General features: G+C 51.5%; 1 protein-coding gene and 1 long non-coding RNA gene across 7 annotated transcripts; one reads left to right on the top strand and one right to left on the bottom strand.

The window, feature by feature from the left end:
* Positions 1-39,628: 39,628 nt before the first annotated feature.
* Positions 39,629-96,800, bottom strand: ICE1 (interactor of little elongation complex ELL subunit 1). 4 transcript variants are annotated; one of them, XR_007151107.1, is made up of 20 exons: positions 96,496-96,800; positions 84,192-84,250; positions 83,503-83,537; positions 81,286-81,304; positions 80,431-80,542; positions 78,847-78,923; positions 77,863-77,900; positions 75,653-75,735; positions 75,393-75,432; positions 75,027-75,083; positions 67,450-67,536; positions 64,351-64,763; positions 57,304-62,064; positions 55,993-56,161; positions 53,275-53,435; positions 49,921-50,111; positions 47,547-47,653; positions 45,835-46,914; positions 41,724-41,822; positions 40,667-40,687 (listed from the first exon to the last, which is right to left on the bottom strand). XR_007151107.1 is itself a non-coding variant. In XM_047853862.1 (19 exons), the coding sequence occupies exons 1-19, from the start codon at positions 96,577-96,579 to the stop codon at positions 40,506-40,508; spliced, it is 6,774 nt and encodes a 2,257-aa protein (XP_047709818.1). In that variant the 5' UTR covers positions 96,580-96,800; the 3' UTR covers positions 39,629-40,505. The 4 variants fall into 4 exon arrangements, 3 of the variants coding, with proteins under 3 accessions (XP_047709818.1, XP_047709831.1, XP_047709841.1); XM_047853862.1 differs by lacking the exon at positions 45,835-46,914 and having other exon boundaries at positions 39,629-40,687; XM_047853875.1 differs by lacking the exons at positions 45,835-46,914; positions 47,547-47,653 and having other exon boundaries at positions 39,629-40,687.
* A 317-nt stretch (positions 96,801-97,117) lies between these two features.
* LOC125173083 (uncharacterized) lies at positions 97,118-105,977 on the top strand. 3 transcript variants are annotated; one of them, XR_007154918.1, is made up of 5 exons: positions 97,118-98,347; positions 99,527-100,776; positions 101,906-103,219; positions 103,422-103,793; positions 104,094-105,977. It is a non-coding gene; the product is annotated as an uncharacterized LOC125173083 (long non-coding RNA). The 3 variants fall into 3 exon arrangements; XR_007154920.1 differs by having other exon boundaries at positions 99,527-99,632; positions 100,641-100,776; positions 101,906-103,793; XR_007154917.1 differs by having other exon boundaries at positions 101,906-103,793.
* Positions 105,978-142,942: the final 36,965 nt, after the last annotated feature.

The raw sequence follows: 142,942 nt of genomic DNA on the forward strand, positions 1-142,942 counted from the left end.
ACCAGTTTTTCCCCCTAAGGCCTTCACCTGATTGGATAAGGCCCACCCACATTAAATAAGAAAATCTGCTTTAATCAAAGTCTTCTGATTTAAATGTGAATTACTTCTATGGGGCATCTGGGTGGCGCAGTCGGTTAAGCGTCCGACTTCAGCCAGGTCACGATCTCGCGGTCCGTGAGTTCGAGCCCCGCGTCGGGTTCTGGGCTGATGGCTCAGAGCCTGGAGCCTGTTTCCGATTCTGTGTCTCCCTCTCTCTCTGCCCCTCCCCCGTTCATGCTCTGTCTCTCTCTGTCCCAAAAATAAATAAACGTTGAAAAAAAAAATTTAAAAAAAAAGAATGTGCTACCTGTCTACCTGCAGGTGCTAATATGTTTGAGCTTTCTGGGCTAAAGTCCTATTAAATAAAATCAAAGTCGATGGCATTAGACGTTCGTCATTCATAACAATAAATACCTCTATGCACCTAAGTTGTCCTTTCTGGAAATTGAGGTGATTCAGTTTGCACAAGATGTTTTAATAAGTAGTGTAGTGCAAGACCCAGGGTTTTAGAGGCTGTCCAATCTCAGTTCACACCTTGGCTCCTTTATAGACTCCCTGCGTGATCTCGTACCAGCGACCTATCTGCTGAGCGACCATAGAAGCGTGGAGCTCACAGAGCACTTGTGAGGAGGTGTGCCTGAGACCCATTAGGGAGGCAGTGCCAGGCGCACAGTTGTGGCTCAGCAAACGGTGGCTGTAAAAGCAAGACAGAGAGGGTTTCAAATCACTGTCTACTGTCCACAGTGGAACAAAGACAGACTCAGATGAAGTCAATGAGGACACCTGAGCGGTAAAAGTATCTGAGCTTCAAGGAGGAAGGGGGTGGGGAGCGGTGATGGCCAAGACCCTGCAGAGTTTCTAGGCAGGCGGGGACCTGGGAGATGTGACCAGATGGTCCAGCACAGGGTTTACGGGGATGACCGTCTCCACGCCGATTTCATGGCCAGTTAAGAGCAGAAAACACAATCAAGTTGGCAGAGTATCCGAAAGTCATGAACATTCTAGAACAAAAATATTCCAGTGCTGGCACAAGAGCAGTCTTTATTAGTTAGCATGGTCATGGATAGCTGTGAAGAAGGTGGTTGGTGGGTAGGTTCGATTACTTTCCCGTGTATTACGTGCAAACTTTCCATGAAATCGATTTATCTAACAAATGGTTAAGATATGGCTATACAGTTGAGTTCTAGCTCCACTAATACCAGACTAATCCTTCTCCATGAGAACACCCATAAAATCTGAGAAAATATTGTTGAAATGTATTTAAAGTTGTCAGAAAACTAACACAACAAAAAAAATTACAGAAACGAGCTTTGAGACCTGTTTAATTTGTTTAATTTGAGACCTGTTTGAGACCTGTTTAATTTTAACAGGTGAGTCTAGCATTGGGGGATTTTTGCCCTGGAACCTTCTCCTCCTGCTGAAATGATCAGCAGAACATGTAGCAATGAGCAGAGGCTTTGGCTGACTCCCAGGGATAGAGACAGAAACTGGAATTCAGGGCTTTCCTGGTATGGAGGGTGGTTCTGTAAATACATCTAGGCATCGAGCTGGAACATCAGAGAGTTAAAACCTAGGACTAAAGATCAACCAGAAGTAGACTGACCCTCACAGAAAGACTGTAGTCAAGGCACCTGGGTGGCTCAGTCGGTTAGGGGTCCGACTTCGGCTCAGGACATGATCTCACGGTTCATGAGCTCGAGCCCCACATTGGGCTCTGTGCTGACAGCTCGGAGCCTGGAGCCCGCTTCACATTCTATGTCTCCGTGTCTCTCTGCCCTTTCCCTGCTCATGCTCTGTCTCTCTCTCAAAAATAAACATTAAAAAAAAATTTTTTAAAGAAAAAGACTATAGTTAAGCGTTGATCCACGCCTGTCCCTGAGAGTCAAGGTAACCCCAGCTTTGAATCTGCTCACCTAGTTATGGTCCAGAAGTAGACTGAAACCCCCTGCATAGGAAGAGAGCATCATAAAGAACCTCAAATTATCTCTACAACTTTTCAAATACGATGCCTGCACCCTGTCAAAAATTACCACCCATGAAGAGAAAAGAAAGCATTATTTAAAATCCAGAGAAACAGTCAACCCACGAGGGATGCAGACAATGGCATCATCAGACACAGGCTGTAAAGCCACAATGCTCAACGCGCTTATGGAAGTAAAATACAGGCTGAGAAATTTTATAGAACTAGACGCTCTTTTTGCAGAGAATTTTGTAGACAGCTACGAATTATTTTTAAAAGCCCAGGTGGATCTTCAAGAACCAAAAAAAAAAAAAAAAAAAAAAAAAAAACCCAAAAAACAAAAAAACTACAGTGACACCATGTTAATGAATTTAACAGAAAATTATGAAGAGCTGAATATGGAATTAGCAAACGGACAGGCAGGGCAGAAGGAATCACCCAGACAGTATAATGAAGACAACAGAAAGAACATAGGAGATGCAGGGACAAGGTGAGGAAGTCTACATGACCTATGCCTGAAGACCCAGCCAAAAGGGAAAAATAAAGAGGCAGAGGAAATAATGATACTTTTCCAAAACAAATGAGAGACCTAAGGCCACATATTCAATCAGCTCTACAAACTCAAACAGGGTAATTGTGACAACCCCACACCTACACACAACGTAGGAAAACAGAAAAACAAGGGAGAAATCAGGCAGAGAGAAAAGACGAGTGGCTTTCAGAGCGATGTCCGTGAGAGTTAAAGCTGACTGTTCACGCGAAGTGACGGAATCCAGGAGGAAATGAAGTCATGTCTTCAAATGACAACAACAACAAAACGAAGAATTGAAGTTCATCCGAGTTCTAGGAAAATGTATCTCAAGGATGAAAGTAAAGTGAAAACATTACGGCAAATGGGCAGAATCTATTAGCCTGGAACCCCACGGGCAGAAAGGCTCGAGTGCTCTCAGTGGAAGCAAAATGACTCCAGGTAACAGGTAATAATTCGTAGCTGTCTACAAAGATGGCAAACATCAAACATGTGAGTAAATCTGAACAGAAGTGTCCGTGTCAAGTGCTAATAGCATCCAATCAACGTAAGTGACAACAGGAACACAGGAGGTGGGACAAGACTACATGCAGGTAGGATGGACCACCCTTCCTGCTGGGGGTGGAAACAAGTAAAAGCAGGAATTTATGTCAGACATCGCAAGTCACAATGCTTGTTGCATTCTCTAGGGTAATCACTTCTGTAAAAACAGTACATAACTGGGGCCCGTGGGGGGGGTGGGGGGCTCAGTCGGTTGGGCGTCCGACTTCGGCTCAGGTCATGATCTCGTGGTCTGTGAGTTCAAGCCCCGCATCGGGCTCCGTGCTGACAGCTCAGAGCCTGGAACCTGCTTTGAATGCTGTGTCTCCCTCTCTGTCTCTGCTCCTCCCCCACTATGAAGCTAATGAGAATGGGGAATGGGACAATTAAAAAAAAATACTTAACCAGTTTAATAAAAAAGGCAATCCTAGACAGAAAAACATCTCCTCCAGGTATCAAGGAAAGCGTTCACCAAGGAACTGCCATGCACTGATCATAGAGCAGAGTGTGTTTTGGCCCAGTATAATTTTTAAAAGTAGCGTGACACATTGCGATTTTGCAGCCTCATTCATATAGAGAGTCTTATGATATTCATATAGATACCATATAGATATAGATATAGATGACCGTATAGTCAGAAATCCTACTTGGGTCGGGAGCGGATGAACCACAGAAAAACAAAGATCTGCTAATGAATCAGATGGGTCACATTCTCCCTGAGAGCCTGTCCCAGATCAGGAATTTCTGAGACTCGGAGGGCCTGAGAGAGACAGCACGAGAAGCCCCAGCACGTCCTACGTCCCGAGGCTTTGCGAATAAGTACGTAAGGCTGATCTTGCTGCTCTCTGCTCAGGAATCACTGCCCTGAGCTCATCCTTCTTTCGCTCTGGTCTTTCCAGTGTAGGAAACAGTGAAATCACGATCAGCCATGATAGTTGTGCCCCAACCCACACCTTCATCGGGAACTCTGAGAGAGCCTCCCTACCTCGGACGGCGTAAAGCATGGGACACTCCCGGTGGAGACTGGCCTATGAAGCTCCCTTCATCTCCTCCGACCCTTGTCCGAGTGCTTTGGCTCGGTCTCAGCCTCCCCCCCATGGGTCATAGGGCAGGGATGGCATCCTGACTTCAACAATCACACACGTGAAGACAGATCCGTGAGCGGGCTCGTCCAAGAGTCCATGTGATAGCATTTCCAAAAGAATCATCCCAAACAAGGGAAATGAGAATCCGTTAAGGAGAGTTTCCAAGTCTACTAGCTGGGCTCATAACAGTAACTATATCCTAGGGCTTGAGGCTTAAATTAGATTAAACTAGATGTAAGGCACCTGAAACAGAGTAAGTTCTGTAAACAGTAGGCATCACCATCATCGTCATTTCATTATCATCTCCACTATGCTTGTCCTCATCACCATCACGGCCACTGTCATCACCACGGCCATCATCATCATCATTCTGGAGCTGGTGTGCTATTTCTTAACTTCTTGGTTTTTTCCAGCCTCCCGCACTCTGGAGTGCTCCGCCCCAGGCCTCCGGAACTAAATGTGCCCAGCCGTGCCCACCACAGAGGCACGGGCAAGGCGCTGTGTGCCCCCCGCCCTGACTACGTGAAAATAAGCAGGGATGCCTGTCGACGGCCAACGGCGCAGCACGTTAGTCAGACCCACCACAGCCCGGCCTGGACACATGGCTTTGAGCTCATGGACACGGATGAGGAGGACCTGGGTCCCGGGAAGCAGCGTGACCAGATGGCTAAGAATAAAGATATTAAGAAACTGGCTGCCTGTGATCTTGAAAGTGCAACTGACTTGTGGCCGCAGGGAGCCTGTTTTGAGACTCTTTGGCCTTGAGGCTTTGAATGGAGTTCATCGTGATGCGTGTCTGTTCTGCTTATTTATAGTGATGAGATAAAACCCAGGTGAGTTATTTGGCAGCAGGGAATGCTGCTGTTTTTAATCAAAGCCAATAAAAAGACAATCTCTCTATTGAAAAGATGTACCCTCAAGGCCTTTTACAGACTGCAGATGTGTGCACCTTAATCTCACATTCCTTTGAAAAGAGAACGCTCTTGAAAAGCAATCTATATGTTCCTAATGTCACAAGGAAATACCTGAATAGTTCTGTCCTTCTGAACCAGAAAAGAAAAGAAAGGGGGGAAAAAATAAGCCTGCTGGGACACGGGAGCCACCTCATGTCACAAGCTGGAAGGCCGCATGCTGGGGGGAAAACCAAGGTCAAGGCCATCAAAGCGGCGGGCTGCTAAGAGGCAAATTCGATTTGGCAACAGAAACGCGAGAAGTCAAGACAATGGCGGAAATGTGAGCACGGAAAGGCTGAACAGACCAGCAGAGCCCCGTGTGTCTGCGGTTATGGCTGCAGGTGCATGTACGTGCCGTCAGAAAAGACTTCACACCCACAAGTCAAGGAGAAGTTGCACGTCGTCTGATAGCTCCTATACAACGACGAGCAACAGAGGCACATGGTTAATGGCTCTGGAAAAGCAGGAAAAAGCACATCGGCCTCCGTGCGCGCTCCCAGGGAGAGACCTACAGGGACAGGTGCCCGGGTCATGCACACAGGCGCGGCACGGTCTTCTGCCGAGCGGGGCAGAGGGATGATCTCCCTGGTGGTGTTGCTGAGGAAAACCATTCTCTCTTACCTATCCACTTCTCGCGCCTTTATAGACAACAGTGTATATAAAATATATCTTTGTCACTGGGTTTCTAATGTGACTTCTTCACCCAACTAGATCAGAAGCAAATCGTTACGTCTAATTTTCTTTGAACGTTTCATTTATTTATTTATTTTGAGAGAGAGAGAGCACAAGTGGGAGAGGAGCAGAGAGGGAGAGAATCCCAAGCAGGGTCCACACTGTGAGCGCAAAGCCTGAGGGATGATGCGAGGCTAGGACCCACGAACCGTGAGATTGTGACCCGAGCCGAAATCGAGGGTCAGACAGTTACCCGATGGAGCCACCCAGGCTCCCCAGTTTCTCTTTATTTTTCAAAATACCGGTTTGTGGTTGCAAATACAATTTCTCCATTTCTCCGGTGGTTTTACTATTCTCACGTGACTCTGACCGCCAAACCCAGTGATACCTTGAGGAGTTTTCATCACAAAATATGCAGAATGAGCGAAGCTGAGGGGCACTGGGACTCGGGGGGCCTGAGCTCCAGGGGATAAACGTGTGTGTGCTCACAAAGTACAGACCGGGTAGGAGACCGCCTCTCCCCGGACCCATGTCCACCCTGGGCTTCATGGTGTGACTTTATTTGAAAGCGAGGTCCTTGCAGGTGGCATTGGTTCAAATGAGGTCCTTCTGGGTTCGGCTGGGTTCTCACCCAAGGACTGGTGTCCTCATACAAGGAAGACAGGGACGCAGCAACAACAGGGAAGAAGGCCACATGAAGACAGGCAGCGAACGAGGTAACGCGTCCACCGGCCCAGGAACACTGGGGATTGCCAGCAACCACCAGAAGCGGGCGAAGCAAGGAGAGATCTCCCTTCGAAGCTTCAGGAGAACACAAGCCATCAAGCGTGTGGCACTTTGTTACCGCAGCTGCAGGAAAGCCGTGCCCTGTCCCGTGGCCATCTGGAGAACGGAGTTCACAGAACAGCACCCTCCGGGGACCCTTACACACTGGGCATTCAAGTGCCTTTTGAAATCTGTGAAGGGAAGCACCTGTGCGAGTAGATCAGGAAAGCCCTCCCTTGGGTGACTGTGCCAAGGCGCGGAGCTCTGATGGGTACTCTGTCCTGCCCTGCGTGACGTGCGCCACCGGGGGTCCGCCAGTCCCGTGCGTGTGAGGACCAGGCTGATGGGAAGCGACGCCTTTAATCATCTAGCCTGCGTTTTCAAAAGCCTGGACTGGCTTTCGCTCTACCGTCCATGGTTTTTAGCTGAGATTCTGGAAGTCTCACCTGGTCTTTCCGGCGGCCTCCGCATCTGCCATGACTCCCGTGCCGGTCCCGCCCTGCCCCATCTCTCCCTCCCCTGGCCCTTTCGCTCTCCCCCACTGTATGCCAGGCTTCCTCCAGCCCCCTTGCCCCTCGTGAGCCTTTCTCGTCCCTGCACACACAGGTGCATTAGTTTCCTGGGTCACTGATGCAGCACCTCTTTCTTTCTCTGAAGCAAACTTTGTGGCCGAAACCCACAAAAATTGTACCCTCCCACAGCTCTGGAGGCCAGACGTGTGCAGTCAAGGTGTCGGCAGGGTCCCTGCGGGCTCCAGGGAAGAGTCCCGTGCCTCCTAGTTTCTGGCACTGCAGACGATCCTCGGGTGTCCTTGGCTCGTGGCCACATCACACTGATCTCCGCCTCTAGCATCCCCGTGCCGCTCTCCCTCCATGTCTTCGTCTCTGTATCTCTCCCCTCAGAAGAACATCAAAGGCCGAGTAGGGTCCAACCTACCCCCGCACGACCTCACGTTAGCCTCGGCAAAGACCCTATTTCTGAAGAAACGCACATTCGCCCTGTACTAGGGGTAGGACTTGGACAGGTCTTTGGGGGGGGGGGGGGGGGACAGGTCAGCTGACGGCTGGAGACCTGGCCCTCTCTCCCACTGTCACCGCTCCCTGCCTGCAGCCAGCCCTGCAGGGCAGGTGATGACCCTGTTTTGGAACCTTGTTCTTGCCCGCACAGGGTCTGGGCCTGACGATCTCTGGGCCCCACCTGTGCTCTCAGCCCTTCTGCCCCTCAGGACACACACGGGCCCGTCTGCTGAGGGCCCGCCTTTTGGGGGGTCAGAGCTCCCCGGTGCCCTCGGCTTCAGGAGAAAGCGGCAGACCCAAGTGGGTCCCTGACAGACCACAGCTTCTGGAGAGGAGCGATTTGACACCCCGAATGACACGGTTACTCCCCACGCCGACGCCAGCCAGGGCCTCCCTCCATGACGGCCGTCCCGGAGCCCACGTGGCCCTGCTCTGCCTGCCGAACTTGAGCGGGTGTGCCCAGGGGAATGAGGCTGCTTGTTCGGGAAGAGGGCTTTGCCCACGTGGGGCTGGGGTCAGCAGGTGCAGGCCGACTCAGGCCACGGAAGACCCTCCATGTGCTCGGCTGCCTTCAGCAGCCCCGTGTCTGCCTCTTTGGAGGGTGTCCCGTGTACGGATGGTTCCCCAAAGGAAGACCGAAGCGAGAAGGAGGCCGACACAGGAGAGTAAAAGCTAAACACAGGCACCAGTTGTGAAGGGCTCGCGGATGACCTGAGCCCTGCGTTATCAGAACCTCGCCAGAGCCTGGAGGTGGGCGTCTGGATCTGATAAGGAGACCGGGATGCGGGTACAGCGGCCTGTTCGGGCCCACGTGGGTCAGTCGAGGGCAGGGCTGAGGCCTGAAGCCCACAGCGTCTGACGCTGCAGTAATTAGCCACGGTGCCTCTGTGCCTCATCCCCGGGCGGCGCCCGGCTCGGGACGCTCCCACGTCTGCGTCGTTTCCAGCTGCCACGAGAGCTTCCGTTTCGGCTGCAAACCCCTTGCCTCTCCAGCGAATGGGGTCAGGTGACGGCCGGAGCAGGGCTGCGGGTGGAGGTGTGGTGGGATCAGAGCTGGGGCCCCACGGCTGACCCCGGCGCCCGTGGCTGTGTGACTCTGGCACTCTGAGACTCCAAACACCTGCTGGTTCAAGTGGGTGGATGTGGCCCCTGGGCTGGTGTCGCCGAGCGGGCGCTGGGGTTACCGTCGGCTTCCTGGGAGCAGCGAATCACAACACCCGCTCTGCCGTGGGAGAAAAAATCCCAGATCCTCACCGTCCTGAAGGAGCCCCTACCACACCTTGCTGGGGCTCAGTTTCTTTCTACATAAAATAAGGAGACTGGATTGTGTCATCTTTGGGAGGTGACATTAGTCTTTCACTAGAAAATTCCCATCAAGACCAAAGCTGACTTTGCCTCCAGCGGGGACAAACCAAGGCAAACCACGTGGTCACTGAGCCAAGCGCATGCTGGCCTCCCCAAACAGCGGCCTCCCTGCTTGTCCTTAAAGTTGCCAGCTCCACCTCAGGACCTTTGCCTCTGCTACTCCCCCTGCCGGGGATGCCCCTTGGAGAGCGGAATGCCTGGCCTCTGGATCCTACCCTTCCTTCAGGGACAGGCGATCTGGGCTGTCCTGGGAGGAGGGAATGCATTCGGGATGTGGGTCAAGGACACTGTTGTCCAGATTTACTGAGGGACAGGGACGAGGAGGGAATGAGAAATCAGTGTATGATCACTCTGAGTTCCCAGGCAGGATGGAGCCACTGGGAACCGTGAGAGCAGGAGATAGAGAGCAGGAGATAGGTAGCGAGGGCACGTCAGGGGTTATATCTAGACGTGTCACATCTAGGATGCCCCTTGGACTCCCAGGGGAAGATACTGGACAGCCACTTAGAGATGAAAGTCTGGAGTCAACATATTGCTCATGGCTGGAGGTACAAATCGGGAACCAAGAGCTAATGTACAACGTTTAGAACCAGGAGAATTAAGTGTGAGCAGAGGAGGGAAGAGGCATGAAGGCTTGGAGGGCAGGGAGGGAGAGCGCCCACAAAGGAGGCTGCCCAGGTGGAGGGGGCTGGAGCTCCACCAAGCACAGAAGGTGCCGAAAGGCAGGAGAAACCAGCTCCTTACAACGGTCTGTGAAGTGCTTTTCCTTCTTTCATGCGAGGAAATGAGATAAGTAACTTGCCTAAGATCACTGAGCCGGTGAGACACTGATTTGGGACTCAAATCCAGGTCCGCTGGAGTTGAGACACAGATATTTCCACCACAGTATCCTTACTGCTCGATAAAGGTTGGCATACGCTCTATAGTTATCATGCCGTATGTCATAGGCAGAGGAGTCCCGGGGCCACTGTATCATTCACACCCCTTCCGAGTGCACTGCTTTAGGGGTATCAATTCTTTGTTTTTCCAAAGTTTTTAAAAAATTAAACAGAAGAGGGGCGCCTGGGTGGCGCAGTCGGTTGAGCGTCCGACTTCAGCCAGGTCACGATCTCGCGGTCCATGAGTTCGAGCCCCGCATCGGGCTGTGTGCTGACCGCTCGGAGCCTGGAGCCTGTTTCCGATTCTGTGTCTCCCTCTCTCTCTGCCCCTCTCCTGCTCCTGCTCTGTCTCTTTCTCTAAAAAATAAAACATTTCGGGGCGCCTGGGTGACGCAGTCGGTTAAGCGTCCGACTTCAGCCAGGTCACGATCTCGCGGTCCATGAGTTCGAGCCCTGCGTCGGGCTGTGTGCTGACCGCTCAGAGCCTGGAGCCTGTTTCCGATTCTGTGTCTCCCTCTCTCTCTGCCCCTCTCCTGCTCCTGCTCTGTCTCTTTCTCTAAAAAATAAAACATTTCGGGGCGCCTGGGTGACGCAGTCGGTTAAGCGTCCGACTTCAGCCAGGTCACGATCTCGCGGTCCATGAGTTCGAGCCCCGCGTCGGGCTGTGTGCTGACCGCTCGGAGCCTGGAGCCTGTTTCCGATTCTGTGTCTCCCTCTCTCTCTGCCCCTCCCCCGTTCATGCTCTGTCTCTCTCTGTCCCAAAAATAAATAAACGTTGAAAAAAAAAATTAAACAGAAGAAAGGGGTGCTGGGTGGCTCAGTTAGTTAAGCATCCGACTCTTGATTTTGGCTCAGGTCATGATCTCACAGTTTGTGAGATCGAGCTCCGCATCAGGCTCTGTGCTGACAGCGTGGAACATGCTTGGGATGCTCTCCCTCTCTCTCTCTCTCTCTCTGACCCTCCCCTGCTCACACATGCTTGCTCTCTCTCTCTCTCTCTCTTAAAATAAATAAACATTAAAAAAAATGCAGGGGTACCTGGGTGGCTCAGTCGGTTGGGTGTCCGACTTCGGCTCAGGTCATGATCTCGTGGTCCGTGAGTTTGAGCCCTGCATCAGGCTCAGTGCTGACGGCTCAGAGCCTGGAGCCTGTTTCAGATTCTGTGTCGCCCTCTCTCTCTGACCCTCCCCCGTTCATGCTCTGTCTGTGTCTCAAAAAAATAAATAAACATTAAAAAAAATTTTTTTTAAATTCAATACAGGAAAATGCATCCAGATGTATACAGCTAGACAAACGTCACAAACTCATCATTATCGACGAGCTCCTTATATCTGTGAATCAATGTCCTTCATCAGTTTGGGGAAATTCTCAGTCATCATCTCTTTAAAGATCATCTCTGACCCATTCTCTGTTTCCTCACCTTTAGGGGCACTCACTCCATCAATATCTGACCTTTCCCTTATGCTAATCTGTCCTTCCATTCTCTGTCATGTTTCCCATCAATCACTCCTTCTGTGATCCAGTCTGCATCGTGTTTCTTCTGTGCCCTGGTTCTCAGGTGAAATTCTCCAACCTGACTTTTGATTCTTGAACATATTCACCAGTTGTTTTACAGTCCATGTCTGCTAATTCCACCCCCTCTGTTTTCATTACACCATCAATCTGCAGGGAAGATTACCTCTCTCGTCAGACTGGTGGCCAGCGTGGGGTGAATTCACAGTGGAGCTCCTTCTTTGGGAGACCTGACCGGTTTTTGGTTTACCCCTACCCTTACATGCTATCCTGTGAGAGTCTCACCTGAAAGCCTGGACTTCTTCAAGATAGTCTCTGAGACTCCTTTCCTGTCCTTTCAGTTCTACAGATGCTGAGACATTTGGCTCCTGCAGTGTCTTGAGAGGAAAGTGGCACCTGACCTCAGGACTTGCCTCCTCAAATCCTGCACTGTTGAGAGCTCCGCAATGCCTACAAACCGATGAGTCTCTTTCCTTTTTATTGTGTTCAGTTTTCTTATTGTTCTCGGTGGAAAGGTTGTGCTGCGCTATCTAGACTTCCATCACCAGGAATAGAAGTCTCTTCTGAGTTGCTTAAAACAGCTTCACAGACGTTCCCCTGAAAGCATTCATTGCCCATCAGCATGGCAGATGCCTAGAAAGACACAGTTCACCACGCAGTTCCCACAGGTATAAACACAAATGACTTCATGCAGTGCCTTAAGCACATTATTTCAAGTAATCTCCTTAATGAAGTTTTCTTCCCCCTGCTTCATTTTGCATCATAAAGGGCCTAAAGTGTTCACTTTTTTGAAACAGTAAATCTCTCTCAAGTTTCATTTGTGTTGTTGTGTTCATAGAAACTGTCCACTCCTCATTAAAGCATGCAGAGCATTTTACTGTGAGTTTCCAAGCAGCAGTTGGGCCAGGATAAGGGGTTTCAAGATGGACAACCTAGCCTCAAACTTAATAAATGTATTTTTAAGGGGTGAAAAAGAACTTTAATTAAGAAAGCAAAATGAGAGATCAGAGAAGCATAATCAAGCAAGTCAATCCTACACAGCCTCATTTTTTTATCCATTTCCTCTTGAGATCCAGCTTGGAGAATGAGAGCCAATGATCAGCTTGAGTTGAACTCTTCCTCAGAGTTAGCCTGTGCTCATCCCCCCAACCCCAGTCCTCGTCACTCCCAGGACCCTGTCATGCAGCCTGAGTGTGAGGGCTGGGAAAAGAGGCAAGGAAGGAGAGCTCATTGTACAAAGTAGAGATGGGGTGTGGGGGGGGGGGGGCTGCCCCTGTATGAACAAGCAAAGATGTGCTCACAGATGCGTATGGGCAAGTCAGGGAGAAAAGCTTGCAAGCTCCCTGCCTGATGAGTATTTTAGGTCACTTAGAAAACATACTCACTAAAAACATTAATCTCGTGTGCCAAACCTTATCAATTGGCAGGCACTGTGCTCAGAAAGATTCTGAGGCTGCATCAAGGTCAATGGCAAAGAACACTACTGTAAACGGGTGAAGTCAGCCACAGGCTTGGAGCTGCACCAGCCACTCCTCCCATTAAAATGTGTACAATGACAAGTATTCCAGAATTGCTGTGACACGTCAGGGTGCATCATTAGGTTTTCACTTGTTTCTAACACAACCTCGTGATGCAGGTAAGACAGGTACCATACATCCCATTTTCAAGTAAGAAAACTGTGATATGGAACATAATGGAATTTGACCACATCACCCACAGATCCTTATTGACTATCATCCCAATTTCTACTCAACTTTGCCACAGTTGTAAGGAAGACAGCAGGCACTAGATGACCGGGGCATCGTGTAAAAAAACTGACCAGGCAAAGATATTCGCAGGGCTGGTCTCAAACAACACAACAAATAACTCTCTAAAGAATAGCAAATAGGGGCGCCTGGGTGGCGCAGTCGGTTGAGCGTCCGACTTCAGCCAGGTCACGATCTCGCGGTCCGGGAGTTCGAGCCCCGCGTCGGGCTCTGGGCTGATGGCTCGGAGCCTGGAGCCTGTTTCCGATTCTGTGTCTCCCTCTCTCTCTGCCCCTCCCCCGTTCATGCTCTGTCTCTCTCTGTCCCCAAAATAAATAAATGTTGAAAAAAAAAATTAAAAAAAAAAAAAAGAATAGCAAATAATTCTGCCCATTCATGTTACAAAAAATGAACAGATAATTCATATTCTTTTATAAAACATAATTAAAATCTAAAAATTATGAATAATCATGAATATAGACTTTTTTCATATTACTGATGGAATACCATAAGTGGTTAGTGCTGTAAACACATAAGAAAATATAAAAGGTGCCTCCAGGATTGAAAACTTTAGCTGATAATTCTTGTGCATACCCAAAAACAAGGCAGAAAAAAAGCAGTTCACATCAGTAAAATAAATATTTAAGTGGACCATATGCCAAATGCATAGAGTATAATCTATGTATAGGATATACTAGAATATAATCTAGCATGGGTTAGATAAATGTAAAAATAACTATAATCCAAGACTAGATATGATACATGGCATTGCAGAGACACAGAGAAAATATCACGGGGGATCACTGAATCAGGAGATTTGGAAATAAGCCTTCAGAATGATGACGGCAGGAGCATGATTTCATTTTTATAAATATTTAAAATTTACTCTCGGGGCGCCTGGGTGGCGCAGTCGGTTAAGCGTCCGACTTCAGCCAGGTCACGATCTCGCAGTCCGTGAGTTCGAGCCCCGCGTCAGGCTCTGGGCTGATGGCTCAGAGTCTGGAGCCTGTTTCCGATTCTGTGTCTCCCTCTCTCTCTGCCCCTCCCCCGTTCATGCTCTGTCTCTCTCTGTCCCAAAAATAAATAAATGTTGAAAAAAAAAAATTTTTAAATTTACTCTCAAATTCCAGAAGGAAAAAGAGAGAGAGAGAGAAGGATTTCTTTCAACTTTGTGGATCGAACCTGCTCCTGTTGTCTTTCCTAGAATCCTCAGACAGGTATGAACAAACCAGGGCCCCCCATGTACTCACGGCCATACCCAGGAACCTTCCTTTGTAGGACAGCATATAACAAGCATTCCATAATATACTGATTTATGTCAGAACTCATGGCATGGATTGTAGTTTCTGCTTAGAGATCTTCAAAGGCTAATAAAAAGGAAAACGTCCTCCCCAAACGAATCCTAGAAACCAAGAATTGGATGTAATTCCTTCCACCTCAAATAGAAATATTGTTAGACAATCCAACCTAGACTATTACTCACCTTCTTTTATGGCTCTCCTGGAAACAAGATATGAGAACTCCTTGCATCAAGCGTTTGGGCACAAAGTCCCTTTGGGCTGTGAGCTCTTCTTCTCTTCAGGGTAAACACATGGGCACCAGGCACGTGGAGAGAGACTTTAGAGTTGCATTACTAATTTCTAAAGTTGCCGGTCCATGGGCGGTCTCAACAGTGGTGTCTCTTTGTTGTTGCCTCCCCTGAGACCTCCCCCTCAAGGCAGGCAGGCTTGTGACTGCTTCAGGCTGTCAATGTGGCAGAAGGGACACCACCTGACTTCCGGAGGGAGGTCACACAAGCCATGCAGCTTCCATGTGGCCTCTTGGAACACTCTCTCCTGGAATGCTCCTCCTCAGAGCCTGACCAAGCCTCGTGGAGAGGCCCCGTGAGGGCACTCCCGCTTACCTGTCCCAGCAAAGCTCAGCCTTCAAGTCTCCCCAGCCCAGACACCAGATGTCTCAGTGAGGGAGCTTCCCGATGCGTCCAATGCCAAACTCAGGTCACCCCAGCCATTCGAGTTTTCCAGATGAGACCTCCAAACCTTCTGCATTCTATACAATTTCCTGAGCCGTTCTGGACCCATAGGGTTTGTGAGCATGATAAATGACTGTTGCTCTACACCTCTAAGCTTGGGTTTGTCTGTTACATGGCGCTCAATAGCTACAACACGTATCATGATTTGGGCCACGTCACTCAGACTTGCCCAGTGTCTGCGTCATAACCCTCCTCTAGCCTGAGCACATGGTCTCTGTCAGTCCTGCAGCTTTTCCATCTTTCACCCAATTTGCACTTGTATCTTTCTCATTGTCATATTTGGGTGTGCTCGTTTCCATTTGAAAGCCGTCTTAATATTATGCTCAGGTTCTCCTCCACCGGATGCAATTAGGGACGACGCGATCACGAATAGCTTTGTATGTGATTCTGTGCTTGAGTTTGGGATTGGTTTTATAAGACAGATTTTCAGAAGTTCAATTACTAGCTTAAAGAGGATTAAAGACTGTAGGCTCTGGAGGCACACTGTCAGATTTATTTTCAAAGAGTTGTAACAACTCAGAGTGACACCAATAACAGAGGAGCGTGTCTGTGTCACGGCACCCTCTCCAGCTAAATTAAGTTTTAAAATTAAGAAAAATATTAATTTGAAGCATCAAATGCACAGATTAATTTATCTCCCAAACACATGTGGATGAAGAGTAACAACAAGGGCGGCTAGAACAATAGGCGCGTTCCAGTGTGGGATAAATACCCGATGACGTATGATTTGGAAGTGAAGAAAGCAAAAGAAAATCGTAATTGTCAAGCCCGAGGGAGAGAGAGGAGGCGGGAGGGAATAATGCAGCAGCAGAGAAACTCGGAGGCCATGGCCAGACGGCCGTGCCTAGAAGGGAGAGAGAGAAAACCAGAAAACTCTGAGTAGCTGCGCGCATCACTGTCTCAGGGACGATTCTGAGGCTCCAGTAAAGCCCCTGGAGGCTGGGTACCGAGGTGTGCTAGACACGACTTCGCTTCAGGGGGTTTTCGGGATCTCTGTGTCTGACGAGTAGACCAGGCATTGACTGGAGGGTCCCAGACAGGAGTCATCAAGAGAACGAGGGGAAATGCTGAGCACTGGGGTCACTGGGATAAAATTTCCACCCTGTTCATCATCCCTTTAGATAAATAGCATTAGGAAAAAACCAATATTTGGAATGGGAGCGAATGTGGCCCGAAATGTGATTCCAACATCCCCTACCACTGTTTTCCAACTAACGGCTCGTCTTCTTTCAGGTAAATGTGGTTCTTAGAAGGAAGAAATTTATGAGGACGTTCAAGATGGCACTTTAGGGAGTGTGTTCCTTGAAATCCCCCTGTTCAATGGCCCGCGTGCTGCGCTGTCCTATTTTTTCCCGGACACCAAGGGTTTGTGATAAAAACACCTGGCGTACGTGAGCTGGGTTTTGGCAACAGCACGTTATGTAAATAAATATCTGCTTCAAATGCATCACACGGTCGCCACTGATGTCATCGGCTACCCAGTTTTCCAAGAACAATACGAAGTAAACCCCCAATTAAGCTTTCTCAGCAGGAAGAGGACAACGGATAGAATGAATGATCCGCTTTGTTCAGGCTCTGCTCTGTGCTAGCAAGCAGGACCCGTGTAATTCAGGGCACTTGCAGAGAGAAACCCAGCTCCCCCCAGATCACGTGCACGTGCTCCGCACATACACCCCACGTGTCCCAACAGAATTTGGGTGTCTGCTTGGCCGGGAAGTGGGTAAATTCAATATTCCAGTTGATAGGGTAAGCCATATTTATATACCAGGTGGATTGCCCATCACTAAAGATCACCCGTATTTGCAGACTGACCTGTGGTGTGAGAGATGCTTTCCCGTCTATCCCATTCCCTTCGCATAATCCTGACAAAAAATGATTCATAGCCCCACTTTTCAAAAAGGTTCCCGGTGGGTCCGACTGCTCGTCTACACATGAGGAGCCAGTGCTGTGGGCAGAAACCACACAAGCACCACAGAATGTGCCTTCAAATGTGTGTTCTCCACCTGCACCTGAGCTCCCAGCCTCCCCACCACACCCAGGCCCCCGGGCCTTCACCATACCCGGGTCCCCACCACGCCTGGGCACACAGGGCCCCACCACACCTGAACCCACGGGCCCCACCACACCTGGGCTCCCAGAACTCCAGCCACACCTGGACCCACAGACCGCCAGGAGGCCTGAGCCCTCCTGCACTTCCAGCCTCCGTGGGGACTCTGTCTTCCGCCCGAGAGCCCCCTGGGTTCGGCAGCCCTCGCCCACTGTTCCATCATATTCACCACGTGACCCTGTGGCACCTGCAGTTCTCCCGGTGAACCCAACACAGGCCCGTGGAGAATGAAAGACTTTGTAAGGTCTCAGGGGGTCTCAGGACAGCCTTCAACATCATTTCCTGAATTCCCTGGTTTATGGGGGAACCCCTAATGGGACAGAAAGGCCTCTCTCCGCCCAGAGATCCCTGCTGCCCTCCGACCAGCTTTCTTCCCGGGTAGACGGCATTCCCGTTTGGCACCCATTGATTTTTAATGTCTATTTATTTATTATTGAGAGTCAGAGAGAGACAGAGCATGAGCGGGGGAGGGGCAGAGAGAGACAGAGGGAGACACAGAACCTGAAACAGGCTCCAGGCCCCGAGCTGTCAGCCCAGAGCCCGACGCGGGGCTGGAACTCACGAACCGTGAGATCGTGACCTGAGCCGGAGTCGGACGCTTAACCGACTGAGCCCCCCGGGCGCCCCACAACATGGTGGCTTTTAACGCTGCTTGGCTAGAGCCTGTGGAAGGTGCTTGCTGGCACCAGGGCCACGGACTGACCCCTCCAGCGACCAGCAGGTGCACCTGTCTCTGACCTCAGCAGACTTTACACGAGGGACAGGAACATGGGCGGCTATGGGAGGGACAAGGCGGCACGGTGGGTTCAGTCTCAGAATCCCCAGCGCGGGGCCGGGCAGCCGTCGGTGATGTTTCCAGTCAGGTCCCCAAGAAGCAGACCTGAGACACGGGGTGACGTGCGTGTGACAAGAAAGGGGGCTGAGCAGAAGCCAGCGCCAGTCGAAGCCGGGCAAGGACGGGGACCCAAGCGAGGGGAGATGCCAAGCAAAGTCCCTCGATGGCAGCTCGGCTGACCCCACAGGGAGCCCGGGGTGTGAGCTCCGCCTGCCCCATCGAGGCAGCCGGCACCAGGCGCCGCACCCGGGGACACAGTCAGCGGTCACCCTGGGCCAGGCACTCCTGCTCTGTGCACCTGGGAGGACAGGCCCAGCAGCCCGAGGAGGCCAGTGCATGAGGGAGGAGCCCCAGCTTCTGGCCACTGAATGGGCGCTGAAGAGGGGGACCAGCACGGAGCAGCACCCAGGGACCTGGGGGGATCCGAGCAAGGACCTGGCTTCGTCCACCACAGGCCGTGACTATTTTTATTATTCGACACTTAAGCAATGTATGCATAGGAATTCACTTCACCCTTGTAACAATCCATTTTACAGACGGGTAAGTTGTGCACAGAGAGGTTGGTTAAGTGGCCAGAGGTCGCAGGGCTCCTCTGTGGTCATATTCCTACAGATGGAAGAGCCAGGCCCCCAGTCCGCCCCGAGGGCCCGCGCTATGACCTCTCTGTTCTGCCTTCGTGTAACAGCCCGTTTCCTCCTCTGGAAAATGAAGTAACAACTGGCTAGTAAGGTCATACAGGAAGATCCTTGCTAATCATGAAACCGCTGATGAACCTCGTTCCGGGAGCAGGAAGAACCAGAAAGGGAACCTTGCTGGCCCCAGATGACCAGAGGCCTTAGTCAGCTCCAGCCACGTGAGCCTCTGGTCCCCGAGTCCAGTGTCAAGCTGGCTCATGGACAGGAACAACTACGCACATGTTTAACTCCACCCTCACGACAGCCTCTGTGCAACGGACACTTACACCCGTCCTCTTCCGCGTGCCAGGACCAACCTACAGAAGTTATCCTTAAAAACTGGCAGTTTTGTTTCCTTCACCTAATGGGGATTCCAGAGGCACTGGTTGCCAGCACTGATTCAGTGACTCAGTCCGGATGTCTGGAAGCAGTCTGCTAGTCTCTTGGCCTTCCCTCAAGGACACAAGATGGCTGCTGTGATTCCCGCCATCACACCCAAACCGCAAGCAACAGGAAGAAAGAGCCGAAGGGCAAAGGGAGAATGCAAAGTGCCAGCCGAGCCTTCTGCCTTTTCAAGTTTTCCCAGAAAGCTCACCCCAGGACACGCATCTGTCAGAACAATTTCACATGGCGACATCGTGAGCAAAGGAGGCTAAGAAATAATACTCCCTGATCTGAGTTCACTGCTGCTTGAGAATGCTGTTTCCATGCGAGCACTATTTTTCTATTGCTTCCGTAAGAGAATACCACAAACGTAGTGGCTTGAAACAACACACATGTATTCTCCTCCGGTGTTAGAGATCAGGTGTCTGACGTGCCTCACCGGGCTACATTGGAGGTGTGGGCAGGGCTCTGTTCTTTTCTGCAGGCTGTAGCGAAGCATCCGTTTCCTTGGCTTCTCTGGCTCCCAGCGGCCACGTGCATTCTCTGGTTTGGGGCCCCTTGGGTCTTGAAAGCCAGCAAAGCCTCGTGGAGTCCTCTCGAACTTTGGTCTCTCTGGTTCTCCCTCTTCAGTCTCCCTCTTCCACTTTCAAGGGCCCTGGGATTACTTTGAGCCAACGCTGACAACCCAGACTCCTACCCCCACCTCAAGGCCTTCAGGGGCCTCAGTGCCCCTGTGCCGCGTAAGGTGACCCATTCACAGGTCCCAGGAAGTAGGTCGTGGACATCTTGGGGGGGAGGGGTGTCGTTTTCCTGCCCACCACAGTTGGAAAGGAAATAGACACTGGCTGGGCCACCAGCAACATCTACCCCTTGGGAAGTGCCTGGATCCTTGCAGTAAAATGTTCAGTGAAAATAATCCGTTTCCTCTCTGGGCAGAGTTATAATATCAAGGAACGCAAGAAACAGCCACCAAGTACCTGGTTTTGTTTGGCACTGAAATTGGAAAGTGAGGCATGAGAGGGCTGACCGGCCTGCTCAGGTCCCGGAGCAGCAGAGCTGGGGCTGTTCGTCGGGAATGGGGGGTGGAGGGTCGAGCGAGCTGGGACCTGGTCCTGGGTCTGCGTCCTCACGCCCCAGACCCCCAGACGCGGCTCCTCCCCGGCACCCCGCCCTCCTGCCTTCCCCACCCAAGGCGTCAGGACTCCTGGGCGTCCCGTTACATTTGTGTGCACGAAGGGGGTGGGGGTGGGGACTGTGCTCGGCAGGCCCGCCCACCCCGCGCAAGGAATCAGATACTAAATAGTCACACTTCAGGACTCTGCGGTCTAGCCGCGACCCTCCCACCCGCGGTCCGCGAACGCAGGTGAATGGGCGTGGCTGCGCGACAACCGCACTCTGTTCCCCGAGGCACCCAGCCCAGCCGGGGGCGCAGCTGGCAGTTTGTCTCAGAAAGCTGCCGTGGACGCTGCGCTGGCGGGTGCCGAGGTTTGTCGCACCGAGTGGTCACGCCAGGGGAAATACGGGGGGCTCCGGGCACCCTTGCCAACCTACCGGTACACAACCTTGTTTTACGTGCGTCTTTGTTTCAAGACAGCTTGTCTGCAGTAGAGTTGATGCAAAATCTACACCGCGAGGAGATGCCGCCTCACAGCTGTCAGAATGGCTGGAATTCACTCAGGAAACGACGACGGATGTTGGCGAGGATGCAGAGAAAGGGGATCCCTCTGGCACCGCTGGTGGGAGTGCAAACCGGGGCGGCCGCTCCAGAAGGCAGCGTGGAGGTTCCTCGAACAGTTAAAAATAGAACTACCCTGCGACGCAGCAATCGCACTGCTAGGTATTTATCCAAAGGATACAGGAATGCTGACTCAGAGGGGTCCACGCACCCCAGCACTGTCAACAATAGCCAAAGTATGGAAAGAGCCCGAACGCCCACCAACCGACCCAGGGATAAAGAAGATGGGGGTTTGTGTACACAATGGAACGTCACTCGCAACCAACAAGAATGGAATCTTGCCATTTGCAGCAACGTGGATGGAATTAGAGGGTGTTGCGCTAAGCGAAGTAAGTCAGGGAAAGACAAACGGGATTTCACTCAGATGGGGAATTGCAGAAACGCAACAGAGGAACACAGGGGAAGGGAAGGAAAAGTAAGATAAAAACAGAGAGGGAGGCAAACCATAAGAGACTCTTAGGCACAGAGAAGAAACTGAGGGTTCATGGAGGGGCGGTGGGTGGGGGGCATGGGTCAAATGGGCGCAGGGCATCCAGGAGGGCACTTGTCCTGATGAGCGCTGGGTGTTAGATGCATCACTAGATTCTCCTCCTCAAGCCAAGACTACACTGTACGTTAACTAAGTTGAAAATAAATTAAGCAAAAACAGAATAAATATAATAATAAAATATAATTAATAAAATAAAATAATAATAATTTAAATAATAATTTAAATAATAATTTAAATAATTAAATAATAATTTAAATAATTTAATATAATTATATAATAATTATATAATATAATATAATAATTATATATAATAAATATATTATATAATATAATAATTATATATAATAATTATATAATATAATAGAATAATTATATATAATAAATATATTATATAATATAATAATTATATATAATAAATATATATAATAAATATAATATATATTATATTAATATATACAATAATATATAAATAATATTATTTAATAATTTAATAATTTAAACAATAATTTAATAATTTAATAATTTAAATAATAATTTAAATAATAAATTAAATAGCAATTTAAATAATTTAATATAATTATACAATACAATATAATAATTATATATATAATAAATATAATAATAAATATAATATATAATAAATATAATATAATAATAAATATATAATAAATATAATATATATTACATTAATATATACAATAATATATAAATAATATTATTTAATAATTTAACAATTTAAATAATTTAATAATTTAAATAATAATTTAATATATTAATATAATAATATAATTTAATAATTTAAATAATAATTTAAAAATAATTTAAAAAATAATAATAAAAATAATAATTTTTAATAATAAAAAAAATAATAGAGTAGAGTTGCCTCATTAACACTGAAGCTGGGCTGCCTGGAGCCATCCTGCGGAGCAGAGCAGGTTCACCTGTGTGCACCCACCTGGCTGTGGCTCCCCCCAGCACCGCTTCCCACCTGCTACTGACTGTGCCCCCCCCCGCAAATTCCCATGCGGAAGCCTAACCCTCAGCAGGATGGTATCTGGAGATAGGGTCTTTGAGGGGACCTCAGGTCTCCCCGAGGTCCTGGAGGTGGCACTGCCATGATGGGAGCAGCGTCCTCATAAGAAGAGACACCAGAGAGGTTGCTTCCTCTGTGTCCTCTCTGACACGCAAGGATGAAGCAAGACAGCCCTCTGCAACCCCAGAGCCACCCTTGCAGAGTCCGCCAGCACTTCGATATCTAGGGTGATGAGAAATACAACGTGCCACTCGAGCTGCCCAGTCTGTGCTGACTTGTCACGGCAGCCCGACAGACGGAAACAGTAGCCCCGCTCCCTTGCTCCCCAACACCACAGGCATCAGCCAGCAGTACATAATCCTTTCCTCAGGCTCTGCTTTCTGGAGAACGCAGGTTTGGTTCCAAGCATTCCATCTTTCAAATGGAGATCAGAAGGCTGGGGACGGAATCACATGCGGAGAAGCCGACACTTCTTGGGCGTGAGCCGTATACTGATACTGTGCTCAGCCGTTTACATTCAGCACCTAGTCCTCAAACAACCAGTGCGGGGATCCTGTTTCACAAAGCAGGAAAGTGAGGCAGGGAGACTTGGAGAGATTTGGCCAAGGTCAAGTTGTGAGTTCAGGGGCTGCACAGGGCTCCACACTTGCAGGTCTGGCCCCGGACGGCCCTTCTTTACATGATCTCTAAAGCCAGAGGTGGCTAGTAGATGATGGCCTCCCTTCCCCTGCATCTGCGTTTACCATTATGATAGAACATGGGCTTTCTTTAGCTGAACATACTTTTGTAACAGGATAATCTCCAGATGTGTGCCTCTAGCTCCCATGACATCTCCTATCAGCACCCTCCCACGCTGGGAATGGAGTCTCAGAAAAACACAAAATGAATGGACTGTAGAACGTAGGCCATTAAATTATTCTGCAAGATCCTTAAACGTGCCGAAGTGTCCGTCTCAATAAATATTTATTCTCAGAAGCTGGTGTTATTTCTGAAACGACGTGCAGTGTATTGATTCTTATTATAGCCCTGAAAAATCATTCAGTTTGATTGTAGTTAGTTCTGCTTGACTTAACGATTTTGCGAGTAACTTTTTGATTCAAGGAAAACAGATGAATTAAAAGTCGACTGCAGGAATCGAGTCACACTTGAGTTCAGAGCCCTCACACTTTTTTCCCCGTATTTTCTGCCCACACTCTCCTCTCGCCCCTTTCCTTTCAACCTTAGAAGAAATGTATTATCACTCGTGGGAAGAAAGCCAGCATGATACGCTATTTGCAGATAATTGGAGATATTGACGCTGGCTACTTTCTGTGGTTCTTGGGAGGTTCTCAGGCACAAGCTGAGCCCAGGGCCCCAGCGGATGGCCCCCCGGGAGAACAGCAGGTCGAGGAAGGCAGCAGGCAAGGATCTTCATGCCAGAACTGAAGGGTGAAAGCACAGAGCGTGGGTTCAGAGTGGGGGACAGGGAGGCAGCCTCCTCAGGAAGGCTGCAGGGGGTGAGCCCTCGGCTGCCGAGAAGCATGGTACTTGTCCAGAGACTGAAGGCAAGGAAATCCCAGATACAGGTGCCGTGAGCAAAGCCACAGGGGATGGAAGTTCGCCCAGCTGTGCGTTCACAGCGCAGATGGTGTGTGACAAGATGGGACTGGAGACGCAAGGGGCGAATGCTGGTCTCCCCGCGGGCCCATCAAAGAGCCAGACTGGCAGGTGAGTGGAGGCAGGTGATCTGTAAAGGCAGTGAAATTAGCATTCTACCAACCAGCAGGGGAGACCGATCCAAGCCTGGAACGAGGCGAAGCCTTCCTGTGTGCCATGTCCAAGGCGAGGGAGGGGTGCGAGGGGATGGACGGGTTTCCCGGCCCCACCCGGACCCCCGCAGGTCTATGCCTTTGGAAGGGAGGGAAGAAAGAGAGGGGGCGAGGTGCCGGGACAGGAGCGCGTGCATCATCTGGAGGACGGCAAGGAGGGTCCATCGTGGTGTGCAGCCAGGTCACGTCACGTCCTTAAGAGGAACCGGACGTCGGCTACTGCTTCAGCCCCAGCCTTCGCCTTCCTTCTGCTCGGGAACCTGGGGCCTATCCCAGTTTGGATGCGACTGTCTTCTTCAACGGTGTGCCGATGACAATGCTACGCCATCGAATACACTGAGGATAGCAGGCTGCAGCTGGACCCCATAGTGGGATTCTGCAGTCCACCTGGTGACCCCACGTGAGACGGAAGATGGCGTGGCTCTCAAGAGGCAATGGTGTGACTATGGAAAGGAGCTGCTGATCTGCGGACACAGAAGCAAAGGGCTCCATACATCCTGAGAGGAGGGGTGAGTGGGGAGGTGGAGGGTGAGCGGGACCACATGTGTGCTTTGTGTCGGCGTGGGCTGGGGTGGCAGGGTCCAGACAGGGTGGTCCAGCCCCCATACCCGTTCGCTCCGGGGCTCCGGTCCCAGCCAAGCAATTCATCCTATGATGACTCTGAGAACCGACATTCACCCACCCGGTGTATTCACTCTAGAGTAGCCAACGTGATTGCCCTCAGCAGGAAGTATCACACGGATATATCAGACTGAAACCCTCAGAAACCAGAGATGAAGAGATTGCAGCTCAACAGGTTTGCAGTCAACCACGGCTTTTCATTGAGAAGGTAATGAACAGGCACATCATGAAGAAGTATACAATGAGCACTACAGCACTGTTTTAGGGAGTCTGGATTCAGAAGGATGAATGTCCTGGTCCCCCAAAATGCCAGCCTGAAGACACCCTCATCAATCACTTTAAGAATGTTTCTTTCCAAATAAATGACCTTCCCACCAAGTCACCTGCTTCCTCTGCATTGGGAGTATGGGTTCTCCGGAGACAGAGACCAAGAGGACACGTATTGGTCGGGAATATGTAGTTCTGTGTCTCTGGAGAACCCTGACGAACCCAACACCGACAGATGATCAATAGACGATAGATAGAAATTGGTTTCAGATATATCAGATATGGATACACAGACAGAGAGAGACCTAGATATGACATGTAGATCTCTGTATCTATTTGTAGACAAATAAATCTAGATATCTACGTACGTCTCTACATCTATATAGTTACCTAGATGGACACAGATTAGAGAGATTATGTCTATCTACAGATTTATATAAACCTATATATCTATTGCAGATGTGAACCACACTTGGAAAATACCCTCACGGTGACGTGGAGATAGGTGTTTGACCACAGCTGGGCACCACAGCCCAGCCAAGCTGATGCATAACGTTAACCATCCCAGCTGGTACGTACTTCCTTCCCTCTAGAACTTCCATGGGGTGGGAACAGTCATCTTTCCCCAGAGAGCACACGTGCCAGTGGGTCCACCAGCCACAGGTCCCAAGGCAGAGGGAAGTCAGGTGGTAAGAAACTGAGGAAGGTGGGGGGCCTGGGAGGGCAGGCCGAGCCGGCTGTTCTGGGGGTGTTCTGAAGGTCAGATGCTTTGTTCCCCAGGAAATTTCCCTGAAGGTGACTTCAGGTCTGCTCTGTGAGCCTCAAGGGTGGAAAGTACCCAATTTCACACAACGGAAAATAAAGGTCAATGTAATATACACACATTGAAATGCTCAGATCTCGAGTGCATTGTTCTACAAGTTCTGTGAATATCCACTGAGGCACACAGCACCTTCCTGCATGGAAAGTTGCCTCGTTCCTCCCTGGTCAATCCCTCCCTCCCTGAGGCAAGCTCTGATCCTGATTCCTATCACCATAGGCCTCTTTTACTTATTCCTGAAGTTTATATCTACAGAATGACACAGTATGTGCATTTTCGCGTTTGGCTTATTTCACTCCGCCTATTATTTCTGAGACTTACACATTGCGTGTACATGTAGTTAATTTCTTCTCATTGCTGGGTGGAATTCCACTGTGTGGACAAAGCATGGTTTATCCATTCTGTTGATCAATAATCCACATGTGACTATTAGAAAGGTCATAAGAAAGACTTTCCATACACACGGACACGTGTATTTTGGACAATTTACCCAGGAGTGGGATTTCCGTGTCATAGAAGCAGATTTACCACTTCAGGAAACGGACAGCTTGCCACAGCGGTTATATTCCCGCCTACAACGTGTGAGAGTCACCGTGTCCTTTGTGTCCTCCAGGCTTTTCTGTGGTCACCCCTGTGCATTCCAGACATTCTAGTGCAGCATGTGTATCATTATATCATATTATAGCCAATGCTGCATTGGGTTTTTAATGTGCAAGCTTCTTGATGATTAATAAAGTTGAGTAGGTTTTCACAGGTTTATTGACCTGTGGTGCGAAGTGCCTATTTGCCTTTATCGCTTTTGAAACTGTATTGCCCCTTATGATTGAATCCAGGAGTCCCTTATATATTCTGGTTACAAATACTTGGACTTATGAATATGTCTTCATAGTCTGTGACTTGCTTATTTTATTGATAGTGTTTTGTGGTGTAGAATTTTTTCTTTCCATGAAGTCTAATTCATCATTTTTTAAATTTTGTGAGCATGTCTTTTGACTCATTAGAAGCCTTTGCTTACCCCAAGGTCACAAATATGCTCCTTTGTGTTTTCTCATTTTCTTGTTTACATTACCTTATTTTCTTGCTTACATTACCTTTACATTTTGGTCTATCTTAACTAGGATCTTGTATGGAGTGAATTCCATACAACGTTTTAAATGGATCTCATGCAAAGCACATTGTAAGACCTAAATTACAAGGTATTAATATAGAGCAGTGGGATGGTACACTCCTTCCTTCCTCAATTTGGCATTTAACACAGATTTTGACGACCTGGGGGCATAAGACAGCCCCCTGAGATCTGCCTGCTTTTCTAGCATTTCCAGCTACTCTCCAGGGCCCCACTCGGACCTATCGGCCACACTTGTCTATCGCAGTCCGTGTCCTTGCCACCGAAATAGCACTTTCTTTGCATCCCTTTCTTTGCATCTCCAGATCGATTCACCTCCCTTGATTTCTTCCTCTCTCTACTTCTAATACACACGCACACTTATCGCGTCCTTTATATGTATACAAATGCGTACTTTTTCTGGTGCTCTTTATTGCTTCCTACAGATTCAGAATTGGAGCTGAAATTATTCTTCAGCCTGAAGAAATTATTTTAGTGTTCCCTGTAGAGAAGATTTCATCGGGAGAAGTGCTCTTAGCTTTTCTCTTCTCAAAACTTATTTAAGTTAATCTTTTCATTTTGAGATAGATTTAGATTCATAATCAACTTTAAAGAACAGAGGGATTCCGTGTACCCTGTACTCAGTTTCCTCCAACGGTAACACCGTGTAAAACTACCCTACGATACCACAGCCAGGATACTGACACTGGGGCAGTCAAGATACGGAGCCTCCGTCACTACAGGATCTATTATGGCGCCTCTTTTAAGAAACACCTCACACTCTCTAACCCGTCGGTGACCCCTAGTGACCACTAATCTGTCTCCCCTTTCTGCACCGTTGCCATTTCAAGAATGAAATTACCCAGGCGGTAACAATTTGGGATTGTCTTAGCTTCGTTTTTTAAGGCTATTTTTCAGGATATTGAATTCTGGACTGACAGCTGTTTGCACGTGTACGTACGCGTGCGTGCACGTACACGCATGTGTGAACATCCTCTCTTTTTCCCGATTGGTGTTTTCCGAGCATTTTGGAATCATGCGTTGATGTCTTTCGTCAATTTTAGACCATTCGGAGCAAATATTTCATTAAATTTATTCTTCCTCATTCTCTTCTCCTCAGATTCCAATTACAATGCTGCGCCATTTGATATTGTCCCGTAAAGTAAGACATTTTTATCTATTGTTTTTTTCTGTTGTTTTATTTTTTTAAAATATTTTTCCTCTTTGCATTTCAGTTTAGAGCCTTCCAATTAACCTGTCCTCAAGTTTACCGATCATTTCCTCTGCTGACTCACTCTGATATTAAACCCAATAAAATATTTATTTCTGATACTATATTTCTCACTTCTAGCATTTTTACTTGATTTGTTTGATACTTTCCATGCATCTGCTAAAATTCACCATCTGTTCATATCTACCGCACACTTTTTCCAAGAGATCATTTAACATATTTCTAGTTATTTTACAGCTTTTGTCAAATAATTCCAACATCTGAGCCATCTATGGGTCTACTTCTCTTTACTGTTTCCTTTCTTCATCGTGGTATGTGAGAACAGTAGAGACTGAAGTAAATAGTATTTTTATCTTAAAGGGCACTTCCTTTCTGGCTCAGGCCACTGGTTTGGAGGGACCAAGTAAATGTGTCTTACCATTAAGCCAGGTCTGAGCTTTTTGGCAAGTGGAGTTAATTCACCACAACCTTCAAATGTTTTGAGAATGGGATTAGGATTTTCCATTCTGCAGTGCTTGGGGGTCTGGGCTGTGGCAAGATTTCCCAAATGTCTTCATGTTACCCAAACCGCCAGTTTTCCACACCATGAGATCTTGAGATTTACAAGTCAACCGATATTTTGAGCTCTCTTTGCGTTCTGGTGCAGCCACGGCCCTTGGGGCACCTGTTCTGCCTCGGTACGTGGACGGGCTCTCTCCGCTCTCCCACCCACCTGCAGCTAATGCCTGTGGACAATGCCCCAGGTCTCTTGCTCGTGCCCAGCCCTCAGCAGCTGACAATCCACAGCGCCTCTGACTGACTGACATCAGTTCTCATGTGCTGCTTCTCCCCTCCTCTTGTAGGTGGTTGTCTTGGACTTGGAGGAGGTGCCAGGAATGTTGGGGGAATCCCCAGCTTCCTGTCCAGCCCTGATCCTGAGCACTCGAGGAGGGCCTGTGGGAAAGACCGGTTCTGGGACTGGGGCTCCTCGGAATTCCAGTCCAGCTTCGTGTGGCCATGCAAAGACTTTTAAAATTCATACCCACTTCTCCTTATCCCCATCTACGGCAGAATCCTGTTTCTCTTATATGTACACCAAGAATGAGAGTTGTTCTGGGTCTCTTCTTGCCTCTGAAAACCTCGCCATTTCTTGGAATTAAGTTCCTTATGGGATTTTCCCCCCACATTTTAAGCTCTCTCACTGGTTTGGAAAGACCACGATTTCGTAGCTTATACGTCTTGTTTGGGTTATCAAGAGCATCGGTCTCTTGGGAGACATCTTCCACGCCTCTCACCCTCTATTTCCTATCATTTTTTCTCTTGAGTTGTTTTCTGTAATTATTTGCAGAGCACTCTTATACCAATAACTCCCGATTTGTAACTAATCTGCTTAGATCCTGTCTCCCGGCTTTATACTTTGAGATCCACACGTGCGGGTCTGCGTCTTGTTTTTAGTTCTGTTTTGTTTTCCACACCGATTGTCTGATAAACCTCCATCATCCCTTGTCCTCCTGTTATGCTTTCATCTTCCCGTCCAATTTCTTTGAAATGTGAAATACTTATTGTGTGTATTCTAAATCTGGGAAATAAGACATACACAAAGTCCATAAATCTGGAGTTTGTTCTTACTGGAAGCTCTCGTCTCTTCAGTAGTTTTATGGGTATGAGTATAAACTCATGCTCCCTGGAACTTTACCTGTGGGAATTCTTTAAGGACTGGGCTTTAAAAACTCTTTCCTCCAACAAGGATTTCCATTCGACTTTTCCAGGCGCTTTAGAACAGCTAAATTGGGATCGCTGTAAACTCACCTGGAGGGACTGGGGCCACACAAGTGGGGCACATTCCTATCCACACTCACGAGTGCAAGACGTGGGGTAGCAATTCTCATGCAAGATACTGTTTTGTGTGTGTGCTGGGGGTGATTTTTCCTGTTCCATCCATAGCTGGGATGGAGGGGGGCTCCTGTCCCTACCTTCTCCTTATGTGGTTTTTTCTTTTTTTCCCTTGGCTGGACCTAGAATTTCATCCCTACCTGTGTCCTGGCTTCATGGGGTGCGGTTGTCACTGATGGAACCCATGTTCTTCTCTCCCCAGGCCTTGTCACCTCTCCCCTTCCGTGTGGCCCGCACACCCCAATCTGTCTGCCACCTGAGACTGGCTTACTCCCTCCCATTGTCACGCAGGCAGATGCTGAAATGATGCCTCCCCGAGTGGATTTCAGCTTCTTTGTCCTGTCTCACCTTCAGCAGATTTTCTTATTTTCTGCCAGCTCAACTGTGCACTATGTTTTAAATGTCTTACTCAGCATTTGTGAGTCTGCAATTCTGCAGGATTCCTTCGTTAACTTTTACCTCTGTTGGGCTTTCCTGACAACTACTGTGCAAGTTTGTGCTTTCCAGGGGCCTCAGGATCTGTATTTTTAAAGCACACTCCAGGACCTGGGTTAAGGGCAGGACAGTTGGGCAAACTTCCACACACTCGCCTGGATGACCACCTTCCAGAACTTTCGAAGGAGAGAGCCCACTCCTTCCTCGGGCCACTGGCCCATTTTGACTTTAAAGCCTTTGGGTTAAAGTGGCTTTTATATTAGCCTTTACTTTGGCAGCTGTACATGCTGAAGCGAATGTAGATATTACTAAGTTTAAAAGCAAGGTTGAATAAATCCGTGCCAGCTTCGTCAAAGGGAAGTGCGTCATCGATTCTGGAATTACATGGAAACGCCGTGAGCCGGTCCAGGGTGAAAGTGGAAGGAAGTAAGCTTGGAATTCTTCACACACGGTCATCTGCCCTTTTTGCAGAGAAGAAACGCCTCCTGCACGGATACGCACGCTGGGTGCAGATGATGGCACGGGCACTAGGAACAGCGGGTTCGAGACTGAAGTCACAGAGACCTGGCACAGGGTCTGGGGGCAGTGGGGCTGAGAGCACTCGTCTGTCTGCCTCGTGTGGGCCACGGGCTGTCCCGCTCTACTGGCCGGGGCACACCGGCAGCTCCGTTCTTCTGAGACAAGGCGAGTGGCCAGAAATCAGGGCTGACCTCTCAGATACTTTTGTCGTGCCTTTGCTCAGTCTACCTGAATCTGACTCAGGAAACACCGTATCCATGGCCACTGACACCTCACGAGGCTGCTAGAAACAGAAAGAAGCTCCTACATTCTTTACAAGCCATGCTGTCACTGACTGGAGGTCACCTAACCTGCCTGCCGCTCAGCTCTGGAGGCAGCCGCCGCGATGCCCTTCCCTGATTTTCAAGCAGGCTCTAATGCAGAGATACAATATTCCTCTGTTTTAATAAAATAGTTTGTCTTGAAAAGCTCTACCGAGCAAACAATTTAAACATTTAACCGAACGAAATTAGTGGCACTTAATTACTTCAATCATTAACACAGAAGATTGTGATATTTGGGTATAAACATGAACATGTAAAGCAAATCTCCCCTCTCCCCACCCCTAAAAAAACCCAACCGGAATCAACAAGAAGACAATAAAGGCAAAAGAAAGCCATCAAAATCATTCCTTTCCGATGGTGAAAGGTTACTAGCTGTCAATTCCCAAACCACCAGGATCGTGCCCAAAAGCTATTAGAGCATTGATGGGCTTTGCTAATAAAAAGCAGTGTCTCCGAGGTGAATGTCTCCTTGATGGGGGATCATGGGGCAAGCTGAGGGCAAAATACAGGGTGGTACCATCCCCCCCTCCCCCCCCCCCCAGCCACGGTGTATGTGTGATATTCTCTGGACACTCCTGGCTACCCAAGAACCAAGGAGAGGGGCTTAAGTGCTCGCCATGGCGATGTGGGAAACTAAGGCAAATGAAAAATTAAAGTCCCTTACCGCCTGCAGCCCACTGACAAGTCCTTGAGACGGGCAGAGTGACCTCCCTCTAGGAGCTCAGCTGCCTCGATGATGACACTTTGCTGGGGACAAAAGAGCCCCTTAGCTTAACACTGTCCCAACCTCGAGGACCCTGTAAGCCTACTTCCTTTATCTCACCTGCCCTGGGACATATGCTGGCAAACTTACTCCAAGCTTATGGTCCCCGATACACATCTGAAAGGGCTCATGACTGAGGTTTCGTTAAACGGTGATAAGTGGTGTTTCCCTAGCAACAGCAGCCAGCCCCTCAAGGTCCTGGAAACCTTGCTTCCAAAATACCTTAGAGACTTACTCTATCCCTAGCCCCCTCCCAACCTGAGGTTATATAACGAGTTACCCGTCAGGACCCCAGGGCAGCTCTTGTGCCCACGGGTCCCGTCCCCGTGCTTTAATAAAAACACCTTTCTTGGGGCGCCTGGGTGGCTCAGTTGGTTGGGCGTCCGACTTCGGCTCAGGTCATGATCTCGCAGTCCATGGGTTCGAGCCCCGCGTCGGGCTCTGGGCTGACGGCTCAGAGCCTGGAGCCTGTTTCGGATTCTGTGTCTCCCTCTTTCTCTGACCCTCCCCTGTTCATGCTCTCTCTCTCTGTGTCTCAAAAATAAATAAATGTTAAAAAAATTTTAAAAAAAAATCGCCTTTCTTGCACCAAAGACGTCTTCAAGAATTCTTTCTTGGTCGTCGGTTCCGGCTCACCCCACCATCACCCCACAACTTCATCATCCTGAGGTCAAGTTCCCATGATCTGAATCGGCATTGTTCAGGGGTACTGTCTGTATTTTCTATAGAACAAAGTTTTAAGCCCCACCGAAATTTCTTGGGTGACTCATAGATGTGACGTATGCGATGCGCGTCTTCTGTCTCGCTACACCCAGACAGAAGACAAGTCCCAGGGACGCCAACAGCCTCAGGAAGTCACAGGAGAACACAGACATTCCCCCACCCACCCTCCACCCGCAGGAGGGTGCGCGCTCCCGGCCCCAGTGGTCCCACGGAGGCTGCCCCGTGATTAACAAGGAAGGGTGTGATCTCTCAGCAGGGTCTCTAAAGGTCCCTGCCAGAAGGCCCTGCCCCAGGGGGACCCCGCCACACCAGCTCACGCCGCCTGTGCGCCCCGTTCCCGCGGCCGGTGCAGTGCGCCCCCTGCAGGCCGGCCAGGCTCCGACGGGCACCGCCTGCACCAGATTTCTTTTAAATCCCAGGCACCAGGGGTTTCTTATTTTAAGATTTTTCTTCTCCCTCTCCTTTCTCTCCACGCGGCCACACTGGGATCTCAGAGTGAAAGGGGCGCAGGTAAAGGGCACGATGTAAAAACAAACCGTTCGCCGTATCGCTTCCTTGATCTCAAGCGGGCTGGGAAGGTGGGGGTGTGCAGTTGAGCAAAGCCAGAAATCAAGCAACGTGAACCGAACAGTTCCTGGAATTGTATTTATCTCGCTTTATTCCCCCCCCCGCCCCGCCATGTCAATGTTTCTATTTACAAATTAAAGTTATGTATTTCACAACGGCATCAGAATCCAGAAAACTAATTTCCCCATCACTAAACAGATAGGCTGTCCGAACAGAAAGACGCAGGAACATTTTATTCTGGATGACGGCTTCAGGCTCCCTAAAAATACGAATCTGGAAAGGTCAGGAAGGAGTGAGTGCTTTAAAAACTATTTTCCGCTCCACCGCAGATTTAACAAACACGTCTCCAAGGTGCAAAGGAAGGCTGGCCCTGGGTGGCGGAGGCAGAGAGGAGGCTGTCTGAACAGCCGGCTGAGTCACGCCCCTCCTTCCGCCTGCAGGTGGCTCCCCAGGACAGCACGTGTCCCTGGGGCCTCAGGCTGAAAGGACACTACAGACCCTGCAGCCATTCCGGGGACCGCCCTCTGAAAGGAGTCCCCAGCACTCAAAAGAGCACTTCTTCTGCATTTGAAGCAGGGGGAGGTCCACCTGGCTTTCTCCATCAGTCTCTCCCTTGATGTCCCCAGAAGAGAAATGACTCTGGAGCACTGGCTGCCACCACAAAGGACCCCGACTCTGCCTTTCTAGAGGTTTCCACACTAACGAGACTCCGGAGGAAGTGAACACCCGACGACTGGCAGGGCCTCCCCCTCGGGGTCCCTTTCCTCTTCTCCCCAAGGTCCCCAGGGTGACGTGAAAACGGATGATGCTGCGGACGAAATCCTGAGCGCCTCCGAGTTCCTGGTGGGGGCGCCCGCCGCTCAGCAGGTACAGGGCTGTGGGGGCTTCCCCTTAACCCTCCTCGGCCCAGGGCAGGCGGTTGGGGGGTGGGGGGGGGCTGGCCAGGGCTCCACGGAGCAGAAGAAACCCCCACAGGCTAAATGCCTGTTTTTGAAAGACTCTCCACTTTCTCCACAAACGCACTTTTTCCCCAAAGGAGAAGCATTGGTGGGAAAACCACAGACATGCAGGTCAGGAGACCCGACGTGCCAGTAGTCTTCCTGCGAGGGAAGTTTCCGCAGGTCAGACTTGGGTTGTCCAGACACCTGCAAACATGACTGCTGTTTGCTATTAAAATAAGGCAAGTCGGGGAGCGCCTGGGGGGCTCAGTCGGTTGAGCGTCCCACTTCGGCTCAGGTCACGATCTCGCGGTCCGTGAGTTCGAGCCCCGCGTCGGGCTCCGTGCTGACAGCTCGGAGCCTGGAGCCCGCTTTGGATTCTGCGTCTCCCTCTCTCTCTGCCCCCCACCCCCGCTCCTCACACTCCGTCTCTCTCTGTTTCAAACATAAACGAACATTGAAAATATGAAAGAAAATAAGGCCAGTCCTCAATTATCTGCTAGTGACTGATGGGCAGATGGAGGTGGGCTTTCCCCAGTGCCTGTGGGAGCAGGTGCCTGGGCCCCCAAGGGACACGTGGCGGTGGTACCCAGGAAGGGCACGGTGCCTGGCACTTGTGGTTTCGGCCCTACTGTCAATCGTTTCGCTAACCCCCCTCTGTCACCTTCCATTGGTCCACTCGTTCAAGGTGGCCTTAAATACCGCATCAGACAACGCAGGTGTAGACAGACACTGACTTGGTTGGCTCATCATAAACACAACCCCCCCCCCCAAAGTTACTAGGTGGTGGTGTTTAGAGGACTGTCAGGAAACCCGACGTAGGATTCCTCCGAGGTCAGAATGGTTCCCCTATTTGGGGCTTGCTGCACACGGATTAAAGCTGATTTTAAGAGTCTGACCGGTGTTGGCTTGGACTTCAGGGAATCATACGACGGCCATCCGCCCGAGTTGGGGTTCAGGTGTACGAGCCACCTGAGTGACAGCTGGGTTCAGAGCCACCACACGGCCCTCCCCGCCTTCAGGGGGAACAGGACCCCAGCGGGAGTGCCCGCTCCCAGAATGCTAAGGCTGGAGGGAAGGGACAGCCCTCCAGACCGGACTCCCTGCCACCTTCAGCTTCTGAGGGCGCCCACTTACAAGGGTACACGTGTCCCCCCAGTCACTGCGGGCCCTCCCGTCCCCGCCAAGCCGGCAGCTTCCCCGGAGGACCCCGCCCTGCAGGCAGGGGAGCAGCAGACAGGAGGGCCCGCCGCCCCGCCGTCAGTAAGCTCTGGTTCGTCGGCAGAGAGGGGTGAGGCGGGCACGCGGTCCCCCACGTTGGCGTCAGGCCATCCGGTGGGAGTCGGGTGTGGCTGGCAGGTGTGGAAGGAGCCGTGGGCCCGGGAAGCGGGCCAGAGGGAGACTGGGGGCCAGCGTGTGACCTGCTTCCCTTTTTAATTTGCTCCGTGCACACGGAACAGAATTAACACGGAAAATTAAATTAAACCTTGCACCGGGTCCCAATTTAAACTATTAAAAGTGGATACACGGTAACACGCTTACACACAGAAACATGGCAACAAGCAGATCAGCTGTGAACGCGAAAGGTGTGGAGGGTTCAGGGGTGACATTTCCGAGCCCTCGCTTTCCTCTTCTGTCAGCTGCGCACCTGTGATGCAGGGTGACGTTATCCCACAGCAGCAATTACCGAGCATGTATTAAGAAAAGAATATTCCAGGGGCGCCTGCGTGGCTCAGTCGGTGGAGCGTCCGACTTCGGCTCAGGCCGTGATCTCACGGTTCGTGGGGTCGAGCCCCATGTCGGGCTCTGTGCCGACAGCTCGGAGCCTGGAGCCTGCTTCGGATTCTGGGTCTCCCTCTCTCTCTGTCCCTTCCCCGCTCACGCTCTGTCTCTCAAAACTGAACAAACATTAAAAAAAAATAAAAGAATAAAAAAGAAAGAAAAGAATATTCCTAACGATGCATGCACAAACAACTTAGAACAGACCGTGGTTCCTGAGGGCGGGAGGTTACCGGCCCCTCCTCTCCTGCTTCCCCTTAAGGGAATGGGGGGGGGGCGTGCCCCTCGCGGGAGGCCTCTTACCCGCGGCCCCAGACCCCCCACTCTGGCACTCGTGGGCGCAGGGGGGAGGCCGGGCCCTCCGAGAACCAGGGGTGGGGGGATCGGCCCAACGGGCCCCTGGCCCCCGAGCACAGAGCCCCCAACAGGGCAGCACCAGCCGCCAGGTATGGGCACCAGGGGCCCCAAGTCCTCCCCCAAGAGCCGGCAGACGCGGTCACTCTCCCAAAACCAAAGTCACACCCTCCGCGCCATGTGAGCGCGCCGAACACAGGACCCGGCTCAGGAACCGCTCCTCACTTCAGACAGACCCACGAAAGTCACTCTCCCTCAGAACTCTCTTCGGAGGTACAAAGAGGAACTTTCTGCGTGTCACAACCACGCGCAGAATTCCTCCCACCAGGTATCCGGCGAACGGAAGGAAAGAAGCGAGGAAAGTGTATTTCAGTGAATGGTTCGGCCCTCCTTTTGAAACACTTTCCCCTACGTTTCTAGAACGTTCCACACCGAACCCCTTCTCTCCAGTCTCCAGCAGGTGGATTAAACTTACCAGTCTGAGCTCCACGTGCGCCGCTGACCGCCTACACTATGGTCCTGCGCGAGAGGGCGTGTGAGGGACGGCATCTGAACAGGACCCAGCGTGTTCAGGGTGGGCAGGGGGGTCTCACCGCCGAGCACACAGGACCGGCTCGTCGGGCGAGGGGCCCACAGCCTTCCCAGCCGCTATCGCTACGGCCTAGGCACCTGGCCACCTTATGCGTGTATCCGTTCATGTCCAAGCCCTTTGCTCCAGGGTCGTTAAAAAACATCCAGGAGAGAATCTAACAGGCAAAGCGTGTGCATTTGTGTTTGGCGGGAGGGGTAGATATGCTCTCAGGTACCGCTGAGCTTACGTGTGACCCTTTCCAAACATTCTCCCCACTTACTGCTGGGGAGAATGGGCCGAGGCAGGGGAATCTCACTCGGGAACCAGGTGTCCCGGGGTGAGAGGCTCTGTGAGTGTGCACTGTCCTCATCAGACACATCCCAGGCAGGTGGCCTCTGTAGCCTGGCGGGAGTTGCTCACGGGCGAGGCTGCAGCACCCTCTAATGGCCACGGTGCAATTCTTCCCATTCCCAAATTAATCCAGGCTCCTAATTCTTGCAGAAGTTCAATCTGTGAGTTACGCCAGCACATGTCTTGAAAAATGAAGCAAGCAGTGACCGAGTGCCATCAGGGTGGAAAATGGCAGCCTGAAGGGCCGCATGCGGGCTGATTTTCGGAACGAAGAGCGGGGACTTCCCGAGCAAAGTCCCTTCAGACAGGGCTCGGCAGTGAGTGACGATCACGGCCACACGGCTCACCGCCCCTGCTCACCGCCACTGTCCCAGGGACAGCTCCTCATCCTGTGCCCTTAGCGTTAGGGGCCCCAGCCCAGAGTGCGTGGCCTGGCCTGCCCCGGGCTGTAATCCTAAGCTGTGTGGGGCCCGGCTTGGGCTGCCCAGACCCTGTGTGGTTCCTGGGCACACAGGACCCCGCTCTAGCCTAATGCCCCATCCAACTCCAGGTTCAACTGCACATTCCCTTGGTTGTTTATTCGTTTCCCCTAAGTGATAAAACCTGCAACGGTGTTCTGCCGGGATGCCAGCATTCTCCACCAATGACACCTACCGAGGTCCAAAAGCCGTTCTGAAGCCTATGACCTGTCCATTTACCAGGCAGATTCTCCCACAAGCCTGTCCGCGGACCCACTCTTCTCTCTCCCTTAACGCTCTCTCCTTCGGGAAAGGATCAGCGAGTCCCCGCCACCCGCGGGGGGCAAAATGCATCACCTCACCTGACCTCGCGGCTCCAGCACAGAGAGACGGCCACCTGCCTGCCTCCCTGCCTTCTTAGCCTCGGCCAGGAGACAGCCGCCAAGGGGCCACCCCACTGTCCCCGGCCCACACAGCCTCAAATGTCAGGAGGTACCGAAGCTGGCAAGTTCTCCTTCCTCGTGATCACACACACAGCTTCAAAATAGCCTCCCTACGCCGTCGACTCCCCAACTTCTGCCCGATCTCATCCACCCCCAGACTTCTGCCCGTAAAGGCTGCCCCCTCCACTGCCATGTCTCGTGGTCCCCACATCCCAGACGCACACCTAGGACTCGTGATTCCAACCACCAGCCTCTGCACCTGTCCCCAGCCCCGGTGCCCGACTCCGTGACCCGGGGATCCCGATTCCGACCTGCCCCTCCCGCAATGCATAGTTCAGCAGTGACCTTACTTCCAAGGGGGACTTGAAACCCCCCCACCCTTCGCCCCCTGCACTGCCGCCCTGTGCTCTCCCCCGACTTCCCGACAGGTCTCTGCTTCCCTCTTGCCCTCCTCCCATCATTTGCCACAGTGGAAGGTGACTTCGTGGGACACCTCAGTCAAACCTCCCTCTGAGCATGAACGCGCCCGGGGCCCCCGGGTGCCGGCGACGGGCCCTTGCCTGTGTGACTGACCGAACAAACACCACGCGCTCCCTTCCACAGCGTGCCCGGGGCCACACCGGCCTCCTTCCCGCACGCAGCGGGTTCTTCCCTCTCAGAGCCAGCCGCCTGCCCGGGAGGGTCACTTGTCTCCTTTCAAGGCTCGCTCCCTCCGCCCAGCTCCCAGCTTGCCGGCCACGGCCTCAGAGGGACCGGTGCAGACAGAGTCTCCCCTGCTGTTCCGGCACAAACCTCCACGTTGACCTCACTACACCTGCTCCAATTTCAGACGGCTGATTCACTGGGGGGCCGGGTTTTTCTCTCCCGGCAGCTCACAGGTCTTTGAGAACACAGCCCGGGCTGTCCGCTCCCCAGCTCCTCCCAGGGAGGCCCCAGCACGGAGCCCACGCTCAGTAAATACTGGTAGAAAGAACAACCCGCCAATAAAAAGCTTCCAAAGGGCAGCGCAGAGTTATTTATAAATGTCAATTATGTTTGTTATAACTGTTTCAAAAACACGAGGCAGGAGTGACAAAAGAGTTGTCGGATGTGATTTTTTAAAGGGCAGCAATATTCGTAAGTAAACAAAGAGGGGCCATCAGCACGTAATTACGCGGGATCCAGTGACGCCAAGAGCATCTTGGAGAACACTCACGACCGGCATGATAACAGCACGTGGCGTATTCCTGTGTTGGAGCGGCCGTCTTCCCTTTGGTTAGAGTGGAGAATTTTCCATCTTTGCTGATAACTAACACCCAGTGTCACTCTTGGCGGATGAGAACAATCACGTGTGTGGCTTACTTTTTATTTTTTATTATAAAAAACACATACAAGAGTTTTAAGAAATGATGAATATAAGACAAATCGGAACCACGGTGAGTTATTAAACCCATTTTCTATGTACAAATACTACAATTCCGAAAGTGGAATATCATCAAATGTGAAACACATTATAGCACTGTCCATATGTACACGGCACACACAGAGACCCACCCGCGCTGGCCTCTGAATCGTTTAGATACACGTCGGGACACGACCCTGCAAGTGACCTTTGCTCGGAGGCGCTCCTGGTCCTCCTAGAGTGACAGGGTTTTAAGGAACCGCAGAGACAGGAAGAAGACGCGCTACAACGGGGCCCGAAGGCTCTCCCCGGGTTCCCTCTCACCCGTGGTGCGCCCACCCGGAGAAACAATGGAACCGTCCGTTTCCAGCTAAGACCGCGGAAGAGTCTTCTAGCTCCTTCTTAGCCGATTTATTTTTTCCTAGTCAGCCATTCCAGCGCAAAGTCCAAAATTAGCTCAGGAACCAAATCAATGCTTTTATATTAAATTCATTATAAAATGCCACTCAATTTTAAAAAGCGACTAAAAGGACACTTTCTGCAGCAAAAAAGGGCTAAGTTCAAGTTTTTGTTGTTTGACCAAGACACAATAATACAACCCACATGTCATGGAATCACAACAGCCTTAAGTGAAATGTATGCGGTTTGGGGGAGGGCGGCCCGGCCCCTGCTGGCTCCGGTGTCCTCGCCACAGTGACGGGCGCGCCTGGACATCCTCTCCTCTGCGACGACGTTCCGAAGCCTCAGTCGGGACTCTGCGAGCTGACTCAACTGTCCGGACTCAGACACGCGAAGGCACTTCTCTAGACGCAGGGGCGCACGGCTTCTTAGCCCACCTCCTCGGCGCACAGGCAGCTAACTTCCTCCAGGCAGCTGAGCACCGCGGAGGGAACGCTGTGAGAGGTCTCTCTGCGCCAGGCTTCCAGGATGCGGGAGATCTCTGCTGGGTTGCTGGGACTCAGATCGCAAAGCGCGTACACAGCTGCTAGCTGTATGCCCCACGGTATATCTGCAAAGAATTTTCCTATCAGTCGCTACGCAAGAAAATGCTTGTTATTCAGAATCTGAATGCCGTAATCTGCGGAAACACTCTTCACACACAGGACACTTTCTGCCAGCAGTGAAAAGTATCAGAGAAAAAACCCACAGTGAAAAAATTAACGAAGACCCATCCACACGTGGCAAGAAACAAAACGGCAAGAGAGCCGTGTGCAGGCCGGCACCCAGGGCACGGCCAGGGTGTCCGAGCAGGAAGCTCTGGAAGGATCACGCTCCACATTTATGTTGCGATGGAAGCTGGATCCCGGAGCGTTCCTCAAATAAATGATTCCATTACATAGCCACTGCGAGTGCTTATGAAAGGGCTACTCTGAAAACAAACAGAGCCTCCAGAGGAGAAGAAAAGCCCTTCCCCGGGGCAGCACTGCCACCCGCCCCCCGCCCGCCATGTGCCTGAGAGGCCGGCCGGTCGGCAGAGGAAGGTAGGTTACAGCGAGGTCACAGACCACGTGTGCTAGGCTTCTTTCTCATTTAGCTTACGTTTATTTACAAGTCCTTTAATGAAAATTTAATTTAGGTGAATTTCAGTTAAAACTACAATTCAAAGAACACAACATAAAACCCACATGTGCTCAAACGTCAGTTCTGAAACACAGCTTTAAAAATTACTCACCCCTCAAATAAACATTTTAAAAAGGTGGTGGGGGGGGGCGGGGGCGCCTGGGTGACTCAGTCTGCTGTGTGTCTGACTCTTGATTTCGGCTCAGGTCACGGTCCCAGGATCGTGGGATCGAGCCCGGTGGCGGGCTCTGGGCTGTGCTGGAACCTGTTTGGGATTCTCTCTCCCGCTCTCTGTGCCCCCCCTCCCCCTCACGCGCACGCCTTCTCTCGAAAATAGACACACATTTAAAAGCATGAAAACCACGCATTTCCCGCAGCCGCCCGGCAGCGAGAGGTGCACAGTGCAGGGCGCACGGTGGGAACTCGCAAGAGGCTTAACGGGGCCGCGAGGGACTCAGAACAGTCTCAGCGGACACGGGTCCTACCTTCGTCCTGGGCATGCTGAATAAACATGCCGATGACGGAGCTGATGCTTTTCACAGCAGACGGGAACCCTTCCTTCAAGCCCAACTGGCCCAACCGACCTAGGGGGAAACAAACCGAAACGTAAACGGTCTTTGGTTACATGACAACTTTTCCCGAGAATGTAAAATTCACGTTTTCTCTCTTACGCCGTTCCGCACATTGAGGTGAAGGATCCTCAAGCTGAAACGGGTACCTGTCCTCACCCGAGAGCGGGCGGAACAGGAAAGCATCGGGACGCCTAAAGCACCCCTTGTCCCCCTGGGGGGTGGGGGCAACGGTGGCCAGGGTGACTAACCGTCCCTTCTTCCGGTCACACGAGGGCGGCACGCACGTGCGGCTTTCTCCGCCGAGGGAGCCGAGAGGGAGCTCAGCGGAGCGCGTGGTCTCGAAAGGCTCCGCGCGACACGGCTGACTTGCGCTGGGTCGGGAGGGCCCAGGCGAGGCCGCGGCGCCGGCAGCCAGGTTCTGGACCAGCACCCTTCCGAGCGGCGCGGCCCTGGCCGTGCCGCAGCCCGGGAGCACGCGGGCGTGGTTTGCACGGTCCCCAGGGTCCAAATGATTTTCACAGCGGAACAACGTGGACTAAGAGGCGACCTGCCTCCTTCCCGATGCTGAGATAAGACCCAGGCTCAACACCAGCGCAGATCGGACGACTGGGCCCGCGGCACCAGTCACGGCAGCGGCCGCAAGGGGGCCACTGCTGCCACCAGGAGCTCCCGGTCAAAACAGCTACTTTCACGGAACGATGCCCCCTCCGAAGCACCAACAGTTACTCTTGCCGCGGCCAGCAGCCCGTAAGCTGCTGTGGGTGTGGGGGGCACACGGCACACCGGGGGCCTGGCCAGGCTCCGGCCGGGGCAACGCACCGAGGGGGCTGCCTGAACCGGGAGGGAGGCGGTGCTCTTCCGAGACACGCCCACATTTCCTCTGCCGAATGACTGACAACCTACAGCTATTCGGACCCAGACAGACCTCTTCTCAAAAACGAATAAAGCGAGGAAATTGATCACTGCTGTCAGTGACAAAATGTGCGCTCTTAAGCCAAATTAGAATTTTGGAAAAACTTCCACCAGCCATCCTGCGCCTGACAGCTTCAAAATTTAAGACTTCTCTGATGAGATTGTGACGATATTAATGTCTGTCTTCTGGATGTTGTTGATGGCTGGAAGATGTGTGCAAATCAGTATTTTCCGAGGGAGCAGCGCGCCTTATGAAGTCGCCCTGGAGCCCTCAGGACCCGTGACCAGCGGGTGATGCGGCAGGAAGGCCCCCTGGTGACGGTTCAGACCCCACTCCGTCCGTTTAGGGAGTCGGCACTTGTGAATTTTTACGTGGTGTCCCAGCATATCCACAATGATCTAAAAGGGCTATTAAAACACTCAGGAGCTCCGTACAAAGCTGGATTTTCTTTACACACTTCAACCAAAAAACCCACTGCAAGAGCCCGGTGCAGCGCGGACAGGCCCTCGGATCCTGGCAGAAAAGAGGATCTGCAGCAAGTTAACCGTTCTCCTCGAGGTCGGTTTTGTTTGGCAACCACTTTCCACGGAGAATGTCATTTATGTTAACACCGGTTTATCATTACTGGCTTTAAGTGCTAACGGAAGCTCTCCCCCAGTCAGTAGGACCTGCAGTGACAAGCCCTGGGGGTCCTCGGTCCTCACCGCGGCGGGGGGGGGGGGGGGGGGGGGCGGGGGGGGAGCCACATCCCGCTGAAGGCGGAGGAGGGAGGAAGCGCGATGATGCCACGCGCCTAGCCCCGCCCACCTGGATCCCTCCCGTGGTCCGCGGTCCGTGGAGGTGGGGTCCGTGGAGGTGGGCTTGCTTCGAGGTGGAACCCCGTTCCCTCCCTCCAGGTGCGGCCTCGTGTTCTCCGCCCCTCCTCTCTCACAGGAAAGGGATTCCAGACGAACTTGGATGCCCTTTTATCCAAGTCCTTTTCCTGAGTTTTTAGGACATCGCCCTGTAACCTCACTCTTCTGTGTCTGCGTTTTCTCAACTCTACACACACCCTCAGCTGTATATATATACGAACCCAGGCCACCAGCTTCGTTGCCATTTTGAACACGGAGAAACTGAGACATAGGACACTGAAGTAACCTTCATCACTTAGCATTTCCTACAGGAACCAACTCAGTACTGGTTGCGTGCAGCCCAAATGCTGTCACAGACGGCTGGATAAATTCCTACTGATGGATGGATGCCTGGAAAATTTCGAATCCAGGATGAAACTATAGACATCTGGATAATTCCCGGGAAATCTCTCACCGAGGTTGAAAAGTAATGTACTTTAGAGATCAGGAATTTCAATCAGTGATCACTCAATTATCTGCTTCCAATTAGATCAAACTGCTGTCTGCCCCCATGTGTCCTCTGAGACAATCTACTAGGGGTGCTCAACATACACGTGGCAGCTGAGCAGGGGGAAGGGCGTGTGCCAAACAGACACAGGCTCGCTCAGCCCGGGATGCGCATGTCTTCCCAGATAATATAATGGCCCCTTTTCTTTAAATTAAAAGTACTTAATGAACTGGATTTTATAAGCTCTTTAAATTAATGGTACTTTCAAGGATCAAATGATCAGTAATCATGAGTCAGAGGTAGGTGGCTTGGGGGAAAGACCTTAACGCACGAGAACAAAGATGAGAGACAAATCTGCCCTACAGACGGGAGAAACAGTCCCCCCAGAAGGAACCTGAGTCCAGGGGATTCGGCCACGTGAAAACACAGGTAAGAGACACGGAGTTCACCTCGCTGTCAAAGGTAACAGCCCCCAGCACTCAGGGAAGCATGAGGGAGGCAGCTGGGGGCCTGCGGGGAAGGTGACCGAGCAGCCCCCCCGGGTTCCCTCAAGTCTGCAGGTGCCGGCAGGCCACGGAAAACAGGAGTTGAGGCGACGTCAAAGAAAGGGTGAAAGAAAGGCCTGGCAAAAGGCTGGGTGGAAATGGACAAGCAGAGGCTACTTCAGCCTGGCCTGCAAACGCCTGATGTGGGCAGTGCTCCCCTGGCTTCTAGGCTAAATACCAGGTGGGCCCTGGAGGGTTCCCCAGCTCTTAGGGGCAAAGGTGGCGCTACACGGCTTTGCACTCGACCGAGTCCAGCAGCAGACAGACTTCTGTCTCCGCTCGGCCACCTTCAGCACCGAGGGACCTCAGACGAGGGCTTGACCTTCCCTAGCCTCACCGCTGCCCTGAAATGAGCAGACTGAAGCAGGTTCTAGCACTTCTCCACATCCCCCTTGATCTAGAACAACCCAAACACTCCCCAAAATGCTCTAATACGCCATCACTCGAGCACGTTAGAAGAAACCCCACTTACTAATCATGTACGACCCCCTGCGGACAGCACTGCTCATCCCCCCATCCTACGTCAGGTAACCCCGGGCTGTTCTGACAGAAAGCGGCTTGGGTTTCCCGTGGAGTGAAAATTCATTTGGGATTTTGCCAATTTGGAAATAAAAATAAAGACGACTCCTCTATTCTTTGAATGATGAGTGTGTCACTACTAGGAAAATCACGGCTCACCCGTTTGTGTGCCGAATTCTATAGCGTCAGCTTCAGAAACTGCAGGAAGGTTCTCTAATGGAGTTTCCTCTCAGAAACGGCTCAAACTCCAAATGGGACAGCTGTGCAGGGGGTCCGTGCATATCCGGCCAGGACCCAACTTCTCAGAGCTCTGCAGTTCTAGAGAACAGGCCTCACCTGTCTCTGTCCCCACCCCCCGCCCCCATCGCCCAGCGCCACGGCTTCGGCACCCACAGACGACCAGAGCTGGCCAAGCTGAGCCGCCCTCTCCGGCACCGGCCTCTGCCCGCCAGCCCTCCCCACACCCGCCTCGGGCAGGGATGCTGCGGCGGCTACGCCGGGTGTCTGCAGACCCCAGGAGAATCCTCCAGGCCCGTCCCTGCGCTCACTTTCACCCTTACCACTTCCTGGCTATCCATCCTCCGAATGACACTCGTGTGTTTATATATGATCAGCTCATCCCGTAACGCTGTTAAGTACACGTCATCGTTTACTCCTAGCTTATGTAACTTCACTACATATGGCTTAATTATGTAAGTGTACACACATTCTTTAAGAAGCTTCTCCGGGCATCTGGACGACCGGCCAAAGGTGGAAGGCACGGACTCCGGAGAGCCAGCTTCAGGGGCGAAGCACGTGTGGGGCCGACCGTCCACCACAGGTGCACGAGGATCGCACGGAAGCCACCAGAAGCGCAGCCCTCCGCTCTCCCACGCCCGCTTCCTCTCCCGTCACAACCAACAAGTGTGTAAATGGACAACCTCCTGCAACAACAGCGGCAAAAATCACACAGTATTTTGTAAGCGTGACTTCAAAAAGTTTCGTGTTCGTTTCGAAATCCAAAGATACTTTATGGAGGTTGATATATGTATTTATAGACTTAACATCTTTTCCTAATTTTTTCTTCAAGAAGGTTTCTCGGTTTAAAATAAATCAGTTCAAACTACGAACATCGGTAAGAGAAGATGCTGCCGAAAGGAGAATGTGCAGACACACACACGGCCCGTCTGCCGCCCCCTGGCCCTCGTGTCTTTCCTGCTTCCTGCTGTCGCGGACTGTCCCGGGGGCCTGCAGGGAGGGGCTCTGCAGGGCCCGTGTGGCGGCGGTGCCCACGGAGCCGCTCGCCCCCTCCACCACCCACGCCTTATTCATCTCTGCAGGTGGCTCTCTTCCTCCACGGTCGCGGGCAATCACTCCGGGCTCGCACACTTCACTCCAAGTGTATTTTCTGTCCTTTCCAGTGAAATTAGAGTCTTCCTTGAAAGCAGGTTGCCGTCTTGAACCATTTTACACATTTATTTAGCGCAAGGTTCTTAGGTTTGCATGTGAAGCAGATACAGAGCAGGAATACCTTCTTGCTGAGACGGTAACAAAAGCAGCCACAGACAGCTCTAAGTAGAAGACTTACTTAGACAACGTAAATAATACTCTCAAACCTTCTTTTGAGCGGTACTGTCTTCAAGTTCTAAATAATTCAACTCTAGAGATACTTGAAAGTCGCAGGAAGTACCTTCAAGGATCTGAGGGGCTACAGTGCAGGTTATCAGACGAACCTTGTTTGTTGTGTGTCGGGGGGCAATGCTACATGCTGCAGACAGAGAAGTCAGTTCCGAGTAAGGAGAGCCTTCTGAAAGGTAACAGATGTCATCACGTAAATCCCGCAGGGCTTAGAGAGCACCTCATCAGAGATGAGGCAAAGAGGAAAAAATGAGTAACACTAAGAAATAAAAATCTGTGGCAGACAGGGAGGAGCAGAACCAAAAAGCCACTGAGGTCCTCCTTATCTGAGACGCCTCATTTAAAATATGTTTACACAGCGATTTTCATTCCTACATTTCAGCTTGGAGGAAAACAAAGTTGGTTCCCAGTCACAGCACCACAGGACGTGACCCTGCCTAGGCAAACAGGAAAGAACCCGGGTGCCTGGCGGGCAGGCAGCCGACTTTCAGGAACCAAATGAGACCAGAGTGTCCTTCAGAGCAACTCTGTGCCCCGGCTGGCATATGGCAGTGTGTGCCTGTGCGGCTACGAACAGTATGAACTGAGAAGCACACGTTCAATCACACACAAAATATACTGGCACGAACACTTCATCTCTGGCAGAGTGGAGTAGGAGAGTAAGTGAGAAAATATCTACTGTGACGGTGATAAAGTCACTCGTTATGGTCAAGTTTCCCCCAACGTGTATTATTCCACCTTTATTCCCCTACCAAGACACGATCAATAACAAGAAAAGGCTTAATAAAACAGACAACTCACCAATCAGCCTCAGAATTGATGCTATAATAATGTCGGGAGTATATGCAATGTTTGCATGTCCTTTTCGGTATTTTATCCACTTATCCATGACGGGCCACAGCTCTTTACTACAAAACAGTAACAGCACGCATGCGTGTTCATGTGCATGTGCAGGAAAAGAACATATGTGTGTCACCGCTCAGATATCAACAACTTGAAACTGGCCCATAAAAGACGGACAATTAGTCAAGAAAAGGGACTTCTTAAAAAAATTTTCATCTGTTTATTTATAAAAACAGGCTCCATGCCCAACGTGGGGCTCGAACTCACAACCCTGAGATCATGAGGCACACACTCTACCAAGTGAGCCAGCCAGGCGCCCGAGAAGAGGGACTTCTGAAGATGGAACTTTTTAGGTTAAAATGAGGACAGTCACAGGAGGCTCACACACTCTCCAGCTATTCGGGGAGTCTCTGCCCACACTGGCTTCAAAGAGGCTACAAAGAGCTATGTTTGCATCTTGAGTCTGTTTCCGCCCTTTTCACAAGGCTTTGAGTGGAGAAGCTGAACAAGGTCTCCAGGTCCCAGAACTGGCGGCGGTGGGGGTCTGGATTTTCACTGGCACCCTCCAGACGTGCGCGTGGCCTCTGTTTCCCAGAAGCCTAGCGTGTCCTCGGAGGAGCATGGAGCTCAAGAAAACCACACTGTCGAAACTTTCTACTGACTGAAACACTGCCAATTCCTCTTTGCCTTCTCTCCTTCCAAAACCCGATTTCCTTCTTACATAGCATTTGTAGTATTCGAAAAGCTGAGTGACAACACACAGGAGAATAATGTAACTTAAAAGTGCCCCAAATAGCACATTTGCAGAGAATGTTACTCCACTAACTCCGGATTTTTCTTTCCACATGCTTCTCCATGTGCATGTACGTAAAAACCTGGGGAGGGTGACCACAGCGCTTAGGGCTCCGGGACTGGAGTTGCTCAGGCAGAGATCCCGGCCTTCCACACCTTCACGCCCAGCGGGGGGCACTGGCCAAAGGACCTCTGGTGAGAACCACTTCCAGTGGTCTCATCGGTCACCCTGCCCACTGGGCTCCCACCAAGAGCCAGGGGATGAGGCCCACAGGAGGCCCGCGTGCCTTTCCTGACAGCCCTGGGCAGACGGCTGTCACTTCCTTACTTGTCAGCAAAGGACTGTGAGATGCCATCATGTCACTACCCGAGCATCCGTTTGTAGCTGTGTATTTTAACACAGCCGTACCTCGTTATACAGAAGTACCACCGTTCAATTCCCTACTGTTTCACATTTAGGAGTGTAATCTTTCCCTAGTGTTAAGGAGAAAAAAGGAGAGTACACTTTCCCACAGAATACATTCAAGTATCTCCAGGATACGGACTATCAGTCCTTTGTGAATCCTTTTTCGGGTCATAAACTCCTTTAAACCAGCCTTTCTGGGGCGCCTGGGTGGCTCAGTTGGTTGAAGTGTTCAATTCTTGATTTTGGCTCGGGTCATGATCTCACGGTTCGTGGGAACAAGCCCTGCATTGGGCTCTGCGCTGACAGGGCAGAGTCTGCTCGGGGTTCTCCCCCTCCCTCGGGCCCTCCCCGCCCCCACACAACCCCCCTATGCAAGCACACGCACACACGCACACACACACACTCACTCTCTCTCTCTCAAAAATAAATCACCTCAAATAAATAGATAAATGAATTAATTAAATAAAATCAAAAGACCCCCCCAAACCCTTAGCCTTCCTAAGTCAGGTCCCCAGACAATTAAGATCTAATAAGAACAATTGTTTGAGCAGCTATTTTCTCCTTCCCCCCACCTCCCGGTCTCCCAAAGATGGCACGCTGCCAGTGCCAGAATTCTCCAAGCCCAGAGAAAGGCAGATTCGTTACATAAAACAGATGCCTGGGACTCCGTTCTCTCCTGAAAGGCCAGGTGAGGAGAGCCGCTAATCTGGACTCTCACTCTGCCTGTTCTCGTGGGTTTTCCCAAGTATTTGAAGGTTAAGATACGATCGTCACACTTCATCCTACGCTACTGGCTGAGCACTTCCCTCGGTGGACACTGCTCCGCATGCCGGCTTATGCCAGCGAGCCCACACCCCTGCTCCAGGAGATTCCTTTCCCCTTGGGACAGAGGTAGTAATAAAACAATCTAGGGGAAGAAGTCACAGGCACCACAAAAAAACAACGCAAAGACATGTGACGACAATATGAGTCCTTCAAGGGTAGTTTTACCAACTCTGACCCAAATCCAAATGTCATTTGTACATGTTTCCGCTGCCTTCAACAGCAAAATCTGCTCCAACCAACTTCAGCAGCCATTCAACAGACTACCTTCCAATCCAACACCCCAGCTCTGAGTCAGTGAAACGGCCGTACCTTATAATGTTGTCGTGTGTCCAAATCCACTTCTGGTGGCAACACAGCAGGTCGATGGCAAATATGTATTCCCAAGTGTTATCACTCAGATCCTCACCAAATTTTTCACTGGACTGGAATTCTGTTTTTGGACACAGCTGTATGGTCAAAAGCAGCTTAGAAACCATGAAACCCACATCCACAGGAGCATTCTAGCAAACGAGAAAGGAAAAAAACAAAATACAATTTAGACTTTCAAATACAGCACCTTTCATTTGTAATCTCGAGTGTAACAAGCATCCCATGAATAATCATTTAATTTTAAGACACCTTTTGAAAGCTGTATTGGAATAAGGAACTACGTTTATCTTAGTCATAATACTTGTCCTAAGCTGATTATAAACCGGTGGTGGGTAGGCCACAAAAAAAGCTCCAGGCAGGATGCAGAATCCAGTCAGGTAGAAAACAGAGCAGCCGCAATCCAGATAGAAATGCAAATTGTCATTACCTCAAAGCAAAGAATTAAAAAGTTGTAATAAAAAAATTTTTTTAACTTCAAAAAAGTCCTTTAAATTCTAACATCTTCCTGATGCTAGATATCAGTCTTGTTACAGAAATTGATAAAATTTAGCCAGTACTGGACTCCTTGGCCTGGCTTCATTCACACCTGCGCGCATTTGTTGATATTTACCCACGTCCTTGTACCTATTGGCGGTCTGAACGCTCCTTGCTGCTGAATAGTTCTCCATTACATGCCGGACCAGTGTGCTTATCTACTCACCTACTGACAGGCTTCGGGGCTATTCCGGCCTCAGGTGATGCGCGAGAATGCTGCTGTGAACACACATGTCTTCGTGTGGACGTTAACTCGACCTCTTGGATAAATACCTAACAGTGGACTTACAACTTTTTCTTTCTCGTCCTATTTTCCATTGGGTTTTGTTATCAACGGTAAATAGGAAGCTTTCAATCTTTTCTTATACTTGCAAAAGGCTAGAATAACTTGGTTCTTTATAAGGTGCAGCAAAATTCAGGTGGAGCCTATACATGCTTTTTATGTTTTACATCAACTTCTCCCCCTCTTCTATAAACGTTAGCTGACAACAGCTGTTTCTTCAAGTGTTCTGCCCCAAAACCAACTCTGATAGTGTTTATTTCGTTAGAAACTGTCCTTGGCTTCCAAATCTGCCACCACAGTTGTGGCTAGTGGTCTTCTCGCACCCTTTATCCTACGACCGCAGTTCTATTTTCTTTCTCGTTTTGAAATCTTCAATATTTTCCCTTTTCTCTTTTTTCATTAGTCTGACCTGAGAGCTATCTGTTTTGTTACTATTTTTTAAAGGCAATGTGTTTTTCTTCTATGTGTTTTCTTTTTGTTCACTGCTTCATACCTTTTGAGCTATATTCTTTTTTTTTTTTTCAGATTGCTTCTCAGATTTTTAATTTTTAAAATAATTATCAGCCACTTTATCGGTTTAATAATGAAAACACTTAAACTATGTTAGTGAGTCTAAGTTTTCCCAAAACTAGAGATCCTTGGTATGAAGGGTTTTCCTTTTCAATGACTTGCGAAACACTGATCTTACTTTTGAGTTCCTTATTCCCCAATTGTCCAGGATCATATATGCCAACTTTCAAGATGAGCGGGGGAGGGCACAGAGAAGGAGACACAGAATCGGAAGCAGGCTCCAGGCTCCGAGCTGTCAGCACAGAGCCCGACTCGAGGCTGGAACTCACAGACTGCGAGATCATGACCTGAGCCGAAGTCAGATGCTTAACCTACTGAGCTAGCCAGGTGCCCCGGGAATCTTCACTTTTTAAGAATTAAGGTTTTCACGTAACCAAATTCATGATGGGTTTGTACATGTGCTATAGGCAAACAGAAAAATTAATATTCTTCATTCAAGTTTACCTTACATATTAATGAATTCCAGTGCGTCTACTCTTTTTTGTCTCTCTGAGAGAGAAAATCTGCAAGTCTTGTACTATAATGGCATTCTTCCCCCAAGTATTACTCGTTTTTGTATACCCTGGACTTGGTATTTTTTTTTTTATTTAATTTTTTTTTTTTCAACATTTATTTATTTTTGGGACAGAGAGAGACAGAGCATGAACGGGGGAGGGGCAGAGAGAGAGGGAGACACAGAATCGGAAAAAGGCTTCAGGCTCTGAGCCGTCAGCCCAGAGCCTGACGCGGGGCTCAAACTCATGGACCGCGAGATCGTGACCTGGCTGAAGTCGGACGCTTAACCGACTGCGCCACCCAGGCGCCCCTGGACTTGATATTTTTATTTGATATATGGCAAACACATTTCTTACAATTCTGCTTTTTTCATAAAGAATGTCTTTTATCATCAAATCACCCATATCTGGTTTCATCCTGAACAGGCCAGAGGAGCAGGTTCCAGTGCAAAAGCAGGGGGACCAGGCAGAGGCATGTGGCCCCGCGGGGGACCTGGGGGTGGGGGTGTGATGGTGGCCATCGCGGTCGATGGCAGGAGACGGAAGGGCCCTTCTGACTCAGTGACTGATGGGAATCTGATGATGCCTCCCAGGACTACACTCTGCTTTGTCTGGACAAGTTGCTAAACAGATGATAACAGACTTGCTTTTAAATATTTCCTTAACTTGTATCCACCAGTAGCCCCTTCCTGTACTTTTCATAAGAAAACAGAAGTCTAACGAATATTAATATCAAAAAGTACCAAAAAGGAAAGCAAAATGGCATATAAAATTCCAGTACGTGCATGAGCCAGGATAATATTAAGAGGATATTAATACATAGTCATTTAAAAACAAACCAAAGTCAACCCGTCACTGAATTCGACATCTCTTTGAGTTTCCCGCTGGCAATTCAACATCCAGAGATTCTCATTCGATAAAAGCTATACATAAAGGAATACCAATCTAGATGCCGTATTAGCACTCAGTTACCAAATAAACGCATAGGAACAAAGTACTTAAATAAATAAAAATCCCATCAACCAAAAAGAAAAAGAGAGTACAGATTGAAAAACATCAAAACGAGGAGTTGAAATTTTTCACCTCACCATTTTTTTTTGCCTCTCCAAGTGCCTACTGCAGACGGCCCCTCTGGGCCCTGCACACGTACACGTGGACTTCATCAGCGGTAAACCAGTGGACAGAAGAAACTTTTGTTAAATCAGCACAACACGTAAGTCTACACTTCTTCCCAAGCTGGCCCGTGCACATTTCCCGAACTAAACGCATAAGCTTGGGCTAAAATGGTATTTTAAAGGATCTCACACAAAGAGGAATGTCTCTGAAATGCTGATGAACAAGTACGACCCGAGTGAGTACATTCACGTAAGATCTACGAGCACGGTTATGACAATAAGTAAAAGCCAGCCTCACCTTTTCCCAGTTGAGGAACGCTCTCAGACAGTTCCGAACCTCTCCTTTCGCACGCTGCCTGGCAACCAGCTGCATTGCTTTATTAATCACCGACTGGGAAATAAATATATCATGCCACATGTTTGCAATGAACAAAGTCAGTTTTTCTGATTCCGGAAAATCTATGAGAAAGACAGACAGACAATAAACCTTTACATCTGATCAAATGAATAAATTACAAGCTAAGAACAAATTTTAATAATTGTGCTTGTGCCTCGCAAGGCCTCCGAACAGTGAAGGGAGGGAGCCCGAAGAGGCCCCGGCCGCAGTTATTTCAAAATCTGCTTTCTTCTCCCGCAAACCCTTCGCTCTGGCAAACCTTCCTTAATTACATCTGAACCATGACAGCTCAGAAACACCACTGAATTAGGAAAAGAGCCATGGAATCCAAAACACGAAGCCAAGGCAAACCGCTCTCTCCAGATTCCCCAAGCCTAGAATCTTCCCGTTTGTTAAGTGTCATTTCAGGCCACTTTTTATGCATCTGTAAGACAGAACTCACCGGTACAACACTTTTATAAAAGGCTTTCGACTTGGAGAGACGTTTTTACACACTGCGGAGGATGATCTTCTATCGTGAATGCTCTTGCCCACGTCTGGCTTTGTTTAATCAACCTAAGCCACGTACAGCTCACACACGACAAAATGCACCCTTTTCAAGCAGACGGTTTGGTGAATGAATGGATCTGCGTGGCCCCCACCGCAATCAGTTTAAGAACATTTCCGTCACCCCAAATTCCCATGGTCTGACCCTTTCCAGTGCGTCACTTAGTCCCAGATACAGACAACTCTGATCCGCTTACTGTCACTTTCAATGAGTTGCTTTTTCTCAAATCTGTACGAACGGGTTCGGACAGCACGCACCCCTTTCCGTCCGGCTCCCTGACTCCACAGAATGCTTCTGCGGTTCACCCGTGTTGCCACGCACATCAGTGGTCCCTCGCTTTGCGTGGCCAAACAGTGGCCACTGCTTGATACAGCACACTCGTTCTTTTACCTGCTGAGGGATGTGGGCTTCCAGCCACGGGCCACTGCAGATGGAGCTGCTACGAACAACCGCGAGCCAGTCCAGTGAGCTCATGTCTCTACTTCTGTTAGGCAAGGACCGACGAGTGGGATTCCTGGGTCATTTGGTAAGCGAGTATTTGCATTTTATAAGAAACTGCCAGTGTTTTGCAACGTGGCTGAGCCAGCCAACACGGACTTTTACCCGGTTTGGCAGGAAGCGCGTCTCTTCCGTTTCCTGTTCTATCTCATCTAACACTGCAACGTGTTGAAAGAGCAGACGACCAAAGCAACTGCACTCTCTTGATTTGTTCTCTCTGAAATCTTGGGTCCTGCCCCAGGACCTCTGCACATGCCGCTTCCTCTGCCTGGCGTTCTCTCCCTCGCTTTTCTTGGGTACACTGCCTGGCATCTTGCCACCTCAAGCTCAAAGGTCACTCTGACAAGGAGAGCTTCTCTGACCCCACAGACGCTCACAAATCCTCCCTCCACAGCACTATTCGTTCACTCATTCAACAGATACTCCGTGACTGTGGACAGCGCATTGTTCTGGGGTCGGAATAAGTGGGGAAAAGACGAAGTTCCTCCTTTACAGAGCATGCAATCTAGTGGAGGAGAAAGACAGATTCAGACACAATGGAAGCGGGGGTGAGGGCCATGAAGAAAATGCCAGGAGAAAGACCGCAGGAGTCCGTGTGGGAGGTACCACGTGAGCCCCAAGAAAGCTAAAGGGAAAGCTTCCCAGGGGAGAAAACTGTGCCCATGAGCCTGAGGGGCGCGGGCTGAACCCCGGAGGGGGCTCAGCAGAGCGCACGCAGCTCGCCTCTCTCCTGCCCACCACTGACGATGCGCTACGCGAGCCGGGGTCACGTTGGCTTGTGCGCATCTGGGTCGGGCTGTGGCCACCACCCAAGCCCGAGGCCTGGCACGCACCCCGTTACCACTGCTGAGGAAAGCAGGGCCTGAGAGAGTAAACAAGGCGAGGGAGAGGGTGACACACAGCAGCCTCACTCGCAGCCCCGCAGGCAGCGGACATGTCCCGTCACCCGATGCACACGCCCCCCCCCCCGTGAGATTAAAAGATTAAAGGTTAAAAATCTTCATGATCCAGGTCAGACTTTCTGGGCTGCAGTCAAATCGCATTTATGCGCCGTGTCACCGTTCATAAACATTGCCACCGATGATGTGTGATCAGGAAGGAGACTTCTGTGCTGACCCGTCCGTGGGGACGGAGGGAGCGGAGGGGCAAGGGGGGCCCAGGGGAGCCCTCCCAGGATTCCACGTCTCTGGTCCTCGTTTCAGACGCTGCCTCTTCCAGCCAGCGACACGGCAGCACGCTTTGACTCCGACCTTATAAAAGCATCCTCCCGTCTCGTGTGGCCCACACCTGACTCTCGAGTGGCTACACTAAGAACAGACAGGCACACGTCATGACGACACTCTATGCACAAGCGGGAACGCGCGTGCTGCTACGAGCAGGTAAGCCACGGAAACCGCCCCCCGGGCAACGAGGCACGGCTTCACCCGGCCAAGGTTCTTCACGGCCTCGGGGAAACGCACCAACGTCTTGCGTGTTTGCAAAGATACAAGCGATCCCTCGGCTGCAAGGACAGACCAAGTGCCACAGGGTAAGTACACAGATGTCAACACAAAACGACCACCGTGTGAACGCACCTTCCTTCAGTAGACTGTAGCAAAACAGGCGGGCTCGCTCCAAGTCTCCCAGTTGCCGGCATATGCCCACGTACACCCTGCAGAGGGCGTGAATGTAATTGCGCTCCAGGGAGATCTTCTGAATCTTCAGTTCTGAGAGGATGGAGTGAAGCAAGCACTCTGCTAGATGCTGGGTCGAAACACAAAGAGAAAACACAACGTATACCGACATTTCTTCTGCTTACTAAACAACGGCCACAACTTACAAATGAAGTCTGTCGGGACCACACAACGTGCCCCGGAGCAGCCAGCAGAGGAGAGCGGTGACTGCGGAGGACAACCCGCCTCGCTCGGCCCAGTGAGCCACGCGGCGCGGGGGTCAGGGGCTGTGGCCGCGGGCTGCCTGCAGGTGCCACAGGCCGCGCCCGAGCACGCCTGGGCCCCTGAAGCCGCCACCTTCCCACCGAAGTACACTTCCTTGCTTTTCGCTAAAGTAACTCTCTGATCTACTCCAGTTCCTGTTTTCTGAACTCCTTTAGATCTTAAAAACACCGGGCAACGTTTGTCTCACTTCGGAAGAAGGGCGCTAAACGATTTGGTCCACGTGTTCGTTTCAAACGAACCTTCCAAAGTCACTCGCACTCCTCTCGCGCTGTCTGAAAGTACGCGACCCAGGAAAACCACGTGCGCGTTTCCACCACTCCACCGCGAGGAGGCGCGGGTAGGCAACACAGCAGGGGCACCGGAAGTAATCCGCACAGGGTGTCGACACGGGCACTCAGAAGACACAGCCCTGTGAAGGCCCCACTAAACCACCTGTCGGTCTACACGATGCTCCCATCTCTGTTCTCCCCATCTGGAAGCCAGCACGTGGTCCTGCTTCGTGCGCGACGTACCTCAAGGGAGGGACGGGAAACCCCGCGCTATCTTTGCGACAGACGCTCACTCTCGGGTGTGTATATGGTGCAATTCATGGAAAAGAAAGGCTCCACTACAGGAGACAAATCTGCTGCTTTGACACAAATCATTTTGAGCCTTTCAACAGGCCAGAATCGATGGAAAATGTGCAACTGTGGTCCTGACAGACACTTTTTTCCTTCCAAATTATCAGGTATTTGATAAATACAAGTGATCAAATCTCCACTGCCTTACCACAACCCGCGTGTGTAAGATGCTGACTAGAAACCAAGTATGGGTCACAACGTGGACACGGGCAACTGTCCACCTCTGGAATAAAAGTCCTGCTCAGGGCCATCTACCACCAGGCTGCGAGCAGACAGCGTCTCCGAGCACATGCAGTTCCTAACGCCCGTACAGAAAAGTTCCACATACCTTTTTGGTTGTGCTGAATTCGTGAACAACTTCCTTCTCTTGATCTCTCATTACGGGCTTTTTGGAGATATTTCCCACGTACACGTGACTCCGAATGACAGGCAGGAGATCAAAAGACGACTCTGCAATCTTCTTCAGCGCGTCAGCTATGGCTTTGTCGTGGGACTCTACGGTTTCTTTCGGGTTTGGAGGCAACTGTGAGGCTGTACTGACGGTCGGAAGAGCGCTTCTCTCCTCCTCTGTCGCCACGCCTTCAGCCTGAGGGAGGCTCCTCCGGAGGGTCTTGTGGACTCCTTCTGCGGCAGTGCTCCCGGGTTCTGGTTCTGGGGACCCGCTGTCCAGCCGCAGTCTCTTAGCGCTCCTCAGCGTAGATGCAGACAACGTCCTTTTCCCACCTGAGTCCTGGTGAGTCCCCGTATCTTTGGACTTATCCTGACTGCAGTCACTCCCAGAGCTGCCCCCTGTTTTCACAAAGGCTGTTGATGTTGACGTGATTGCTTTGAATCCTGTGATGGCACCGACGGGCCCTGCTAAGTTCTTACAGTCAGCAGGTGGGCCCCGGGCGAGCTGAATGTTCCCTTTGAGGATGTTGAGGGTGCGGGCCCTGGCAGACAACTCCGGGTACATGCTGTCAAGGATTTTGACGGAATTCTCCTGGGGTCCGGCCACAGCCGCGTGGGCGGAAGCAAAGGGGGGGAGGCGGCCCGGCACAGGGAGGGCATGCTTTGGCGTCGCAGCACAGAACTGCAGGGGAGACGACAGGATCCTCTCGCCGGCTGCTGCGGTGGATGGGGACGGGGACGTGTGCGGGGGCGAGGGGCATCCGGGCTCTTCCGGCAAAGGAGACATCGCAGGAGGCACCGGGATTTCACACAAGGGAGAAATGGGGCCGATGGGAGAGGCAGGGGAGGAGGGAGTGGAAGCGGCTATCAGAGGAGACACCGGCCGGGAAGTCCGTGGGGGGGTGGCAACCAAAGGAGCAAGCAAGGGTGGCAGAGGGGGCCCCACCTCCTGCCGTATTTTACTCAGGGTGTCAGAACAGTCCGTGGGGGTCGACGTGTCCGCATTGGCTAGGATGGTCTGAGTTTGATTTCTCTGGGTTTTTGTGTTCTCTCTTTCCCCTAAAAATGACTGGGAGCCTTCACTCTGATTAGCTTCAACTCTGCTTGACGCCGAGGTCTTTGCTGGCTTGTTTGACTGATCTTTGTTGGTCACCTTGGATCGATTCTTATTCTTGCCAAACGGCTCCAGTTTTGAGTTAAAATACGTGTGATCGGACGCAACTACCTGAGACTCGAAGTTCTGGTCGTAGATTTCGGAGCTAAGCCTCACACTAGGTTTGACCGGCCTGTTGCGCAAGCGACTTTTATCGAAGTTGGTGCTCTGACTACTGCTGGAGATTTCTTCCTGGGCACCCGGGAGGCTGCCGCCCTGGGGCTCCGGAAACGCAAGGCCAGGGTGACCGGTCTCTGGAGACTTGTCCACAGCAGTGACGGAGATGAAACCGGCTCCCGGGCCTCCCGGCTCCGGGGAGACAGCGATGTCCTCGGGAGTGTCGCACAGTATAACCTGGTCCACGTTTGGCATGAGAGCCACCCCGTTGATGATGGTCCAGTGGTCCCCCTTTTCAATGACTAGATTCTGATCCTTGTTGATCAGCACATTGATGACCTCGGAGGTCACTGTAGAGATCTGGCACTGGAATGTCGTTTCCGCCTCCCCTTCGGCACCGCGCTCCGCCGTCTGCCCCGCTCCCGAGTCGGCGTCCAGGGCTGAGGGCTCCGCCGCTTCTGACAGGCCCTCCTCCCCACCACGGTTCGGGCTGGTGACGTGGGAAGCTGCCTCGGGTCCGCTGAGGGCGCTTCCGTTCCCCGTGGGACCGCTGCCCGGAGAGCCGCCCTCGCCGGCCAGGCCGGCTGCTGGAGGGGGCGAACCCGTGGGCAGTGGCGAGGGGTCCCCCGCTTCCCGAGGTGGGCCGTGCTCTCGGACGGGCCCGGCAGTCACGGCGTCGTGCACGTTGAAGAGCACGAAATCGGCAGCATCCTCTCCGGCGGGGCCCTCGCAGCTGGCCTGAAGCTCCTGTCCGATCTTGGTGAGGACCTCGGACAGCGTTTCCAGAGAGCGCCGAGAGAGCCGCCGTGTGCCCCGCAGGGGCCCGTCCTCCTCCTCGGACTCGAGCCACTCTTCCGGGGTCTCGAGCGCTTCTTCTTCACACAGCTGCTTCCTGTACTTTTCTCCTGATGGCTCACCTGGCTTTAACTCTTTGCTCATGTCCTTACTCAGGGTTCCTTTGCTAGAACATTCTGAAACAGAGTCCCCAGAACTATAATCTCTTAACTGACAACTTTCGAGAAACATGACGACCTCGGACGTAGAAAGTCCGTCTATCTCTGAGAGAGTACTGATGTTGAAGTCCTGCAGGGCCGAGGTCAGACACCCCACCTCCACGGAGGGCCTGCTCTCGGCTGCGCTGGCCCCCAGGGCTCCCCCACCTTCCCCGGAGGCGCTGGCGGCCCCGTGCTGGGCGGCCCCCGTCACGGCCTCGGGCTCACTCTCGCCCTCGCTGCAGCTGGGTGCCTCGCTCTCTTCCACCTCCGTGTCGCCGCCTCCCGCCTCCCGGATGCCCGTGTAACAACACGGGGCCGCGGCCAGGGCACCCGGAGGGACGCCGCGCGTCTCTTCATCTTTCCCGAGACCCGCCGACGGGAGCGCCGTCCCAGAGGTGCCTGGGTCTCCGGGAGAAGCGCCGCCTGGGGTCGGCGACAGCAGCTCCAGAGACCCCCTCAGGCTCTGCCGCCCGCCAGGAGGGTCCTCGGACACGGCCAGGGCCCCCCTGCCAGATCTGCCCGAGCCCCCACACGGTGCTCCTGCACCAGGAAAGCTTCTCGACACGGGTGCCGGCGTGGCCGGAAGGCGTCCATCCACAGGCAGCCCGGACGAGTCCAGACTCGGGGCGCGGAGGAGCAGACCTTGCTCCTGCACTGCCTCCTGTGCCGGGGCTCCCGTCAGGACATCCTGGTTCGGGACTGGGATCTTTTCACAAGAGAAAGACAGTTTGCTACTCGTGGAACAGTGAGGGTTTTCTACAGGTACAGAACCGCTTGGAAAATTGAAATCTAACTTTCTCCTTGAGGCAGAAACTTGTGGCGAGGTCCCCCCCGTAGCAGCCGCCCCCGGCACATTCCAGGCCGGGTCCTCTCTCTCTCCACCACGTCCCGCTCCAGACGCCGTCGCGAAGGCAGGCTCAGTCCTCTGCGGCCCCCAGTGCTCTGACCTAGCCCCGTGTGCCGTTTCGGGTCTGGCCTGCTTGGTGATCACCGAAACTTGGTTAGGCAACAGTGACGGAGCGGCCCTGAGCCCCGCGGGGTTATTTTCTCTGGCAAGTTCAGGCCTGGACGCGGGTCCCCTGTTTTCTAAGGCTGGCACTGCCTTTTGTAACTGATGGTCAGTCTTGTGTTCGTGTTCTGATTTAGCTCTCAGCCTTTCCTCACTACCTCTCCTTAACAGGTCACTCTGGTGCCAGGAAGGGCTTTTCACGAAGCCAAACCCACTCTTGGTCAAGCCGCACTGAGACTCCACCAACGGCGTGGAATCCGCCCTGGTCAGGGAGGGCTCAGTTCTCGGACCCTGACTTCGACACTGAGCCTCTTTCGCAGCTTTTATGAACTCCGAATGCGGAAGTGAACAGACTCTGGGCCTGCCTTTCCCAACGTCTGTGCCCTCGACCTCACTGCCACTTAGGTTATTAAAATGTGATGCTCCCAACTCGGCGCTCAAAGCATACAAGCTATCTTCCAGATGGTTCTCTCCGGCAGGACACTCTGGGGGCTCGGGTTGCAGGTCCAGCAAGGTGAAGGCCTCAGCTCGTAGCTTCTGTTCTGAGCGCTGCAGCTCAGTGGGGGCAGAGTCAGGAGGAAGGTGTGCATCAGAGCAAGGCTGGGAGTCACTGCACACAGACGATGCCCCCGAGGTAGGAGAGGAAGAAAGCCTGGCGTCAACACCGAGCCCCGTGGTGCCCACTGTGTGACCTGCGTCTGCTGGTTCAGGCGAGGTTCCTAAAATGAACCTCCGAACATCTCTGTCTTTTCCCAACACTCTACACATTCCCTGAAAGTGGTCAGAAATGGATACATGATCCGATTCAAAAGGGATTTCGTTTGTCAGTGTCCACGCAGTAAACTGTGGTTTGGGCGATCCTATCATTTCAGACAGCAGGGTCTTTCCTTCAGATTCCACGAGGTCACTGAATGGTCTGCTGCCGAGGGGAGGGTGATGCACGTCAGCCCCCCAGAGGGCTGCCGCCCCGTCCTGGGCCTGACGGCCAGACGTCCCCCCACACACGCTTCCTACGGTGTCATCGAGCGTGTTCTCTGTCTGCACCGACTTGTCTGCCTCGCGACCCTCTCTCAGTCTCTGTGCCTCATCTAAAATGCCTCTTTCCCTGTCACTCGTGGCTTCCGAGGACACTGCCCAGGGTTGCTCGCGAGCTAAAGCACGTGTGGCTGAAGGCTCTCTCAGGGCCGCTGTGACTGTCCCAAACCCAACCGCTGTCACTCCATTTACTTCCAGCGCAGTCAGAGTTCTGGAGGCTTCGTGCGATGTGAGCTTTTCCTCCCGCGTATCCCTCCTTCCATCACTTCTTCCGGATGAGCCAAAGTAATGTGATTCAGACGTCTCATCTTCTGAAACAGACGCGGCAGAATTTCTAGGTTGGGACGACTCATCGTCACTGGAATCCGTATACTCTCCGAAGTAGGTTTCCTGAAAAACGAAGGAGTTGTTCCCGTTAGTTAAGACCAACTGAACCGAGTGAACACAACTTACCAATCGCATGCATCACAGAACACACTCCTGCTTCCTGAAGAGCCCGTAACACCCATCCGCAGAAGGAGCATCTCCTCGTGTGCAGCCCACAGGCGACGGGCGGGCGGCAGCGGGAGCACAGACAGCACCGCCTTGCCTCCACCCTGACCCTGTCCCAGAGCCCCACCCCCACCGCCGGCTCCTCCCACAACTCACAGCCCCATGTGGCCTGTGGTCTGTTCTCCTAAGGCCTGAACAGTCCCTCTCTCCAGCTCTTCCCCTCCGTTTCCCGGCACAGCGGTGTCCAACTCGGGACGCACTGCCCTCTAGTCCCCGGCCTCCGGGTCACTCTGGCCCAGGCGCCCAGCTCCGGCCCAGCGCCACCCGTGTGGGCGGTGCACCTGGCCCCCGCTCTGGTGACACCACGTAGACCTCTCGTGCCAACAGCCCCTCTCACCAGGCTGCACCCGGGGTGCCACTAACAAGCGGACGGGCTCCACTCTTCCAACGGTGCACACACAACACTGCTCCTTCCCACACAACCCGCTCTCCGCCTCCACTCCGGAAACCCCCCACCACCCCTGGGCAGCCCCACGGCCCGGGCGCACCGGCCCCCATCACGCAGCACCTCCAGGAGAGCTACCTCCTCAACCGCGGGGCCTCATTCCACAAGGGAGACTACGGACCGGCGAAGAACAGCACGGACATATGCTTGCCCCACACTAAGCCAATCCTTTCCTCCCCCGAAACCTTAGGCACTTTTATCTGGTTCTCTTCCTGTCCGGCCACTGGTCCTCAACCTCCTCTCCTCTTCGATGCGGTCACCTACAGGCGGATGCGCTCCTGGGACCCCAGCCTCTGCTGCTACCCACACACACCGAACAACCTCCCAGTCCCACGGCTTCTGTGACACCCCGAGGCTGGGGAGCCCCGACGTCTGGGCCCGCTGCAGCCTCCTCCCGGGCCCCACGCCCATGGGCCTAACGTCGCAACGCGTGTGTCCGCCTGGAAACCCACGCACACCTCTATCCGCACCTGACACCGCGCCTTCCCACCCACGCACGGTTTCTTCCTTCCTCTCCTTCCCAGCATCGCTGACTCCTGAGCCTCCCTTTCCACCACGTGGAAAACCTCGCCAGAGGCCGCTCGTTCGCCTCCTACCATTCCTCAAGCCACCCCACCTTGAACCCCAGTGCCGCTGCAGGGATATGACCTGTGGAGAAGGCCGGCAACGGCTGAGTCAGTCAGTGACGTCCCCGTCCACGCTCCCACCTCCCTCCGGACTCTCCCCACCGCCTACACTCTGCCACACAGCGGCTAAGTGGAACCTTCCAACTGAAAACCTACCAGCCGATCCGCCTCCCGGGATCCACCGCTTCCCAGTGCCCCCACGATCAACTGGGAAGTCCCGAGGCCCCAGACGGCCCTTGCACGCCTGGTCGACGTGAACATCCTCTGGCACGGGATCACCTTCGGTCCCACAGGTGTGTAAAGAGCTCGGCACCGGACACACCCTGCCCTCTTGAACACTCAGCGGGCTCCTGTCCTCCCAGAGCTTCTCTGCCCGCCCTGGCCTCCCTGAGGGCCGAGCCTCCGGCCTGGGTCCACTCCAGCCCCACGGTGTCCATCACGGCCGCGCAATCGCCTGCGCCCTTCCCCACCCCACTGCCAGGCGCGACCCCGCCGAGTGGTAACCACGTCACCTCGCGTTCCCAGTGCCGGGCACGGCCTCCGGAACAGAACGGACACGCACTGCTTCCCAAATGAAGGGAGCGACTCAGAGGAGCAATGCTTTTATCTGCTCCTTAAGCCAAAAAGCATACAAGTCTGCTTTATCGAGACTGGCTTCCTAAGAGATTACAACAAACCATCGTGCAAACACACGAAAAGATGACGAATTCATCAAGCGAAAGTGGGAAATTTGGCAAACGCGGGTTAACGGGCATGCGTGCTACAAACAGGGATGCCCCATCTCTGAAACCAACTCTGTGCCTACACACATTGTTTGTAGGGACTCAGGATTTGGTTGTGAATAAAGACAAACAGAACACGACCCTGACACAAGCCACCAGTGTCACGGCAGCCACGCTGGTCCCAAGAACACGGGCACGCCTTATGCAGTTCTCACTTCGTCCCCAATAAAATCTGGCCCGAGTATCACCGAGCACCTCCCACCGAGCACGGCTAAGTGCCAGGATGGGCAACGTGCCCACTGGATAACTCAAATCCAAAGCGCAAACTCACAGGTGCGAGCGAAGAAGGTAACGTGCTCAGATGTGGTAAGGACACCAGAGGCGGGGACGGCACCGGAGACAAAAGAGGAGGGGGAAGTCTGAAGAAGTCGACTGCAGCCTGGAGATCTTCATCAAAAAAGCGATCACGATCAGAGAAGTCAGCGCTGTCCTGCTCACTCCTGTGCAGCGAGACCTCAGGATTCCGGCCCTCGGGAGACACGCGTTCGGGACGGTGAGCAGCGGCACCGGGCCCCTCTGTTCCCACACTCTTACAGGCAGAGAAGTCGCCCTCTATCTCCATGGACAGTTCCGTCAGGCACGTCTGCACGGCTGCGGCTCTGAGGGGACCGCCTCCTGCCGGAGGGGGTGCGCCAGCGTCCCGGGAGTCTCTGGGTGCGGGGGGGTTTTCTTTGGCGGGTTTTTCTGTGGGAGACAAAAGCTAATACTAAACATCTATAATATCAAGAAAACTTACAAAAAATATGCTAACCGTTCAAAATGCTTGTATTATTGAGTAAATTCAAATCAACAGAAACATCCTTTAAAAGGCAACCTGCCAATCCCTCCCCACAGATCACCCTAGAAGACCCGAGCACATTTCCCATAAGCACAGTTCCCTAGCAACAAGCAAGCCGAGAGGGCCGGCAGGCAGAGGGAGGGGATGCCCCCGCCCACCAGCAGCACGGTGCCTGGGCGGAAGGGCACCACGACGGCGGGTAACGGGCCTGGACGGCACGTGCCTTCTCTCAGTAAATCTTCCACACAGTGAGTAGTACTGGGGAGGAACGGCTCTGTGCATAGAGGCTGACAGGGAACATGATCTTCATGTCTGAAAAGCAATCAAAAATCAGCCAACATCAAGCCTATCCAGTGGTCATATTTATACAACGCTCTAATTAAGGGACTCGGCTAGGTCACATAAATGCTTTGTATCACAGCGCACCGGGAAAATTACAGTAAAAAGCCAATGGTTTGGGGGTCTTGATTTTGGTGAACTGTAGCGAACTGTCAAGGAAGATGTCTGTGTCCTGGGAAGTAACTGGAAACAACCATCTGTCATCTATGAAAGTTGTAAACATATGTTTTACACAAGGACTCAAGGCTGCCTGGAGAAGTGACTGACTGACTGGAGGGCTGGGGGGGGGGACCTGAACATCTCACAGAGCCAGAAAGAAATTCTCCAAACAGGCTGGGGGTGCCTCAAGGGCCCCGGAGCCGACCTGAAGATGGACCCAATCACCAAGTGGGAAAAATCTGAACAATGAAATGATATGACGAGTTATGATGCAAATACAGAATTCCGATTAATGTGTGTAGAAAGGATGAGAGAAATGCAAGATCGCTAACAAACTAAGTAGTAGTTGTAGCAGCACAGGGGCTTTGCCAGTGGGCTCGACTGGGAGAGAAACAGACTGTCTGCACAGCATCCCAGTGTCCCCCTCCAGGCGATTTACGGCGACTTGCGGTGGAGAACCCTGGTGGACGCCACCTTTGTAAAGCAGCAGCCCTGCCCCCCCCACCCCGTACGCGCCCCCTCCCCTGCAACGGCCCGAGCACAGCGCCGGGCGCTACTGGGGACCTCTTGCCATAAACACAGTCTTCACCCAGCACGACACGACGGTACGCAGACGAAACTGATGGGTTTCCTCCCTCCCTGAAGGCGTCAAAGACAAGAGACAAAGCGAGATGGGCGGACCGCGGACCGGGGGCCGAGATGCGGGCTGGGGGCGCCGCGAGGGGCCACGAGGGCTCGGGGATGGAAACAACTGGAGCGGAACTGGAGGCGTCCGTGTGAGGCCCAGCTCGGCCCAGAGACCCGCGCTGAGGGGGACATTCAGCGGAATCTGGATGAGGAGCCTGAGGGGATTCTTGCCTTATTTTTATGAATTTTCTCAGAGAAAAACAAAAATTTGGAAGAAAAAGAAGATGTTTTAGGATTTAACGTTCCAAAGATGCCATGTTTTCCGTTTTACTTGAAAAAGTTACCATTAAGCCATAGACCTACCCCTCAAAATAGTTTGCTTTTAAATAAAGACATCGGATTATTAAACGGAAAGCCCTTTTAATAACACCTTTAACGACAAGGAGTCGCGTGCTCATAATGAAACACGGCTACTGCCTGCTGAGGCGGGCGGAAGAGTCCCAGGCTGCTTCTGCCTGAAGGCACGAAGAGAGCGATTCGGGACCGCAGAAACGGACTCACGAGACGCAGGCCCCACCGGCCCGCTGGCGGTGCGTCTACCCAGAATGTGACAATCTGCTTAAAAGCACCCCATCACCGTGCCTCTCTTCGCCTCACAAAACCTCACGAGTTCCGAATCGAGCACTGGTGAGAACCAGGAACTTGTCTAGCAACCTTCTTCTGCAGGAACTTTGCCTTCAGAGCCGGAGAGTAAACACTAGGTCCGCGTTTCTACAGATTTAGATCCTCAATGATGTGGCAATTCACAGCAGCTAACCACAAGAAACTAGTTACACGAAAGAAAAACGGCCAAGAAACACTTTCCTCTAACGCGAGACCGCTAACTTCTCCCCATCCCCGCTGGTACGACCAACCCCGATTTCCAAATCCTAAATCCTGGGTCGGGTGCACGTGGGCACGTGGGAGAACGCCTCCGCAGCTTTCCCCTGCAAATCGGGGTGTCCCGCAGATCATCAGGGGTGGCGCTGCGCGGTGACCACGGCGGTCCTCTAAAGGAGCCGACGCGAGCACGGCAGGTGGAGGCGACAAGGTCAACCACAGGCACTGGGTAAGTGGCAGGAAAACTGCGCGCAGCCGGGCTGCCACTGGGCTCAGAAAGGGCCGTGCCCCCCGGCGTCCTGCCGGCTCCCGCCACACGCGCTCCGTCGTGTGTCCGTCCACTTTCTCTGCGCGTTCTCTGCTGGAAGCCGCCACTTAAGCGGCGAAAGCCGAAGGCGCTTTTAATTTTCTTTTGGTTTGAATTTCAGGCCCCGCTGAAGGGAAAGGAGCTGCGCATAACGAGAAGCACCCACGCCAGCCCATCTCACGCTGGTAGCGGGAGACGTCACAGACCGAAGGCATACGATGCCCCGGGCAGACGCTTCTACGGTCACGTGTGGGAAGCGCCTGCGGAAGCTGCGCTCTCACCTGGGACACACCTGCTGCCTTCACCAGGTAGTCTGTGTGTTGTGTTTATACAGAGCCAGAGTTCCTTCAGAAGCAGCTTTACTTTCCCTGTGAAAAAGAGCACAGTATTAAAGACAGGTCACTTGGCCCAGTCCACCCAAGGCCAAACACACTCGTAGGAAATCGGGAGTTCCCAGACTAGGTTCCCGCAACACCGCCCCCCGAGCGCCACCACCGCGCGTGACACGCTCAGCTGCAGACGGGAAGGCCTGCGACGCTTCAGCTCAACACTGAAGGCTGAATGCACGCTTGGTTTTGTTCGAGGGGTGGGGGAATGAGAGGGCACGGGATTCGAAGGACCAAATCTACTTGCTGTCGAAGGCCTCTATCGTCTTTGTATATGCGTGGGCCCAATACATCTCTGGCCTTGTCACAGAAGGCGGTGAGAGATGAGGGACGGAAGCACGGCCAGAATGACCGACGTCGGAGACGCCGGCTCCCCGTATACGACAGACAATGGCAGAGAGGCACCCTCGGTCACAACAGGGTGTCAGAGAACCCGTGAGAACTGACCACGCTGTAACTGACCCGGGGGCTTCGCGGATAATGGAAAAATCCATTAATGGTTTTCAGGGGTGACAGGATGGGAGACAAAAATACGTGTGTATAAACACTTGGAAAGGAAGGGATCATCACACACACAGACACACAGAGAAGCGTACGCTTTTATAAGGAAAAGTGAAAGTTTCTGAATTTGTATGAATTTTCAAAAGGGTCTGAATTCCTAAAATAGCTGAGAACCGTCGGTTCAGGTTGAAAGGTAAGTATTTCTATAGATTTAGATCCTTGATGATCTGTGAATTCAGATTTTTGTAACTAAGACAGGCCTAACGAAATTCTTAATGTAACATTAAGAATATGACACTATGGGGGCGCCTGGGTGGCTCAGTCAGTTGAGCGTCTGACTGAATTCAGCTCAGGTCATGATCTCGCGGTCCATGAGTTCAAGCCCCGCATCAGGCTCTGGGCTGATGGCTCAGAGCCTGGAGCCTGCTTCCGATTCTGTGTCTCCCTCTCTCTCTGCCCCTCCCCCATTCATGCCCTGTCTCTCTCTGTCTCAAAAATAAATAAATGTTAAATTTAAAAAAGTTCTTTAAAAAAAAAAAAAAAAAGAATATGACACTATGGTTTTTAAGTGAGTTTAGCATTAATGTGTACATACATTCCAAAAAACTCCCAGAACAAAAAATATTCTTAAAAACTTAAGTATGAACGAAGAGCCTGTGGTCAAATCTGCATCAAAAGACCAACCACGCTAAGGAAAGTTCAATTAAAAATGCCCTTTAAGTGTTAGGTAATTTCAGGCCATCTCAAGCTCTATTATAGTTTCCCTGAAGCTCTTAAATTAGCCGGAAGCACTTATTGAAAATACTGAAATCTTTAATCCGGTTCTAGAGAGGATAAAAGACCAACCTTTTAAGCCAAAATATCTGCCAAGAATTCATACTTTGAAATAGGTCGGCTCTACGGAAGCTGGTGGACTGCACGGCCCCAGAAAGGGGACCAGGATAAGTGGTGAGAACACGGTAACAGGCAAGTTTAAAAGTCTGACGTTTCCAACCTCTCCTGAGCCAGGTCAGCTTCCGACTTGCACTGTGTGTGAGCCACATCCATTCTTGAGTTCCAAAATTCTTCAACAAGCAACTTATCTACGTGGCGATTTAACCTACCCCAAAGCCTCCTTCCAAACACTGTAATGCCCTTTGCTTAAATGACCTGACCGGGATCCCTGCTTATTACGTATACCCAAAGCAGCAAACAAGGAACCTTAAAAAAAAAAAGAAACAGAGTTACTTTTCTATCCTTACGGAGGCTACTGCCCACAACTACGCCTGTTCTAACTGAGCATTCATTACTTCTCATCGGACAAACACAAAACAGAAGTAGCCCTTCCCAGTAGAGCAGGAAAAAATCCACCCTGTGCTTTCCTTACTCAGCTGTGAAGTGGAAACCTCATTGGGTCCAACTGCACACCTTCCCCCGCGCCTGTAAAGTCCTCCCTGAATCAGAATCTAAGGCGTCGACGAGCATCTCTGAGCCTGTCTGCTCCACGGATTTGTCAGTTACACCACATGAACACCACGCTTCCTTCAACATGATGAGCTCGCAGTTACGTTTTGATGTCTGGGTGGGCGTGGGCTTTGCTCAGGTTCTTCCTTCCCAAACACTCGATTATTCTGAATACCTATTCTTCCTGATAAGCCTTGACCGCCTGCTTGTCCTTCCCCATATGAAACCGCAGCGGGGTCTGCGTAAGATGGGAAAACTCACATCTTTACACAGCGAGTCTCTGATCCAGGAACGTAACGTTCCCTTACACGTTCTGGTCTTTAACGCTCTCCACGGGGTTTATGGCTTTTCCCGCTGAGGCCGGGCGCACACGGTTCATAGGTTTTCTCTTCCTAGAGGGCTGACGGTCCCGCCGCCTTTGGAGGATGGGCTGTTCCTGTCCCGTCCCTATTCTGACAGGTCACCATCGGGCACCGCACATCACACTCTGCCAGCAGAGTCCACAAGACAGTCTTACCATCTGCAACGATGACAACTCTGAGCCTTCCTTATCGGATCTACAGCTCGCCCTCGTCTGTGCTGGCCCTGCTCCACTGCTGATGGCTTCCAGCCCACACAGAGTAGATGGCACAGAAAGCACGCGCGTCCGCTTCTCACGGTAGTGACAAGGCTCCTCCATTTCACCTTTCTCGATTTCAAAATGTGTTGTTCTCGGGGCGCCTGGGTGGCTCAGTCGGTTAAGCGTCCGACTTCAGCTCAGGTCATGATCTTGCATTTCATGAATTCAAGCCCCACATCGGGCTCTGTGCTGACATCTTAGAGGCTGGAGCAGGCTTCCCATTCTGTGTCTCCCTCTTTCTCTGCCCCACCCCACTTGTGCACCCTGTCTCTCTCTCAATAATAAATAAACATTTAGGGGGTGCCTGGGTGGCTCAGTCGGTTAAGCGTCCGACTTCAACTCAGGTCACGATCTTGCGGTCCGTGAGTTCGAGCCCCGCCTCGGGCTCTGGGCTGATGGCTCAGAGCCTGGAGCCTGTTTCAGATTCTGTGTCTCCCTCTCTCTCTGCCCCTCCCCTGTTCATGCTCTCTCTCTGTCTCAAAAATAAATAAATGTTAAAAAAAAAATTAAACAAAACAAAATGTGTTGTTCTATTACTACCTCACCAAATATTTTTCCCTGAGGAACGGGTACTTTTTGTCTTCGGCAGCCGTTGTGGTATTCCTGAGACAAATCTGTGAGTCGTAACTTGTGTGTGTTCTCTACCACTACTAAACTTGAGTCCCCAAAACTTCATCTAGTGCCTTGCAGCCACGTTCCTGAGTGCCCGCGCTTGGAGTCTTGAGGACGTGAGCACGGGATTCTCAGCCGCCTTTGGTACTGGCCTATTTGAGTTTGAGAGAATGACATGGAAAGCGGTCCGTGTTTTTCTAAGTTCCGAAATGAATACATAACAATAAAGACATTCGTCTCATCCACCGGTGCCTTTACAGAGCTCCCTTGTAAGTCATCTGGATCTTCGACGGTGTTAGATCTTTATTTTATTTTAATTTCTTCTGGGTTATTTTTCCCGTTCAGGTTTACAACTATCCCGACTCAATCTGAGCATGCTTTCCTTGAAAATGGCCCATTTCACAAACACGATCAAATCTGAATATAAATCTGTGAACTAAGTAATTCTCTAACTGCAGTTCTGTTCCAGTTTTCCCGGTCCTCGGGCTTTTGTCCCTTCCTGTCTCGGTCACACCTGCCAAAAGGAGCTGTGGGCTCCGCCGGCCTTGCAAAGATCCAGCTGTTCCATTTAATGGCCCCAAATCAATTGCTTTGTTTCCTATTTCATTAACTTAGGTCCTTCCTTCCATTTTCCTTAGTTTCTGTTTTCCGTCGCATTTTCTTACTTTGCTATTCATCTTCTGTAGGTCTTGCTTTCTAGAATAATCACATAGGCCCACTCGTTCCTGTGAATGCCATACTGGCAGGATCGCAGAGACTTCAATACTGCCCTACTGTTTACTTCCAAAAGGGCTTAGTATTTCAGTTATTTTCTGTTATCCAAGAGGTGGTTTGTGTCTATGCACATTTAGTTACCAGATAGGTTTGGTAAGTAATTTTCCCCCCTTTGGGCGAGGGCAGGATTTTTGTTAACATCTTATTAAATATCGGTATCTTAATAATATATTAGGCTATGGTTCCTGTTGTCTAGTAGTCAACCTTCATATATGTTTGAAAAGTATTTTAAAGAATTCTATGTTTGTGCTTTAAAAGGACTAGATGGAAATCACCAATCTGCAATTATGAAATCAACTCTACCTCCTACTTTGTCTGCTTTTACAAAATCAACTGTTTCTGCGAAGAATACTAAGGCCTCTTATGGAAACAATGTGACTATTCCCTCTAGAATTTCCAGGCATTTTTACTCGATGCAGTTTCATGATTTTAGGTCTGTGACCGTAGCATTTGCTTGGCGAACGGATCAATCACCAACTGATCAATCAACTTAATCAACCTGGATATTCCCTTTTAATTCATGCAAACTCATTCAACTCCATTTGATTTTAGAAATACTTCCTACGACATGCCAAAAACAAAGGTCATGCACAAGAAGTCACACCCAACACCTGGAAGGCCTTTCTAACACAAATATCACGTGTGTGTCCTGCTCCTGAGTTTCCTTCAACTACTTCTTGCCGACCTTCTGTCCCGAGGGCTCTGTCCTCCCCTCCGAGAGGTCCTGCTGGAGGACCATGGGGACATCGGCGATCTGGCTTTCCACAGTCGAGAGCCCCGCTGGCTCCATTTCGCAGCAGCGGCCGATGGCTATGCTCTTAGACTTTCTCTAACGACATCACCTCTATTTTTAACATTTTCTCCTCGTTCGTGATTTAATCCTGCTTCTTCAGGGTTCTTCTCCTTGAGTGTGGTGGCTTCCTTTCACATGCCTGCTGCCTCTCGGTTTTAAACGAAAGTCAAGGCAGGACATCTTTGAGAGCCAGTGTCTACTTCTTCAGCGTCCGTTTCCCTGGCGACAAACGAAGGGTCTTATCTCACGGACCTACAGGTCTCTACCTTCGGACGGAAGGGATGCAGAGTGAACCAGTTACAAGGATTTACCCGGAGAACGTAAGTAGCCCATTTTCTGGGAACCTGAGTGGCTACCCTTCAAAGCAGCCATCATTCCTCAATTTCCTGATTTCCTCACATCCACACCCACTCCGAGTGCCTCCTGTGCCACAAGTGACACTTCACAGACCCGAACTCTGGGCCACAGCGTGTGGACAAGTTCCAGAAACGGCTTGTGACGTGGAAAGGCTACAACATGTTCACCCTTGAATCAATCACCTGGCAAACCTGTCCTGTCCTGCTCTTTCTCCCACTCCCCGTGCCCCTGAGTGGAAGCAACATAGGGCTTCTGCGATAAAACTTGCTTTTTGAGGGCTGCTATTTTCTCTGTCGTTTTGGGTTTCATCACCAACTGAAGCCACCTGCTTTACACCTTCCTCCACTGCATACACTTTTTAACTCTAAAGGAGAGTTCTGTGTTATTTTTTTTTCCCTGCCATTTTTAATGGAACTTAGAAGGAATAAAAGGGAAATGTGGCATTCAGGCAGACTTTTTAAAAATGAAGTCAACCCAATACTCCAACTTATGAATTCTTTCATAAGTATAGATGGCCCTTGAATCACATGGGGGTCAGGGGCACCAAGCCCCGGCAGTTGAAAATGCACATGTAACTGTGACTCCCCTAAAACCTAACTACTAATAGCCCACTATTAACCTGAAACCTTCCTGATAACATAACAGGCAATAACACATATTTTATGTTATACACGTTATATGCTGTAGTCTTACACTAAAGTAGGCTAGAAGAAAGAAAACGTTGTTAAAAACTCAGAAGAAACACTCACAGTGCTGTACTGTAGTTACAGGAAAAAAGAATACCCACATATAAGCGGATACGCGTGTAATTCAAACAAGTGTGAAGGGCCAAAAGAGTGTATTAAGAGAAAAAGTGTTACTTGGGAATTAAATCCACCAAGGTCCTCAGTGAAATAATTCACAGATGCCCAAAGACTTCACTTACTTAGAAGAAGTAAAACGTACAGCAGACAATATGCTCAGCGTCACGGTGAGGGGAGGCAAAAGACCAAAGAAAACAGAACGCGGGGCTAGAGAGCAGCCAAGGGGGTGGGGTGGGAGGGTTCGGTTTGAGACGGCGAGGCCTGAGCACATCAGATCCTCAATCACCCGTCAGCGCAGAAGAGAAGACGGGGACACCGGCAGCCGGCAGGTGGCTGCGAGAGGCCAGCCCAGCGTGCCTGCTGCTTCCCTGGGCAGCACGTCTGCCCGAAGCCTGGCTTCCCGCATGTAAGGGCACGAAGAGCAGGGTCAGAGCACATGGAACGTAGCGAGAGCAGTGAACGGCCAACCGGGGTCCAGGCAACTGCAAGGCGTCGACTATTAAAGCCTCAAGCCCAGGAAAAGCTGGTCCTATGCTCGGAATTAAAAGAAAAAAAAAAGGAAGCAGAGACAAGGTAAAGGAGACTTCTGAAGAGACACTATCTACACGCCCAGAACAACACGAGTGGTTTCAGTAATTTCCGTTTGGATGAGAAATAACACGCTGGTGAATGAAAATACCATTAGTTACTTATTTACCATTTTCAATCCATCCCTTCCCGAGAAAGTGTGAGACAGGCAGAGCAGAAATTCACAATCTAGGTTTTAAAAGTGAAAAACAAGGGCGCCTGGGTGGCTCAGTCGGTTGAGCTTCCGACTTCAGCTCAGGTCATGATCTCACAGCTCGTGGGTTTGAGCCCCGCGTCGGGCTCTGCGCTGACGGTGCAGAGCCTGCTTGGGATTCTCTCTCCCTCTCTCTCTGCCCCTCCTGACTCTCACTTTCTCTCTCAAGAAAAATAAAAGTGAAGAAAAAAGAAGGAAAGTAAATGGCCAAAGATCAAACAACAAAGAGGAAGATTAAAGCAAAAACTGCCAATTTCTCAACTTCCAGAGTTAGACCTTCTTGCCTGCAAGATAACACACCGAACGACAAACGCACACGGACGCAACCCCTCGCTCCCCCACGACTGCCCTTTTACTTTCCTGTATAAATGCTGGCCTCCCCCAAATGCTTCTGTCCTCCAAAAATACAGCAGAGGGTTTTGACTCCAGTTTTCCTGCCTGACTTTAATAATCATTATACATCTGGCACCTAAGAAAGTTTATAAATTAACTTAAGAAACTTCGTAAGAAAACTATACTTATTTATTGACAAGTATGGAAATTATATCTCTGACAGTTTCCTTTTCCAAACAATATTGCTTTCTGAGTCTTTCATTCGCTATTTTATTTGATCAGACAGCAAGGTGCTAACACGTGCAGACCTGGGGGAGACGTAAAACAGGACAGGACGCCTCGCACATGAATACCCGCTAAACCTCAGAATCTTCCTAATTACAGGTGAGAGCAGCGAGCCACCTCTCAAACCACCGAAATCACATGCAAGTAAAAAGAAATCTGTAATATACTCACTTTTATCTATGCTTCCGTAAGAATCGCTTGAAATTTGTGTTCCAATATGTCTCAACTCTAAAATCATGGAGGAGAAAACTGTTAATAAAGAACACTGCGGGGCGCCTGGGTGGCGCAGTCGGTTAAGCGTCCGACTTCAGCCAGGTCACGATCTCGCGGTCCGTGAGTTCGAGCCCCGCGTCGGGCTCTGGGCTGATGGCTCAGAGCCTGGAGCCTGTTTCCGATTCTGTGTCTCCCTCTCTCTGCCCTTCCCCCGTTCATGTTCTGTCTCTCTCTGTCCCATAAACGTTGAAAAAAAATAAAAAAAAAAAAAAAACACTGCATGTCGAGCCAGGATTTTTAAGTAGGCATGAAGTGAATACTCACCCTTTGCAGTTTTCTGTTTAGAGAATTCATCCAGCCGTTCCTGTGAAAACAAAAGGCTGCCAGTGTCTGTAGGGGACAGAGGGGGACACAGAGCGCAGGCGCCCCACACCCAATGTGAGACAGGGAGCTGAGCGGGTCCTGCGGACTCTTGTGGGGTGGCCCCGCTCTTGACTCCCGTGGGACCAGGACCCGCTGGGCTGGTGGACAGTACGAAGCCCCGAGGCTGGCAGTTCCCATGTGTGTGTGCTATTATCTGTTACCTGTGTCTTCCTAAATTCCTTCTCGAGTATCTTCTTCTCAGTCCTCAGTTGCTTGAAGTCCTGAGTTTGCTTAACAGCAGCCTCTTTCAAGAGTGCAACGGAGAGAGAGAACGATAATTTACCAACTTTACAACTACCGTTCGCATAATACTCAAAATATAATCTGAGTTTTCCTTACTTCACAGAACTTTAACACAAATTTTGTAAGTCGCTGCTCCTTCAGTGTGTTATCGGTCAGGGATAAATGTAGGAACACTTCGCATTTACCCTGTTGTCTGTGAAACCACAGACTTGGCTCAGACCCTAAGACTCCTTTCCGATCCCAGCACAAGCCAGCCCGTGCCCTCTGGTCAGGCAAGAACCCGATACACATGAACTTTCCAGAAGGAGGGGCACTGCTCCCCCGTGCTCTTCAGCAAGAAGCAACGTTCACGCTTCAGACGTGTCAGAAGCGTGGCTTCATCTCGGAATAGTTCCTACCGTTCTCTGTTATTGGGGAGGGGGGCAATCTTTGCCATGCTTCTTCTATGTTATGCCTTCCTGGAGTTCCCTTCAAGTACATACTTCTAGCGAGTGCCTTTGCTCTAGACCTACTTTTAAGGAATTGTTATAGTTCTTCCCTGGATCTTCAGCAAATTCTTCAATCTGGCTTCTGGTTCTGAAGCACACGCTCCAAATACATTAATCAAGAATTTAGGGGAGCCTGAGTGGCTCAGTCGGTTGAGCATCCGACTTCAGCTCAGGTCATGATCTCGTGGTTCATGTGTTCAAGCCCCACATTGGGCTCTGTGCTGACAGCTGGGAGCCTGGAGCCTGCTTCGGATTCTGTGTCTCCCTCTCTCCCTGGCCCTCCCCTGCTCATGCTCTGTCTCTCTCTCTCTGTCTCTCAAAAATAAACATTAAAAAAAAAAATTTAAAAAAAAAAAAGAATCTAACCAGCATTGACTTCATCTGAATATGTTCAGACACAACTGCCACGAAAACTAAACTCCCATAAACCACTGCAGTAACGATCCATCCCTGACTGCTCCGACAAGCCTGAGCATTTCCTTACCTGATTATTATGCCATATCACTTACGAGGAAAAAATATTTTTGTCACACGGGAAATAAAGGTTACACTTTCGCTTCAAAGGAAATCTGTTCTAAGAGCTATACACAGTCTCCCAGGCATTTCAGATGTCTTTGAAACATTCCCTAAAATAGACACTTCTCTCCACACACTAGCAAGAGAAAGCAATACTTAACAAACACAGTCATTTCACATTTACTACCGTGTTGTCAGTGTTTGTGCAAAAACCCAATCAGAGGAAAACTTGTTACAATATTTATAGAGTTTAAATCTAAAAATGTAGGCTCGGTCTAGGTAAATTACTGATGAGAAATATTTTCAGCTAAGTCTCTTCTCTGTGCCCGATCCAACTACGTTGACATTCTTACTCCTCCACTACACGAAAAATGAACGACGCTCTGAAGGAAGGTGGGATCAGCTTGATGAAACAGCCCACGCAGGAATGAAAGGGGGACACGGAGACCCGCAAAGCCCCACTGGTCTCTCCCTGATGTATTTCCGTGTCCCAACCACATAACGAAAGGGGAAAGAACCCAAAGGAAAGATCTTGAGATCAGTTCCTGAAAGGGCTATTAGCTGTCCCGTGAGGACTCAGCTGACCCTCTCGCGGTCCCTCTGTGTTCTTCCTACTCAGCGTAGAATTAGCCCGAATCCAAACGCTGGGGCGGGGAGGGGGTCAGAGACAAAGGGATGATACCCAGGGCAGGCAATTTCTCAGAACCTTCCCACAGATGTGTCATAACTATCTAAAGACATCAAGTTTCCTGGCACCAGAAGTAGTATTTTCTTTCTACTAACCTCTTATTTCAGGGAACAATGAGAAAGCCTCCTAAAACTCAACTTCCCGAATTAAATCCTTTTCCTGACTGCTGCTTTTGAAGGTAAAAACACGGGCCGCTCCTAGTTTGGGCCACGTTTCAGAGATTTGCCACACAGTATGCTCATATTCCTATTCTTCCCCCGGAAGGGAGCGCTGCCGTCGACCCTCCGGCTAATTGTGCCCTCGGCGCGGCCACTCAGGGCCCGCCCTCGAGAACCACGCAGCCACCCGGCCAAGCACTACAACTCTGTGAAGTCACCGGTGGGACTGGTGAGAAGAGCAGTGACCCCACCAGCGAGGTGACAACAGTGCCCATTACCTTCCAGCTTCTTCACCTTGGCTTCTAGCTTCTTCTTCCTATTGAGACAATTTTATAAGTTAAAAAGGTAAAAACAGTCAGCTTTCAAACCAGAAACATGTACGTGACAATTCACGGTACATAGATTTTCTTAAATCGCTACAATTTACACAACAAAGGCACGTCGGTCATGATCAGTCATGACGAGCCTCGCACCTCGACCACTGAAATCACCAGCAACTGTTCTGAAGGCAGAGGAAACCCAAGAGAGAGCGCTACGCGGCTTAGCATGCACTGGTTCTAAAAAAACTGTCTTTCCGCCAAGTCTGGGGTTTCCCGGAACTGCTGCGGCCTCGCCGCCAGGCAGAGCCGAGGCGTGCAGACGGGCTCCCGCAAGCGGTGCGGCACGGGTGCGGGCAGGGGGACTTCTGGGGCGCACGTGCCGGCAGTGCTCACGGTCCCACGTCCCAGGAGGCAGGGGCTGCCGAGCTGCACCGGTTTTCAGACAGACTTTGGAGTCAGAGCGAGTGGGAAACTCCGAGAAACCGTCTCTGAGTAACCACCGCGTCAGGTCGACGTCACCGCACTGTGTGTGTGGCTCCCAAGCTTTGTGAGGAGCGGGGAAGTGACCAACTGGGTGCCTTCAGACAGCTCTTTTTATTAATGGTAACAAAGACCCCACCGCACAGGGCACAGGGCAAGGAGCTGACGGTCGTGTCTGAAGGCACACGGAGACGCGTGCATGCACGCGCAGACAGACATAAAAACTCTGGAGTTCTTTCTCTGTGCAGTTCTTCAACGCGCCCAGGCTTCTTAGTCCTTCTTATAACCGTCACGCGAGGTGTGACCTCCATTTTACAGATGTGGAGACTAAGGCTGAAGGACCGACTCATTTACAACCACAAGGTTAGTTACAGGCAACAACCCAAAGACAGAGAGACAAATCGTACCATTAGCTCTTTTGGAAAAGGAAAACCGTACTTCCACAGTTATCTTAACACTTACTGAGCATCTGTTTTCAAGCATTCTTCTTTCACACGAGCATACTCCTGATGAGTGTCCTGGTACAACTTCAGAGAACTCTGAAAAAAGATAACATATCTTATCTTATCACCATCAGTGATAACTTATTTTGACCTTGACCAGCAAAATTATCATCACTTAACAGTAAGAAGTTAACCAGATGAATACATACGTTAGGCAGGAAACCACCATATAATTCTTTGAACATTTTAATAAAGATAACCAGATCCTTAACGTAAATTTAACACGATTAATAGTCTCATCAAAGAAAGCTGCTAAGAATGTGAAAATATACTAATTTTAGGGCAACACCAAATCTCTGTAATACGGATTAGCAAATATTTTGGTCTCAACCAGTTAAAATTCAACAAAATCTGAGGAAATTTTAGAGCTTAATAAATATAAGCTATCATTTTTACTATACAAAAATATAAACAAACCATTATACTTAACGATAACTGGGAAGAATGTGTTAACACCCACTAACGTGTATGTCCTGATGGCCAGCACAGAACGGGAAAGACTGTCACTGAGCACTGTCTCCTACTACGTGCACATGCGGGGTCTCTAACTGCCACAGCTCCGAGAGGGGTTTCACGACCCCCTTGTACACACGAGGGGTCTGAGGATCCACAGCTGACTTATTCCTCTAGAGCCACAGAGAACGAGTGACAAATGAGGGCTTGCCACTGGGGTCTGACGCCAGTGTTCCTGCTTCCTCTCGGCTGTGGCTGCGGACACGATTATGTGTCAGAGGCAGCCAAAATTCAATGTTGCGGCTGTTTCCGTTTCACCTTCTTCGCATCATTCAACACAGAATAAAGACTTTCTACAAAAGTATTATGACCGGTCACTGTTGAAGCAGGTCAGACAACCGATCAGTGCACGACATTGCTAGAACAGCACCAGGTGAAGACTGGGAGGCACAGACACTATCGTGACAAGGGCCTGGAGAACAGGCTGAGAAGACCAGCGTTGTCCCAGCTTAGCTACGACATGTCTCAAGCAAACCAAGCAACCAACTTTCCTGGCCTCTGACTTACGTTACCCGTAAAAGCCATAAATTCTCTCCTAAGACTCCTGGGAAGAGTACGCCGAAATTCATACTGAAGTGCAAGTTTACAGCACTTTTTTTGCACCACCCCCCAGGTTTACAGAATTTTAAATAAACTGCAACTTGATTTTGAAACAGAGAACATGATCTCTCTTCCTTTAAGTTTGAATGTTTGCTTTTCATTTTATAACTAAAGCAAGACCAATGTGAATAGGCAATCAACGCAGGACACGCAATAGCCCTAAAAACCCACAGTTAGCAGGTTCCTCCGGAGAACCTCAAAGAACACAGAAGCCACGAACACAGCATTACAGGGCTAGCAATTACCATGAGGACCAAGCCTTGAATCAACCCGTGTGACCTTCTCTAAAAATAGTAATACGCTTAATGCTTCTTGACTAGCACCTGTTTCCTTTGTGAAGATGTAAAATGCCCCCTCATTCCAATGACAGTGAATAAGCAGCCCTTAGTTTACGGAAGGTGAAGCTTTGTGGGAAAATCCCTTCAGGTACCTTCTTCTCCTCTAGCTCTGCTTTTAAAGATCCCAGCTCTTCCTGACATTTCTGCAGAGGAGAGATTTTCTGAAGCATCTGTTCCACTTGGTGATGCAGAGTACTGTTCTCTCTAAAAACGGACAATGCGTTAGCGTCAGTCGGCAAAAGTATCTCCAGCATGTTACTAAACAGACCTACTGATGATTTCCTGGTTTCTCTAACTTGGAACAAAAAAGAAACAAGAGAATGTCTCATTTGAAATGCCTTCTCTCTATTTACATCAACATGACCTTCATACTGCCCTTTGTTCCTCTGACATGATAGTCTATTTCTAATAAAAAGTATATGAAACAGCTACCTGAGACACTCTCAGTCTGACGGAGAATATATTAAAGAACAATCTGTCAGATACTCTGGCTTTTCCGATCTGGAAGTCATCTCCATTTACTCAAACTAAGTGACGGGCAATTTTGTGATCCAGGTCATAACAATGTTTTGCCTTCTTCTAGGTGACGAATGTATTCAGAGTATGAGACGCTGCTAAATGTTAAGTCCATTTAAAATTGTTTAAAATGCACAAGATAACCGCACTTAACAGTCCAATTCATACAGACTACAATTTGATTAACAGTAAACTTCATTTCAATGGCAATGCCATGGGTTCAAGTATTGAAAAGTCAAATGCCAGGCTGTAATTTAAGACCTTGATAACAAATTGATTTGGATAAAAATGTAAATCTTCTTCTATTATGACCATCAAAGCAACACTGTATACAATGGATCAATCCCATGTGACACTTCGATTGAGTCTGTTTAAAAAATCTAGTCTTTTAAATGTCTACCCCAAAACAACGATGAAAACAGGTAGCTTACCTTCTTGCAAACTGCAGCTGTGAAACTTGTTAAAGAAAACTCTTGAGAGTTTTATCTACTGACACTTGTCTGAAGATTAAACTCACTTTAAAAGTATCTGTAATAATCTCTGTTCAATATACATACAGGCAAGATCACAATTCCTAGAAAACAATTATTTGACGTGCCATTTATAACACAGCAATAAAAATTTTTACTACGTTATTCTATTTACCATACCATGTACCTAAAGTCAAAACACCTACTTCTCTAAATTGAAACAAGGTATTCAATTAAATACAGATTAATATGAAATTCCAAGAATAAACACAAGGTAATAATCAACCAACGAGCAACACCTCCAATCCTGTGAGTAACAAAATCCTGAAACAACCTACCCTGGATTTCTCAGATGGTCCCCAGCATAATTTCAGCAAAAAGGAGTTTAGGTTCTTGCACAAACCATCTACCACTACACTTAATGAGCAAGGAGAAGAGAAACACAGGGAGAACAGGAAATCTAGACGACCTTACTCTGACAGCGTCCATGGTATGATCACTTCACCCCCATCTCATGCTGCCAGGAAAACGTGCTAAAAGAACAAAACAATTATCCCTTTAAATTTCACCTCCTGGAAGTTTCCACGTTTACAGCACAATGTGGCAGATGTCTACAACATCACACCTGCATCCTCCTCCCAGAATACAGACTGCTCCAGATCAAGGACTATATTCACTCTTGCCAGTCTTTGCAAGAAAGCAAAGTTCAAACATATCGAAAGGAAAAATAAAACATACTCTCTGTCCTTCAGAAAAAGGAAATAAACTTAACACAACAACCAGAATTACACAAAAAAGTAGGAAATGAAGTTACAAAATAAAGCCATTTAAACCTGCACCACGAGCACCGTGGGCTGCGAGAGCAAGCTACTGCCCACGCGACGAGGTACAGAAGTCCGTACTTGGGACCAACGCCAAGTACGCAGCTAGGCCGCAGAGGATCAGAGCACAGAACGCGCATTCAAGAATTAAGCCCGAGGCTTACCAGTTTTTAATAAACTATTCTAACAATTTTGACTTTAAAATTTGACAAATTTTTGAAAAGTAAATCAGTTTTCCTGCTAGATTACATGTGTTAATTACCTCAAAAATTTATGCCAAAAAAGGATATAATGAAAGTATATACTCTTCTAATACTGGAATCGCCTATTTCCCTATTCAGCTAATTAGAAGTATTTCTATTAATTGTTTCTGTTCAGCTTTCATGATCAAAGATATAAAAGATATTATTACTATCAAAGATATCGTTGCTCTTACCATAATATACATTTAGTTAGACAGACTGCGAATTTCAACAAATAAAGCACAAGGGGCTTTCACTGACCTATGGTTTTTAACATAAAAATCCAGTACTAAAAATAAGTCTAAAGCTTATGCCTTCATTTTATTACTCGAATCACACAAGTTAGATACGGTAGCACCGACACAAACAATCAGCGATCACACACAAGCTCAGGAAAGTCAGAAAGAGTATCGAAGCAGGCCTCAGGTTCCCGACAAAGCTGAACAGCAGAATGTGTCCCGAGACTGAAGCTGAACTTCAGCGAATCCTCACAAATACACCTGTGCTATTTTTTACGGGGGAGATTTCCTTCGTGATGAATGTTTTCACCACAAAATGCAGAAAAATGAATCACACACACCATCTGCACCCTCGCAACAAAATAACTTCGACGGTTACTGAACAAATGCTGACCACGAGTCCACACCTGTCTTGTCAACACAAATTACCCCGATGAGGGATAATATCTATAGTAATTCTCTACAAATCAGAAAGCTAATTAACAAAAGTCAATTTTCCAACATTCTGACTATTCCTACAGGGCAAGTCTTTCAGAAATTCCGAAACATTCTCACATTCAGCTTCACGCTATTCCTAAACCCGCAGAACATACGTCACACCTCCTCAGGACAAATGAAAGAGACCCACGCGTTAGAAAGTTAGGAAACCTGAAGAAAACTGAAGCCAGGGACAAAACCAGACTGTTCTAAAACGGCCACTCACAGTCTTTGTCATTCCACGCGGTCACAGGAAGAGACTCACGTCCACGCTGTGTTCCTTCCTTAGAGGCTGTAAATCCCACCTTCCGAAAGATAACTGAAAATCCCCACGGTTCATTAAGAAACTATAAAGATGTAAATGTTACAATTCGAAGGAAAAAGCTGGTAAAAGGATATCATCACATTTCTTCTGATATTCTGTTAATAAATTACTGCAACAAAGAAAAGAATTACGTTACCTTTTTGATCTGGAAAATACATTGTTAAAATCACATTTCAAAATATGCCAGGCACCCTTGTTCCTAGGTTTCTGGCAACAGATTTATGCTTAATATGTACGCGTGTGTGTGTGTATATATTGCAGCTGTATCATATATTGAATATATATATATATGTACACATCACCTTCAATTCCTTAGAGGCAGCGCTGCACGGATACATGAACTTTTAATTTAAATCCCTTTGACTGGAGTAACATCTTAGCCTATAAATTCATGTGACTTTTAGAATATTAAAAAAAAAAAAAAAAAAAAAAAAAAAAAAAGACTAAATCTCATCCCATGACTATGAAATACTTACTGTGAGGAAACCTGAGGTCCAGTCCTAAAGCTAAGAGGGCTTTAAAGACAGAAAACAGCTTGAAACAAAATGTCTACTCTGTCTAGCACAGATCACTTCCCAAGCTGTAAGGCTGGCTGTGAAGGCCTGTGGGCCAGTAACGCAATGTGAGTTGCACCGTGGCCCACAGCACGGGGGCTCCAGTGACAGACTCAAGGTCTCTTTGGCCCAGGGGTCTAACACACCACCTGCTCCGGCTTATCCGTTGGGTTCATGAAGTGCAACCAAACACTTGAAAACATACTCACTCTGTATTAATAATTTTTTGCTTCAAGGTAATTAATGCTTCAACATACTCGTTTAAATTCTGAAAGACAAAAACAGCTACAGTCAGCTACTTGTTTTATAAATTACACAGATTCTCTGTGTAACGTATTGTGAAACACGAACACGTTGTTCATTCACTCTGTGACATAAAAGCAGAAATGAAGACGCTACTCACTTTACCTATAAACACAGACCCACAGACTCCGAGTGATCTTGAACCCATGCTCTATCTCCCTGAATTTTTACGTGAATGACGCTCTCTCCCCGACAGCAAGGGAGCCGTGCTGAGGCCGTGACTTGTGCTCTCAATGAGAGTCTGGTGAGTAGTCAGTACCTTCGCTCACCAACTACCAGTCATCATCAGTCTACAACTTACTCTGCATTGTTTCTGAAGGGATTGAAGACAACCGAAAAGACACAGAAGTTACACACACACACACTAAAAATTAAAATAACACAGGAAGGACAAATAGGAATATTAAAATAGGGACCAGATTCAATAAAAAAAATTCATTTTATAAGGATCTGTAGATTTTAGGGACGAACTACAAATCCGGCTCTACATTGCTGCTATCGACAGGGAAAACATCATTAATTACACTGCTCAAAGTGTTTCTAAGATTTAAAAGCAAAATTTTTTTTCCTTAAGTGACTTTTTTCCCCTTCATGTCTGCACATTTCATTAGCAAATATTTCAGAAATAAGTACTTATTTTCACTGATTATACCAAAACACCTTTTTCTAGATAATCCAAATGATTTTGAGAATTAAAGAAACATCTCCCTCTACAGTACCACGTGCACCTTCTTCAGTCCTACACGTAACGCGATCGTTAAAATACAAACCGTATACACTGAAAGACATAAAGAAAAAATCTTAGCTCTCTTCTGGCCCCGCCCCCCAATGAAAGATCTCGATTCCACGTCGCCCATCTCCCTCCGGAACCGCTCCCACACACGACACTGGGTGTGCTCAGGGCACCAGGGGCCACTGCGGGACACGCGGGTTCTCCTCAGCCTTCACCCGCGCCCCACGAGCGTCCCTGCCCATCCCCTGTGAGACGCTGCTCCCCGTCCTTAGGATCAAGTGCAGACAGGCTCATGCAGCAGTGACAGTTACAGGCAATGCAAATCTCAGGGCCCTTATTTTTTTTTTTTTTTTTTACGTTTTATTTATTTTTGAGACAGAGAGACAGAGCATGAACGGGGGAGGGGCGGAGAGAGAGGGAGACACAGAATCGGAAGCAGGCTCCAGGCTCTGAGCCATCAGCCCAGAGCCCGACGCGGGGCCCGAACTCACGGACCGCGAGATCGTGACCTGAGCCGAAGTCGGACGCTTAACCCACTGAGCCCCCCAGGCGCCCCATCAGGGCCCTTATTTTTTCATTTGTGTTTCTCTAGGAGCGTGACTGACAAATCTCTCCCGGCTACTCACAGTTCTTCTCCTCTTAGTTAACAGCTCCTTCCTACTGTTTGCTCACGGGGAAGTTGCCCTTTCTGAGGGGCTGCCACATCTAAGGCACGGTGACATTTCATTAAATGTTACAAATGCATATACGGTATGTCAGGTGGCTACTGAAATACACCCACGCAGGCATGTATACGTCTTAAATACTCAGAGTTGAATCTGTCACTTTTTACAAAATTTCGGCTTCCTGATGTATTTAGAAAGTCCTATCCCACCCATGACGCTAAAATTAAGGGATTCTCCTCTATGCTGTCCTAGTACTTTTAGGCTTTCATATTTTGTATTTCTAGCTTTAACCGCTCCGGTGCTGTGTACAATCCAGACTCTCAACGCTGATGGTCAAAAGGGCAACAGGGGGCCCATTCATTTTTGTATTCAATGTATAGTTGGCCTCCCACGTTGAAGAAACAATCTTTCATTAACAAATTTGGGGTGTAGCAACAGACTTCTAGGCCCAGAGGGTAAGGAATGCATCTGCTTTGACGCCCTCCCCAAAAACCAGCTGAAACTGAAGTCAAGGAACTTTCCGCCAAAGGCAAGACCCACAAAGATGAGAGCAGAGTAAGAGGCCAATGGCAACTGGAAAGCAGTTCAAGAACACGGATTCAGGGGGCTCCAGAGAGCAGGGGGTGGGGGCGGGGAACGGGGACACCAGGTTCCTCTGCGACCAGAGGCCGGCAGGCGGTGCTAACGTGAGAACTGGTCGCAAGCTCTCTTGCAAGCATTTAATCCTCAAATTCCTACCTCTCTGCCACCATCCAGGAAAAGGTCTGCTGTGAGGAATTCTCCGCCCGGGACACTGAACGCAGTGCCAGAAACAAAGGGACGAGCCGCTCCTAAACACAGAGGGGACGCTGACCACCTCCGGGCCCCACGAAGCTGCCAGACACTGGCAGCCAGTCCTTTTGCCCTCCGGGCAGGAGACTGACCACACTTCGTCGGAGGAAGTGTAACCAGCCTGCAGATGAGATCTAAAGGTACTGACAGGAGATCTGCTTCAAATAAACGGCCCGCCAGACCTTCTGCGTGAAGCCCAGGGTCCTGAAGCCCCACACTCAGCGTTTCCCGCCAGCACCTTAGCCAACAGTTTTAATACGAACAAATAATCAAGGATTTCCGCCCATCAGAGAGAACCCTGAAGGTGAGCGAGAGAGACCAAAAGAAGACCAAGCAACTTGGAGTAAACAAAGACCGAGACGAAAACCGCAAGAACAGTAGTACAAGCTGAGGTTAAGTGATGCTACATTCACGAAACAACACTCGTAAAAGGAATGTACAGAGTTCCGAGGAACTTTATTACACCTCTTAAAGATTAAAAACACATACACGCACGAGGATGGCTAAAAAAACCACAGTGACAGACAACAGCAAGTGCTGGTGAGGGTGCAGAGACCGGAACCCTCCGAGTCGGGGGTGGGGGGCAGGAAACGGTGCAGCTGGGTCGAACGGTTGGGCAAGGGCTCAAATGTCAATCACCTGACCATCCAGCAATTCCACTCCTAGGTCCGTGCCCCGAGGAACCGAAAACACACGTCCCTGCCAACCCCGCACACTGTGGTTTACAGCATTAGTCACGCTAGACAAAGAAGTAAAAAATAAGCTAATAGAACGGATAAACAAAATGTCACACAGCCACATAACGTGATTACTCGGCAATGAAACGGATGAACGCCACCCGCTACCACAGGGGTAAACCTTGCAAACACACGCTACCCACACGAGCTCGCAAAAGGCTGTATGACTCCATTCACGTGAATTGCCCGTAATAGGCAGATCCAGAGACAGAAAGGAGATTGGCGCTTGCCAGGGACGGGGGGCGGGGGAGACAGGGAATGACCGCTAATGCCCAAGAGGTTCCTGGCAGGGGCGAGTTGGGGGACTCGGGTGGAGAGGAACGTGTTTTACAAAGTGGTGACAGGGTTGCAAAACTGTGACCGAACTAAAAACCACTGAATCGCACACATAAAAAGGATGAATTTTATGGTATGTGAATTGTATCTCAATAAAACTGTCAGAACTAAATTAAAAACAGGGAAGCAAAATAAAAACCTCAAAAGAGTTGAGGATAAAGTTGAAAATAAAAGTTCCCCAGATAAAACGAAACACAGACCTAAGAATAAAGTAAAATAAAAAGCAATTAAAGTTGTCAGGGCAAGATCCCACATGCCCACCAAGTAAGAGCTCTAGACACAGTAACAGGAAAGACGGACAGATGATCAAAGTCATTCTGATACTCAAGGAAAACAAATCTCAGAACCAAAGCCAGACATTTCCAAACTGAAAGGTCCCAGCACATAAATAGAAACAGAATCCAAACCAGGAAACATCAGCACCAGGTTTCAGGGCATCGGAGACACAGCAAAGACCCTACAGGAATGCTGAGAGAAAAGTGAAACCAGCCAAGTCGCATGCAGAGAATCTGGAACCAGAATGGCTTCAGCCTTTACAACAATCTGGAAACCTAGAACCCTGCAAGTTTTGAAGGAAAAGTGAATTCCAAGGTAAAATTCTGTGCAAGCTAGCAATCAGTTGGGATGGTAAGACTGACACTCTTGGTTTTTTCCTCCAACAAGATTTTATGTAAATTCAAGTTAGCTGAAAATAGACTCTTCCCAGTCAGAAGTTCTACAAAGTTCTACAAAAGTTCTACTTCGCAGACATCCTTACTGAGGGAGGTACTGCAGGTCATGACCACACGTGACCCCCCCCCCCAAACTCCTGGAGTAAACCCAGAGAAGGCGACGTGGCACAAAAGACAGAGGTGACGAGAATCGAGAAGGCAGGGAGCAGGCCCCAAGGCTCTGCACGGAATTTCCCCCTTAAGGAGCAAACGACAGAGCATCTGGCGGAATGAAAGCCCTGAGGATATTCTGACCTAACTGGCAGAGAGCTGCAAGTCAACGTGGTTGGTTCGCACCATGCGTTTAAAGTATGATTTTTTTAAACACGAGTGATTCTTCCTTTTTTCCCATCCTCTTTCCAGTTCTTTGCTAGTGGATTTCATCTTCCCCACCTTGCTTCCAGATGCCGTTCTATAGTGCTAAGTACCATGCAAGAGACATTCCAGAAACCTCTAGAGTCCCACACAGCTGGATTCAAATTCCTGCCCCACCTCCTTCCAGCCCGGGAACCTTGGGCAGATTTATTTAGCCTCCCTTTGCCTCAGGACCCTTTCCAATCCTACAGATAAGGAGACAGAGCACTGGGAGGGACAGAGCTGGCCTGCTATTAGAAGTGAACAGGATGAGCCAGGAAAGGGTCAACCCGTCCCTGGCATACAGCAAAGAGTCCTTAACATGTTCAAGATGAGCAAGCTGAATTAAGGCTAGAATCACTCATCCGGGGAAACAAACAAAGAAAACACAAGAAAGGAAAAGTAATCACGATTTACTCCAGAGTACAGCTCTGAAGACCATACAGTCAGAATAACCTCCGCTCGGAGCAGGGACGGAACCGAAATCACACACGGGCTGAGAAGGCAGGGGAGCAGAGGGAGGGCAGGGGCCTCAGGGGCAGCAGGGTCCCGGCTGCAAGGAGTGCTCAGCGTGCACCTGCCGAGGTCAGCCATCCGACAGGATGCCTGACACTGAAGAGCAAGAAGCAGCAACACAAGTCTGTCACTTAACGCTATTAAGGTTCATTACAAAACGCACCGCGAACAATTCAAAGTGGGACGGGAGGGGGGTGGGGCTGGGGGCTGCTGGCTCTTGTCCGTCCGTGGACACATCTTGTCCATCTGGCCACCTCTCTAACCTGTGTTCGCCCACATGTGCTACAGGTAAGAAATGAAAACCACAAAACACAGCACCACACAGGGGAAAAGCAGACGAAGCAAAGACGAAACCACAGCACTCGAGGCCCTGACTTTTCCCTCTGAGCCCGCCTTCACGGCAGCTCAAATCCGGGCAGATCCTGCAGCACCCTGACAAGTCTTCTGTGTCTCTCCAATCCGGTCCAAACCGTCTCTAACTAACCAGCACATCTCAGGGCTGTGAGTGTGCAGCGGGCTGTGTCTAAGTGACTTTCGCTCATTTACGAGTGCACACGGCCCTAAGCCGCCCAGCCTCGGGAAGGAGGCAGGTGTGGGGAGCTCCCCTCCAGGACAGGCCGACGTGACGGGGTTCCCCGGGACCGCGGCTTCTCTCCCAGCCGTCTGGCTCTTCTGGAAGTCGCGCTGCAACGTCTGCCGGAAGGCTCGGGCTTCCTCCCGGTTGTCCCCCGTCGCTAACCCCACCTTGAGTCTCCCTCCAGCCCTCCGTCGCACTTACTCACTCGTCCACCAATACGGCTCCCGGACCAGCACGTCCCGTCACCCCTACTGACTCCCCAGTACTCCTCCTCCACAGCGCGCTGTTTCAATCTTATCCACGAAGGTCCTCTGGACGGTCACTGCGCACGTCTAGCACTTGACGAAAGTAAAGGGCACCACCGTTTGCTTACCTTCCCTCCCTTCTCCCAGGGACGTGGAACGGGAGCGGTGGCCGGAGGGCACAGGGCGAGGAGGGGCGGGACAACCTGGCAGGGGGCCGGCCCGCGGGGCCTGGGGCAGGCGAGAGGCCACCGGTGTGGTTAGGAAACCGGCACCGCCGAAGGGGTCAGCACGACGTGTAGACAGACAGCAAGTCAGTTAGCAGAGGTGGCGACAGGAGAAGTAGGGTGCCCAGGTCGACCTCCATCCACACTCACATCCGGGCTGGCAGGTTCTCGTCTGCGGTGGCTGTGCCGTGCACTGTGCGATGTTCGCGGCGTCTCTGGCCTTGGCTCACGAGGTGGCGGGGGCGCTCCCTCGGCCCCCCCAGGGCACGTGTGGGAACAAAGGACACGGCAGGTCTGAGACTGTCCCCAGAAAGGCCTGCTACAAGGGTGCCCGTGGTGGTGTGTGGGGAATTGGGATTCTAGAGGGTTCCCACCCTTCACTCGATGCTGAGTGGCTCCCTGTGCTGACCTGCAGTGTGGTTTCTGCCGAAACTTGCTTTCCTTCTGGAATCTGAGTGTGTATCCGCCCTACCAGCCCCCAGCAGACACTCCGTGTGTGTCACTGAGCACTGCTGGGTAACGTCACTTGAGTCCAGTCACCCTCGCTGGGCTTCCTCAGGGCCTTTCCGCCCGGCAGGGCAGACTCTGCTTTGTGCCCTCCGGCCGTAAGGCCCCTGGCGAGGAGGGGAGCGCACTCACGTGCATGCTCCTGGCCAACCCCTGACCCCGGGTGTGGGCTCACGGAGCCCTGACACAGCGTGGGCCCCACAACGTCTGCAGACCTCGCCAACGAGAACACGGGCTATGCTCCTGAAGCTTTCAGGGACACGAAATTCAGAGAGAGACTCCACAGAGGAGGCTGAAGAGACACAAGTGCTCTACAACACGTTTTCCTGACCGGGCCTCGAACCAGCGAGAGGCAGAAGCTCCTCCTTGGCCCGGAAGCAAACTGCGAGGGGCCCAGGGACTGGGCGAGCGGCTGCACCGACGCTCGCGTCAGGACTGGAGGGCAGCGGGCTCACCATGCTGAAGGGTGCTCGGATTTCTGGGCAACACAGCCCGAAGCGTGCAGGGCAGGGAAGGCGTGTGTGCACAGCAGGGACGAGGCCCACGAGCAAACCCCTGGACAATCGGCGAGTGGGGTGAAGAGAATGCTGGAGTTCCGCGTGCTATTCTGGCGACTTTCTTGTACGTTCTAAGTTGAGTCGTTTTTTTTTTTTTTTCAAAAGAAATTATTTTTAAAAATCACAGTAATCCATTAACCCCTAGGCTGGGGGTGATGTGGCTCGCTGCTCGCCTTGAATCCTCTCCAGGGTGCCACACACCTCCGCCTCCTCGTCCTGGCCAACTTTTTATCAACTGCAATCATTTAAAGTCCACACTGATCTCCACCAGAGCGGAGCGTGTCTCCTGAACGGTGAGTGAGGACCCCCCCGTGGACTCCTTGGCGTCGAGTGGCTGGGAACACGGCAGGAAGGTAGGGACGTTCCCCTCCGGCGCTGCTCCGGGTACTTCCCTGCCAGACCAGCTGAGTGGCTCTGCGTCCCGGGAAGGCAGGACACGGTGGCCCCCCTTCGGGCCACAACACTCTCCCTTCACTCTCTCTCCTTACTCAGCTAAGAATCATCCTCAGACCTCAGTTCAGACTCACTTCCTGTAGGAAGCCGCCTTCCGCTGCCCCGCCCCTCGGTGCTCTCGGGGTACCCCGTGCATCCCCCAACGTGGTACCTGTTTCCTACACTTGTTCTGTGGTTTTCTCGCCATCTGTAACCTGAACTAGAACACGAGCCTCAAGCCCCTCCTGTCCGTGACGGTGTTCCAAACTCATACCATGACGTGACACGCACACACGTTTGCTAAACGACCGACAATGCCGGACAAGGGAGTGTCCCTTGTAACACAACCACTTACAAACCACTTACAGTATGTCTAGGAGAGAACAGGTTTCAGGTTCTAAACCACAGGCAATTATCAGCGGGAGTCCAACACAAGTTTACATAAATCACAGGCTTGATTCTGCTCTGAGGACGGCCAGAGAGCATCTGCCCCGCATCCAGTCCAGTGACGCGAGCACAAAAGGATCACCATGTGCTTCGGCCTCTCATCAGGGTTCCCAGGGCTAAACGGTTTTGCTCCGCAGGGAGTGGAACCGGTGACAAGGGGGCCTCGCCTCCACCAGAACACAGCAGCCTGTGCCAGACCTAAAACAACCAGCTCGAGAACGGTCACTGGCAGCAGGGTAAGGACCCACACTGGATCCCGTGGCGTCCCACACTCAGGAACCCAGACGCACCTGGGGCCAGAGCTCAGTGACAAACCATGATCACCACTGAGGGTGACAAGACACAGGAGAGGAGGCACGAGACTACAAAACACAGAGGATGCAGAAGATGTGGTTAATCCGCACCCTGCGGGACGCAGCGACGACCACAGGGTACCACGAAAAAGACGGAGTGGGCAGGAGGAGGGGGGCAGGAGGGAAGATTTCCAGTGCAAGGACAGGACCGCGGGACTTAGGACAGACAGTCAGCTACCCGCCACGGTCCGCAACAAAGGCCTAGCACCCGCCTCCCGCAGGGATGACACCTGCCTGCTTGCCCGTGGTGTGCGAGATGCGGGGAGCTGTGCGACACTACACAGCAGGCTACCCTCTCTGTGCAGGGCACCCCCTTAGCTTCTCTGGCACAAGGCTGCCTCAAGTGTGGAACCCGCTGCGGTCCTGAGGCGCCTCTCCAAAAGGTGACCCCGCTCAGGCGGCCAGATCCTGCTCCCTGTTCTCCACGTTCCCCACCCTGACTTCGCGGGCTCCCATTTCCCTGTGCCCTTCTGTCCCCTTCGGTCCACACTTGCCTTCGGCCAGCAGCTTTCCCTTCACGGACCCCTCACGACAGCACCTCGTCTCATGATTGCCGCAGAAGTTTCCAAAGTTTCCGTAAGTGATAGAGCGTACCCTCCGGGCCGCTTCTGTTTTCCTAGAAGTCCCCTGGGCACCTGGGGGCACGGTGTACCACACAAATCGCCACACACACCACGTGTGACTGCAGCTGGGGATCCCCAATCCCGCGGTCGTTCCAGAACCTCACTCCCACGTTTCCAACGTCTCTTCTGGCCGCGTTTCTACTTCCCTTCCCTCCACCAGTGCTCAGCTGCTCAGGTTTTACTCTCTGGTCTTCTAGTTCCCAGACCTGGGACCCGTCTCCTCTTTGTAGATTCTCACATTTAGACCTTTTTCTTCTTTGTTCTCATCCCTGGGAAGCTTCAGTTCCCCCAGGCTTTTGTTATCACTAGCACGTACCACAGCTGGTGGCACCCCCTCCAATCCAAGCAGTACGTCACCACCTGCTATTTTGAGGGAAGACACGGCTACTACGTGGCAATCGTGCAAAACCTCGCTCCAGTCCATAAGCTGAGAATACTAACGCAGAACTGTAAGGTGGTGACCATCGAGATCTTCAATCGCCTGCCACAAACCTATTTTCCCAGCCTCACTTTGCAAAATTAAAGACTTGCTCGAGGCTCTACGCGTATCTGATCCTCCTCTTCCCCTAAAAAGACGTTCCAGGAAAAACCCCAAATGCAATGGAGTGTCCTGATTTAGGGAAGAGGTCTCCAAAGGCAGGCCCTGCTTTTGTGAATCAAGTTTCCCTGGAGCCCAAGCATGCCCGCTCCTTGCCTGCTGCCCGCACGGCGTGTGCCCTGCGATGACCAGGGGAGGAGCTGCCAACAGCCTGGATCTCAATGACCTTGCCCCCCAGGGAACCAGTCTGCAGGCCCCTGGATTGAAGAGACCTCACAGGTCTCCTACTGCTGTTCTGAGACCCAAGTCTGGGAATGCGGCAAGGGCAGGAGAGGGGGAGTCCTCGGCAAGATTCAGCGAGAATCTCTAGGCCAGAGATCGCGCTGGGTCACACAGGCTGGCAGCAGCGGGGAAGAGCAAGGAGTGGGGGGAAACGAACGCTGGGTCAAGGGAATGGGTTGACAGACTGGATGCAGGATGGGAGAGAAAGACAGGAACCAAGGATGACACTTAGTTTCCGGCCTACACGATGAGAAAGCTACAGTTGCTACTTTCAACTACCAGAGGACGGGGAACCCCCGCTCCTGAAGGAGGACCAAATCCACAACTGAAAAGTGAAATTCACACCAGTTGTTCTGCACAGAAGCCTCCAACAGCTCACTGTTCTTTCAGAGTAAAAGCCAAAATCCTTACGGTGTCCAGAAGAGCCCCACAATCAGGCCCTCCTCATTCTGCCTTCATCAGACTCCCTGACTGCTAATAAACTCCACCCAAAACTCACAGGTTGAAATCTGATCCCCAATGTGACAGCGTCTGGAGGTGGGGTCTTGGGAGGTGTTTAGGTCATGAGGGCAGAGCCCTCAGGAATGGGATTAGTGCCCTTTCCAAAAGACCCCAGAAAGCTCCCTTCCCTTTACACGGGGTGAGGACACGGCGAGAAGACAGACAGACACAAACCAGGAACCAGAACCACGCCGCCCCCCCACCCCGCCCTGAGCCCTAAATCTGCCTGTGCTGACCTAAGACCTCCCAGTCAACAGAACTATGAGGAATGAACTCCCATTGTATTTTACGGCGTTTTGTTACGCAGCCTAGAAGGGGTATGACATCCACGTTCACTCCACTGCAGCGACACTGGCCTTCTCTTCCCAAGCACATCCAGCATGCTCCTGTGTCGGGCGTCCACACCTGATCTGCCTGCTGGACGGGATGCTCTCCTCCCGAGATGTCGATGGGGTTCATTCTCACACTCCCTTTGCTCAAACAGAACCTTCTCAGAGAGGCCTTCCCAGGGCTTCCTATGTAAATTCCACCAACCAGTGGCCCCTTCCTGGCCCATTTGTTCTTTCTACCTCCTTTGCTTAATTTATCTCCAACATATTTATTATTTTCTCATGTAACTTGTTTAATCTGTTCCCTCCCCCCACCTCCTAAAATGGAAGCTCAAGAAATCAAGAATGTTTGCCTTTTTCCTCCTGCTGCCTAAAACACAGCAGGTTACCTATAAATAGTTTTGGATGAAACTGGCCCAAAGAATGCGGTTTATGAAAGATCCAAGAGACCTTCACTCAAGTTCCTGGGGTTTTGAGAGAAAATAAAAGCACATTATAGACACCTATCCAGCACAGCAGCTGAGCTCAGAAACGCTTTTCCTGCCAGTGCAGGACTCCCTTTCTCTCTCCCGTGCTCTCAACACTTAACATTTGGGATCACTTCACAGATAGTGCTCTTAAAAAAAAAAAAAAAAAAAAAAAAAACACACCTTATCTCGATGGCCTATCTGGCCTACATTCTTCTCTGGTCTCATCCCAGCAGCCACTCTCCCCTCCACACTGTGCTCATGCCAAGCAGACGCTGTTCTGCTCCCCAAAGACCCACTGCTCCCTCCCACCTCCGAACATCCCACCTGTTGGCTCCTCCATGTTGACCCCTCCACACAGGAAGGTCCTCTCCCGCTCTTCGGCTAACATTCAGGTCTCCCTACCTCACCCCCTCAAAAACCCTCTGCCCCCACAAGACCACCATTCCAACTCCTCCTTTATTTTCCTCCCAATCCTTAAAACCCTGTAAAGTCTTACTTGCACACACGAGTCTTACTTATAAAGGCAGATCGTGTGTTCTGCTCACTATGTCCCTGGTGCCTAGAACACCAGGCAGAAGGAGTGACAACTTCATGACATCTAGTAGGTAGGGCAGGGAGGGGCCCCACTTCACCACTAATGGTGCTGACAGAAGTTAAGAGACCCTCGATATGAGACAGCTAAGAGGATCAGGTCGGACACAAGTGCCTGGGACCGTTTCTACTACTTCACAAGACTTGGGGCCAGACACTAGTAACTCCTCTCCTGTCACCGTAGAGAACAGTCCCTCCTGCTGTTAGAAACTTCCAGTACGTGCACGCCTTTGATGAATGACCCTCCCCGCCAACCAGCACGGCCTGCCTCCGGGCAAGAAATATTTCAAGATGAGCCAGAGCAGCCCCAAACCTCGTCCTCGGAGAGGCAGCGGCCCCAAGCATTTCGCCCATCACCTGTCGGCCCCGGGGAAGCCCTGAGACTGGGGGAGTGAAGCAAGGGGCCCCGCCAGCGCTCGCTCACGCTGCCCCCCGCTCCCACCGCCGCATCCCGGTAAACGAGTGCCGGGTTGCAAGCCTAAATAAAGCAAAGGGGGCGGTTCCCAATACAACTGCAGTAGAAAGGGGGGCGGGCAGGGGAGGAGGGGGAGCTTCCGCCGTGGAGCGGGCGCAGCGCGCGCGGCGGGACCCCCAGCCCCACGCCCCGGCCGGCCGAGCTCCTCCGCGCCCCCGGCCCGGGAAGGCGCCGCACCTGCTGCAGGGAGGCGCAGCCCTGACACCGCGAGAGGTCCGCCGCCGTCCCGGGCGCCGCCGAATGGGTCTCGCCCGGCATCATGGTGCCAACGCCGGGCCCGGTGGGCCCGCGCGCCTCAGGGACCCGCGGCCCGGGCCCTGTCCTCCCTCTGCTGACGCCGCCGGGGCCGCCGCCTGCCAGGCCGCTTCCCGCCGGGTCCGGGCGGGTCCATCCGTGCACAGAGGTCCCCGTGGAGCTGGCGAAGGGCTCTCCCAACCGGAGCCGCCTCGGGCACTAGAGAGAAACGCGACCCGGCGCGGCCCCCGAGCGCGACAGCGCCCAGCCAGGACCCCGCCCCGCCCTAGCTCGCCCCGCCCCTCTCCGCGGCTTGGGGCTGCCCGCGGCGCCGCCTGAGCAAAATAGGGAGCGGAGCCGAGCCGAGGCGGCGGGAGAGGCGCCCACAAAGGAAAAGTCAGGGAGAGCAGAGGCATCGGAGGTGCACCCCTTGCGCCGAGTAGGGGGTTAATCTTTTATTGCCGGCTGGCTGTGTGGCAGGTTCCCATAGACACCTACAGCCCTCAGCGAGGGGGCGGTGACCCCCTTGATGACGTCACTCAGGCGCCTGCAGCAATGGGAGGTCCCGCGCCGGGACGGGCAGGTGTGCGATTTGGAACTGGAGGGAACCGCTCTGTCCGAGCCCGGCCGGGTACCCGGAGGGGAAGGACGGACTACGCTTCCCGACGCCCCGTGCGGCGGACGACCCCGGGCGAGTCCTCCCGCCGTGCCGCGGCCTTCGCGACAGCGGCCGCTCCTTCCTGCGGGAACCGTCGTTCTTCCCGGCAGCTGGCCGCGCTTGCGGCGGTCGGTCGGTCGGTCGGTCTCTCTGCCAGGCCCCTCCCTGCGGCCCGAAGCCCTGGCTGGGGCGCCGCCGGTGACCCCAGTCACGGACGGTAGCAGGCCGCTCCCAAATCTCAAGTCTATACCCCTTGAGAGGGAAAAAACAAAACTCCTCCCCCTGGCCGCAATTCCTGGGTAAATTCGGGCCCTGATCCTCGGCTCGGACCGAAGGTCTTCACCTTATCCCCCGGCAGCAGAATTCTCTTCTTAACGATCCCAGCTCGTTACCGTATCACTGCCTGGCTCAGAAACTTCCCGCGGCTTCCCAACGTCCAAATTCTTAGCATTCGATACGAGCATTGTATGTGCTACCTAGACACCCAGACTTCACCGGCTTTTTCCAAAATGTTCAGTACGGACACTGCGACGGGAAACGGCCCTCCCCAGAGAGCAGTCTGGTTCCTCTACAAATACCGCACCCCTGCCCCTTCTTACACAATCTGTGGCTGCCACTTGCTGTGGAGCAAGGGACCAGGGCTCCGGACCTGACACCCAGATTTCCTGTCGTTGACACCTAAGGCGGTCCAGTACCTGACGGATCCATTTACCCCTGAGCGGAAAACAAGACCAGGGTTTACGGGGAAAGGAGATGAGCAGCAGCGCAGCGGGAAGCAGATGTACCTCGGAAGACCGTCGTGTGACCCATTAGAGAAAGGGGAGAGCAGACCATGTCTGCGTCCTGGTGACTTTCCATCTCTGGCTTCTGATCCAGACAAACGTGTCTTAACAGTAACTTCCCTTTTATTTAAAGTTTCCCAAATGAGTGTTTTTTTCCCAGGTTATTTGAGTGGAGGAGGCACCAGCTTACCCTCCAGCCTCATCTCCCTATACATTGCCCTCCACACCCACAGCACACCTGCTGTTGCTGGAACTCAGAACTCTCACTGCTGCCTTTCTGCCTTTGTCTTTCCGCCCGTTTCTTCCCCTTGCCTGGAACACCTTCCTCCCAGGTCTACTGGTTGTCATCTACCAGGTAATCCTTACAGGTCCCACATTTTATTCCACAACCTGAAGTGACACCTACCTTCTTTTCTTCCCCTTAGCACCAACTGATCTTTTTTTTTTTTTTTTAATTTCTTAAACTTTTATTTATTTTTGAGAGAGAGAGAGAGAGAGACAGAGCACGAGCAGAGGAGGGTCAAAGAGAGAGGGAGACACAGAATCTGAAGCAGGCTCCAGGCTCCAAACTGTCCGCAGAGAGCCTGACGCCCGACGTGGGGCTCGAACTCACGAACCGCCAGATCATGACCTGAGCTGAAGTTGCTCAACCGACTGAGCCACCCAGGCGCCCCCTGACTGATCTTTTTGTAACCCTGCATTTAGACTTGGATTACAGTGATTGTCATGTCTTCTGAGACCTCTCAGTTTTCCTTATAAACCTCGTGAAGTGCTGTACACAGTAGGTACTCAATGAATGTCAGAGTGAATCAAATTTGCTACAACTAATTGAAGGTAAAAAAAAAATTAAGCATTTAACATTCAAAACTGAACGCGCATTTTCTTCTTAAACCATTCCTGAAGACGTTCAAAGAAACAAGCGTTTTGTTCATATAACGTAGGGTAGACAAACTCTACAAAGGGCCGCATAATAAATGTTTTAGGCTTTTGGGGGCCACGTAGATCTACTGTGTATTTGTCATTATTTTTGGTTTTTAAAGAATCATTTAAAAATGTAAAACTTGGGGTGTTTGGCTGGCTTAGTCCATGAAGCATGCGACTCTTGATCTTGGGGTCATGAGTTCAAGCCCCAGGTCGTGTACAGAGATTACTTAAAAATATATATTTTGGGGCACCTGGTGGCTCAGCCAGTTAAGCCTGTGACTTTGGCTTAGGTCATGATCTCGACATTCGTGAGTTCCAGCCCCGTGTGGGACTCTGTGCTGACGGCTCAAAGCCTTAACCTGCTTCGGATTCTGTGTCTCCCTCTCTCGCTGCCCCTCCCCGGCTCACGCTCTGTCTCCCTCTCCCTCTCTCTCTCAAAAATAAACATGAGAAACAAATAAATTAAGTTTGTTAAAAGAAATGTAAAACTCATTCTTACCTTGCCAGCTGAACAAAACCACATGTTATACGTGGTGATGGAAACTGATGTAGGGCCACTAATTGAGGAATGCCGAAAATTACATTTTTCCTCTTTCCCCATTTCCCACAGCCACACCTGTCTCATTGTTGTCATGGAAAAAAGCCAGCAAACGTCTACACTACAGAAAGTCGCGAACAGTGAATTTGGAACCACATACCTGCCTTTAAATTGTCAAGTGAGTGGCCTATTTGAGCCGGTGTTTTCTTATAAAGGATTACCTGTCATTTAGGGGAAAAGCAACCAGGACAGATCCAAATCCATAGGATCTATGAAGCAGAGAGTACTTAGTAACAAGTTATCGATGGTATCCATTTCGGAAAACAAATATGTCTTTAGCTTACTTGTACAAAACTAATTTGTGGTCTCTTGGGTTTGGTTTTGTTTGTTTTTTTTTAATCATTTTTTCTTACCAAATTTACAAGAAAAACATTGCATTTTTCTGTTCGAGCATCCTCAGGCCTGGAGAGATGTCTAGATTCTGGCTTCTGATGAGGGGGCTCCCTTGTACATGTGGAGCCCAGTCAGTTGTTTAGAGGAACTGACTCAAAGGCTCAGTTCTTGCCTCACGGCCTCCCAGACGCTCAGTAACATCTCCAAACTAAAGCTTTAGAACGTAACATAATTTGGATGTTAGTTACACTGATGACTTAATTCATTAATGTCGTCTTCCCCTGAAATGGTTAATAGATTTGGTCTAGAAGCCAAGGAGATATGAACTCAAAACGGAAAGATACTTGTTCTTTGCAAGTTCCTATGTTTTGCTTTACGAAGAGCTATTCCTTCATCTGATGCGCTTCTGCATCATAAAAATCAACCACATTATGTCTCTTAAAATCCCTGGCTACGTTTCGTGGAGTGGTTTCCAGCTCTGACTCCAGCTCTGACAGTTTATAATTCAGACAGCATCTGAAGAAGTTAATTTCTGGACCTGTGATGTCATGCTAACAAATGGCCACCAGATGTCAGTCTTTCCTTGTGTTTTTAGACACAAATGGCCTTCGGAACCACATTTACGGTTCTATTTGTGTGGCATCCTCAGTGGAAGGCACTTTTCAGGGAGCATCTGCCCCCTCACAGTCCATCACGCATGGTCCTAAGCTCTCTTTGCTCTGGTGTCACTGTCCTGGGTTACGGCAGTGACTTGTCCCCACGGGCCACTACTCGGCCCTGGGCCCTCGCTTAGAGCCCAGCTCCCACCCTCGAAGTGATGCAGAGTTGGGGGGCAACGCGGCCGCTTCCTGGAAGATGGAGCTCGCTCAGAAAGCCGAAGAATCCATTTTTCAAGACAAGCATCATTGGGAGGAGAACGCAGAACCCATGTGAGTGTTAATGATGAAGCATGACTTTAAAGGACTTTCACGGTTCCACGGGAGTTCAGGCTCACTCCCCTCGTGGGGTGTTCCGTGAACACCAGGCAGCAGTAAACCGCTTGTCCCGAGTCGCTTCTGGGGATTTGCAGAGGGAGGTTGGGGTCTCGGGGGCAAGGGAGAGAGGCTTCCCTCAGGGAGGGCTGGTGGGCGGGGTGCGACCCACCCACCCCAAAGGAGAGGGAGGGAAGGAGGGAGGGGGCTGTGGGATGGCCCACCCCAAGCCAGGCACTTGCCCTGGTGTCATTCCAAGGGGACCCACTCCTGAGGCTGTGGGAGGTGGGGCGCGCGGGGAGTGAGCCACGCTTTTGCGGGCGGGGGACAAAAGGTGAGGGTTTTCTGCCCACTGGATATCGTGGACCTGTTGGTGAAAGCCGCTCGGGACCCAGAGGGCGGCCCGAGGGAGGCAAGCTGCCTGGCAGGTGTTCTCGATGCCACGGCCAAGGCAGAGTGGAAGCAGGCAGCCGGACGTCCAATGTGGCTCCTCCGCCACCGTCAGAAGCACTGCCGCTGGGAAGGGTCCGCTTGGGCCCCCTCCTGGGTCTTGTACCAGCCGCAGACCAGGGCAGGGCAGCGGCTCAACAGCGTCAGGTTTTCCGCGGCATTCGAGAACTCCCCGGCGCCCCGGCCCCTGGCGTGCAAGTACCTTCTCCCGGTTGACTGTCAGCAGCAGGGGCCTGGCCCAGAAGACCCTCTGTGCTCCTCACTTGCCCCCCCAGGGGGCAGAGAGGAGCCCCAGGGCACTGAGGGGTAGGGAGCTCCCGCCTCCCAGCCCCACCCCTCCCCTGCTACCCGCCCTGCCCTGCGGTACTGGGACCCTTGAGCTGGGCCTGCTGGGCTCCCGCTGCTGGGGACCCGCAGACTCTGCCCAGAGGCTGCTCCGCAGCGGTGGGAGGAGGGAGAAGGGCCTGGGCCTCCCTTTTGGTGCTGGCGGATTCCAGGCCCTGTCAGTGTCTCTGCCTCGCTTTGCCCTGGGCCACGTCTGAGTCCTCGGAGAGTCCCTTCCCAGCCCCACAGGGCCCCTCCTCCCACGTCTGAACCTGAGCTCCAGGGGACGTCCTCCAGGCTTCTGTTCTTGCAGGTTCTGTCCTTTGCCCGAGGTCACCTGCAGCCTGCGGGATGGCAGGTGCCTCTGGCAGCACCGAGGTCCCCGTCCTGAAAGGAGGGGACCCCCCCCCCAACAGCCTGCTTGTCCACGTCGCACTCTGACCCCGAGCTGAGCAGCCTGGGAACCCAAGTCACCGCAGAACCAACCACGAGGGACCGTAACTTCTCCTCCGCCTGGAGGGCCCAGGCCCTGGCTGCAGCAGAGAAAAAGCCGGCCAGGCCTCCCCTCCCCTCCCCTAACCCTAACCCTAACCCTGACCCCTCCCCCTTTCCCACCCCGCCCGGCCTCCCCCTCCCCCAGCCTCCCTGGGGCATCCCGGCACAGGCTGGAGCTCAGCCGGTGGGAGAAGTCAAGCCCAAGACAGGAGGTGAGCGGCCAGCAAGCTGTGCTGGGCTTCGTGTGGACGGAGACGCCTGCGAGGCCACGGGCCCAACACGGGGTCCAGGGTACCAGGGGCCCCAGACAGCCCGCGCCGTGGGGACTGGTGACAGAGAGCTCAGTCAGTGGAATGACTTCGCGGTGGCCCTGCCCAGGGTTGTTCTTGCTCACCTGCTGCACTTGTGCGGACCCTGCGGTCACTGCCCTCCCTCCTCTGCCCCCTGGGCCGTGCCTCGAAGGGGGCTCCAGGCACCTGGCTGCGCGCCGGCCTGCACAGGACGCCCCTCTGGGCCGCCACTGAGGGGCGGTGCCGGGCGTCCCGGTGGCGGCTCCTCCCCTGGGAGTCTCCTTGGTGCTGCCGCGTAGGCCTTGGTGCCTCGTCCCCTTGTCTTATTTGGCTGTCCTCCCCGCTCGGCCCCCTCGCCTCCCCACACGGCCAATCACCTGCGGCCCTGCTGGTGCCACGTCCCCACCATCGAGCTCCCCTCCACGGCCGCCACTACCATCCGGGGACCGGCAGCCCCCAGACTGCTCCCCAGCCCCCGGGAGCCCCCCCCCCAGCCAGCTCCCGCCCTTCGCCACCAGCCGAGATCGGTGTCCAGCTGTCCATGAGGACGACACCGCCGACAGGAGAGAGGCGGACAGGCTGTGGATCGAGGCACCGTCTCCCTCTCCGCCAGAAACAGGATTTGGACTCCTCTCCACCGTCGCCAAGGCTCCCCGGGCTCCGGTCCGGGCCACGCTTCGTGCCAAGTGACCCCACGGTCCTCCGGATCTGGCCGGCCCTCTGCCTCACCCGGTCTCAACCCAGATGTTACCTGCTCAGACCTTCCAGGCCCCTGTGCCCACCCCGCCCCACGGCTCCTGCGTTTTCCTTCCCCACAGTAGCCCCGTTCTCCCAGGAGGAAGGTGAATGTGAGATGTGAAGGGGCCTCGCTGTATCCACGCCGGGCCTCGTCCGCTGTCCTCCCTGGACCGGGGGCGGAGGGGCAGCCGCCTCCCCAGCCCCTCGCCGCCTCCCCAGCCCCTCGCCGCCTCCCCAGCTCTTCTCCATCTTACGCGCTTCCTGCAAATGTACCTTAACAGCGGCCTCTTCCCTGCTCACCTCCAGGTGCCCTGAGACCAGACCCAGAGGCCACGCTTCGTCCACCTTCTTTCTTCCCTTCCCCCACACTTGTTCATCACGTGGCAAACGTTGCCGGATGACTGTGTGCGCCAGGCACGCGGCGCCTCGGGGAGGGGAGGCCGGACACGGCCCTGCCCTCGGGCCGCTCGCTCCCCGGCTTCCTGCGCAGCCCCTTTGTCTGCCTGGACCCTCCTCAGCGACCCGCTCCTTCCAGGCGCCCGCGCCGCAGGCCCAGCCAGCTTCCAGCACCTTCCAGCGCCAAGACCTGCTACGCGATTTGCGTGGCCCAGTGCAAGATGAAAACGCCAGGCCCTGTGTTCACCCGTACTGAGGCTTCGAAGGCACCGACAGCAGAGCGTGAGGACGAGAGCGGAGGGGGCACCCCACACCCAGGGAAGCTCCCTGCCAGCGGCCTCCTGGCCACACCCCTCCCGGCCCCCTCGCCTGCAGGGACAGGCCTCCTCCCAGTCCAGAGTCACAGAGTCACCCCAGCCTCGCCCTCAGACTCTGCGCACTGAAGGGGCGCTTTGCCTCTAATGGCCCAGCCCTCCCTGTTCTAGGCACGTCCATCCGGCCGGTCCACGGGCACCGACCCATATCACCCTCACCAAACTCGGATTCCAGGTCTCACATTGCCCTTTCCGTTTGTCCGTCCAGGCCTTTGGTGATTCCGGTTACACAGCAGCTCTCCTGCCCGCCCATGCTGGATGTCTGTCCTCTCTCCTGGGGCCGTGGACATAAGACCCGAGGGAGCCCAAGAGGAGCCTGAGAATGGAATGTTCCTAAGAGGGAACGTTGGGGGAAAGGCGGCGTTGGGAGCAGCTGACCTCACGGGATTTTTAGGCAGATGGAGTGACCACGTGTGACCTGGGGGACAATGGACTCGATATCAAGGGGGTCAGACCTAGAGGGTGGGGGATTCTGGGCAAACACTTAGCAGGACTCTTGAGGACAATGCAGAGATGAGCACGGAAGCCTAGAAGGCGGGGCCTGGCCGAGCAGAGGGTCGGGGCCTGGCCAACACTGGGTCAGGAGAGACTGTCACGATGGGAGGCAGCTACTGTCACGGGGCTCTGGTCCCCACCACACCACACCTGCCACCAGGCCTCCTCCGGGACGCCTCCTTGAGGAGGGCTCTCACTCCCAGAGAAAACGGACCTGTGCCAGAGTGAGAGCCGAGGCCTGGTGAAGGGGGCTCCGCTCCGAGGAGGTCCCCCAGGGCGTTTCCACATCAGACGCCTGGTAAAGAATCTTCCAGCCTTACCACCTCGGGGCTGAGAGGGTGGGTCCCTGCATCGGGGTGACAGGAGCAAGGCAGGCGTCACAGGGATCCCTGCTCACCGATGCCCTCGCTAAGGCTGTCCGCTGCCTTAGTACCTGCCTGCTGGTTTAGAACTGGTCCCCTGGTCCTTCTAGGCAAGTCTGAAGGACGGGGTCTCTAAGGGGCGCTGTCCAGGGAAGGCCGGGCTCCTTCGAGGACGGACTCCCTCATGGGAGTCCCAGCTGCTGAGTCGCCCAGAACCCAGGGCAGCTGTCGCCTGCCAGCTGCACTGCCCACCCTCTCCCCCTGCCGCGGCCCTGGAGGTCCCTCCCCGGGGGTCTGGTGCCACCTCCCTACGTCCAGCACAGAGGCTAAGCCCTGTGCTGACCTCTGGCCGTGGGCCTCACAGGGTGCCAGGCGTTCTGTTGTAGGGTTCCTCGGAGACCGCTCTGATTTTCCATCCCTCTCCGCGTGGGGGGCCCCGTGCCGTCCCCTCACCCGCTTGCACCGTGCGCCCTCCCAGCCCCGTGGGTTCAGGTCCCACGGCCTCCGCCCATGCGCCCACATCCTCATGGCCCCGAGCACCTGCTCTGGAACTGGTCCGTTCCTGCACTGCCTGACGTTTCCTGGGCTCCCCTCCCTTAGCACCCCTGCCTTGCTTACCATCATCCACGGGACCGCCGGAGGTCTGGTGAGCCCTATTCAAGGTCTGGCACGACCTAGCCCCCTGGTGTCTTCAGTCCCACGCGGGCAAGTATCGTCACAGATTTGTGTGCTTGGTGTAGGGGGTTTCCACTGGGCTCTGCTAGGGGGCCTGAGGCTGGGGGCTACTCCGAGCAGGTCTCCTGGGTCTCCGGCCGGGGCGATCCTATGCCCTGTGCGCCGTCCCCCACGTCTCACGCCAGCCTCCAGGAACGCCTGGCCCAGTCCCGTGGTCGTCGTAGCTGTCTCCGGACTTGCCCCACGACCTGGGGCGGGGGTGGGGGGGGGTGGGGGTGGGGGAGGCACAGAAGCACCCTGGTGGGGAACTGCTACTCTATATCTAAGCAGTGGCTTTTGAGATGTTCTCGGTGGCTGGAAGAGGGCCACTGGAGTCAAGGGAAAGGCTTTTTTTTTTTTTTTTTTCTGGAGAAGGAGTGAAGAAGCAGTCATTCACCAAAGAGTTGTTGAAAGGATCAATGAGCACATGAATATGTGGATATTCATCTGAATAAAAGTATAACCTTGTGAGATTAAACACCGGGAGCTCCGGCAATCACACTCCTTGGTATTTAAACAAATGACTTGAAGACGTATCTCCTTGAGAAGGCCTGCACACATGTTTACAGCAACTTTATTACAAATTGTCAAAACTTGGAGGTAACCAAGATGTCCCTCAGTAGGCGAGTAGATAAACCGGGGTCCATCCAGACAGTGGAATATTATTCGGCACTAAAAAGAACTGAGCTGTTGAGCCGTGAAAAGACAGAGAGGGGAATCTTAAATGCGTATTTTTAATTTTATTTTTTTTAAGTTTATTTATTTATTTTGAGAGAGAGAGAGAGGACATGATCGGGGAGGGGGCAGAGAGAGACGGAGACAGAGAATCCCAAGCGGGCTCTGTGCTGTCAGCACAGAGCCTGACGTGGGGCTCGAACTTACAAATTGTGAGATTGTAATCAACAACAGGACACTTAACCAGCTGAGCCGCCCGGGCACCCCAAATGCATATTTTTCAATGACGGAAGCCAATCTGAAAAGGCTACATGTTGCAGGACTCCAACTCTGTGACCTTCTGGACAAGGCAAGACCGCGAAGACAGTAAAGGGGTCAGTGGCTGTCACAGGTTGGGGGAGGGGGGGCTGCATAGATAGAGCGCAGAGGATCTTGAGGGCAGTGAGACTACTCTGTGTGGTGCTGTAATGACACATACACGTCATCCGTACGTGCATGAAAATCCATACGGTGTGCAACACCAGGAGTGGACCCTAACGCTCCCCATGGACGGGGTGTGAGGGTGTGTCCGTGCGGGCTCATCAGCTGTAACAGACTTAGCACCCGGATGCTGACGATGTGGGAGGCTAAGCACAGTGCGGGGGGCAGGGGCACGCGGGAACCCTGTACCTTCCGCTCTATTTTCCTGTGAACCTAAAGATACTCTAAAGAGTAAAGTGTATTAAAAAAAAAAAAAAGTCGCAGGCGCTGGAGGTGACAATAGAGAGTCTCCGAGTCAGAAGTGAATTTGGCATGTCGAAGCATCAGAAACCAGCTCAGAGTCTGAAGTGTAGAAAGTGGGAAGCCACTTACCTGGTGTTGATTGCTTGGGGGGCAGGGTAGCACCTGCCGATGCCACCAGGGTCTTGGAAACCAGGGTAGACACGCTTTACACTCTAGGTGCAAGGAGCCGCTGTAAAGAGTTTTCAGACACGGGGGTGGCATTCTCAGATTTGCATGAAATCCTTTGGTTCCGGCTGCCTTCTGGAAATAGACTTGGGAGCCTGGGTGTCGTCTCCCCAGTTGGGAAGGAAGAGTTGGTGCTGGGTAGGTGGGAAGTCAAGGATGTGTTGATTCAATGACGTATGCAGCCTAAAAGAGGTTTACTTTTTTTCGGGGAAAAAAGCACACAACACAAAACTCTCTGGACCCCAGAGTGACAAAGAGCTTTTTTGAAAAGCAGTGTTTTGAGTTTCTAAGTGGTCTTGAGAAGCCACGGGTCTCAAAACTTCCTTATTTCTGAAACCGATGATTCAGATTGTGAGTTGGAATGGTGTTATTCTAAGATCGTGAGAATATAGTACATTCTGTAAATTATCCAGGCAGAAAATTATTGCCAAGAAGGGGGTGGTGGCGAAAGTGTCTTTCATTTAGAATAAGTGTGTAGCAATTGTTTGAATTTTAGATAAAATGATACCAAACATCTTCGGCCAGAAATTTTCCTTTGGGCTCATCTTCAAGCCCTGCCATGAAGAAAAATGGTGCTGACTTGAACAGTGCATTCCAGATGTGTAGCGAGTGCTCCAAGAGTTGGAGACCATATACCAGAATAAAAAAAAGAAAATAGCTTAATGTTCTTTATCGAAAGAAAGATAGGGAAGTATGACCCCCAAATGTCTCTTGGATGCATCCTGTTGAACTTGTGGTTATATCCTGCATTTCTATTTAAGAAGAGATTTCGGATCCAGTAAGACATTTTATGGTTGATGAGGGGAAAACTTAAATCTCTACTTAAACACCACTCTCTTTCTTCCCTTCTGCAGAGAAGATGGAATTACTTCTCACTTGCATGAAGAATAAACAAATCCATCACGTTGGGCGGGAGCATCGGGAGTCCTCACGGCGGTGCGGAATCTTCGGTGTGCGATGGTGTGTAGACCCTGAGTTGGCAAAGGAGTTCCTAGGGCACATTTGGCACGTGGGCACTCCAAGTCCATTGGACACTCTCGCAAATATGACTTCCCAGAGGTCCAAGGTTGAGGCGGTGTTTCTGTCATTTTATTCCAACTGCGTCACGCGGAAGTTAACTTCCAGGAAGCAGCCACCCGCATGGGAAGGCTGCCGGGCAGGGGGCAGCAGGGAGCTGTTGCCCTGGCCCGTGGAGCTGGCAGGCAGGACGGAGATGCTGGGTTTCTGCGGCTGCAGCCTGCTCTCTGGGCCCTCACTGCCTGCACCCAGAGGTGGCTTTCTGGTGCCCAGGATGCAGCTAAGGGTGCGTGTTCCCGGGGACGTGGCTAAGGCTGCGTGTTCCTAAAGCAGGCTTCCCGCAGCGGCCTCCCCAGGCCTCACCTTCCTGCCCCGGGTAGGGGACGTAGCTCTACAGAAGGGCTTCCAGACTCATTCTTGGAGCCTGGGGCACGGACCACTCCTCCCTTGGACGCTGATGGCAGCACACAATTCTTTGCAGGAGATCTCTTTCTGCTTAAAATAGCTAGCGGGGCGCCTGGGTGGCTCAGTCGGTTGAGCGCCGGACTTTGGCTCAGGTCGTGATCTCATGGTTGGTGAGTTCGAGCCCCGCGTTGAGCTCTGTGCTGACTGCTCAGCTCCTGGAGCCTGCCTCGGATTCTCTCTCTCTGTCTCTCTGTCTCTCTCTCTCTCTCCCTCTCTCTCGGCCTGTCCCTGCTTACTCTCTGTCTCTTAAAAAGAAACATTAAAAGAGCGCCTGGATGGCTCGGTCGGTTGGGCGTCCAACTTCGGCTCAGGTCACGATTTCACGGTCTGTGAGTTCGAGCCCCACGTCGGGCTCTGTGCTGACAGCTGGAGGCTGCTTCGGATTCTGTATCTTCCTCTCTCTCTCTCTCTCTCTCTCTCTCTGCCCCTCCCCTGTTCTCACACTGTCTCTCTCTCTCCTAAAAATAAACGTTTAAAAAAATTAAAAATACATACATACATACATACATACATGCATAAATAAATAAAATTAAATAGCCAGTGATTCCTGCTGCTTGCGTGTTGACGTGGCGTGGCTTTGGAGGCAGGAGCACACGCTACTCCCGAACCCGGTCCCCAGGCTGGTTCCCTGCTCACCCACCTTCCTCCTGCCTCTGCTTCCCTTCCTTGCACCTCATCACAGCAAGGGTGCTCCCCTGCGTCGGCTGACTTACAGAGCCCCACACTCCACCTGTTCCACATCCCTCACTGTTCTACACGCTAGTGCTCTTAAAGAGCTGCTGCTTCTTCTTTTTTTTTTTAAAGCAAGTCACTGTCTTGGCGTAAATACTGTCACTACAGTAACCTACAAGACAAAGCCCCGCTACCATAGAAGGAGACTCACAGCCTCCTCTCCACCCCTCGCGCAGCCTTCTGGAAGCCCTTTGGAAGCTTAATATCGATTAGAACATTAAGTCAGCCCTCAAACTCCCAATCATGCCTTGGATGATGTCACCTTTCATTCGAGACGTTTCCCTCCTGCCCATAAGTTTGTCCAAATGCTGCTGCCTTTGACTCCATGCCCCAGTCCCCCACCCCGCCGGAGAGGAGAGGGCTGCACCTGGCCCAGAACAGCGCCCTGCCCCATACCTCCGAGCCCTGCGCTAGATGCTTCGTCTCGAGCCACCCCACACTCTTCAACAGGTAGCGCGCGGCCCCTCAGAACCACGCAGCAGCACTGTCTTCCCCAGTGCACATCGCAAAGTGACTCCCAAGGCTTTAATCTGTGATGGCGCGAGGGGAGCAGGCACCTGGGGATGACGGATGGAACTATAGCCCCGGCCATCAGACCTGGAAGATGGTGGCAAATACCTTACGTCTAGTACCCAGCTGGCCGTGCCTTTCCTGTGTGCTTAAAAATATTTTCTTCGCCCGTGTTTCAGATTTTCCGCCCAAGAAGCGGGCGTACGTATATTGTCTCACCGAAAAGGAATCCCGTGAAGTGCGGTGTTATTCATAAAGCACTCTGTTTCTCATTGATAAATAGCAACACGGAGAGGACAGGGTAATCTTCTTTATGAAGTATGTTTAAGTCACAGATCTAAAATTTGGGAAAGGCGAAAGGAGTTTGCTGAATTTCAAACTTGACAAACATGATCTATCGTCTTTGAACCCAAGTGGTACTAATTTAGCGAAGAAGACCAAAAAAGAAAAAAATCTTTGTTCCTGCCAGAGTTTATGTTTTTAATTCACTTATCTAAAAGTCTTTCCTATCCGTTTGGAAGGGAAACTCCTGTTTTGCACCAGGTTTGATGATGCATCTGTATGTTACAGGAGGAGAATGCACAATTTCCTCACACCAGCGTCTCCCCAGCACTAAGGGCTCACGTCAGGGCCTCGCCTTGCCCCCGCTTCGGCTCACTGAACCGTGCAGACTGAGCGTGCGTTCAGGCGGGGCACTGCTCTGGGATGTGGACGTGCTGGGGCTGCTCTCCTGGCCTGGCACACACCTCCCAGGCCGGGACACTCTGCACTGTGCGTGACACTCGGGGAACAGAGAGACACCGCAGGGTCAGAGGCAGGAATCTCACCGGGTGTCCGGGGATGATTCACAAGAGCGAGGAGGAGGAAATTTCGAGGTGGCCATTTAAAAAGGATTTTTCCAAGAACAGGGCCATTCGGTCTAGGGCGCTCCCGGGGGAGGGGTGGCTTTGGCAGACGTACTGGCTTCAGGAGGGGAGCTGGAGGGTAGCACAGAGCTAGAAAGAAAGGCGTACTGGGCAGTGAGGATGGGCTCATAAACGTGGGCTGAGGGGCCCCTGGAGTTCCAGAAATACAGTTTGGCCACCAAGGACACCGTATTCTGTGGGAGGTGGGGGAGGAGAGGGGTTTTGTATGACAGTCTGGGCTTCTAAGGAAGGGAGCTTCCTTGGGATAGACGTCTTCTCCCTTCAGTGGGACAGAAATAAAAACACACATGGCGTACAATGCGTGATTTATGGCAACACGTGTATTTATAGGTACGTATTGTGCAATCGCTGCAGAGCGTAAGAGCAGACCTAACAGTGACTTTCCAGAAAGGCCAGGGGGCAGTATGGCATTGTGCAGAGGCTAAGAGTTTAGGGTTTAGCCACTCGCTGTGTGGCCTTGGCGGGATACTCAGCCTCCGGGAGGGTTTTTTTTTTTTCCTACATCTGTAAGATGCGGCTACGAGACCTTTGTCTGTGCTGAGTTGGTTGCATATGCGATGTACCTGAGCAGCAGGTAGGTGCTCAGCGAGCGGGAGATGTTGAGCTCTGAAGACACACTATGTTCGTAAATTCGGTACTTGCGAATTTCTACTCCTTCGCCACAGGCTGTGCTCTCTCACTGGAAGCAGAACAAGCTACCAGAACACTCCCCTGGTTCTGGATAATAAGGCGAAGGGCTCACGCTTTGTCGACGTTCGAACTCGCCCCAGCGTGCGGCCCCTGGCACGCGCACGCCTGGGTGCAGGCCCTCCGTGGTCAGGTGGCAGGCGGCACGGGTCTGTGGTGGGGCTGCCACACTTGCCCTTGTCACTTACGGAATGCTCCCCCCTTCTGTCTCCAGTTCCACACTTTCTGTCATTTGAACACACCCTTGGAAGTCATTCGGGGTGTGGGTTTGGGAAGTCATGTGGAGAAAATGTTCCGCTCGGACAGCTGCCTTCCTTGCAAACTACGCAGGTGACCCCCTCCTGTCCTCACATGCGTCTGACTCTCTCACTTTGTACTTCTGGGTTTCCTACCAAGGACGGACCTCCCAGAGGCATGCCCCGCTCTAATGTGATTCAGGAATTGGGGGTGGGCTGGTTCTCAATAAGATCCAATGCATCTATACCCATAACGGACTGTCACCGTTAACCTCTGCTTGCTTTTCCTCTGTCCTAAGCAGTCTGGCTTCACCGCTCTAGGTAAGTCTAGCCCAGAAAGATAAAATGTGCAAATAACTTCATTGCTAATATCAGGAACTTCCCCGGTATTAATTTAAATGGGTATCAGGCCACTGAATGTACAATGAACAGCGATGCCCGACGGTGTGCTTCCAGGGCTTGTCACGTCCCCTTCTGCTAAACTACAGGTGACCCTCCAACAACGCAGGGGTCGGGGGCGCCGACCCTCTCTCTGCACGGGCAGAAATCCACGTATAACCTTGACGCTTCAAAACCTCGCCACCAACAGCCTACTGTTGACCGCAAGCCTTACCGCTAAGGTAAGCACATTGGCACACGTAAATTGGCACACATTTTGAATGTGACAGGTGTTATCTGCCGTGTTCTTACCATAAACGAAGCTAGAGAAAAGAACACATTGAGAAACTCATAAGGAAGAGAAAATACGTTTACGGTGTTTATTAACAAATGCATTTACCGTATTTATTAAAAATTCCACGCGTTAAGTGAACCTACATGGTTCCGACCCGTGTTGTCCAAAGGTCAACTGGATTATATCATGGATCGTGACCGGTAACGCAGCTCCAATTCCACTTGAAAGACCGGCCTTGGACCAGAAGGCAGAAACCTCACAACTATGTCGCCTTTGTCCAAGTCCCTCCCAGACAAATCCAAGACCGTCAGGGCAATGCCTGCCTGCGCCAGGGTGAGCGAGCAGCCACCTCAGCCCTGCTTGTCCCCAGACGGCACTGGTAGGATTTTCGGGGAGCCAGCCTTCAGCAGCATGACGCGCACGCACAGGCACTTTTGGTCACCTCCCTGGGGGCTCTGCCCTCTGTGCTGAGCACGTGGATCTCTGAGGACTGGCCACAGCCATGTGCAGGGCCAAGCGTCAGCAGCAGTGGGGGTCTGGGTGGCTCAGCCGGTTAAGCATCCCACTCTTCTGTTTCCGCTCAGGTCTAGATCTCACGGTTCGTGGGTTTGAGCTCCCACTCAGAGCTCAGACTCTGCGCTGACAATGAGGAGCCTGCGTGGGATTCTCTCTCTCCCTCGCTCTCTGCCCCTCCCTTGCTTTCTCTCTCTCTCTCTTTCTCTTTCTCTCTCTGTCAAATATAAATAACTAAACATTTTTTGTTTTAAAGCATCAGCTGTGGGTCCAGACTCCCCCCTTACCAACACCTGCTCTCCTGGTGAGCTGAGAAGTCACAACTTCCCCTCCCCGTCAGCTGGTGTGTGGAAGGGACTTTGCAGATGTGATAGGAGGGTCTTGAGATGGGGGGGGGTTTCCTTGATTCCCCGGGGGGGACCCTAAATGTAGACACAGGTATCCTTTCAACAGGGATGCAGAGGGAGGCTTGGGAAAGAGGAGAAGGCCACGTGAAGAGAGAGAGGCACTGGGAAGTCAGTGGAAGGAGCCACAAGCCCTTCAGGTGGCCGATGAAATCTGGGGAGGTCTAGGCCGCAAAATCTCTGGTGCCTCCCGAAGGAACCCATCCTGCCCACGCCTCGATGTAGCCTGCTTGTGCGCTTGTGCCCTCCAGGCTGCAAGAGAGTAAATTCGTGTGGTTTCAAGCCACCACGTCCGTGGTGATATGTCACAGCGGCAACAGGACACAAATAAATGCAGTTTTCTCGCGTTTGGAGTGCATGGTGCAGAAACAGGAGCCGGGGCGTTTGCAAGGGTTCGGTGAGGCGACTCACATAAAGCACTGAGGGCAGAGTCAGACAGTAAACACTCAACGTCATTACTGTAACTAGTATGTCTCTGTTTAAAACCAAGTTTCAGGGCACCTGGGTGACTCAGGCAATGGAGCGTCCGGCTCTCGATTTCGGCTCGGGTCATGATCTCACAGTCGTGAGTTGGAACCCCATGTTGGGTCCTTTGCTGAGCGAGGAGCCTGCTTAAGATTCTCTCTCTCTCTCTCTCTCTCTCTCTCTCTCTCCTGCTCTCTCTCCTTCTGCCCCTCTCCACTGCTCACACTCTCTCTCTCTCAAATAAAAAATAAAATAAATATAAAAATAAATATAAAAAAATAAAAATAAAAATAAACCAAGTTTCGTACCAGATCCACAAAGCTGCGTGTGGGCAGATGATCTGTAGGTTCCAACTCCAAGATGCTCCAGGCTGGCAGAGTGCCAAGTACACGGAAGAGCCTCTATAATTACTTGTTGACCATCAGGTCCTGATGATATACAGCTTTCTCCACCACACAAGGTGTTCACCCCTTAAAGTGTTTTGTTAGTGAAAGACAGCAATCATACTGATGCTTCCAAAGAGTATGATCATGAAACCGTGTGACAGGGGCACCCGGGCGGGTCAGTCGGTTAAGCTTCCGACTTCGGCTCAGGGCATGATCTCACGGTTCATGAGATTAGGCCCCTGCATCGGGCTCTGTGCCGACAGCTCAGAGCCTGGAGCTGCTTCGGATTCTGTGTCTCCCTCTCTCTCTGTCCTTCCCCCACTCATGCTCTGTCTCTCTCAAAAATAAATAAACATTAAAAAAAAGAAACTCTGTATGATAGAGGGTCCTCCAGGAAAACAGGACCAAGGGGAGATTAGATAGATAGATAGTAGATAATAGATAGATAGATAGATAGATAGATAATAGATAATAGATAGATGGATAGGTAGATGAGATGGATAGATACATAGATAGATAGATACATAGATAATAGACAAATACATAGATGGATGATATGTATGTATATGTACCTACATACACTGATACATACGTACTCTCCGGAGGGAGGGCAGGAGGAGAGAGATTTTAAGGAGTTGGCTCACATGATTCCAGGACTGGATGTCATAATAACTCTCAACCAGAAGGTGAAAAGAGCAGAGTGAGGCTAATGCTGTCTGGTTAAAAAGTAGCAGTCACCCACATGAGCCAGAGGAGAGGGATGTTCAGTCACATTTGTGGTTTTGATGAGGCACTTGTCTTTGTGTGCGGGATGATTTGGGAGGGGTCTTCATTCTGCCCGGCTCCACCATGTCCCCAGAGTGGCCTTCTGTAGCGCTGGTGCTCTGCGACACCGTTTAACCCCCACAGGGGCAGGAGCATGGCCAAGGGTGCCCGGGTCTGTCAGCACCTGGAGGCTGCTTTCCTCTTCTGAAAAATTCATAGGTTCTGATCCATCAGTTCTTGGATAATTAAGGGCTCACTAGTCCCTCAATATAGACACAGCCGCAATACATACAGAAGTTATTTGGCTCATGTGTTCTCAAAGGACAGGGAAGCCTCCCACATGTTTTATCTGTTGATTCGTCATGAATCGCCACAAATTTAGTGACTTAAAACAACACGCATTAATTATCTCACACTCTATGCAGGTCAGACATCCTGGCACAGCCCAGCTGGGTCCTCCGCTTTGGGTCTCACCACACTATAGTCAAGCATCAGGTGGGGTCGTGGTCTCATCAGAGGCCCAAGTGGGGAAAGATCACCTTCCAAGCCTTCTCATTTTGTTTGGCCGGGCTTACAGGAATGAAGTCCCCACCTTGCTGTTGTTTGTCACCTGGGACCACTCTCAGCTCCTAGAGGCTGCACAGTTCCCTGTCACATGGTCTTTCTGCAGGCGGTCCCACAAAACGGCAGCTCACTTCTTCAAAGGCAGCAAGGGAGAGTCTCTCTTCCTCAAACTCTTACATCACCCATAACCTTGGATATGACAGCCCATCACCTCTGCCATATTCTGTCGTCCAAAAGTAAGTCACAAACCCCGCTCACATTCAAAAGGTGGAGATTATATAGGACATCAATCATTGGACAGGGGGTCACCCTATGGTATGTCTGCTACATTATCTAAGACTATATTAAACGTGTATGAATCCTTCTATTTCTTAAGCATTTAGAAATTGCAAAAGGAATAAACATAGAAAATGCAGATGACATGAATAAATCCAAATAAGAAAATAAAATCATTCCTGGCTATTACTATTTCTACCATGAAGAGATGATCACTTACAACACTTGAATGTCGCAGACTGAGGACTCGTCAGAAATAGTCTGGGACCAAACAGGTTCTTGTAGGGCACAGAGAGGAGGCTCCATCTTGACTGGTGAGAGAGAAGCTTCTGGAGCTCCTTCTTCCCCTGCTAGTGGAGGCCATTGGTCAACTGGGCCAGTAGAGCCCCCGGTGATGTGACATTTTTGAATTTTTGATTATTACACCGTTCAGGGTGGAGAAAGTGCTACTGGAATTTAGTAGGTGGAGCCTAGGGACACCGAGAAAAATCCCACGACACACAGAATCGTCCCGGCTCACACATCCATGGTGCCGAGGCTGAGAGCCTGGTCTCAATCCTCACGTGAGAATGTGAAGCTGAAGAGGCTGTGGGGTGGAGGACAGTATTCACAAAGGTGTTCCTTTCTCTCTCGGTCATACCTCATGGCTCCGCCCAATGGAAGTGAAGAGGAAAAGCGACCTAGTCGCAAAGCACCTACTGAACTCAGCACCTTTAAAATCCCATAGCAACCTTGGGGAGACATTCACATGCATTAACAGATGAGGCAACAATTATAAGTGCTGCAGAGCGGGAGAAGATTTATTGGGCTTCAAGGAATTAAAGGAAAATCATGCTATCAAGTGACAGATCAGGACCCACCAAAGACTAGAGACAGAGCCAGCCTCCTCCGCCGCCTTCTGCCCACGGGAGCAGCGGGGCTGGTCAACCTGGATTTCTACGGCCACTTTCTAGAATGTCTTGTAGGGAGACATTTCTTTGGGACACTTGGGGCCTAGCACTTGGAGAGAAGTTTACCTCAGTTCTCCTCCCTGGAGTCTGCGATCATTTGGAAGTAACAGGAGAAAGCGGTCAGGCCAAGGGAATGATCTCAACGGGGACGTCAACGGTAAGGATGCCAACCGTTCGTTCATTGCGAAATCGCAGGGACGGCTACATGATGAAGACCTCAGAGGATCTGGGCACTGAAAATACCTGGCCTCTGCCCCCGGATGCCCACAGCAGCCCTTTCCAGTGGTGACGACCCACGTTGTCTCCAGATGGGGCCAACTGTCCACCAGGGGCAGGCTCACCCAAAGTTGAGAACCGTGGATTTAAGTGGTTTTATTTTGTAGGTGTGTTCGCTTACTTGCTTTGCTGATCATTAAACAAAGCTGCCTGAACCTCCCCACAGCCTGCTTTCTGCCTCCATCCAAGTACACCCAGAAGGTACATTCCCAGCTGCTAAATTACTATTGCAGAGAAGCAGCATCCATTGAGAACTCTGATATATTTTTGCCAAATTTCTATCCAAGTATCATTTTTAGAAAGTTAAAAGCACAGCTCTGACACAAACATATAGGGAGCCCATGTCCAAGATTTCTTTGTCTCATTTAGAGAGACAGCTGGCGGGCTGGGAGGCTGGTTCAGGAGGAAGAGGGGACACAGTGCCCAAAAGGGGGTTTCACGATCGCACTCACAAGGAAGCTCTGAATGTGCACAGCGTCCTCCGTGAGGCTCCACAGCATCGGTCACTTGCGTTGCGGTCAGTTCTCTGTGTGTCAGTGTGGACTCGTACAGGGTTGTGAGATACGCTAGTCAGTGGAAACTAGTAAGACATGAATGAGAGAGGTCTTAGGTGGTCCTTGCGTTCACCCCCGCATATCCTTGAAAAGACACAGTCATCCTCTTGCCCATTCCTGAGTTTCGATGTTTTCTCTCAACGTCGCCGTCCTGACATTGCGCACAGAGTTGTCTCCTTCAGTTGCCCCGGCTCCCATAACCACCATCCACATGGGATGAACATTCCTTTCTCTTCCCGCCCACCAGACAGGTATCTCGTGTTTCACTTCCCTTTCTGTCACTGCTGGGATGGCCAGTATGTTTCCACACATTTATTGGCCATTTCAGCTCTAATTTATTTTGCCTTCCTGTCCTTTGTCGATTTTCCTTTTAGAGAGTTCTGCGTTTCCTCATTCATTTGCAACCCATCTATGTGTCATTTGTCTCTTACAAATGTTAGAAATGTCTTTCTAAATTTCCCTTTGCCTTTTCATTTAGTTTTTCTCTAATAGAGAAATCGATACAGAATCCAGTTCACCAGCATCTGTCTTCATGGGCTCACATCTGAGATTTTATGTTGAAAAGTCCTTTCTCGGGGCACCTGAGTGGCTCATTCTGTTAAGCATCCAACTCCTGGTTTCGGCTCAGATCATGATCTCACGGTTCGTGGGATCAATCCCCACGTCGGGCTCTGCGCTGACAACAGGGAGCCTCCTTGGGATTCTCTGTCTCTCACCTCCTCTCTCTCAAAATAAGTAAATGAACAACAACAAAAAATAAAAGTCCTTTCTCAATCCCGGGATTAAATCTTCACCTATGCTTCCTCCAACTATATTTAGAAGTGGTTATTTTATACTTAAGTTTGTGTTCCATTCGAAGCCCATTTCTAAAAGAAGATGAGAGTTGGAGATACAACTATTTTTCCCCCAAAGAATTATCCAGTTTTCTTGGCTTTGTTGAATAATTCATGTTTTTAAGCCATACTGTTCAGATGTGAAGTCTCTGTACAGAAGAGCCTGCTTCTGGTCTGTTCTCTTCCCTTGATCGACCTGCGGTCTTGACCCCAGGCCACAAAATGTAAATTGCTAGTGATCACGTACCATACTTCTTTATCTGGCAGAGCAGGTCTGATTTTAAATACCACAGCTTTTACTTGCAAATGGGAGAGTGACGATTTGTATCGAATTTACATGAGCAAAAGGGTGTTCTCTCTTTTTCGGTGGACAGTGGTGTTCCATCATCTTATCAAACCAGCTATTTTCCTATTAAAAAGATATTTTCACTTCTTAGTGAATCCTTTGAGGGCATGGCATTTCCCTCTGTGGAATGAAAGGCACTGCCATTGACCTTAAATATTCTTACAAGGTGCCCTTTTCCTCTGCCTGAGTGTCTGGGAATGCTTAGGCCCAGAGTCATAGGGGGGTGTCCAGAAACTGGCTGAGGGAGGGGGGGAACTGGGCACTTGAGAGGGTGCAGACTCTCATATGCTCACGACACAGCTTGATCAGAGTGCTTGCAGTGAAGAGTCAGCTGATCTTTATGTATTTGTTTTAATTTTTTAAAACATTTATTTATTTTGAGAGAGAGAGAGAGGGAGAGAACGAGACAAGGGTGCAGAGAGAGAAGGCGACAGGATCCCGATCAGGCTCTGCGCTGACAGTGCAATGCGGGGCTTGAACTCCCCAACCATGAGATCATGACCTGAGCCGAGGTTGGACACTTAGCCAACAGAGCCACCCAGGTGGCCCTGTTTGTTTTTATTAACTTCTGAACCAGTTTTCTCACACTGGGCTCCTCAGGTTCCATGAGATTTATCAGAGTAGCTGGAGGAAAGTTCTTTCAAAATAAAGTTAGAAAATACCCTGTTGTACCATGTCGAACAAGGTTCTCTGCAGCGGGACTTCTCAGGGCCTTTAATCTGTTCGTATCCTGTGACACTCCAAGAGAATTATTAGACCCTGGCACCCTTCTCCCAGAAACGCTGGTTATTACACCCTGGCACCCTTCTCCTAGAAACAATAGTCAACATCGCAGTCAACACTAGGCTGTCTAAGCTCTGAAGCCTGGGAAAGACTATTTCTCCGATACTATGATTTTTCACACAAAACTGAAAAAGACAAAATGTCGCCAGCAGAGAAAAAGAAAACAGCCGTAATTAATGATCATCATCGACAAGGAGGCGGCGATCCACTCTATCTCTGGTGGCGGTTTCAGCTTTCCCAAGTGAGTTCTGTACATTTTCTTGGCGGCCCTCCCTCCTCCCCGGTGCAGAGTGCAGGCGAGGCATTATCATCCCTCTTTGCTGAGAAGGCTGATGTCCTCCGGCCGTGGGATGTCGGAGCCCGCATGAGCATTGCGCCCGTGGATTGCATGACAGATTTTGTTAGCTTTCCTTTGCTGTGTCAAGCGACAGGACTCAATGGCAGAAACCAACAGCCATTTATTAGCTGACAGTCCTCCAGGCCAGAAACACGGCAGAGTGAAGCCGGGTTCTCCGCTCAGGGTCTCACACAGTGAAATCAGGGTTGGCCGGGCTTCCTTCCTTTCTGGAGACTCAGGGGAAGATTCGGCTTCCAGCTCATGTGGGTTGTTGGCAGAATTCATTTCCTCACGGTTGTAGGACTGCGGATTCCGGGTCCTGGGGCCGTGCACGCTCTTTGCCATGTGAACCCTCATCTTCCAAGCCAGCAACAGGGAGTCCAGGTCTCTTTCTTCAGGAGGAGCTCTGTCCCTTGTATGGGCTCACCTGATTAGGTCAGGCTCACCCAGGATAGTCTCCCTGCCTAGAAGTCAATTTACTTGCACCTCAATCCCATCTGTAAGATCCAGTCACGGCGGTCCCTTAAGACCCTTACTGGTCCCTGTAAGATCCAGTCACGGCGGTTCATGTGGATCGAACTTCTGGGAGACAGTTTGTGTACCGGATGGGGTTGGGGGGAAGCAGTGGGGATCCGGGGTGTTCTGCCAGCCACATTCACCTCTTACTGGGTGGGGCTCCAGGATCGGGCTTGCTTTAGAAACTCTGTGTGCTGCTAAGGTGGTCCATGTGTGTTTGGGGACATAAAAAATGAGTCACAAGAGATTTGATGTCAGTTAGAATTCGTAGAACACACGAGGACACCAGAGAGGCTCCCCAGAAGCTGATGGTGACAACCGGGCCACGTTCTTTCCACGTCCGGCAAAACCGCGTTCCTCGCTGCTGCCTGTCCGTGCTGTCCCGGGGTTGGAAAGAATCTGTGCAGCGTTCAATGGTTGCCTTTTAGTGACTATTTGAAGAAGATTCTGTTTGAAACTCCACTTGTTGTCTGTGGCTGAAATAATGCTCCATGTACTGGGGGCAATGACATCCTTAGCCACCGTGGCCCGGCTGTTCTTTACGGGATGTTAACATCATTCACGTTTTGTTTGTCGTCGATGATCAATGCCTAGAGACCACGGTTCCCAACCCACCCCCCCCCAACTGACCCTTTGTCACATGAATGTCACATCCCCAGCTACCTCTCACCTCACCATCCGAGTTCCTAATCGCGAGCTTGTAAATGTCACCCTACGTTTTTAGTGAAATCTAGCAGGAAAACACTTAGCCAAACCAGACTCCCTGGGCCCACCGATCGGTGGGTCGCAGGTCCCCGCTTTCAGCCACCATTGCGGGGTGGGTTGAACTGGGGAGATGATAAAGGAACAGCGCCCCCCGCCCCCCCCGCCCTTCTGTTTCCCTGCCATACTCCCCCCTGCAGGAACCGTCAGCCTTCCCACCGGCCGGGAAGTGATTTCCTGTTACAACATGAAACAAGCCTCCTCTGGGGGCTGAGTGGACAGGCCCCACCGCACGGGCCCCCCGCTCCAGGGCCGGTCCCTGCGTCCCCCGCACTGCTATCCCCTCCGAGCTCTGATGTCATGGGGACCACGGGCTCAGAGCCTGGGGCCGGGCTCCGTGTCCCAAGCAGGCCACGCTAATATCATTAAGCCGCCTGGTTTTAATTTGCAAGCACTTCCCAGCTGTCTACTTAGAAGTGTTTAAAGCCAAGCTCTTTCATTCTTTCCACCATTTACTGGTGATCGGAGAAGTTTAATGATTGTCTTGTGAGGCGGGGGTGGGACACAGGTCAGAGAGTGATGAGAAAGAAGAATTATAAGCTGGAAGAGAAACGCAAGATAATAAAAGTGTAATTTAAGACATCATACTTGCACAATTACCGCTGTGTGTCACACTTAGCAGGGAGTCTAAATTTATCTCACTGCTGATAGTCCACTGTGAGAAATAAAGCTGTACAGAAACCTGGGGGGGGGGTTCCAGAATTTCTCAACAACTTTATCTAGCAGTTCAGCGTGTGGGCAGGAGAGTGGGGGAGGCCTCGGGGCCTTTCACGGTGCTCAGCCCGCAGCGATAGCGCTGTTCCGGGCGGAGCTGGCCACCCCACCCCCCCCCACCAGGGCCCGCGGAGCCCCCCACCTCTGGGGCAGAGAGCACAGAGACGCTGAGGCTCCGCCCCCCGGGCCATGCCCTGTCCCCTCTGAGAACAGGGTGGTGGCTCTGAGATCAGTCATTCCGGACGCCTCCCTCCCTTCCACATGTCCACAGAGATGCCCCGTGGGTGTGGGTGGCGGTCGCCCCGCCCCCGTGTGCCCCACATCTCACCCTTCCCGGTCTGCAGCCCAGCCACCTCTCACACCTCACTCGGGATGTGCCCCTGGGTTTCTCTCACGTTCTCGGAGCTCAGATCCCTTGATGGGATGTCCTCCTGGCCCCGTGTCCCTCTGCCTCCCTCCTCCAGCCAGGCCGCTGGAAAGAATCCCGCCCCAATACCCAGTGTCCCCCTCCACCCAGGTGCCAAGGGAACGGGTTTCAAACCCACATGACGTCACTCTGTGCCCTCGCTCAAGGCCCTCCAACAGCTTCCCGTTTGGCTTAAAATAAAGTTCAGATATGACAGCGGCCCGCAGCCTGCTTTCTCTGATGCGGCCTCCTCGACCCCCTGGCCTCCAAGAGCCTCCTCGCCTTTCTGTCCACTGTCCTCGCCACGTCCCTTCCCACCTCGGGGCCCGTTCAGGTCCTGGCCCCTCCCCCTGGAACCCACTCCCACCAGATGGTCCCATGTGCATAGTTCTCTGTGCAGATGTCCCGGTTCCAGAGAGCTTCCCTCCCCCACAGGATGGGGCCCAGTGGGACAGGTGTCCCCAAGGCAAGAGGGCATCTGGCTCGCACGGGCCAGTCCCACAGATGTTTGGGAAACGAGAAGACAAAGAGGTGTAGCTTCCCTGAGATCTCGGAAGATTTAACTATTTAAACTAAGAACCGACATAGATTTTCCTCCTAAGTTCAGTTCATTGCAGGGCTAAATACTCTATTCCAAGCAGTATGGCAGCTTCTGGAGCTGTGTTGTCCAATCTGGTGGCTACTGGCCACATGTGGCCATGGAAATAGAAACGTAAACTCCTTGAGGCAAACCACAGTTAACTCAGTTCCTTAGTCTCACGGTGCTCATTTAAGAACTCTGCAGTCACACGTAGCTAGTGGCTGCCTGTTAGGGACTAAATATTTGTGTCCCCTCCACCCCCGCCAATTCATGCTGAGGCCCTCACCCCCAGCGAGACGGCCTCTGGAGGCAGGGCCTTTGCGAGGCGACTAGGGACGAGGGTTAGCTGAAGTCCTGAGGGTGGGGTCCCCGTGATAGGACGGGGGCCCTTACAAGACGAGGGAGAGACCGGACCCCTCTCGTCCATGCCGTGTGGGGACACAGCCAGGCAGCGGCCATCTGCCAACCGGCAAGTGGGTTCTCAGCAGACGCTAAATCGGATGGCACCTTCAAGTTAGACCTCCGGCCTCCAGAACCGTGAAAACACGTCTGTGTGTTGGGCAGCCCAGCCTGTGACGCTTGCTCATGGCAGCCTGAGCCGACGACACATCACCCCTCCGGCACCCGCTCCCGCGTCATTGCTGGAAGTCCGAGCGCTCAGAGCTGTGTGCCGCGTGGTAGAAAAGACCCAGTGGCCCTCTCAGGAGGCGTCCGGAGTCGGCTGCCGAAGGATGGACGGGAGAACGGGGCCCGATGAGTCCCGGCAGACGAGCGCACAGGTGCGGAGCGCTTAGCACGGAGATGCTGACCTTGAGCCAGGTTTCCAAGGATGAGCGGGAGCCACCAGGTGAAGCAGAGGGTGACAGGTGAGCGGCTGACCCTACCCAGGGCCCTGAAAATAAATAGAAACGCACCCAGGTGTAAAACCCCAAGCTTGGCAAGATTAATACAGAGAGAGCGTTCGCACAGCATGAGTGCTGGGGGGACGGAGCCACGTTACTCGGAGGGGAGGCCGCTTAACTAGTGTCCGTGAGATGGAGAAGAGGTGGCGTGGGATTGGGGGAGGAAACGTTTTGTCACGGGGACAAAAGGCTCTTCGGCAAGACCCTGAGGGTCACTTGGAGCCCACGCCTCCTGCAGGCCAAGCACCTTGCGGTGAGCGGCCGATGGCACCTGTAGAACGGGCTCCATCCACACAGGCGGGTCCCCGAGGTGGTGCTGGCATCCCCCCCCCCCCCCCCCCCCACTGGAGACAAGTAATTCAGCCTTCTCTCTGCTCACCCGATGTCACTTTCTTGCCAGGGTAACTGGTTACGAGCTCGCCTGATATCCGGGAGCCTCAAGTACTCATCTGCCTTCCCGCTGTGACTTTGCCTCCTGGTGGCCAAGTTCGGGCAAAGTGTGCCCAAGCATCGGTCTTCCTTTGTCCCCAGCGCCTGGCGGGATGCTCCCGCCCAGGGAGCAGGCACCTGACTGCCTCTGAAACCTGTGAGTGGTAAGTGGACCCCAGCCTTGCTGCTTCTGTGCCGGTTCTCAGCTGGGGGCTGGCCTTGCTCTGGTCGCCCTGAACCCCCTCCACCGGGACGGCGGGGAGCAGGGAGACGAGACTGGGGACTTCAGGTTTCCTGAGAAGCTCCAGAGGGAGCCGGTGGTAACTAAACAAGCAGCTCCAGGGACCTGGGTGAGGAGTCGGCCAAGGAGGGAAGGGGGCGGCGATCTGAACGTGTCTCTTGGGGTTGGTTGGCGGGAGGGGAAGGGGACCCGGCACACGGGCCGCTGACTCTGTAGCTGCTCACCCAGAAAGCAAGCCCTCCATCCACCTTCCCGACATGTCTGTGCCGCTCGCGGGAAAGAGGACGGCGACTGCAATACGTTCAACAGATAAGAACGCTTTTCCCTGCCTGGTCCGCGCGGGCCGTTTCTCACGGTTTCTGGAGGCTGTGATTGCCGCCACTAGACGCTGAGTTCGAGAGGATACAGCCAGCTGAGCCTCGTGGTGAGTACATGCTGGCGGCCACACTAACTTTAAATTGGTATGAATGTCACAGTTGCTTTTTATAGTCTTCCTGAAGGCTTTAGCAACAATAGACCAAGGCAAGCCGCACGGTACCTGAACCCGAATCGAGCCCGCATTTTTCTGATGTGTATTTAATTTGGTTTTGGCACAGAATCTCTGTTTTTCTTGGGTTTTACATCATTTATGAGGTTGCATGGATACACTCTAACAAAACATCATCTATAATCAAACGAGGCTCACAGAAGAAAGAAATGTATGCCAATTCCGACTAATCTTAGCCTTTATGGGAATAGTGATTTGCTCGGAATGATTAGCCAAACATCTGTGTCAACACTTTCTGAGCTGGAGAGAGAGATGTTCGTCCCCACATTTACGATATTTCTAGTTCCACAGAGGGAAAATGCTCATCGCAAACAAATGTCTCAGCTAAGCTCTTCTGAGTATAATCGACTCTCCTAATTAATTGCAATAATTAAAGGCACAGATACTTGCAAGGGTTGCACGTGTGTGGATTGCATGTGGTTTCAAACTAAACTTTCTAATAAAGTGACCTCCCGTCATCCCCTGGAGTCATTTTAGGAAGAAAGTCATTTTCTTTTCCCCATTACACAGAGGCATATGGTCTCAACTACCCCTCTAATCCAGGCATCACTCAGCATTTTCTGGGTTGAAACAGAAGACGCATATAGGCTCGTCAAGGATGGTTTATGTGATTAAGGACAAAAAAAAAAAATGTCAATAGTTGAATCCATTGTCAAACATCTCCTCCAAGAGACAACATCTGTACCCAGTTGTCCACACACAGGGCAGTCCTCAGTGTTTGTGGCAGAGAACGCATTTCTCCCGGTGACCACAAACACACAGCGGCCAGACGAAGCCGCCCCCGAGAGCACATATCTGCTGCTTTGGGGGGCTAGGGAGGATGGTGTGGGCCACACCGTGGGCAAGGAACGTCGTCTGTCCTGTGCTAAAGCTTCCCCTCCAGGGACAGGTTGCGCCCTGCTGCTGATCTCTTCTGTTCCTTCGTGACATCCGTTTATGTCATCCTTCTGCAGGGCAGACATCGCAGGAAGGAACGCGGTAATGAAACAAGTTCTGCACACATGTGGCAGCCGGACCAGCTTCTCAGTCTAGGAAGAGTCATAGTTGTAGCTGATGAAAAACCAGGAAAGCAGAACGGCGTTCCTAGCCCGGGGCAAGGCTGATGCTTCTCTGTTTCCCTGCACTGGAGAACTCTGTGTATCTGGGGCATTTCTATCCCATCGGAATCATCCGAAAGTGCCCATTGATGTGGGGGGTAAGCAGTGTCTCTGTTTAATCAGCTGTGTCTTCTGTGGGCACCCGAGGCTTTCTCAAGGCCTCAGAGGAGGCCAGTGTGAAACCTTTGAGTCACGGGATCAACTCTCTAAACCTAGAGACAAATTCCTTGAGTTTAACAAAATGAGGTTTTAAATAAAATGAGGTGGTTTTTTTTCCCTTCCTTAAATGTCTGTCCCTATTGAATTTGGCTCCTTCTTAAGCCCCTGTAGCATGGAGGGGCGAGTGATGGAAATAGAACAGTCTGAGATATTTCAGTCTCTAATTGCGGTGGATTCTTTGAATTAATCACGTCAGTTGGATGGAATCCAATTTCAGGTTTGATCTCACTCTGAACAAGCAGTATTATCTTTTTGTCTCCCGAAGCCTGCCTTTTTGTTTCATAGAGCTGACCTGGGAGGCAAGTTACCATGCAGCACGACTGGGAAAATCGGCCCAAACATACCTACGTGAACTTGGTAAGGGTTGCAAGTGTCTTTCCAGAGTGCTCCGGCTTACTCGAGAAAATTCTGGCTGTGGACCAAAGTCATCGTATTTCCAGGTGGGTTTGCAATCAGCTACCTCACCATCGTAGGGCTTTAGTCTGGCCTTCTGCGTTTTCCCCACTTGGGGTCATTACAAACCCTTACATTGTTATGGTTGTTGAAAATTTGACCGGGAAAACCATCAGCCAACCTTCACCACGGGGCCGAAAGCTGACAGAAGAGAAGTTTGGGTTTTATTTCACTTCGAAGATGGCCATTCGGGAGGCCAGGAGACAGTGTTTCAAGGTTGAGTAAACCCAACCTCCGGTCCGATGGCCATCCAGAACATGGAGGGCGCCCCTGAGCCCTGCACCCCTGCCTCAGAATTCACGTGCTGAGCAGGACTTCGTTCAATACGTCTTCATGGAAGCAGATTTATGTGTCAGCACCAAATCGGCAAGGGGCAAAAACGTAGCTGGAGAGAATGTTCAGGTGTTCAAATGAATGTCACTGGGATGGAAGTCTTTCCTGTTTTTCCAGCAAGTTTATCGTCATCACCCAGATCTGCCAAACTCCTCCCCTCAGGCGTATGCGTGACTTCACTGGATGGTAGCTGGGTCTCTTCATAGGATGACAGCCTCCCTAGGGGATGTGTTTAAGGACAGGAATGATTGTTGAGTTGTGCCATGATCTAAATCCACCCATCCCGCCCCCCTCCCCAATCCCTTCCTTGATCTCTCAGAAGATCGGGACCTCAGGTACCCGCATCCCTCTGTCCATTGAGAGTACTACTACTTCTGAATTCCTTGGTTTAGAAAATACCATTTATTGCCAACAGATTTGATCAGTGACCTTCTTATTGTTCCAGTCTTCAGAAAGCTGAACAGCTCACTTTGGCACCTTATTTGTGAAACAAGTTGCTTTTGAGTCAAATCTAAGCCAGGCCCCCACCTCCCGACACGCTGCTCACCTCTACGGGAACCCCCGGAGGAAGCCCCGGGGCAGGGGAAGACGAGACCACACATCCAGCCAAGGCCACCGTGGGTCTTCTGTGTCCCACCCACCAACACTACGGATGCGGTACTGGCACACAGATAAAGGGGGAAGGCCTTGTACTACTTATCGAACTTATTCATTCGCGTAAAAGATTCCAATTTTACAAGAGTTGGTTTCCAGGCTTTGGACTAAATTTTGGACGTTTTGAACCGGTTAATTGGAGCCATTCAGAAATGATCATAATTGGCTCCATTTCCTCCCCAAATGTCCCCTGTTCATCCATCCAGTTACATGTATCGTTAGAGCGATTGGCAGACCAGCTACTGAATGTACGTGTGCTCTCTTTCTAGTTCCAGTATTTTGTTCTGAGATAAGGAAATCGGTGAAAAAAACGAATTTTTGAAGCTTGTTGTCCAAAGGTTTCTGTTCTTTCTTTTTCTTGGGATACCACTCTGAATTTTTGACTCAAAGGGACAGGCCAAACCTGTTTTCAGTAATACCTTAATGATTTTGTGAGTGTCCAAAAATAACTGGAAAAGATCAGTAAAAGCGATCAAAGGGTTGAAGAGGCTCCTTTGCCATCAGTTGTGGTTTGTTCTGGAAATGTGTGCGGGGGAGAGGAGGTTGTCGGGAGGCTGGGGAAGGGTGGGGAGGAGAGAACACTGGGCCCCCAACAATTGCGCAATGACGGAGGGAGCGACCACAGGAATAACTGAGAAGTGCTCTGTGTTCTTGGACTGTGCCCACAGGGCTGGGGCTGGAGCAGGGCAGGTCCCTCTTTTCTGAGGGGGGATGTGGGGGCTGACAGCAGGGGTAAGAGAAGAATCAGGGGAAGGGAGTTGAGGGGAGCATCCCAGCCTGGGAGACAGCATTTGTGTTTGGATCCATTTTGCCTTGGACGCAATGACCATAACCCTCCATCTAGGAAATGACTGAGACCCACCCAGCTCCTTAAGCCCCACACGCCACCACCCTGTAAACACGCTACGATGATGCCCCGGGCCAGGTTAATTCCACATACTCCCTAATCTCCCCATGTGATGCGGCTGTCCCTCATTATCTCCAGGGTCCCCCCCACCCCCATCGCCCACTGTCACACCCCGCGCTCACCATGTGCTATACGCAGCACAAGCCCTGCCACCCTGCCATCTGTCCGCACCTCTATTTTCTCGTGTTGGGTTTCGATGCCTTCCCCGCTGTTGTGTCCCCTGCATCCACCACCACCAGAGTTTAGCGTAGAGTAGGTGTTCAGCAAACGTCAACTAAATGAGTGGAAGAAATGCACACCAGACTGCCTACTCATTAAGTTTCAGGTGATAGAGCAGAGATGTGAGCTTGTCCCCAGAAGGGGGAAAACCCTTATCAAGATGAGGACTCCACATCGCACTAATCCCTTCTTTAAAACCACCAAGTACTTTTCATTTTATTAGTCACTTTCCCGGAAGTGAAGTATAACTCACTTCCTTTGGACAAAAGCAGTCCGTCCCCTTCACTGTGGTTTCTCTCCTCCCCCTGGGCACAGGGGCTCGCCATCTGCTCACATAGCCTTTCCCTGGAATCATAAGGTATATTTCTCTCGTGCGCTCTCTCTCTGTCTGACCTAGCCATTTCCCTCCCCATCCTGTATCCACAAACACGGGCACACTTTCCACTCCGTTCCGGCTCCCTCTCATACTCCCCATTGCAGCTGGACGGGGCCAGCTCATAGTTTGGGAGATTAGGTCACTGTGGCCTGTCTACACAGCTGTGTTTCTGGCAGGGCCCCGGAACCGCTAATCCCGTCCCTCACGGTGGAGCCGATGGCTTAGTCTCAGGCATGCCCATGCTCCTGGAAACATGACACATTCGTAATAAAGTCAAAACACGAGTCCCCTAGCCCCGGAGCCCAGCTTCACTTCCAAACGCCTCCCTGCAGCTTCCCTAACCTTGGTGGGAGCTCTGGACTCATGGAGACCCTCCCAGCTGATGGCGGAGTGGCTGCTGTTAGGACCACCACGGCTGCTGATCATGAGGTCTGAGCATGTGGGCTGTGCGTGGTGGGCGGTCCCTGGGTTGACAGGGGCAGTGGCTGCCATTCCGTGTAGAGGGGACCGGCATGCTGGCCTCACCCTGGCCACTCCTTGCGATGGTCCTGGACACACCTAATCTGGAATTTGACGGGTGAGACGGGACCCGTAGATTGGGTCCAAACCAGAAGGAAGCCAAAGGCATGCCGGAAGGGAGTCGGGAATTAAGTAATACGGAGAGAAAGGGGCTAGCCCACGCCTGGACTCTCCGTCCATCTGTGGCCACCAACAGTCATGGTTGGCCAAGGTCTATGTGAAGGCAAGGCTATAAGTCATCAAAACAATGACTCGGCCAAACACAGACCACACAGCCACGGGGTGCCAGAGGAGGAAGTGCCTTTCAGGCTAGTTGATGATCCGCAAGGTCAGGCCAGTTGCCCGAGTCACCAAATTACCTCCCACCCGGTGACCTCTCCACTATGTATTGAAACGCCACCGCCGCGCGGGCAGGGGCACGCAACACTAGGAAGCGATGCCCGCCGCTACTCTGATACCTGGCTGCCATGACCCACGAGCTGTCAGGGACGCCATACGGTTTTGTAGCTGTTGGAAACTTCACATTCCAGCATCGCGTACAAGAGAGACGATAACTCCTCTGCAGTACCCGAGAAGAGTGAGCAGGAATCCAAGCAACCATCTTCGTGCACGCCCGATGCTCCCTCAGCTCCTCCTCCTGGGCCACCACTCGCCAGCTCAGAGGCTGTCCTGTGATTTTACGAGGCTGTCTCCAGGGCATCTCGACAGATCCAGCGAGGGACACCCAATCCTCGCCGGGAAACGCTGAGCCTCTTCCCCAGGGCTTTGAATGGAAACTCCTCAGGGGCGGAAGCCGAACAACGTAAGCCAAGGACACCCTGGGCACCAGGTCTCCTGCTATTTAGAGGGAGGGCTCTGGGCTCACGGTGGCCCACCGAGAGGAGCTGAGGTCCTGACGCTGAGAAAGCCTGAGCCTACATCCAGCGGTCAGCAGCCGCTGGGGTTCAGAAACGCTGCTCACGGCCAGGGCTTGGCCGTCTACCCCCTTCCTTGGATTCTGCCAACCCGATTAACTGACGCTTTCCTCGTGCTCATTCACCTCAGGTTTTCTATTTCTTGCCACCAAAGGGGTCCTATCGGACTAGTGGCTTTCCATCCTAGAGCCTAATTCCTTAGTAAAGAAAACTCTGTACACAGCATTGAAGTATACTATACAGATATCAAACACTTTATTTTGGGCATAAAAATGGCAGATCCCGGATTGCGGTGGAGAAAGTAGATGATCAAGGAACGTCTTATTGTGTCAGAAAGTAAGGAAATACTACACAGAGAGGGAGAGGGAGAGAGAGGGAGAGGGCGAGAGAGAGAGATGGGGGCTTGTCACAAGGACACAGGAGCCGCCAGAAGGAGCTCCCACTGGCCAAATCCGGGAGTATTTGCATTCCAATGTATTCAAGGATGACAATGAATTATTGCAAAATATCCAGGAGTCCATGCAATAAATAAATAGACACACAAGCTAACCGGGGGAGAAGGGAGGGCTCTCGCTTGTGGTAGTATTAGAATAGTATTGTAGTGGCATTGTGGTGGCATTTTAGTGGTGTTGCAGTGGTGTTGACGAGTCAGGCCGATAAATAAATGCGGCAGGTGCGCTGGGTAGAATGTTGCCCGACAGTGTCCTTCCGGCAGGAATCATCAATGACTGCTTGGTCTTTTCGGATTTTTTCGGATTTTTTCAGTCTTTTTTCGGATTTTGAGGAGGAGCAGGATATTGTCAAATCTTAAAGGGCCTCTCCCCAGATTTCTTTCTTTTTTTAAAATTTTTTTTAACGTTTATTTCTTTTTGAGACAGAGCATGAACGGGGGAGAGGCAGAGAGAGAGGGAGACACAGAATCAGAAGCAGGCTCTGGGCTCTGAGCCGTCAGCCCAGAGCCCGACGCGGGGCTCGAACTCACGGACTGCAAGATCGTGACCTGAGTCGAAGTCGGACGCTTAACCGACGGAGCCACCCAGGCGCCCCTCCACAGATTTCTTATTAGAGGCAAGGGTAGAACTGGCAAGTGCGGAGCAGAGAAATCAGACCACGGGGAGGCTGGGCGTTTAGTGCACAGCACAGCTTGCATAGTGCACATGACACAGTGCAGAGACCAGACCCACGCGAGCAAATGCTTGCTGAGAACATGCTCTGAGAAAGTGAGAAGGTCTGGATTCTGAAATGTTTCGGGGGAAAGGAGATTTGAAGTGACAGCTGAGTGCAGAAAGTGACCCTAGACGGCGCTAGTCCTAGCGGGGAAGTGTCCTAAAGGACATCTTTGCGCCCGTGGCCGCACATGGAGTATAGATGGTGGGCCAGATCAGAGGGTTGTGTCAATGCGAGACTCACCGTAGGTGTCGACTGGACGGTGGCTAGGTCAGGACATATCCTCCGTCTGGGGGTAAAGAGACGTGATGTCTGCAGGCTATTCTCAAAGGGTTCAGAAAATATTCTATACAGAGAGACACAATGAAGAAGCCGACGGGTCAAAAGGAAACAGTAGTTGATTCTCAATACAGGCTACACAGGTGTTCTTGTTCTGTTTTACAACTTTCTCTCTAATTTTCTAACACTTTATTTCGCCATAACGTGTTAAAAACAACAGGGAAAGCAGTGCGATGTATTCCTGGAAACCCAGCCCCGCCGGGGGTCACTCGCACTCGGGGGCATCCTTGGCTCGGGCTTTCTGCTGTTTGAACTCGGTAATGGTGCAGCAGGTGGGGCGTGAGGCCGCTCGCTTTTCCGCCACGTGTTTGGTGACTTTCTCCTTTCTAGGATGTTGGCTTCAATTAACCTCCAGGTAGCAGAGGGCGGAAAAAACCCAGCTGTGTGCCAACAATGAGACTTGGCTTTCCTGCGGCCTCAGAAAAACTGTAAATAAATCAAAACGCAGGGGATGTCATTTGATCTGGAAAAGGGTTAGCTAAATACTCCAGGATGTTGGAAACAAAAGATGTTTTAAATACCACAGGGCGTCCAAGCGTAATTTAGAGGGTGTCGTTCGGCCCAATATTGGCTGACGTCAGTTGAAAGTAAACTATGGCTAAAAACTAAAATCCCAAATGTGAGAGGAAGAATTTTAAAAATCCAGTGTTAGACCCCAATGCTTCGGTGATTCTCATTTTCAGGGTGGGATTTAACAAGCCCTTGGATGATTTCCACGTCCACTAGGGTTTAAGAATCACTGGGCTAGCTCTCTTTTCCCAGTGTTTACTTTCGTCGAAGTACCAACCTCTCAAGGAGACAGGTTTTAATGGATCTCCCATCACTCCCTGTAGCCCTGGGTAGATCAAGTCAAATCATCTGGCTTACCGTAAAGCCGGGGAATCGGACCAGATGACTTCTCATTTCTCACCTCCTTTCTCTTATTTGGTTTACTCGGAATCACATCACGCTGGATTTGTCTGCTTCAAAGGCGTTTTCAACCCTGCTGCAAAATGACATGCCAGAATTTGCTCCTATCTCGACCTCTCGGCAGAGCAGGAGCCACGGAGCACGTCGGATTTCCCTTCGAAGGACACGTGCGGAGACCGGCAAAAGTGGAAGCCCCAGACTCCCCTGCATCCCCAGGGTCTGGCGGGGACCGTCCTTGGCCAGGGGGCTGTCTGTCTCAGAGCTGGGGTCACGCCTCAGCCCCGAGTGGGGGAGTCTACACACATTTCAGGGTGCACATAGGCACCAGGAGAGCGGCAGGACTGAAGCGGGGTGCCCACCCGCGGACAGCACTGGGCGTGAGCTCTGCAAACGTGGGGGCTTGGTGTGGGCAGGTGGGCATAGCCCTGCGCTCTCCAGCACAGGGACACGCTTTCCTTCTTAAAAGGTGCCCTTTGGGAAGCTACAGGGACACTGGGGAATGTGGGATCGGGGTCCACCTTGCCTTTGTCTTTGGCTACCTGTGGGATCACATGTGCCGCAGGGACCCACGACAGAGTCCAGTGTGGCCCATCTGGGGAGGCGGAGGCTTCCTTCCTCACTTGACTGAGAGGAAAGGCATGGGGCAAGGGAACTCGCTCGTCCTCTCCCCATGGTACCCCCTCCACTCCCTTGACCTCTCCCCAGGAACAGTACACCTGTTCAGCCTGTGATGGGAATAGAAAGCTCTTTACGGGAGATGCATCAGAGTCCTTCCTGGCGGCTCCCCTGCCTGCACGTCCCTCTCTCCTGGATGGTGGGCTCCCACACACGGCCATCTTGCCGTCCTGTTTTGTACCCCAGTGCCTTCATCTCAGGGCACACAGTAGGGGCTCAATAAATACACCTAATGAATGGACCACTGCACTAGAGGTAAGGTGTCATTCTGTCACTTCTGTGGGAAAAGCAACGTTTAAGTGTGAAATGAGGTAAAACGTAAGCTATAAACCAGAAATGTCTCCATAGGCATTTTCAGAACTCTTGGCCCTTCTGTGGACACCCCACCCCCTCTCCAAAGTCACAGCGGACAGGGAATGAGAAGGGGACAGTAGAGCCATGGAGGGGGCAGCAGATACACCCTTCAGAAACGCACATTCGGTGGCTCAGGATGCAGCCATACTGGCCGTCAGACACATGCACCGACAGAACATGGCGGCAGACGTGGGAACGGCTTTGCAAGGTCTACGGAGCAAGGGCCAAAGTCAAGGTCAGGAAGTAGAAAGCCGGGAGTTTATACAGATCTCTACTCTGGTTGGCAGGAGGTGAAATGGAAGTCACTGGCTCCTTATAAAACACGTGTTCATTTGCCCCCCAGTCAGTTGTCACCATTGGTTTTCTTCTGTCCTAAGTGTACGTGGTGGCTCCCTCGATGGCTTCCAAGCAGGGGTGATGGGAGAACACGTCTGCAATGGAGACTGGCCAGCCCACAGAAGTTCCCGGGAAGCGAGCAGGCGGGATCCGGGCTTCGGAAGTGGTTCCCACAGGAAAAGGGAAACACGTCCTCTGGTAACCTGCAAGCATGGCTCCGGAGACACACAAGAAAATGTGAGATTTTTCTCCAACTAGAGTTAACCCCAGGCTGCACTCCATCTCTCAAAAACAACCGGTTGACGGGGTGCCTGGGGGGCTCAGTCGGTTGAGCGTCCGACTCTTGATTTCGGCTCAGGTCGTGATCTCACGGCTTGTCAGTTCAAGCCCCACGTGGGGCTCTGGACTGATAACACTGAGCCTGCTGGGGATTCTCTCTCCCTGTCTCTCTCCCCTCCCCTGCTCTCACTCTCTCAACATTAATCAATAAGCTTCAACATATAAATAACAAGATTACTGAGGGAAAATGCGTATTCATAAAAAAAGGAAGTGGGGGGAATGGATGTGAGCTTGGAAAACAGGAATCTTGGACCTAACCCTGGTTCTGAAATAAGTGGGGTTGGGAGCCAGTTGTGTGTGTGAGAGATTGCATGTATGTGTGTGTGTGTGCCCGTGAGAGTGTGTGCAGCACATGTGGGTCTGTGTGTGTGCCTGTGATGTGATGTGTGTGTGTGTGCATGGTGTGTGCATGTGTGTGAGTACATACATGGGTACATGAGGTATGTGCAAGTGTGTATGTGTAGAAGTGTGTGTGGTGTGTGTGAGTGCATGTGAGTGTGTATGTGCAGGTGTACATGTGTGAGTGTGTGTGTGTGCTATTCTTGTAACCTTCAAATGCCCACAGAGTCTTAGTGGCCACCTTGGGGTGGAAGGGAAGAGAGGAAGATGGGGAGGGGCCAGGAGGGAGATGGGGCAGGACAGAAGGGAGATGGGCAGGGCCAGGAGGGAGACAAGGCAGGGCAGGAGGGAGATGGGGCAGAGCAGGAGGGAGATGGGCAGGGCCAGGAGGGAGACAAGGCAGGGCAGGAGGGAGATGGGGCAGAGCAGGAGGGAGATGGGCAGGGCCAGGAGGGAGACAAGGCAGGGCAGGAGGGAGATGGGGCAGAGCAGGAGGGAGATGGGCAGGGCCAGGAGGGAGACAAGGCAGGGCAGGAGGGAGATGGGGCGGGGCCAGGAGGGAAGGTGGGCAGGGCCAGGAGGGAGAGAAGGTGGACAGAGCCCAGGCTCCTGTGGGATTTCGGGGAAGGCTGCCCAGGGCGGAGGATGGCACGTTTCGCCTGTGTCTTCTGCACTTTGTTCTGTTCTGCTTTTGTGGAGAACTGACACCTTAGTTTGTCAGACGTCAGGGAAGAAAGCAAGCATTTATTTATGCTTGTCGGGAAGGACAGTGGAGACAGGTGGGACCCTGAATTCGAACCCAGCCTTTCCAGGAGCCAGCAGCGCACCATGGCCCATGACATCACCTCTCTTGGTCAGTTCTTGATCAGTCAGTGTGGCTATTAATAAGATGCTATATTATTATATATCACAACACACACACATATATGACGTGATGCTGTGTTTCTTCACTCACAAAACTCTCGTACAGAAAGTTCTAAGCGCAAGTACCTGGAAAGTACTTGCTTTCATATCCTTTCTGATCTGAGTATGAAATTAAACGTGGTGCTGACCTTCAGATTCAATAGTTGTGTTAAAAATAAGACAGCAGGGGTGCCTGGGTGGCTCAGTTGGTTAAACATCCACCTCTCTCTTTTTTTTTTAATGCTTATTTATTTTTGAGGGACAGAGAGACAGAGAGACAGAGACAGAGACAGGGCATGAGTGGGGGAGGGGCAGGGAGAGGGGGAGACACAGAATCAGAAGCAGGCTCCGGGCTCCGAGCCGTCAGCACAGAGCCTGACGTAGCGCTCGAAACCATGAACGGTGAGATCATGACCTGAGCCAAAGTCAGATGCTCAACCGGCTGAGCCACCCAGGTGCCCCATGCGTCCAACTCTTGATATTGGCTCAGGTCACGATCTCTCCGTTCGTGGGATGGAGCCTGGAGTCGGGCTCCACGGTGACATCACAGAGCCTGCGTGTGATTCTCCCTCTCCCTCTGCCCCTCCCCCACTCATGCACTCACATTCTGTCTCTCTCTCTCTCAAACCTAAATAAACATTAAGAAAAGTAAAACGGCAAATTATTACATAGGAACAGGCTCATACCCTAAAATAAAATGCGGTCCTTCACGCTGCTCACTTGCACATTGAAAACGATTAAAACGGTGAATGCTTTCCTCTATGGATTTTACCCAAAGAAAAGTTAATAACACACAATACAACGGAGGCCCCGGCCCCAGTGGATGCGGCAGGCTCCGCGCTGGCTGGGAGAGGCAGTCCCTTGCTCTTTGGAGGCTGTTGGAACCCTCCCCGCAGGCTCCACTCTTGCCCCGGCCAAGCTGAGTCCGGTCCACAGAATATTCTCTGGTTCCTGGACACCGATCTCGACCTCGATCTTTTCCCTCGAATCGTTTCCTCTGTGTGGGGCTCTTTCTCCTTTACTCTAGCTCCTTAGACTCACCAGCCCCGGGATCCATGCCAATGCTTCTCCAGCATTGGCGTTTCAGAAAAGAACACCACTGCCAGGTTCCTGTCCCAGAAACCCAGACCCCGACCTAAGTCCCTCCCCCCCACCTCCCTCTCCTCACAGACCTTTGGCAGCTGCCTGGGTTTCTGGAAGCCTTTTCTTGGAGTTCATATCCAGAACCCTTAACCACAGTTTTTAAATATGTGCTACTTTTGTAGCAAAACTTGTGTCCTGAGTGATCAGATTCGCATGTGGGTGTTGGGGTGCCCGTGGTAGAGGGGGTGGAGCCCTCTATGCACCCAGATCTCTCTGTATGGCCCTATGTCTGTGGCCAGTTCATGGGGCTTCCCCAGCTCGGAGTCGGCAGGTACAGGTAGGTCCCTGCCACCCACAAGAAGCCTCCCCCGCCCGTCCTGGGGGCTGGGACCTCCTCTGACCCACTATCCATTCAGGTCACCGTGTCCTCTCACTGCCCCGCAGCGGGATCTTCTGAGTCCTGTGACATCTCCTTACGAAAGGAAACTCCCTTTCCCTAACTCTTGAGAAGTTTGCAGATCTGACTGTCAGAACGTTCCCCACACTGCAATAATCCTCTTGAATAAAGTCCGGGTTAGGTTTTACTGGATGTCAAGCAGAGGCCGCCTCAGTGAAATGCCCACGTCACATCTCAGAAAGGCTACCACGTCCCCACAGTCCCCCCACTGAGAGGCTGGGATGTGTCCCGCAGGTGGCCTTCCGGCCCGGGGCTGGCTGACTTTGAGGAAACTAAGCGGTGTGGCCACTAGAGTGGGGAGGTGACCGCTGGACCCAGCCCCAGAGGGAGGGGGCGCCCAGGACCAGCCTTGCATCAGGATGGGGGGACTTGGGACCCTAAATGACCCACCGGGGCGGGCACATGGGTGTGTCCATGCATCCGGCCGGGTAGCCTTCTGGGAAGTCACGGGCCCCCAGACTCACCTCCAACTCTGGCTCCATAACCAGAGGTCCGTGGACAAGAGGAATGAGGAATGGACCCTCTGGGTGACTGTATGGGGATCATGTAAAGCCTGCAGGTGTCCATGGACAAGACCCTGAAGAGGTTAGCATCAAACACTCAGGTCAGTTCGAGCTGGAGGGGACCCCAAGCAGCAGCGATCCCAAACCCCTTCTTTTTCCTCATGAGAAAATGGAAAGCCTGTTGCTGATACCAAACAGAGAAGCGAGGCAGAGGCGCAGTTAACGTCCCCCAGTCAACTCTGACCCAGAGGCTCTTGTCACTCACCCCTGTCTTATCACTCACCCCCCTCACCTCTGTAATCAGGACTCCTCGGGGCATGATGTAAGGAGAAACCACAAAAGACGAGCCCAGAAATGTGACTGTATTCAGACGGAATGTGTCAGATAAAACAAATTTGTTTGCAATGGGCAAAAACATGACTCCCAACTTCTGCCCCAGATGGGAAGTACTTGCATGAGGCAAGAGAATTGCAATGGCTCAGCTTTCCCCCAGAACAAAGCACCTAATAAATCTATGAACCCAGTTTGCAAACGAAACTTTTTAATCATTCAGGGAATGTTAATTGGCTGTTGTCCTTAACGCCTCAAAAAGAACTTGTAATGAGGAAAAGCAAAACAGAACAAGTCCCGAGTCTGTGTCTGGATTCGGGTAACTAGACTTCAGTCCCTTTACTTAGTTTTATTTACAAACTTCTTTAAATAAACCACGTGGCTTGTCTGTATAGACTGAATGTAAATTACACATCCCTTTCAGGCAAAACCTTACTAACCTGGTTATAAAGTGTGCTCTGGTGGAGTGGGCATTTGGATCTTTTATGTAGTTATTTCTTTATTTATTTTACTTGAAGGAGATTTTAAGATTTTTTTTTCTTTATGGCTGCAAATAACCACCATAACAATCCAGAAGAACAATGGTTTTAGGGCAGACCTAACCCATAAGACCCTAACAAGAAGCCGGTTCCCCATTCAGTTAGAATGGGGTTACTTATCATTTCTTTTTTTTCCTTCTTTTTTAAAACTTTATTCATTTATTGTTGAGAAAGAGACAGCCCGAACAGGCTGTGTGATGTCAGTGCAGAGCCCGACGTGGGGCTCGAACTCACGAAACTGCGAGATCATGACCTGAGCTGAAACCAAGAGTCCGGTGCCTAACTGACTGAGCCACCCAAGTGCCCCATATCATTTCTTAAATAAAGTTATGGACGTGGAATCCCCTAGCCTCACCGCTTCACATTTGTTGAGCGCCTCTGATAATTCTCACTATTTTGCCTCACACTGGTCAGAGTGGCTAAAATGAACAACTCAGGAAACAACAGATGCTGGCCAGAGTGTGGAGAAACGGGAACCCTCTTGCACTGCTGGTGGGAATGCAAACTGGTGCAGCTGCTCTGGAAAACAGTGTGGAGGTTCCTCAAAAAATTAAAAATAAACCTACCCTATGACCCAGCAATAACACTGCTGGGAATTTACCCAAGGGATCCTGGAGTGCTGATGCACAGGGGCACTTGTACCCCAATGTTTATAGCGGCACTTTCAACAGTAGCCAAATTATGGAAAGAGCCTAAATGTCTATCAACTGACGGATGGATAAAGAAATTGTGGTTTATATACACAACGGAATACTACGTGGCAATGAGAAAGAATGACATATGGCCTTTTGAAGCAACGTGGATGGAACTGGAGGGGATTATGCTGAATGGAATAAGTCAGGCAGAGAAAGACAGGTACCATATGTTTTCGCTCTTATGTGGATCCTGAGAAACTTAACAGAAGACCGTGGGGGAGACGAGGGGGAAAAAAAACATTACAGAGAGGGAGGGAGGCAAACCATAAGAGACTTTTAAATACAGAAACAAATTGAGGGTGGACTGGGAGGTGGGGGAGAGGGGAAATGGGGGATGGGCATCGGGGAGGGCCCCGATGAGCACTTGTTGGGATGAGCACTGGGTGTTGTATGGAGGCGACGAATCATGGGAATCTACCCCCAAAACCAAGAGCACACTGGATACGCTGTATGTTAGCCAACTTGACAATACATTATATTAAAAGAATAAATAACTCTCCCTATTTTGCGTTCAATTTCTTATATGGCAAGTGAATCCCCCTTGACAGAGACCCTCGAATCACTAAGAGTCAGGGATCCGCATCTGTCCGTGCCGGGCATGGAGAGAACAGAGGGACTGAGCATCACTGAGCCCCTGGCTAGCTGCCAACACCCTGCACTGGCCTGACCGCAGCCCTCGGTTTCCCAGCCCTGCCTCCTTCCCCGTTTTCCAGGTGAGCGCCCTTGACACAGACATTTATCCCAGCCTCGCCGGTCACAAGAAGAGAAATTCAGATTTGTGGGACCACACCTTCTATGTGCAGTCAGGTCTATCTGCCAGTCTCATCTGGGGCCCGGAGCGATGCTTTGGTCTCCTGCACAGACAGAACGAGCTTTTAGAGGCAGAAACCAGGCATCGACAAGGGTAGAGACGACCCGAGCTACGGGGCGTCTCAAGTTCCCAGGCTCTGAGCCTCGTACGTTCAAACCTCACTGAGCCCGGCACATTCTCGCAGACACCTCACATTTCTTCAGTGTCGATTAGAAAACTTGTTTTTGTTATCGTGTTTAACCCTCTGACTCTGCTCGAATACGTACCCTTTTATTTAGGCGAAATTACAAGAACCGTTCGTTTAAGAGGTTGTGTTTTAAACGTCTAAACCTGGACGTTAGGTTTTGTAGAGACGTCCTACGAAGATTTTGGAGGACCGAGGGGCGGCAGTCGGACGATCCCTTATTTTGTTGGTTATTTTCCACCAAATGGGACGGCTGGTTTCAGCCCGATCTTGAAAGTCCAGAACAGTCCACACCTGGGGAAAGAGGCCTCTGCAAGCCCACCGACCCCACTTCTCTTCATTGGGGTGCAGCCCCTGCGGAGGGGCGTGTCAGCAAGGCACGCTCACGAAAGCAGGATTCAGTAGGCAAGAATATGTGGGATCTGGAGATTTAAAGTTCTCAGTTCTCAGTGCAATTGTATCAGTCAACCTACCACAGCACAGCACAGCACAGCAGGAATTCATTGTTTCTGGTGACTTGAACAGGTGCACTTGAAATGTTCCCATGGCACGCCGCTGGCCTCTGTCCCCCATCTGCAACGATCTCTCTCCACTCAGGTGGCCCTCGGGCCACCCACAGCCCCTCTCCTGCACGCCCCTGGCTTTCCATTGTTGATCTGGGGGTGTAGCTGCTACTGTAATAAAATCCAGCCTTCTCCCTCTCCAGTGGAGGCGCCCTGGGGAGGGGGCAGGAGATCACCCCTGGGGTGGGCCTTCCTACCCCTTCCTTTGCTCCGCCTCCCTCTCGCTCGGCTTTCTCCGTCCGTCTCCCACTGACATACCTGCCCACGGGCTCCTCTCCCAGGCCCAGATAGTGTCCTCCGAGGGCTGAAACTTACATCCTTCCTTGCACCCAAGCTCGCTGTCCCACATCCCAGTGCTTTAGGACATTGCCCTGCACGAAAGAATCTACTACAGGAATCCACAGTAAGATGATAACACTGCGGCCGACAGAGGCAGATCCAGGTTTCGTGGGGCCCTCTGTGGGGGAAAGCACACAAAATGAGGTACGAAAGTAGCGTTTATTCAGACTGAGGAAAGAAAGCCAAGCTGAGGACCAGAGAGCCTTGACAGCTCAGGCCGCTGTCTTCCGAGATGTGGCTGTGGCATTTATCAGAAATGCCCCCTGGGTTCTGCTTCTGGGCTGCAGCCTGGCTCCCTCCTACCCAGAGCAGCCCTGGAGACCCTTCGAGCAAAGTTATCTCAGCCTCACGGAAGATCCCCCTCTGGAGCCACCCAGCGGGGCGTTCTGCCAGGTTGACCAGAAACCCCTGATTGGAATCCTGGCCCCATTCTCTACTTGGTCACTGGACATCTTGGGAAAGGTTTTCCCACTCTGGGCTTTCCTCACATGTAAACTGGGGACAACAGCATCTACGCCTACGTTTGTGGAGAGATCGCGCACGTAATCACGTGGCACTAAACACCCGATCAATGGTTGACTATTGGTAATCCGTTCGATTACGGCAACATTTAGGCAGATGTCTCCAGGCACAAGGTTCTCTGTGGAGTCTCCCGGAGAATCGCTCTTACTTAAAAACGACAAAAGCAAAGCAACAATGGAAACAGCCGTAACAGTTTTCAGAGCAAAATCCGCCCACCCTTCTCAAAAACCATTTCTGTACGAGACAGAGAAGACACAGCAAAGCAGAAAGCCTCCCTAACAGTGTCGGAGAGCGAAGTGTCGGGACGCGGCTGCACAGGGACGATGCGCCCTGTCTCCGGGGCCACTGAGATGGGAACCCTCCTGGCCTGGACCCCGTGAGGGGTCCCTTCTCTTCCCAGCCTCTCTGCTTTCTTCACCGCTGTCCATCCCTTCGACCGCAGGAGGGGAATTAACTCCACAAGAAACACGCGCTGTGTGACGGGGGAGAGGAAAGACTTACATTCGGGTTTTTTATCCCAAGTATTGGCTCGAGGTTCTGGTTCTCGAGCATGAGAGCGACGCCTCTGGTTCCCCCCAGGCGTTGGATGAGATCTTGGCCAGGCAGGACGCAAGGGTCTGACCGACGCCAGGAGAGACACGTGCTGGGACGTTGTGTTGCCCTGGCAAGGCCAGAACACTGGGGTCCTGGATCCTGCACCCAAACCTGAGGGCGGGGAGGAGAACAGAGGTGCAGTGAGAGGGGCGCCTCTACCAGCCCGCCCGAGTAGGCTCACATCCTTGGATCCTAGTCCTTACCACTCACCACAGAACCTTGGTTTTTCCCCATCGAGAACGAAGCGTATGGGAGGGAAATGCCACGGGGCTGTGGACTGGATGTCTATGACTCTTCGAAGTCATATGTTGAAATCCGAATCCCATCGTGCCCGCTGGGAGGTAATTAGGTCACGAGGGTGGAGCCTCATGAATGGGGTTAGTGTCCTTATACAAG

Source organism: Prionailurus viverrinus, chromosome A1 (assembly GCF_022837055.1).
Source record: "Prionailurus viverrinus isolate Anna chromosome A1, UM_Priviv_1.0, whole genome shotgun sequence".
NCBI classification, from domain to species: domain Eukaryota; kingdom Metazoa; phylum Chordata; class Mammalia; order Carnivora; family Felidae; genus Prionailurus; species Prionailurus viverrinus.

Excerpts from the sequence above, each read along its gene's own strand:
- ICE1 (XM_047853862.1), bottom strand. The coding sequence starts at position 96,579 with ATGATGCCGGGCGAGACCCATTCGGCGGCGCCCGGGACGGCGGCGGAC. Across the intron at positions 78,924-80,430 it reads CAGAGCTAGAGGAGAAGAAG|AGTTCTCTGAAGTTGTACCA; the intron begins GTACCTGAAGGG and ends ATCTTTTTTCAG. Across the intron at positions 64,764-67,449 it reads AGGCAGCAGGTGTGTCCCAG|AAAAACCCGCCAAAGAAAAC; the intron begins GTGAGAGCGCAG and ends TGTCTCCCACAG.